The 144,179-nt window shown below is 45.9% G+C and overlaps 4 protein-coding genes and 3 pseudogenes across 4 annotated transcripts; all 7 read right to left on the bottom strand.

Moving 5' to 3' along the window:
• Positions 1-2,422: 2,422 nt before the first annotated feature.
• LOC112582293 lies at positions 2,423-6,331 on the bottom strand (annotated as a pseudogene).
• A 57-nt stretch (positions 6,332-6,388) lies between these two features.
• LOC112582292 lies at positions 6,389-12,046 on the bottom strand (annotated as a pseudogene).
• Positions 12,047-14,727: 2,681 nt separating this feature from the next.
• On the bottom strand, positions 14,728-15,895 carry LOC112582311 (regulation of nuclear pre-mRNA domain-containing protein 1B-like). Its single transcript, XM_044937393.2, has one exon. The coding sequence runs from the start codon at positions 15,893-15,895 to the stop codon at positions 15,341-15,343; it is 555 nt and encodes a 184-aa protein (XP_044793328.2). The 3' UTR covers positions 14,728-15,340.
• A 1,452-nt stretch (positions 15,896-17,347) lies between these two features.
• On the bottom strand, positions 17,348-18,491 carry LOC112582312 (GATA-type zinc finger protein 1-like). The gene is made up of 2 exons (XM_044937246.2): positions 17,674-18,491; positions 17,348-17,537 (listed from the first exon to the last, which is right to left on the bottom strand). Exons 1-2 carry the CDS (start codon positions 18,489-18,491, stop codon positions 17,477-17,479), a joined length of 879 nt encoding a protein of 292 aa, XP_044793181.1. The 3' UTR covers positions 17,348-17,476.
• Positions 18,492-41,583: 23,092 nt separating this feature from the next.
• LOC112577702 lies at positions 41,584-51,090 on the bottom strand (annotated as a pseudogene).
• A 4,751-nt stretch (positions 51,091-55,841) lies between these two features.
• LOC102408893 (5-hydroxyisourate hydrolase-like) lies at positions 55,842-74,424 on the bottom strand. The gene is made up of 5 exons (XM_044937245.1): positions 74,241-74,424; positions 72,719-72,852; positions 72,182-72,309; positions 65,212-65,248; positions 55,842-56,092 (listed from the first exon to the last, which is right to left on the bottom strand). The coding sequence occupies exons 1-5, from the start codon at positions 74,369-74,371 to the stop codon at positions 55,842-55,844; spliced, it is 681 nt and encodes a 226-aa protein (XP_044793180.1). The 5' UTR covers positions 74,372-74,424.
• Positions 74,425-80,754: 6,330 nt separating this feature from the next.
• On the bottom strand, positions 80,755-140,788 carry LOC112582310 (histone-lysine N-methyltransferase PRDM9-like). Its single transcript, XM_044937392.2, is given in 14 exon segments — positions 80,755-80,854; positions 80,856-81,190; positions 119,203-119,220; positions 121,939-121,981; positions 130,796-131,828; positions 133,514-133,707; positions 134,831-134,898; positions 135,390-135,661; positions 135,878-135,979; positions 136,807-136,963; positions 138,736-138,785; positions 139,776-139,876; positions 140,182-140,308; positions 140,713-140,788. Coding segments are annotated over 14 exon segments (2,676 nt in total).
• Positions 140,789-144,179: the final 3,391 nt, after the last annotated feature.

The following is a 144,179-nucleotide window of genomic DNA, read 5'->3' as shown; positions in this document are numbered from 1 at the left end:
AAAACAAGACCAGGAGCTGACTGTGGCTCAGATCATGACCTCATTATTGCCAAATTCAGACGTAAATTGAAGAAAGTTGGGAAAACCACTAGATCATTCAGGTATGACCTAAATCAAATCCCTTATGATTATACAGTGGAAGTGAGAAATAGATTTAAGGGACTAGATCTGACAGAGTGCCTGATGAACTTTGGATGGAGGTTTGTGACACTGTACAGGAGGCAATGACCCAGACCATCCCCAGGAAGAAGAAATGCAGAAAGACAAAATGGTTGTCTGAGGAGGCCTTACAGATAGCTGTGAAAAGAAGAGAAGTGAAAAGTAAAGGGCAAAAGGAAAGATATACCCATTTGAATGCAGAGTTCCAAAGAATAGCAAGAAGAGATAAGAAAGCCTTCCTCAGTGATCAGTGCAAAGAAAGAGGAAAACAATAGAATGAGAAAGTGTAGAGATCTCTTCAAGAAAACCAGAGATATGAAGGGAACGTTTCATGCAACGAAGGGCTCAATAAAGGACAGAAATGGTATGGACCTAACAGAAGCAGAAGATATTAAGAATAGGTGGCAAGGATACACAGAAAAACTGTACAAAAAAGATCTTTACAACCCAGATAGTCATGATGGTGTGATCACTCACCTAGAGCCAGATATCCTGGAATGTGAAGCCAAGTGGGTCTTAGGAAGCATCACTATGAACAAAGCTAGTGGGGGTGATGGAATTCCAGCTGAGTTATTTCAAATCCTAAACAATGATGCTGTGAAAGTACTGCACTCAATATGCGAGCAAATTTGGAAAACTCAGCAGTGGCCACAGGACGGGAAAAGGTCAGTTTTCATTCCAATCTCAAAGAAAAGCACCGTCAAAGAATGCTCAAACTATTACACAATTACACTCATTGCACACGGTAGCAAAGTAATACTCAAAATTATCCGGGTCAAACTTCAACAATACTTGAACCGTGAACTTCAAGATGTTCAAGCTGATTTTACAAAAGAGAGGAACCAGCGATCAAATTGCCATCATCCACTGGATCATCAAAAAAGCAAGAATTTCACAAAAACTTCTATCTCTGCTTTATTGACTAGGGCAAAGGCTTAGACTGTGTGGATCACAATACACTGGAAAATTCTGAAAGAGATGGGAATACCAGACCACCTGACCTGCCTCTTGAGATATCTATATGCAGATCAAGAAGCAACAGATAGAACTCGTCATGAAACAATAGACTGGTTCCAAATAGGAAAAGGAGTACATCAAGGCTGTATATCGTCACCCAGCTTATTTAACTTTTATGCAGAGTACACTGTGAGAAACACTGGATTGGATGAAGCACAAGCTGGAATCAAGTTTGTGGGGAGAAATATCAATAACCTCAGATATACATATGACACCACCCTTATGGCAGAAAGTGAAACAGAACTAAAGAGCCTCTTGATGAAAGTGAAAGAAGAGAGTAAAAAAGTTGGCTGAAAGCTCAATGTTCAGAAAACTAGGATCATGGCATCTAGTCCCATCACTTCATGGCAAATTCATGGGGAAACAGTAGAAGACTTTATTATTTTTTTTCACGTGAGCTGTGTGTCCTTGTGTGACTGTGTGGAGAAGTGCCCCTGGTACCCCCAGTGGTTCCCGTAGCCCACCCCATCCCCTAGGGCAGCTCCTGTCGACCTTGCCTTGTGACCGTAGCCACCTTGCAGGCGCCAGCAGCAACTTTATTGAAGCCTGAGTGACACCTGCCCCTGTGACATGTGGCCACAATGTCCCAGGGAAAGTGTGACCCTGGTGCCCATGAGGAACACACCCGCCCTGATGCTTGGGTTTGGCTCGGTCTGCCATAGCACCATGTCCAGGGTCACAGGCTGGCTGCCAGTCAGCCACTAGCTCCCTCTGTATGTGGTGTAAGACCAAGGGCTCAGCAGCGGTAGCCCATGGAACTTTTGGGTCTTGTCTGTGATGGTGAAAATGACCTGCAGGCAGACGGGGCACTGGGAGTGCTCACAGCCTGGCCCAGTGCTGCCCGGGGCCCAGCATCCCAGGCCTGGAGTCAGGGGACAGGAGCCCCAAGGCCAGCTGGGGCACTTTGGGTGGGTCTGGTGCCTCCCCAGAGGAAGCACTCGGTTTGAGGGGCCCCTGGGCCTGGAGGTTCCTAAGGGTTAAGACACACTGAACAGGTTATGCGAAGGGGACAGGGAGCTGCAGGGGTTTGGGTGAGCCTCTGTCCACAGGGGGTGAGTCAGCCTGACCTTGAGGTTGGGTGGCATGGGCATGGAGTGGTCAAAGCTGGGGGCTCAGAGCTGGTGCCCATTCGGATTGTGGGGGTAGGACTGGCCTGTGGGTCAAAGTGCATCTCAGGGCTCCACCCGTCTGGCCCTCATGCCCATGTATGGTAGAAGCTCTCCTGGCCCCTCTTCTTCCAGTAGCCCTAGGTGTCAAAGGACAGCTTGCCAATGAGCACCTTTATCTGGCCTGGTGGCAGGAGCCCAGGACAGCGGTCGTCCAGGTCTGTGCAACTGGGGAGGGGAGGGGGCGGTGCAGAGGGGCCCCTGCCTGGTCTCCGGGGTCTGTGTGCTCAGTGGCCTGACTTGGACCAGCGTGAGCAGGGCCTGGATGGCTGTGGAGCAGGGCAGCACCCAGGAACCGAGGCTACACTGCCTCACTGTCCCTAGGGAATCCCAGAGAAGGCAGAGAAGCTCCCCGTCCACCCACAGGCAGTTATCACTTCATGTCTGACATGAACAGATTTTCTCTATGAGTAAGTGTACTTATTTACAAACTTAAATAAACTGGGTTGTTCTGACCATACTACCCTGCCCTGGAAAGGGCCAGGAGCCATGTGTCCTGCCAATCCCCGGGAAGAACGGAAGGTGCCCACCCAGGGGGTCCCAGTGGGGTTCTGGGTGGTGGTTAGGGGGTCAGCAGAGGGATTGCAGTGTGCAGACCTGTAGGTCCATGGAGGCTCCTCAGGACAGTAGAGAGCATCAGGACTGGGACGGGTGAAAGAGGAGTGGCCCAGCAGCCTAGTGCTGAGAATTGGGGTGAGGTAGGAGGGTTTGGCCTCTGGTAGAATTTCTGCTCCAGAAGGACTGGGGTTATTGTCTTTCTCCTCACGTCTATCCCGTGCCTGGAACACAACCTGGCCAGAGGCAGGTGCTAAACAAATATCTGTCACTGAATGGACAGTCTGAGTGTGAAGGTGCACAGGAAAGGTGGCGTCAGGCGACAGACTGGGGTTAAGCAGATGAGGAGGCAGAGACGAGAGAGGCATACAGGGTTTCTGACTATGGACTCCGAGCCCCATGGGGCTCAGCTCCACCCAGCCTGTCTGTTCCCCAGATAATCTGTTTTTAACAGAAAACTCCCTCTGGCCTTCACTCACTTGCCTGTCCTGCCCTGCATGACTTAAAAAGAAGCTCCGAGGCTGTTCCCAGCACCTGAGCCTGAAGACTCTGAAGCCTTTTCCACATCTACTTGTGCAGTGGTGACGAGTGGCCAAGTTTTGGATGTAGCTTTGTGGTTTTCTGTTTGCAGAGCTCATCTCCACCTGAAGGGCCGCCAACAACTCCAGCGCCTCCAGTGGGGGCCGGTCACTGGGGACTCCTGTCCTTGGATGTTCCTGGCCCTGCTTCTCCGGCTTCCCCTCCCGCTCCTGTAAGGACAGCTTCCCCTACTTCTCCTCCACCACCACTTCAACCTCCTGAAAGATGTCTTCCTCTAGCAGCTGGAACACTTTCCAGACCGCAACACCTCTCCGTCCTCCAGGGACGCTGCTTCCTCCACTGCCTCCCCACTGAAGAAGGCATCCTCCTCGCCTGGTGGGCCGCCTGCTGCCAGTGACATCCCTGATGTCCCTGGAACGCAGGCAGGTCTCAGGGTCCCAGCACCCTGAATCGTCGGGCTCACACCGAAGAAGCCCTGGGGTCTCCGTGAGCAGAGGACCCAGGCAAGGATGATGCCGACAAAGGTGCTTAATTCAGCCTGCCTCCATGAGAATCACCCGGGTCTCGCGTGCTGTAAGTAGAGCTGCTCTGAATGAGACTAGGACACCTGAAGCCCCCAAGCCTCCAGTCTCAGCCTGTCCCCTGCTACTCGCATGACCTGAATCCAGGCTGTGCATGCAGGCTGCATGAGCCTGAGCTTCCCCACTGGGGAGAGGAGAGGGTTCTGGCCTCTACACAGATCTGCTTTCAGGCCTCACCTCCTGACCCCCCTCACAACCTCTGTGTCTTGTCACTTACCTCTCATGGCAGGACCTTCCTCCTGGGGCTAATACTGCAGGGAGTTGACTCACAGGCCCTCGCCAATGACCTGCTGGCCACACGGGGGAGGTCGTCATACGGATGAGCAGCCCCGAGCCCTCCCATGGGCAGCCAAGAACCCCAACACCAATCGTCCATTCTGGGGAGGCCCAGATGGACCCCACCTCAGCAATCCTGCTACATCCTGGAGAGTTGTGGTCCAACAACCAGTTGAGGAAGTTCACGCTGCGGGTGTCCGGCCTGAGGCTGGGAGCCCCCATCCATCTTCACAGAAGCAGTGGACCAGGGAGGACATCTATGCCCTATATCCTGATGGATGACCAGGGAGACAGGAAAGATTCAGGTAGGCGGCGCGTCTGACTCCCTCTCCCACCCACCCACACCACCCTGGGAGCCAGGTCGGACCAGTGATGCCAAAGGGGTACTCCTTAACGATCTCTCTGTTCCTGAAGGACGGGTTGTCCCGAGAGGAAAATACCAGCTTGCAGCGGGACTGGGGATGGACTCATTCCGGCACCCGTCGGGACTGGGAGGATGGAAAAGGTGAAGGTGCACAAGCTTCTAGGGTCCGCAGCTTGCCTGCCAGGCAGGCATCCGCATCTTTCGTTTTTCCTTTCCAAAGCCTCATGGTGAACACATGCACCTGGGTCATGGGATCCCCTGACCCCACGTGCCTGCCCAGCTCTGCCCCCCACCTGTCCTCAGGCTCCCTCCCTGCCCTTCAGAGCCATCGTTGAGCTAAGCAAGTCTTCATCTCGGTCGCTGATGATGACGGGCATCTGGCGGTGGTTCATAATCTGCTCGAAGTCAAGGAGCCAGTCATGCCACATGCTGGGGAAGGAAGAGTCTCGAGGAACAGGGTCAGTCTCGGGCAGAGCAAGGGCACCGGAACAGGCATCTGTATGTACTCCCTTTCAGGAGTACTTGTTTCCTTTCTGGACCCCCATACTTCAGGCACAGAGAGGTCGGATGGGAGTGCCACTTTGGCATCACTGGTGCTCTGCATCTGGGTACTCCCGCTTGCCCAGCCGCCACACTGACATCCCTGGCCCCTGCGAAACCATGCAACTCGCTCATCTCTCTGGGTCCCCTGTGGTCTTCTGGGACCCTTGTCCGCATTCCCCAAGGGAGGATCTGTTTCTGACCACTCTTGATGTATGCCTGGCATGTGTGTCCTGGCAAGTGGCATGTCAGTTGGCTGAAACTTCAGGATCTGCAGTCTCTGCAGCATGTATTCTCCATGCGCAAGTGCGTGTGTCTGTGCGTTTAGCAAGAGAGGCCTGGGTCTCTTCCCTGCTCCCTGTCTTGACAAGAAGTGGCAGAGATGTACTGCAGTCATTTGCCAGACTGTCTCCAGTCACTGATGACATCCATTCCCTGCTAAAGTGTGCGGCTCCTACTGATATGCGAGCCAAACTCAGCCTCCCATAGTCATTTGCTCAGACACATACAGGTAGAGAGGTTCCAAGGCTCTGCTGGCACTGTGCCTGTGGTGATCACAGCACCCCCGAACCACAATTCCCATGCCCCCCAGTTCCCTTGGCCTCCCCTCAGCTGGTGGGTTCCCTCACCCCCACCCCTCCTCCTGCTCCTGTTCCTTCTCGTCCTCCTGAGCATCTGACCTCTGAGAAGTGGCACTAAGGATTTGGCATTGGCCCACAAGCCAGGGTTGCCCTGGATGATGGCACTTCTCTGACTCAAGGGGCGCTTTCTCCTCTGATGGTCCTTCCTCTGGAGCCGAAGATAGGCTTTGGGGTCTGTCTCTTGTGTGGAGCTCAACTCCACCTGCAGGACCGCCAATGCCTCCAGCGCCTCCAGTGGGGGCTGGTCACTCGAGGCTCCTGTGCTTGGATGTTCCTGGCCCTGCTCCTCCGGCTTCTCCTCCCGTTCCTGCGAGGACAGCTTCCCCTGCTCCTCTTCTGCCACCACTTCAACCTCCTCAATGATGTCTTCCACCAGCAACAGGAACACTTGCCGGACGGCACCACCTCTCCGTCCTGCTGGGCCGCTCCATCCTCCACTGCCTGCCTCCTGAAGAAGGCAGCCTCCTCGCCTGGTGCGCCACCTTCTGTCATGACATCGGGAGTCCTACAACCCATCCCAGTGAGTTTGAGCGCCTCCAGTTGTTTGCTCTAGTGAAGTGCAAAAGCAGGAAGTTGTCGACACGCCAGTTGGAGGTGGAAGGGGCGACGTCCTCCAACAAAGTCAGTGCTGGATGATTCCAGTACATCCATGCCACCCCTTGTGAAGACAGGGAGCAGTTCAGAGACTCAGGGCTCTCTTGCGAAATGCACAGACACATGCACTTGCCCATGGAGAACGCATGCTACAGGGACTGCAGATCCCACAGTGCTGGCAGGTCTCAGGGCCCCTGCACCCTGAATACTCGGGCTCACACCGAAGAAGATCCAGGGTGGTCCTGGGGCACTCCTGCCTTCCTCTCGTCTCACTCTCCATGTGGCCCTTGCCATGGCCCACACCTGTGAAGGACCTGAACACCTGAGCACATTAGTTAACCGGCAAAATCGTTGCAAAGGCATAAGCAGTCCCCCCACATTGGTTGCTGGCCCAAAGCCTATTAACAGGGAAGCTGAGACACACGTGCACTGGGAGCCTTGTGATGTCACACCAGTGTAGTATGCTGGCAGGTGGGGGCCGACTTCCACAGCCTGACCTCCAATCCCCAGCAGGAACCAATCAAATGGAAGCTAAAGACCTTTCCTTACAGGGACACACCACTTGGAATTCTGGGCACTCTGGCAACCGTGATCCAGTTGCCAGTCTTAGCTCAAGACTAAGTGGTGGGCGGTTCCACCAAATCTGTTTGCTTGAGCCACAGGGCGAATGTGCCAGACAAGCAAGTGGAACACTCCGGCCAGTTGGGAGGTAAAGGCAAGGAACCTGACCCTGATGCTGCAATCCTCCTCAAGCTTGAAACTGCCTCTGAGTCAGCGGGTGACTATGTGTGAGAAGGAAATGGCATCCCACTCCAGTGTTCTTGCCTGGAGAAACCCAGGGACAGGGGATCCTGGTGGGCTGCGGTCTGTGGGGTCGCACAGAGTTGGACACGACTGAAGTGACTTAGCAGCAGCAGTAGCTATATAAACTCCGGCTAAAGCCTAGCAAAGGGTCACTCTTTCTGGCCCCTTCTGATGTGTATGTTGATGAAGCATCCTCCCTGGCCACTGATTGAATTCCTGTCTTTTTTAAGCCAGGAATCCCAGAGCCTTTCACAGCTCATAAGCAACTTTTCAAATCACGGGTACCACTGAATTGGAGTGGAATGAGTTGCTCGGTATCCTGCAGGAAAAGGAGTATCAGAGATGGACCTAAATCACCTGCCATGTTCAACTCACGCCTTTCTGCGCCTACCTACCGGGGTCCAGCCCCGGTTGAATCCAGGGATATCCTCAGGGGGACGGCATTGGTGATTGAAAGGATACATAAAAGGAGAAAGAGACAGAGGCTTGATCTGACTGATCTACGTGGGAAACTAATAAAGTTCGTGACACTGAACTTGCTCTGACCACGGAGGCCGCAGGCGCCCTCTCGAATAGCTGAAGGTGCCCCACCTTAGGCACCTTCTCGAGTGGGTCTTAGAAGCCCAGGCAGGTAAGTGGCCTCAGAGGGCCCCCATGCTCCCTTCAGTCATACTGAAGGAAGAACAGAGAAGAAAAGGAGAGAAAAGGAAGTAAGAACAACACAGGGAGACCAAGCCTGATGAGCAGGGCCCGTAGCTTTATTTTCAAAGGTAGCTTATATACCTTAAGTTGTGCATAGAGGATAATAGGGGGCGTAAAGTCATGCAAAGTCAACAGTCTTTGATCCTTTTCGAGACCAGGCTTGCTTTTCTGCAAACTTATTGTATACAAATGCTTTAGGTGATTTACATCATCTTCTGGCCAGAAGGCCTATTAACATTTTATGACTCTTAGTTCCTATAAAGGTTAGTTAACCAGGAAACTTGTTTTTTTCTAAGAGTAATTTTTCTAAAGTTTGGCACCACTGTCCGAAAGCACTAAAGTTCCATTCTTATAGGGCAAAGGTGCAGTGGGCTGTAGTAAGGAAAGAATTTATTACCTTAAGGGTCTAAAGTTGTTAACACCAAGGCCGCCGCTTATTTTTTCTATATACCAACTATATTAATTAATATACTCCCAAGAACACAATACAGGGGATGTGGAAACTTGGCAGCAAGCATTAGCTCAATAATGAAATCTTCTACTAGTTCTATTCTAATAATTTCTAACTCCCCGAGAGGCTCTATACTATTTGAATATCTTAAGCTTCCCGTGCCTCTCACAGTTGGGAGGCTGTAAACAACCGTATGCATAGCTGTAGGAGTCTGGATAAACCTGTCAGGCAAGTTAGAGAGCCATCTGAGGGGTTTGGCTTGAAACACTCCTATAATGCCCAGGAGGCTAATTAACTAGAGCTCTAAGTTGATTTTCTTCAAAGAAAGGTGGTCGGGGATAGCCCCCCGTTAATGTCAGAGGAGTTGGTGAAAGTCATAGAGTAGTAAAACAGACAGATTCTGGTTTTGGGGTAGACGTTCAGGCAGCTCCAGGGGGCCCCTCGAGTCCTGACTTGCCTTTGCATATCAGGCCTCTCCGCATGACCTTTGTCATGGGTGGAAACTCCCATGCTGGGGTTTCCCGGAAACACCCCTGAAATCCAGGGAGCTTCCTCTTACCAGTGATGCTAATGATTTACTCCTTGACAGTCACTTCATTCTGGAATTGCTGGTTGTTCCAAAATAACAATATGATCTTGTAGCACTCAGTGGATACCTGAGTTCCTCCACTTGCCAGGACAAAGTGGAGGGGTGGTAAGGTGTGAAATCGCTTTACAGGAGAGCTGTCCTTTCCTCTTTGCAGGGATAAATCATGTTCTCTCCCCTTCACAGTGACCTCTCTTTCACATTGTGGTGTCCACAGCCTGACCTTCAAGTGTTTCCTGTAGCTAAGCATGTCTTCTTGGTCACTCATCCTGACCATCACCTGGGGGTGGTTCACAAACTGCTTTAAGTCAAGGAGCCTCTAGATGCCAGAGGTGACAGGCCTATGCCGAGGTCCAGCCCCGGCTGATCCAGGGAGTTCGAAGTGGGTACGGCGTCGGCGAGGATCAGGATACAATAGCTTCAATTAGATATTAATTAGAGATATAAAGAGTAACAGAATGAGGATAGCTCAGCAGGAAAATTCAGTAGAGAAAAGAGGCTGAGTAGCTTGGTTTACGCGGGAAACCAATAAAACTTCAAGACAAGAAGCTTGCACCACTTACGTAGGCCTCAGGCGTCCTTCCGCTCTCCCAAAGGAGAGGAGACACTGAGGCCTCCCTGGGCGGATCTTAGAAGCCCAGGCAAAGTTAGTAAGCATGGCGGGCTCCGCGCTCCAGATGGAGACTCAGCCAGAGTTTGAGAGAGAGAGAGACATGGGGAGACCAGTATTTCAAGGAACTGATCCCCATTCTTTATTTTCCATGGTCTACTTTTATACACTGGGATGTTATTCAAAAGTCATGAGGGGTCAGCAGTCCTGACTTGTATCAGAGTCAGGTGCTTCATACAAATGTATACAGAGGTCTTAGGGGTGTTACATCATCTTCTGGCGAGGGGGCCTGCTGATAATTTATGACCCTCTCCTTGTGACAGTGGTCAGTCAAGCAGGACACTTATTTCTCCAGGGGTGATTATTCTTTAAAAAGACTCCACCTTCCGAAGGTACCAGATAAAGTTACATTCCTATAGGGTGAGGGTGTACTGGGTTTTAATTAAGGAAAGAATTTACTTAGCCTAAGGTCTAACATGATTAATATCAAAGGTTCATACTTATTTCTTCTATATATCCATTAATGTGTGTAAGGGCAGGGGATGTGAAGACTTAGCAACAAACATTGGCTCAACAAATGAAAAACCCTTCACCAGTACAATTTCTAATCAGCCCACTATACTTACACTAATGGTTTTCTAACTTTTCTAAAGAACCTGTTTTTAGGAGGTTTAAAGCATCTCGTGCCTCTCACGGTTGGTAGGCTGTGAGCAGTCACATGTGGCCAGACAAGCCTGTCAGGCAGGCTAGAGAACCTTCAGAGGAGTTTGTAGGTTAAAACACTCTTGTCACACCCAGGAGTTTTTATTAACTGGAGCTCTAAGTTAACTCCTTCTCCAAAAGAGGTGGTGGGGGACAGCCCCCTGTAAAGTCAGAGGTGTAGGTGAGAGCACAAAGTAGTAGAGTAGGCAGACTCTGGTTTTTGGGGTAGATGCTTGAGAATTTCCAGGGGGACTCCTGAGGCTCGATCCCGCCTTTGCGTATGTCGAGCCTCCTTCCTCATGACCTTTGCCATGGGCGGAGTGCCTCATGCCAGCTCCTGGCAGGCCTACATGACAAAAGCTCGAGTGGTCAGAAACAAACCCTCCCTTGGTGGATGCAGAGAGGGGACCCAGAGTGCCACAGGGGACCTAGAACTTTTAGCATGTCTGATTGATTATGGGAACTGACTACTGTCATGCAGTTCCTGATCTTATGGGTGATGCCCTTGCTGTTCTGATTAGCACAAATTGATATTTGGTCGTTCCTTGCAGCAGTCCCTAATCAGAATTGTCATTAGCACCAGAGATGGACTCTTCAGAGAAAAGGGTTGTCTACTACACAGATCTTCTCCAAAAAGCTGAATGAATTTGGGTGTGAGGTTGGGATACCTAAGTGCTCATGCTACTTGTAGCTAGGAGTGTTTGTTTCCAGAAATAAGCTAATTTTTAGAAGGTCGAGATGGTGTTTAGAGCCTTCCTGTTAGAAACAGCACCTCCTTGTGATAGTGCCTTGATAGGCACAACCTTGGGGCTTGTTGGGCCTTCATACAGTCTGGGCTGGCGGAACTGACTAGTGCTAGTAGAAAATTGAAGTCAGACAATGCCGGACTACCCTTTAGGCTGAGTTGGCACAACCACAAGGGCTCAGACTGACCGGGATGGGTTGTGGAACTGCCAGTGTTTCTGCTACTTTATCAGATAACCCACAATTTCAAGAATAAGTCTGGAAATGCTCCTCTGGCACACTGTCTCTGGTCACTGATGACATACATTCCCCGCTAAAGTGTATGGCTTCTATTCAGATGCGAGCCATAAAGAGCCTCCCATAGTCAATTGCTCAGACACAGGTATAGAGATTCCCAGGGTCTGCTGGCACTGTGTCTTTGGAGATTGCAACACCCACAGCCCCCAACTTCCTGGCCCCCCTTGCCTGGCCAGTGCCCCCACCCTGACCCCTCCTCCTGTTCCTGTTCCTTCTCCTCCTCCTAAGCAGCTGACCCCTAAGAAATGGCAGTAAGGATATGGCTTTGGCCCCAAAGCCAGGGATGCCCTGGATGATGGCACTTCTCTAATCAAGGGACACTTTCTCCTCTGATGGTCCTTCCTCTGGAGCCAAAGATAGGCTTTGGGGTCTTTCTCATTCACGGAGCTCAGCTCCTCCTGCAGGGCTGCCAACGCCTCCATTGCCTCCAGTGGGGCCTGGCCACTTGAGGCTCCTGTCCTTGGATGTTCCTGACCCTGCTCCTCTGGCTTTTCCTCCCACTCCTGCGAGAACACCTTCTCCTGCTCCTCCTCCACCACCACTTCAACCTTCTCAATGATGTCTTCCACCAGCAACTGGAACTCTTGTCCAGTTCCTGACACCTCTCCCTCCTCCAGGGCCTCACCTTCCTCCACCACCTCCCTGCCTCCTGATAAGGGCAGCCTCCTCGCCTGGTGTGCCACCTGGTCCGTGAACATTCCCAGATGGCTGCATCATGCCAGCGGGTCCAGAGCCCCTGACAGCATTCCTGGGTACCTCAGGGACAGAGGTGCTCACCTTGGATCCAAACTGCAAGCCCTGGGCAGGACGTGGGGGTGGGGAGGTCAGGTGCTGCAGAGTCCATCCCAAAACTTGTGCATTAGGCTAGAGCAGTGTCGGGAATGCAGCCAATCTCTGAGGAAGGAGTACACCATTTGCCTTGGTTCCCTGCCTGGCCCCCACATGGCACCCCCTAACCAAACCTTCCTGGAACACCTGGCCCAACATCTGTCAGCTCCAGGCATAGGGACACAAATGGAAACAGGAAACACAGGTGTTTCAATAGATGAAGTACCAGTGGCTCACATAAATACAGATATTTCCTTATTTCTTAGGAAAATAGGAAAATCTCCATTCTGATCTTCAGATGTGAAATATAGAGAATTCCAACTTCCATGAAGGAGGATTAGTGCCTAGATTTTGATACAGAACATACAGAGAATTTCATAGGGGAAAATTGTTGTCTAGATATATATGAGAAATACAAAGAATTCCATATTTCATGGAGACTTTCTGAGGAACATGACCTAAAGGAAAGGTCTTGGAGGCCGATGGATGTCCTAAGTGTAGGAAAACACAAAACAAACCCCCCACCCCCACCCCACCTGGTCACCTCATACATACAAGGAGAAAGGGTCATTTAAATTAAATAAATGAAGTAAAAAGTACACTTGGGGAGGATGTGGGAGAATTGAGAGTTAAAAAACAAAAGCATTTCATTGGGGAAAAAAAAACAAACAGGACTAACCTCCTTATAGGAAGTCTACTAGTAACAGGTGTTAAGAGGCCAACACATTCATTTACCTAATTGCTACAGTTTCATTTCTTGCTCTTGCTGTAATAATTATGCACCAATCTCTAGTCAAAGACTCAATCAGATAAAACACAGCAGTGGGCAAAATCCATTATGTTATATAACATTTTCATCTAGCTGATGAGACCAAATGCCTTCTCCACCTTTCTGGTTGGTTTGTGGCTGCTGAGATTCTGCTTCCTTTGAAAGCACAGAGTGCGTCCACGGCGATCTGTTTAGAAGCAGCTCGCCTGCAAGACCACAGCAGCACACCACACGGGGAGGGGCTTATATGCAGATACAGCAAAGGCTGGAATTCATTTTGCAATTGTGGTAAAGTCATTTACTGCCCTATGGCCTCTGGGAGAAACACTTTACAGACAGACCCATTAATTTAATAATGACAGGACGACAGGCAGTGTCGATATGTAACCAACACACAATCTGTATTCAATCTGAAAAATAGCTTAAATGCTACGAGGTTCTACAGAGTTAAACTGCATACCTGCTGTGACTTTTCCTTGTTTTCTCTTCATGGCAGGCAGGAGAGCTTCCTGAAGGGAAGCCTGTTACACTTCTAAAAACAGACATCATCATGCTCTAACACGTTGAACATGTAGAATCACACGTAATTGGCTTTTTTGGTAATCCTGAAAAGAGCAACTCAAAATGATGGAAATTCTGAAGCCCCCTCCAAGGAATTCCTTTTATAGCTTTTGGATTTCAGCCTCCGGGCTCTAATTCCTATTACACTATTAGGGCGAATTGTTTTCTGCCCTTTCCAATGTCAAAAATCAGCCCGCCAAATGCGAATGATTTACAGACAGCAGGCCTAGCCTTTACTAAAAGTAAGATAAAAATCCTAACTACATCATACAGTCATAACGTCAGCTGGCATGATAATGGAATTAAGACCCCCCCAGTTAATATCCCTCACTCTCCCCCTTCCAGAGATGGGTTAGTCAGCGGCACCTGACACAAAGCACTCCTCCTCCCCGGGGCACAAGGACACGCATAGTGGCGTGAACTGAAGGACAGGCAAGCATGCAGCGTGTCAGGTCTGCAGGGGAGAGTTTCAGGTTTAGTCACCATGCTGTGGACAAGCACCCACGCAATGAATTAATTGGTAGTGTGTGCCCTATTCCCCCAAAGAAGGGGTCAAAGCAACAGCAGAACCTGGACTCCCAGAAAGCCTTCAGTTTCAGGGGCCCACTGTGCCATTTCTAATAACTGCCTTCAAGCTTTCACAATGTGGGGCAAGGATGTTTCTAGAAACGTGCTCCTGACCAGAGGTTGGGACCCTTGATCAGAGCAGCCTGGGAAGGTTGATAGGAACCTTGAGGAAATACTTTAGTTTTGATTCATGCTTGTGATCCCTGTGAGTCTGTCTCAGAACTGTGGCTTGATGTCCCAGATCAGCTTTGAATCTTTACTGCTAGATTTTCTAGTATGCTCACAGAACACATGCTCCTAACCTCTGGCAACACATTGCCAGAAGCCACAAGGGAGATTCTGAGATTTGGCAAACTCTTTATGGCAAAGACACTCAAAACAGTTGTGCCTCCAACCTCTGGGGTGGATGGCAGCCAGGAAAGCCAACGATTCCAGACCTGAGTCCCTTGGCAGAAGCCTGCCCTGAACTTGAACAAGCCCAGCTCGAAAAGGAGCAACTGCTTTCATGACACAACGTCGTCATGAGGGACAAGATTCCTCTACACATGATTTTCATAACTTCTTAGGTGTACAGAGGGCTAAAAAGGGAAAACCAACAGGGGCATGGAAACATGATGTGACTTTGTATTCTTTCCAGGTATACACTGAAACTGGATTCCATTTGCCACTGCCACTGTTCTCAATTGTGCTCGACAGAGGAGAGGCCGGAGAGGGAGGAGAATCAGAGCCTGTGGTTCTTTCTTGAGGATGGGGGCCGACTGAACGAGGGACAGAACCAGGGGCTTCCAGGTTATTTCCAACCATGACATGCCCTCTTCTTTCTGCTGGTACAGATGGGAATCTGGGGCATGACACCTGCCCTAGTCAGTGGAAAACAGGTCACCAGCAGAGGGCAGGGGGGCCAAGCCCCCTGTGACGTTGGGCAGCAACAAGAGGTCTGGCAAGCTCTGAATGTGGGACTTGAGTTCGTTGCGGACCTGGGTTACCCAAGCAAGCTTCTGTTTATATTCTTCCAGTTTTTTCTCCTTTTCTGACAAAACGTCTTTCTGGTTCTGGGTGTACTCCACCAACATCCGAGCCAGCTGGCGTCGGTCTTCCAGCTCCACCGCCAGGCGCCCGTTATATTCGGCTAGTAACAGACATGCTTCATCTACTGTTTTTGAAAGACGTTCAGCTGCCTCTTTGTCTGTTATTTTTTCCAAAAGAGAAACATCTTGCACTTCCTGGGGTAAAGAAGCAATTTTCTGTCGGACAGTAGCATCCCCTGATGCAGCATTTTCTAGGTCCTACAAAGCTTTGATCAGCTCCTCAGTCAGGAGGGGCCCTGCAGAAGGATCCTGGGGAGAGTAGCTGCCAGGATAGTCGTCATCCTCCTCCTCTTGTATTTGCTGAAAAGTCCGCTTCAGAGATTTCTTCTCCTCTGTTGCTTTGGGGGGAGGGCTCTTGGAGTCCTCCATAGACAGCTTCAGCTGCTGGATGAACTCGCCGCCATACACACTTCTTTCTTGCCAGATGTTCAGCAATCTTTCTAAAGGTTTTTTACAGCCTTCATCTGCCTCTCTGGCAACGTGAGAAAAAGCATCCACAAGGACAGATTCAAATTCCCTCGTGAATTCGGGTCCTTTCCTTTTACTGTTTTGAATGACATCGTTGGCTAAGTATAGAAAAGTAAGCTTTCTATTTGATTTGGCTTTGCGGAGCTCGCGATGCCACACCGAGACGATGGGGCCCGCGTGCTTGCGGTGGTGGATGAGCCACAGGGAGAGGGTCTGCACGCTGTGCTGAGAGTTGCTCAGCTCCGAGAGCTTCTTCTCCAGCGCCAACTCGGAGAAGGAGGACATGGTGGCGGCGGTGAGGCCCGGCAGGGAGTGGCCTAGGCCGCCCAGTGCAGAGGGAAGAGTGACAGCATGAGGCCGGGGCCTCACTCCACCCACCTGCGGGACTCTTTATGGACTGACAGACGGCCGGGGGTGCCCGGCGGGGGAGGGGATGGGTCTCTGCAGTAACAGCCACCCGCACCACCACCACAAGATGGCCACCGACCTCTCACCCCGCCGCGAGCGCAGGGTCAAAGGGCAAGCGCAGAAGTGGTGGGACACCGGGGGGCGGGAGTCAGAGTGTAGAAAACACCCTAGTGTTGAAGGCCTCTTTGAATCTCGCTCTTGAGTACTCCAAGAGCGGCAGACCGGGAAAAAAGCGCAATTCGACGGCCTCCGGAAGGCGCTTTGACCGCTCGCGCCCGCACGCCGACGCAGTGAGTCTCATCAGAACCCTTTCTCCTGCTCCCGCAGAACCTTTCTGGCGCTGGGCGGTGCGTGAATTATGTGTCACTTCAGAAATGTTTAAAAATATGACAAATCAACTATACTTCCAACAGTGAATAAATAAATGGTTCCCCTGTTGGCAATATATATGTCCTTGAGGACATTATGCTAGGTAAAATACTAGGTTAGCAGAAGACAAAAATTTTATAATCACATGACATTGTTAAAATACCTGAGTTATAGAAACAGAGTGGAACGTGGTTTCTGAGCTAGTGGAAATGGACCATGATGATCCAGGTTACCAACTTTTAGTCATAGGTTAAATAATCTCTTCAAGGAAGACTGGAATAGAAGCAGGATGGACATGGAATGGCAGACCTTAGGACAAGAACACAACTGAAGTTTGAAGTCCATCTCCATCAACAGTCAGCCTTTCAGCAGAGTGTAGTGAAAGTCTCTGGCCTTGGGCTGGGTAGCGAGCAGCAGAGTTTCTGAACCGGCGGGGTCTTGCAGAGGCTTAGAGTCCTTGCGTGAGCCACTCACTGACATGACATGTTTCAAAGCACTAGCCAATGTATCCCATCCCCACATTCATGACCTAATGGTTGTGGCAATTTGCATGGGTCACTGTCTGTGGGACCCAGTGCCCTATTTGGCTAAACTGAGGAGACTGAATGCCAGCTGCATACCAGGCACCTGTACCCTCATTGAAGATGGCGGGGTTTAGTATGGGGATCTTGGTAAGTGGAGGGCACAGAACTGAGAGTTGCCTCCTCAGCTGGGACTGGGCGCTGGTGGGAAGACCAAGAATGGGTGCTAGATGAATGCACCCAGACAGGGTAGCCAGCCTGCACAGGGATACCATCCTCCTAAGCAGGACCTTGCAAGGTGAAAGTCAAACTTGGGTCCTTTCCTTTCAGGATAGGGAATAATATTTGTTTCCATGGAGATTTACAGGAGTACCGTTACCTGAACCTGACCTTACCTCAAGAACAGAGGATCTACAGGAAGAAGTTTGAAACAGTTAGCTGTTTTTTTTTTTTTAACAGATCTATTCTTTATTGTCACTTCTATTAACAATATGAGTGTCATTGCTGACAGCGCTTCCTGAGCGGGGTGCTCAGCCAAGCCTGATTGAAGCAGGAGCCAAAGAGGGGGCTAGTGACCCCCCAACCAGGAGCTCTGGGGCCTTGAGGCCTGGGTCTTCCATCTGAGGTCTCTGGATGGGGAGGGGCTGGAGAGGAGGTAGGCTGGACCCCTCAAGACTCAGGCTCTTCCCCCAGGAGGAATTCAGCCCATTTTCCTCCTGGAGAAACTGATGCAGGACAGGCTTGGCTGGGTGAGGAAGGGCTTACCCTTCCTGAGCTGAGGCTGGGTGGGGGCCCAGGGACACCCCACATCTGCCACATAGCTTCTTGGGCTGCACATTTTTCCTGGGCACCAGCCAGCAGCTAGAGCACCGGGTGCCATATTTCTTGTACCTGATGCCACAAGCGTTGCAGAGAGGGGTACCATCCTCAGCATATCTCCATAAAGGGGTCCTCTCGGTCCTACAGGAAGCACAGTGGCGGGGTGCCAGGGCCTTGCTGCCTCCCGGGTTGGCCTCTGGGCCTCTGGCAGGGCCTGGAGTGGGAGGCCCTGGAGAACGGCTGCTGCAGGCCAGGCTGTAACTGGGTATAATCTGTAGGCTGGAATCCGGCTTTATCTGAAACTTCAGGGTCACCCCCTCAAAGAGAGGGTCCACTTTTTCGGCACCCCGCTGGGGGTTTGACTGCTTCCGGGGCCTCCTCTGTGGCTGGGCTGGAGAAGTCAGGGGAGCCCGTGGGGGCCCCAGGTTGGGGCTCTGCTGGCTGACTGGGGTCAGCATGTTCTTGTCATCCTTGGCCTGAGGTAGGGGTCCCAGGGTCTCCAGGGCCTTCGGCTCCCAGTAGGGCCCCAGGGCCTGGGTGTCCCAGGGGGTCTGGGCCAGCTCCTCTGCTGTCTCTTGGAGGAAGCGCAGGGCGGTGACCGAGTCTTGGTGTGCAGGCCAGAAGGACCTGCCACTGGGTCTGAGGCATGCTGGGGTCCTTGGTGCCTGCTGGATCGGGGGTTCCGGGGGCGGCTCGGGGTTCAGGCAGGGCGGCGCTAGCAGCTCTCGCAGCATGGCGAAGTCCGGGGCTGGCTTGGCCTCCATTCTCACCCTCTCTCCAGTCACACCCTTCCCTCACCTTTCCTATAAGTGTGCTTTGCTGAAAGCTTTTGGGAAGTTAGCCTTTTTTAAAGGTGTAAGCCACCCAATTCCTTTCATGCCCTGCAATAAAAAAATTCCTCTGTTTTAAACACCAATGTTCTGATATTGCTTAGCTTAACTATGGGTATTTGGTAACAGTAGCACCTTATCTCAAGTCTTTGGAGGGTAGCAGACTATCTGAGAGAATGCCTCACTCCAAAACCAGATTCTCTCATGAAAGTATGAGAATGTATTTTATCCTTCTTCTGTATAAAGCAAACTAGGAAAGGCTGATGGTTACCTCAATTACCGAGTGACTTTAGGACAAACTGAAAAATGTTGTCATCAGCTCTTATTTAAAGACTACTTATTATTTTGAAAATTCTGTAATGAACTGAGTTGCTAGGATACACATATACAGTATATCTTTTGTCTTTACGATTTTTAGTAGTTTCCATATCATGAGCATCACATTATGGTTTAATATTCATTCAAAAACAAAAATGTTTTCCTTCCCTTATGTCTTTGTGGTGAGGATTTCTGATTGTTAAGAAATTTTGAATTTTTGTTTCACCTGTATTACCCCTGGACAACCCATTTTTCTTAACCAGCTGCTTTCTGGGTTGGGAATACCTGGTTACTGGGGTGAACCTGGGAAACAGATGCATATATAGCAGTACCAAGCGGAAAGAAGAAAATCAATATAATGCAATAAATTGTGTTCTCTCCAAATTTGTGTGTTGAAGCTCTACCTCTCTGTACTTTAGTCAAACTGTGAGTAAATTATAATTTCTTTCTGACCCTATTTGGAAATAGGACCTTTAGATAGGTAGTTGGGTTAATACGATTGGCACTTTGTAAGAAAAGGAGATCGGTCAGAGACAACACAGAAACATGACTACGTGAAGACGAAGCCAGAAAATGGCCACTAAAAATCCAAAAGAGGTCTCAGATGAAAACAAATCAGCTGACCCTTTAGTTACTGGCTTGATCCTCAGAAGTTTGGAAAACATTTATTGAAGCTCCCTGGTATGGGACACTTTGTTATGGCAGCTTTAGCACAACAATTTATGCATTTCTCTTGAAAAGAATCTGTCAATTCCAAAAGAATCCACCTTTTCTTACATAGATTTTCAGGGAATGGGAACTGGAAAAGAATTCTCCTACCCATCAACTGATAATCCTCACAAAGTCCTAGTGCTCCCTAAGAGTTTTCATTCTTTGTTTAGAGATTCAGCTGGGTTAGAACTTATTCCTACTTCATGGGTAAAGATGACATAGTAAATATTAAGATGAGCATAATTTACAGGAAATGGTAGAAGAAAATAAGCACAAAGGAAAGCAGCCTGACCTTGTGGAAAAGATACAGGCCTCTCCGTTTATCCTTCCCATACATCTTTTTTAAATCCTGGGGAGAAAAAGGGTAGTGACCAAGGCATTGCTGCCTACTGCTTTGGGGAAGTCACAAAAGTGTGAAGTTGTGGTAACCATGCCAACCTACACCTTCCCTAACCCAGACACTAAGGTGCAGTAGCCATGGGGCAGCCTAGAGAATAACAAACCCTCCAAAACCGTTGCAGCCACCTGGGCCTCTCCACAAGACAGTTGACCAGGCGTGTTTGTGTCACCATTTCCATGGCGGAATTTGTAGTCTATGGCTGCCACTCTTATCACCAGCCGTCTCGATTCCTGAGAACCCCAGGAGACCACCATTCTAGCTTGTAATCTACATATCCTAAAAATATAGGGATACAATCCAATCCAAACTGAAGGTCTCCAACCCATGGAGATGCACGTGGTCCTCAACCACACCAAGGGCTGTTGTGAGCAGCAAAACCACAACTCCAGGCAAGCTCACCGTTAACACCTGCAGCCATGCCAGACACATATCCCCAGGATTGATAGAGAGGGTAGGTGTTAAGTCCTCTACCAACTAGAGAAACAAAACCTCTTGACCTTCTGTCTTAGCCAAGAATAAAAGACAGAGTCTGTTCTCCATCACATCATACCCAAGACATGCATAACTGAGAATATTTGGAGGCAACAGTACCAGGTACAGGACACCTTGGAGAAGAGGTACAACCAAAGTGAAGTAATATAAAAGCCTTTAGTGCCAGTTTCAGAGAGAAAATGTTCATCTCCCGGCTGACACAGTCGATATGATTCAAATCACTAATAACATTCAACTTAGCCAGAAGGTAGTGCAAGTTCCCTCTATGGAACTTAATCAAGAAGTTTTCGTTCAGGCCACTCTGCAGGCTCACATTTCCATTCCTCAAATGTTTTCATTCAATCAGCAGACAGTTCAAAATATGGACAATGTACATGCACTCTTGGAAGATGACGAAGACTGCAAGAACAAAGAACCTTTCCAGGGCAAGTGACAGAGAGTGCTACAGGTTGGTGATTAGATGGAGGAAGATGGAGAGGAGAATCAAACAAGAGATTTCAGGGCTAGGACCTGGCTTTCTGAGCTGGTGGGAGCAGCTCCAGACCTTCCTGCAGACCACAGGGACACACTTCAATATTTAATAAGCTAATGTGATCTCGCCTCAATGAGCTTTTGCAATCTTAACCCTGGGAATACTATACTAGACCAAGTGCAGTGCCACCACTTAGAAATTCAGGAGATATTATTTGGGGGAGGGGGGGTCTTGTGGGAGACTTCTCTATCTGATTTGTTCCAACAAATCTTACTTAATAGCATACTTAATCAAGCTGGAGCCAGAATTCACATATATATCCCATTCTCCTAGAAATATTTCAATTCAGTTCTCTTCAGTCGGTCAGTCATGTCAAATCTTTGTGACCCCGTGGCCTGCAACATACCAGGCTTCCCTATTCATCACCAACCCCTGGAGTTGTTCAGACTCATGTCTATTGAGCCAGTACTGCCATCTAACCAACTCATTCTCTGCCATCCCCTTCTCCTCCTGCCTTGAATCTATACCAGGCATCAGGGTCTTTTCCAATGAATCTGATCTTTGCATCAGGTGGCTAAAATTTGGAGCTTCAGCTTCAGTCCATCCAATGAATATTCAGGGCTGACCTCCTTTAGGATTGACTGGTTTGATCTTCTTGCAATCCAGTTCACTTTAGTCACTCAGTCGAGTCTGACGCTTTGTGACCCCATGGAGGGAGCACACAGGCCTCCCTGTCCACCACCAAATCCCAGAGTCCACCTAAACTAATGTCTATTGAGTCGGTGATGTCCCCCAACTATCTCATCCACTTTCCTCCTACAAAGTGAAAGAAAGAAAGAGAAGTCACTAAGTCATGTTTGACTCTTTGCGAACACATGGAATGTAGCCCACCAGGCTCCTCTATACACGGAATTTTCCAGGCAAGAGTACTGGAGTGGATTGCCATTTCCTTCTTCAGGGAATCTTCCTGAACCAGGGATTGAACCCAGGTCTCCTGCATTGCAGGGAGACGGTTTACCTTCTGAGCCACCAGGGAACTCCACAAGGTGGACTTAAAGCTCCTTGAAGACCATTTAATCCTGGGGCACGTACCAGAAAACTTCCATCCCACCTCATTTTCTCAGTGTTCACTTAGCTCGCCTCAGTTTTCTAGTTTCCAGTCTGAAACCCCTGTCTTCAGGCTGTGAGAATGCACTGAATACGTTTGCCCTTGCTCCACTTGGGGTTGTCTTTTGTCATTTTGGAGACTCGCAGTGGTATGCTCCAGGGCCCCTGAGCACTCCTATATATATTCCTCTTGAGGGGGCCACACCCTTATGATTTATGAGCTCAGCAAATAACTTCCCCAGCCAATGGTGGCCCTGGGTGAGCCTTGGCATCACAAAGCCCGATCCTGACAATTCTAGGGGAGGACAGGGAGAAATTCAGAGGGTTTGGTGGGATAAAAGAGGCATTTTAAATGCCCCTGAGGAGACCTCGAAACTCATCTGCCATCTTCATCTCTAACTCCCCACTGATGTGTCACATGGCAGGGGTAGTGTGTCTCCTCCAAACCTGGCTTCACAGCCACCGTATTCAGGCTTTCGTTCTGTTATCTCTCACCTTTCACCATTATCTAGTTTTGAATATCTTGCCTAAAATCCCTCCTTGATAATTAGTCTGTATTTAAATGTCTGTGGAAATGAGGATCATTCCACTTTCCTCCTACAACATGAAAGAAAGAAAGTCAAGTCACTCAGTCATGTCAGACTCTTTGCGACCCCATGGACTGTAGCCACCAGGCTCCTTCGTCCATGGAATTTTCCAGGCAAGAGTAGTGTAATGGATTGCCGTTTCCTACTCCAGAGGATTTTCCTGACCCAGGGATCTAGCCCGGGTCTCCTGCATTGCAGGGAGATGCTTTACCGTCTGAGCCACAAGGTAATCCCACAAGGTGGTCTTAGAGCACCTGAAAAACCATTTAATGCTGGGTCACCGACCAGAAAACTTCCATCCCACCTCCTTTTCTCAGTGTTCAGGTAGCATGCCTCAGTTTTCTAATTTCCAGTCTGAAACCCCCATCTTCAGGCTGTGAGAATGCTCGGAATACCCTTGCCCTTGCTCCACTTGCAGTTGTCTTTTGCCATTTTGAAGACCTGTAGTGGTCTGCTCCATATCCCCTGAGCATACCTATATAGACCCCCTCCGCAGGCGGCCACACCCTTATGCTTTATGAAGTCAGCAAGTCACTTCCCCAGTTCATTGTGGCCCTGGCTGAGCCTTGTCATCACACAGCCCCATCCCGACACCTCAATGCGGGGGCAATGCAGAGAAAGTCAGATGGTTTGGGGGGGATAAAAGAGGCATTTTACATGCCCCTTATAAGCACTCAAAACTCACCTGCCATCCTCATCTCTCTAACACCACCCTGATGTGTCACATGGCAAAGGTAGTGTGTCTCCTCAAACCTGGCTTCAGTTCAGTTCAGTGCAGTCCAGTCACTCAGTCATGTCAGACTCTTTGCGACCCCATGAATCGCAGCACGCCAGGCCTCCCTCTCCATCACCAACTCCCGGAGTTCACCCAGACTCACATCCATCAACTCAATGATGCCATCCAGCCATCTCATCCTCTGTCGTCCCCTTCTCCTCCTGCCCCCAATCCCTCCCAGCATCAGAGTCTTTTCCAATGAGTCAACTCTTCGCAGGAGGTGGCCAAAGTACTGGAGTTTCAGCTTTAGCATCATTCCTTCCAAAGTAGTCCCAGGGCTGATCTCCTTCAGAATGGACTGGTTGGATCTCCTTGCAGTCCAAGGGACTCTCAAGAGTCTTCTCCAACACCACAGTTCAAAAGCATCAATTCTTTGGCACTCAGCCTTCTTCACAGTCCAACTCTCACATCCATGCATGACCACAGGAAAAACCATAGCCTTGACTAGACGAACCTTTGTCAGCAAAGTAATGTCTCTGCTTTTGAATATGCTATCTAGGTTGGTCATAACTTTCCTTCCAAGGAGTAAGCGTCTTTTAATTTCATGGCTGCAGTCACCATCTGCAGTGATTTTGGAGCCCCCAGAAATAAAGTCTGACACTATTTCCACTGTTTCCCCATCTATTTGCCATGAAGTGATGGGACTGGATGCCATGATCTTTGTTTTCTGAATGTTGAGCTTTAAGCCAACTTTTTCACTCTCCACACTCACTTTCATCAGGAGGCTTTTGAGTTCCTCTTCACTTTCAGCCATAAGGATGGTGTCATCTGCATATCTGAGATTATTGATATTTATTCCGGCAATCTTTATTCCAGCTTGTGTTTCTTCCAGCCCAGCGTTTCTCATGATGTACTCTGCATATAAGTTAAATAAGCAGGGTGACAATAGACAGCCTTGACGTACTCCTTTTCCTATTTGGAACCAGTCTGTTGTTCCATGTCCAGTTCTAACTGTTGCTTCCTGACCTGCATAAAAATTTCTCAAGAGACAGGTCAGATGGTCTGGTATTCCCATCTCTTGAAGAATTTTCCACAGTTTATTGTGATCCACACAGTCAAAGGCTTTGGCATAGTCAATAAAGCAGAAATAGATGTTTTTCTGGAACTCTCTTGCTTTTTCCATGATCCAGCGGATGTTGGCAATTTGATCTCTGGTTCCTCTGCCTTTTCTAAAACCAGCTTGAACATCAGGAAGTCCATGGTTCACATATTACTGAAGCCTGACTTGGAGAATTTTGAGTATTACTTTACTAGCGTGTGCTCACACCCACAGTATTCATGCTTTCATTCTGTTCTCACTCACCTTTCACCATTATCTAGGTTTTAATATCTTGCCTAAAATCCCACATTGATAATCAGGCTGTATTTAAGTGTCTGTGGAAGTGAGGATCATTCCACCTTCCTCCTACAAGGTGGTTTTAAAGCATTTTGAAGACCATTTAATTCTGGGTCACCTACCAGAAAACTTCCATCCCGCCTCCTTTTCTGTGTTCTGGTAGATTGCCTCCGTTTTCTAGTTTCCAGTCTGAAACCCCTGTCCTCAGGCTGTGAGAATGTACTGAATACACTTGTCCTTGCTCCACGTGTAGGTGTCTTTTGCCATTTTGAAGACTCACAGTGGTTTGCTCCAGAGCCTGTCAGCACCCCTATATATAAAGCTTACCCAGTGGGCCACACCCTTCTGCTTTATGAGGTCAGCAAGTCAATTCCCCAGCTCAATGTCACCCTGGGTGAGCCTTGATATCACAAAGTCCCATCCTGACACCTCTAGGGGAGGATCGGGAGAAATTCAGATGGTTTGGCGGGATAAAAGAAGCATGTGACATGCCCCTTATGAGCCCAAGAAACTCACCTGCCATAATCATCTCTCTAAATCCACACTGATGTGTCGCATGTCAGAAGTAGTGTGTCACCTACAAACCTGGCTTCACAGCCACAGTGTTCGGGCTTTAATTCTGTTCCCTCTCACCTTTCATCATTATCTAGTTTTTAATATCTTGCCTAAAATCCCTCCTTGATAATTAAGCTCTATTTAAGTGTCTGTGCAGATGAGGATCATTCCACTTTCCTCTTAAAAGGTGGTCTTAGAGCACCGTTAAGACCATTTAATTCTGGGCCACCAAGCAGAAAACTTCCATCCCATTTCCTTTTCTGTGTTCACCTAGCTCCCCTCAGTTTTCCTGTTTCCAGACTGAAACCCCTGTCCTTAGGCTATGAGAATGCACTGAATTAGCTTTCCCTTGCTGCAATTGGAGCTGTCTTTGGCCATTTTGAAGACTCGCTGTAGTCTGCTCAAGAGCCCCTGAGCACCCCTATATATACCCCTACCCAAGGGGCCACACACTTATTCTTTATGAGGTCAGCAAGTCATTTTATCCAGGCAATGGTGGCCCTGGGTGAGCGTTGACATCACAAAGCCCCATCCTTACACGTCTAGGGGAGGATGGGGAGAAATTCATATGGTTTGGTGGGATTAAAGAGTCATTTTACATGCCCCATATGAGCCCGCGCAACTCATCTGCCATCTTCATCTCTCTAACTCCACACTGATGTGTCACATGACAGGGGTAGTATGTCTCCTCCACACCTGGCTTCACCACCACAGTATTCAGGCTTTAATTCTGTTCTTTCCCACCTTTCGCCATTATCTAGTTTTAAATATCTTACCTAAAATCCCTCCTTGATAAGTAGTCTGTATTTAAGTGTCTGTGGAAACGAGGATCATTCCACTTTCCTCCTACAACCTGAAAGAAAGAAAGTCACTCAGTAGTGTCAGATTCTTTGCGAATCTGGGGTAATGTGTCAGGGGTGTGATGTGTCACATGTCAGGGGTAGTGCATCACCTACAAACCTGGCTTTACAGCCACAGTGTTCAGGCTTTCATTCTGTTCTCTCTCACCTTTCATCATTATCTAGTTTTTAATATCTTGCCTAAAATCCCTCCTTGATAATTCAGCTCTATTTAAGAGTCTGTGCAAATGAGGATAATTCCACTTTCCTCTTAAAAGGTGGTCTTAAAGCACCTCGAAGGACATTTAATTCTGGGCCACCTACCAGAAAACTTCCATCCCATCTCCTTTTCTGTGTTCACCTAGCTGTCCTCAGTTTTCCCGTTTCCAGGCTGAAACCTCTGTCTTCAAGCTGTGAGATTGCACTGAATAAGCTTTCCCTTGCTGCAATTGGAGCTGTCTTTTGCCATTTTGAAGGTTCGCAGTGGTCTGCTCAAGAGCCCCTAAGCACCCTTATATATACCCCTCCCCACGGGGGCCACACCCTTATTCTTTATGACGTCAGCAAGTCATTTCGTCCAGCCAGTGGTTGCCCTGGGATAGGCGTGACATCACAAAGCCTCATTCTGACACCTCTACGGGAGGATGGTGGTAAGTTCAGGTGGTTTGGTGGGTGCCCCTTATGAGACCACAAATCTCACCTGCCATTTTCATCTCTCTAACTCCACACTGTTTGACACTTGGCATCGGTAGTGTTTCTCCTCCATACCTGGCTTCGCAGCCACAGTATTCAGGCTTTCATTGCTTTCCTTCTCAGCTTTCACCATTATCTAGTTTTTAATATCTTGCCTAAAATCCCTCCGTGAAAATTAGGATATATTTAAGTGTCCATGGAAATGAGGATCATTCCACTCTCCTCCAACAAGGTGGACTTAAAGCACCTTGAAGACCATTTCATTCTTGGCCACCTATCAGTAAACTTCCATCCCACATCCTTTTCTCAGTGTTCACATAGTTCTCATCAGATTTCGAGTTTCCAGTGTGAAACCCCTGTCTTCAGACTGTGAGAATGCACTGTATAAACTTGTCCTTGCTCCACTTGGAGCTGTCTTGCGATTTTTTAGACACACAGTGATTTGCTGCAGACGCCCTGAGCACCCCTATATATACCCATCCCCACGAGGACATACCCCTATGATTTATGATGTCGGCAAATCACTTTGCTGGGAAATGGTGGCCTGCGTGAGCCTTGACATCACAAAACCCCATCGTGACACCTATAGGGGAGGATGGGAAGAAATTTAGATGGTTTGGTGTGATAAAAGAGCCATTTTAAATGGCCCTTATGAGCCAGCAAAACTCACTTGCCTTTTGCATCTCTCTAACTCCACACTGTTTGACACACACATACACAATGTATATATACACATATATGTGTATAACTGAATCACTTTGCTATAAAGCAGAAAGGAAATGGCAAACCACTTCAGTATTCTTCCATTGAGAACACCATAAACAGTCAGTCAGTCAGTCAGTTCAGTCACTCAGGCGTGTCCAACTCTTTGTGACCTCATGAATTGCAGCACGCCAGGCCTTCCTGTCCATCATCAACTCCCGGAGTTCACCAAAACTCATGTGCATCGAGTTGGTGATATCATTCAGCCATCTCCTCCTCTGTCGTTCCCTTCTCCTCCTGCCCCCAATCCCTCCCAGCATCAGGGTATTTTCCAGTGAGTCAACACTTCGCATGAGGTGGCCAAAGTACTGGAGTTTCAGCCTCAGCATCAGTCCTTCCAATGAACACCCAGGACTGATCTCCTTTGGAATGGACTGGTTGGATCTCCTTGCAGTCCAAGGGACTCTCAAGAGTCTTCTCCAGCACCACAGTTCAAAAGCATCAATTCTTCAGTGCTCAGCTTTCATCACAGTCCAACTCTCACATCCATACATGACCACTGGAAAAACCATAGTCTTGACTAGACGGACCTTTGTTGGCAAAGTAATATATCTGCTTTTTAATATGCTATCTAGGTTGGTCATAACTTTTCTTTGAAGGAGTAAGCGTCTTTTAATTTCATTGCTGCAGTCACCATCTGCAGTGATTTTGGAGCCCCACAAAATAAAGTCTGACACTTTTTCCCTATCTATTTCCCATGAACAGTATGAAAAGGCAAAAATATAGGACACTGAAAGATGAACTCCCCAGGTCGGTAGGTGGCCAATATACTACTGGAGATCATTGGAGAAGTAAATCCAGAAAGAATGAAGGGATGTAGCCAAAGCAAAAACAACACACAGGTGTGGATGTGGCTGCTGATAGAAGCAAGTTTCAATGCTGTAAAGAGAAATATTGCATAGGAACCTGGAATGTTAGGTCCACGAATCAAGGAAAACTGGAAGTGGTCACACAGGAGATGGCAAGAGTGAATGTCGACACTCTAGGAATCAGCGAACAAAGATGGACTGGAATGGGTGAATTTAACTCAGATGACCATTATATCTACTACTGTGGGCAAGAATCCCTTAGAAGAAATGGAGTAGCCATCATAGTCAACAAAAGAGTCTGAAATGCAGTACTTGGATGCAATCTCAAAAATGAGAGGGTGATCTCTGTTCGTTTCCAAAGCAAACCATTCAATATCACGGTAATCCAAGTCTATGCCCCGACCAGTAACGCTGAAGAAGCTGACGTTGAATGGTACTGCAAAACCTTTTAGAACTAACACCCCAAATAGATGTCCTTTTCATTATAGGGGACTGGAATGCAACAGTAGGAAGTCAAGAAACACCTGGAGTAACAGGCAAATTTGGCCTTGGAGTACAGAATGAAGCAGGGCAAAGGCTAATAGACTTTTGCAAAGAGAATGCACTGGTAATGCAAACACCCTCTTCCAACAACACAAGAGAAGACTTTACACATGGACATCACCACATGATCAACACTGAAATCAGTTTGATTGTGTTCTTTGCAGCCAAAGATGGAGAAGCTCTATACAATCAGCAAAAACATGACCAGGGCTGATTGTAAGTCAGATCATGAACTCCTTATTGCCAAATTCAGACTTAAACTGAAGAAAGTGGGGAAAACCACTAGACCATTCAGGTATGAACTAAATCAAATCCCTTATGATTCTAGAGTGGAAATGACAAATAGATTTAAGTGACTAGATCTGATAGACAGGGTGCCTGATGAACTATGGATGGAGGTTGGTAACATTTTAAAGAAGACAGGGAGTAAGACAATCCCCAAGAAAAAGAAATGCAAATAAGCAAAATGTCTTTCTGAGAAGGCCAACAAATAGCTGTGAAAAGAAGAGAAACTAAAAGCAAAGGAGAAAAGGGAAGATACACCCATTTGAATGCAGAGTTCCAAAAAATAGCAAGGAGAGATAAGAAAGCCTTCCTCAGCGATAAATGCAAAGAAATCAAGGAAAACAATACAATGGGAAATACTATAGATCTCTTCAAGAAAATGAGAGATACCAAGGGAATATTTCATGGAAAGATGGGGTCAATAAAGGACAGAAATGGTATGGGCCTAAAAGAACCAGAAGATATTAAGAAGAGACGGCAAGAATACACAGAAGAACTGCACAAAAAAGATCTTCACAACCCAGATAATCATGATGGTGTGATCACTCACTGAGAGCCAGGCATCCTGGAATCGGAAGTCAAGTGGGCCTTAGGAAGCATCACTATGAACAAAGCTAGTGGAGGTGATGGAATTCCAGTTGAGCTATTTCAAATCCTAAAAGATAATGCTGTGAAAGTGATGCACTCAATATGCCAGCAAATTTGGAAAACTCAGCAGTGGCCAGAGGACTGAAAAAGGTCAGTTTTCATTCCAATCCCAAAGAAAGACAATGCCAAAGAATGCTTAAACTACCACACAATTGCACTCATCTCACACGCTAGTAAAGTAATTCTCCAAGCCAGGCTTCAGCAATATGTGAACCGTGAACTTCCATTCAAGCTGGTTTTAGAAAAGGCAGAGGAACCAGAGATCAAATTGCCAACATCTGCTGGATCATGGAAAAAGCAAGAGAGTTCCAGAAAAACATCTACTTCTGCTTTATTGACTATGCCAAAGCCTATAACTATATGGATCACAATAAACTGTGGAAAATTCTGAAAGAGATGGGAATACCAGACCACCTGACCTGCCTCTTGAGAAACTTGTATGCAGGTTCAAAAAGCAACACTTAGAACTGGACATGGAACAACAGATTGGTTCCAAAGAGGGAAAGGAGTACGTCAAGGCTGTATATTGTCACCCTGCTTATTTAGCTTAGATGCAGAGTACATCATGAGAAACGATGGGCTGGAAGAAGCACAATCTGGAATCAAGACTTCTGGGAGAAATATCAGTAACCTAAGGTATGCAGATGACACCAGCCTTATGGCAGGAGGTAGAGAAGAGCTAAAGAGCCTCTTGATGAAAGTGAAAGAGGAGAGTGGAAAGTTGGCTTAAAGCTCAACATTCAGAAAACTAAGATCGTGGCATCTGGTCCCATCACTTCATGGCAAATAGATGGGGAAACAGTGGCCGACGTTATTTGGGGGGGCTCCAAAATCACTGCAGGTGGTGACTGCAGCCGTGAAATTAAAAGATGCTTACTCCTTGGAAGAAAAGTTATGACCAACATAGACAGCATATTAAAAAGCAGAGATATTACTTTGTCAATAAAGGTCCATCTAGTCAAGCTATGGTTTTTCCAGTAGTCATGTATGGATGTGAGAGTTGGACTATAAAGAAAGCTGAGCACAGATGAATTGATGCTTTTGAACTGTGGTGTTGGAGAAGATTCTTGAGAGTCCCTTGGACTGCAAAGAGATCCAACCAGTCCATCCTAAGGGATATCAGTCTTGGGTGTTCATTGGAAGGGCTGATGTTGAAGCTGAAACTCCAATACTTTGGCCACCTGATGCGAAGAGCTGACTCATTTGTAAAGACACTGATGCTGAAAAAGATTGAGGGCAGGAGGAGAAGGGGATGACAGAGGATGAGATGGTTGGATGGCATCACCAACTCAATGGACATGAGTTTGGGTAAACTCTGGCAGTTGGTGATGGACAGGGAGGCCTGGCATCCTGCGGTTCATAGGGTCACAAAGAGTCAGTCATGACTGAGCGACTGAACTGAACTAAACTGAACACAACATTGTAAATCAACTATACCTCAATTAAAAAGTAACATGACTGGGAAAAAAAAAGATTGGTTTATTTCATTGTATGTAAAGTTTACATCCAAAGAAAATTGCTGTAAACAAGCACAGCTCACTACTTAATGGCAGGCTTGTTGAAATACGTATGGAGAGATATACTGATGTCTGCAATGTACCAGAAAATTCACCAAGGAAAAAGGTCGATTGATGATTGGACAGGGGCATGAAGAAATGCATAGATACATGACAAAGGAAGTATTTTAAAATTGTTATGAAAGCAGACCCCTACACATGCTGTCTACAAGAGACCCACCTCATACCAAGGGACACATACAAAGTGAACATAATAGTTTAGAAAAAGGTATGTCATACAAATGGAGATCAAAAGAAAGCAGGAGTATCAATAACCATATCAGATAAAATAGACTTTGAATGAAAGGTTGTGAAAAGAGACAAAGAAGGACACTACATAATGATCAAAGGATCAAATCAAGAAGAAGATATAACAATTATATATATACACCCAACACAGGAGCACCTCAATATGTAAGGCAAATGCTAACAAGCATGAAAGGGGAAATTAACAGTAACACAATAATATTGGGAGACTTTAATATGCCACTCACACCTATGGGTAGATCAACCAAACAGAAAATTAGCAAGGAAACACAAACTTTAAGTGATACAATGGATCAGATCAGATCAGATCAGTCACTCAGTCGTATCCGACTCCTTGCGACCCCATGAATCGCAGCACGCCAGGCCTCCCTGTCCATCACCAACTCCCGGAGTTCACTCAGACTCCCGTCCATCGAGTCAGTGATGCCATCCAGCCATCTCATCCTCTGTCGTCCCCTTCTCCTCTTGCCCCCAATCCCTCCCAGCATCAGAGTCTTTTCCAATGAGTCAACTCTTCGCATGAGGTGGCCAAAGTACTGGAGTTTCAGCTTTAGCATCATTCCTTCCAAAGAAATCTCAGGGCTGATCTCCTTCAGAATGGACTGGTTGGATACAATGGATCAGTTAGACCTAATTGATATCAAAAGAACATTTCATGCCAAAACAACGAATTTCAACGTTTTCTCAAGTGCACACGGAACATTCTCAAGGATAGATCACATCCTGGGCCATGAATCTAGCCTTGGTAAGTTCATTAAAATCGAAATCATTTCAACCATCTTTTCTGATCACAATGAGTTAAGATCAGATGTCAACTTCAGGGAAAAAAAAAACTATTAAAAATAAAAACATATGGAGGCTAAACAATGTGCTTCTGAATAACCAACAAATTACAGAATAAATAAAAAAGGAATCAAAATATGCATAGAAACACATGAAAATTAAAACACAAGAACCCAAATCCTATGCCATTCAGTAAAGCAGTGCTAAGGGTAAGGTAGATAGCAATAAGAGCTTACCTCAAGAAACATCAAATAAATGACCTAGCTTTACACCTAAAGCAACTAGAAAAAGAAGAAATGAAGAACCACAGGGTTAGTAGAAGGAAAGAAATCATAAACATTAGGGCAGAAAGAAGTGAAAAAGAAACAAAGCAGACTATAGCAAAAATCAACAAAACTAAAAGCCGGTTCTTTGAGAAGATAAATAAAATAGACAAACCATTAGCCAGACACATCAGGAAAAAGGGGGAGAAGAATCAAATCAACAAAGTTAGAAATGAAAATGCAGAAATCACAACAGACAACACAGAAATACAAAGGATCACAAGAGACTACTATCAGTGGCTATATGAAAATAAAATGGACAACTTAGAATAAATGGACGAATTCTTAGAAAAGTATAACCTTCCAAAACTGAACCAGGAAGAAATAGAAAATATAACCAGACCCATCAAAAGCAAGGAAATTGAAACTATAATAAAAAATCTTCAAACAAACCAAATCCCAGGACCAGATGGCTTCACAGGTGAATTCTACCAAACAATTCAAGAGCTAACACCTATCCTACTCAAACTCTTCCAAAAAATTGCACAAGATAAACTCCCAAACTCATTTTGTGAGGCCACCATCAACCTAATCCCCGAACCAGACAAAGATGCCACACACACAAAAAAAAACTACAGGCCAATATCACTGATGAACACAGATGAAAAATCTTCAACAAATTCTAGCAAACAGAATCCAACAACATATTCAAAAGGTTAGACATCATGACCAAGTGGGTTTATCCCAGGGATGCAAGGATTCTTCAATATTTGCAAATCAATCAATGTGATAAATTGCATTAACAAACTGAAAGATAAAAACCATATGATTATCTCCATAGATGCAGAGAAAGCCTTTGACAAAATTCAACATGCATTTATGATAAAAAACGCTCCAGAAAGCAGGCATAGAAGGAACACAACTCAACATAATAAAAGTCAGATATGATAAAACCATAGCAAACGTTATCCTCAAAGGCAAAAAATTTAAAGCATTTCCCCTAAAGTCAGGAATAAGACAAGAGTGCCCACTCTCACCACTACTATTCAACATAGTTTTGGAAGCTTTAGCCATAGCAATCAGAGAATAAAAAAATTAAAGGGAATCCAAATTGGAAAAGAAGAAGTAAAACTCTCACTGTTTGCAGATTCCATGATCCTCAACACAGAAAGCCCTAAAGACACCACCAGAAAATTACTAAGGTAATCAATGAATATAGAAAAGTTGCAGGATATAAAATTAATACACAGAAATCCCTTGCATTTCTTTACACTAACAATGAGAAAATAGAAAGTGAAATTAAGAAACAATCCCTTTCAGCTTTGTGATGAAAAGAATGAAATACTTTGGAATTAAACTACCTAAAGAAACAAAAGACCTATATATAGAAAACGTTAAAACACTGATGAAAGAAATCAAAGATGAAACAAATAGATGGAGAAATATCCCATGTTCATGGATCTGAAGAATCAATATAGTGAAAATGAGTATAGTACCCAAAGCAATCTATAGATTAAATGCAATCCTTATCAAGCTATCAATGGTATTTTTCACAGAACAAGAACAAATAATTTCACAATGTGTATTGAAATACAGAAAACCTCGAATAGCCAAAACAATCTTGAGAAAGAAGAATGGAAGAGAAGGAATGAATCTGCCTGACTTCAGACTATACTACAAAGCTACAGTCATCAAGAGAGTATGGTACTGGCACAAAGACAGAAATATAGATCACTGGAACAAAATAGAAAGCCCAGAGATAAATCCACACACCTATGGACACCATATCTTTGACAAAGGATGCAAAAATATGCAATGGAGAAAAGACAATCTCTTTAACAAGTGGCATTGGGAAAACTGGCCTAACCAAATGTAAAAGAAGGAAAGAAGATTTTCTAACACCGTATGCAAAAATAAACTCAAAATGGATTAAAGATTCAAATGCAGGACTAGAAACTATAAAATTCCTAGAGAAGAACATATTCAAAACACTCCCTTACATAAATCACAGTAGGATCCTCTATGACCCACCTCCCAGAGTAATGGAAATGCAAGCAAAATTAAACAAACCAGGTCTATTTAAACTTGAAAGCTTTTGCACAACGAAGGAAACTATGAGCAAGGTGAAAAGACAGCCTTTAGAATGGGAGAAAATAACAGCAAATGAAGCAACTGACAACAAATTAATCTCAAAAATATACAAGCAGCTGCACACCAGAAAAATAAATGACCCAATCAAAAAACAGGACAAAGAATTGAAGAGACATTTCTCCAAAGAAGATATACACGTGGCTAACAAACACATGAAAAGATGATCAACATCACCCATTATCAGTTCAGTTCAGTTCAGTTGCTCAGTCGTGTCAGACTCTTTGTGATCCCATGAATCGCAGCACGCCAGGCCTCCCTGTCTATCACCAACTCCCGGAGTTCACTCAGACTCCCGTCCATCGAGTCAGTGATGCCATCCAGCCATCTCATCCTCTGTCGTCCCCTTTTCCTCCTGCCCCAATCCCTCCCAGCATCAGAGTCTTTTCCAATGAGTCAACTCTTCGCATGAGGTGGCCAAAGTACTGGAGTTTCAGCTTTAGCATCATTCCTTCCAAAGAAATCCCAGGGCTGATCTCCTTCTGAACGGACTTGTTGAAGCTCCTTGCAGTCCAAGGGACTCTCAAGAGTCTTCTCCAACACCACAGTTCAAAAGCATCAATTCTTCGGTGCTCAGCTTTCTTCACAGTCCAACTCTCACATCTATACATGACCACAGGAAAAACCATAGCCTTGACTAGACGGACCTTTGTTGGCAAAGTAATGTCTCTGCTTTTCAGTATGCTATCTAGGCTGGTCATAAGTTTTCTTCGAAGGAGTAAGCGTCTTTTAATTTCATGGCTGCAGTCACCATCTACAGTGATGTTGGAGCCCCCAAAAATAAAGTCTGACACTGTTTCCACTGTTTCCCCATCTATTTCCCATGAAGTGATGGGACCAGATGCCATGATCTTAGTTTTCTGAATGTTGAGTTTTAAGCCAACTTTTTCACTCTCCTCTTTCACCTTCATCAAGAGAGAAATGCAAATCATAACCACAATGCAGGATAATCTTCCACTGGTCAGAATGGCTGCTATCAAAAAGTCTGCAAACAATAAATGCTGGAGAGGCTGCAGAGTAAGGGAACCCTCTTACACTGTTGGTGGGAATGCAAACTAGAATGGCCACTATGGATAATAATGTGGGGATTCCTTAAAAAACTGGAAACAGACTTGCCATACAACCCAGAAATTCCACTGCTGGGCATACACACTGAGGAAACCAGAACTGAAAAAGACATGTGTGCCCCAATGCTCATCGCAGCACTGTATACAATAGCTAGGATGTGGAAGCAACCTACATGTCGTTCAGCATATAAACAGAAAGGAAAACATATGGTACATATGTGGTACATATGACTCAGCTATTAAAAAGAACATATTTGAGTCACTTCTAATGGGGTGGATGAAACTGGAGCCTATTCTACAGAGTGAAGTATGTCAGAAGGAAAAACACCAATAGAGTATATTAACACATATATATGGAAATTAGAAAGATGGTAATGATGACCACATATGTGAGGCGGCAAAAGAGACATAGATATAAAGAAGAGACTTTTGGACTCTGTGGGAGAAGGCCAGGGTGAGATGACTTGAGAGACTAGCATTGAAACATGTATATTATGATATGTGAAACAGATCACCCATCCAACTTTGATGCATGACATAGGGCACTCAAAGCCGGTGCACTGGGAAAACCCTGAGGGATGGGATGGGGAGAGAGGTGGTCGGGGTTTCAGGATGGGGAAGACATGTACACCCATGGCTGATTCAACTCAATATATGGCAAAACCCACCACAATACTGCAAAGTAAGTAGTGTCCAATTAAAATAAATACATTAATGTAAAAGAAAAAGACCCATGTACATGCCATCTACAAGAAACCCACTTCAGACCTAAAGACACATGTATACTGAAAGTGATAGGATGGAAAAATATATGCCATGCAAATGGGAATCAAAAGAAAGATGGAATAGCAATCCTCATATCATACGTTAAACTAAAGAGGATTACAATAGATAAGTAAGGACACTACATAGTGATGAAGGGATCAATACAAGCTGAAAACATAGCAATTGTAAACATCTATGCCCCCAACATAGGAGCACCTCAATACATAAGACAAACACTAACAGACATTAAAAGAGAAACTGACAGTAAAATAATCATAGTCGACTTTAACACCCCACTCACACCAATGGACAGATCATCAAAACAGAAAATTAATACAGAAACACATCTTTTAAATGATAAATGAGATGAGATGAATCTCATTGATATCTTGAGAACATGCCATCCAAATGGAGAAGAATACACCTTCTCAAGTGCACATGGAACATTCTCCAGGATAGACCACATCTTGGGTCCCAAATCAAACCTCAGTAAAATTAACAAAATTGAACTTGTATCAAGCCTCTTCTCTGACCACAACTCTATGAGACTAGGTATCAATTAGAAGAAAAAAAAAAACTGTAAGAAACACAAACACGTGGAGATTAAACAACACGTTTCTAAATAACTGACAGGTTACTGAAGAAATAAAAATGGAAATCGAAAACTTTCTAGGAATAAATGACAATGAAAACACAACAACTCAAAACCTATGGGATGCAGGAAAAGCAGTTCTAAGAGGGAAGTTTGTAGCAATACGACCCTAACTCAAGAAACAAGAAAAGCATCAAATAGACAACCTCAATTGACTCCTAAAACAACCAATAAAGAAGAACAACAAAAAAATAGCCAAAATTAGTACATGGAAAGAAATCATAAAGATCTGAACAGAAATAAATGAAAAATAAATGAAAGAAACAATAGCAAAGATTAATAAACTAAAAGCTGGTTCTTTGAGAAGATAAACAAAATTGATAAACCTTTAGCCAGACTCATTAAGAACAATAGAGAGATGAATCAAATCAACAAACTTAGAAATAAAAAAGGAGAGGTTACAACAGAAAATGCAGAAATACAAAGGATTATAAGAGACTATTATGAACAACTCAATGGCAATAAAATGGATAACCTGAAAGAAATGGACAGATGCTTAGAAAAGCTCGATGTTCCAAGACTGAACCAGGAAGAAATAGAAATTATGAACCACCCAATTACAAGCTCCAAATCGAAGCTGTGATCAAAAAATTCCCAAAAGCCCAGGACCAGATGGCTTCACAGGTGAATTCTATCAAACATTCAGAGATGAGCAAATGCCTATCTTTCTAAAACTCTTTCAAAAAACTGCAGAGGAAGGAACACTTCCAAACTCATTCTGCAAGACTACCATCACCCTGATATGAAAACCAGACAAAGACAAGACCAAATAAGAAAACTACAGGCCAGTATCCCTGATGAACATGGATGCAAAAAATCCTCAGCAAAAGTTTAGCAAACAGAATTCAACAACACACCAAAAACCATTATCAAGTTGGGTTTATTCCAGGGATGCAAGGATTCTTCAATATTTGCAAATCAATCAATGTGACAGACCATATTAACCAAAGGAAAGCTAAAAATCATATAATAACCTAAATAGATGCAGAAAAAACTATTAAATTTAAAATTTTTAATTATTAAATTAAAAATAAAGTTTAAGAAGAAATAAACTAAAAAAAGTTTAAAAAGTTGAAATAACTCACATGTCCATCAACTGGTGATCGAATAAAACATGCAATGCAAAATTATTTGGCCATCAAATGAATGGAGTTCTTATACAAGCTATTACATGCTAGCTCTCTGAAATGATTATGTTAATTAAAAGAAGCCAGGAACAAAAGGCTGTGTATTGCAGTATACTGTTTATGTGAATGCATATGTCCCAGATTAGGTAATGCTCTAAAGACCAAAAATAGAGGAGTGAATGAAAGGGCTCAGATGAAGGGGCAAATGGAAAATGTCTACCAACTGGAGAGTGTTTCCCATTGGAGGGATGAAAATATTCTAGAATAAGGCTGTGGTTATGGTTATTCAACCTATGAATAAGTTACAAATCAATGAATTATACAGCTTAACTAGTAAATCCATGGTACAGGTACAACATGTCAATAAATAAAATGCTTTTAAAAAAACAACTACTGAAATTAACTTCTACTTCCAGGAATATTATCCTTCAAAAACAAAGGAGAAGGAGATATTCTCATATCAACAAAAAATTGGGGAATTCATTCTCAGACGATATCTTGTCTATAAGAAATGTTAAAAGAAGTTATTGACACAGGATAAGATGATATTGAAGATAAACTATGAGTTAAGAAATACTGTTATGTTGAAGTTTGACAGAAAACACCAAAATTCTGGAAAGCAATCATCCTTCAATGAAAAGTTAATTGAAAAAATAAAGGAGGGCAAATTGAAATGAAGGGTATTTTTCTTATTATTAATTGGTAAAAGATGAATGCTTGTTTGGGCTTCTCCATCTTTGCTTTTCGCCAATTATGAGTCTTCATAATTAAAGTGGGTTTCATGTATACATGATCTATTTTCACTCAGTGGTAAAGAATCCGCCTGCAATGCAGGAGCCGTAGCAGGTGCGAATTCCATCTCTGGGTCAGGAAGATCCCCTGAAGGAGAGCATGGCAACCCACTCCAGTATTCTTGCCTGGAGAATCCCCGTGAACAGAAGAGACTGGTGGGCTTACAGTCCATGGGGTGGCAAAGAGTTGGGACACGACTGTGCAAGTAAACAACAGCAGACATATGCCTAACAGAGAGTCTGAAGATACTAAAAATAGATGAGAAAATTCTCAGCCTAAACAAAGCAAAACAAACAAACTAAAAACCCTAGATCATAGAGCTGAATTATGAAAGGTTTTAGGCAATAAAATGTCTCCCAACAGTAGTGTAAACAGTGTGTTCCACACAGGAGAGAGGAGTAATTTTTAATTTTTAATAGAAAAATATTCTAGTTACATTCATAAATTAGAGGAAATGAAAATGTTCAGAAAACAAACATAGGATAAAATCTACTGATCGTTTTATGTCTAATTAAGACTGTAAAAGTGTAAGGGAATTTTTAAGAAAAAAAATCTGTGAAAGTTTAAGCAGCCTCCAATAAAAAGAGCTGGACACGCCCGAGCGACTGAACTGAACTGAAGCAGCCCCAATGAACATAATTTTATTTTCTTTTTTCCATAGTCTCAAAATAATTGACAATTAAGAAAGAATTTCACTTTAAAACATATTTTTCAATTTCAGCAGGATATTTCATATTCAAATATAAGATTTTTCATGCTAAAAACGTTTGTACATTGCAGTGAATATTTTATTTCACTGATTTAGACATAAATAAAATCACATTGTGTGTCTTTGCCTTGACCATCTTTGTGGCATCACTGTGCATTTAGAATCAACTGTTTGGATGTGTGGACTGTGAAGTTCTCGGGTCACATATTGTCGAAGCCTAGCTTGAAGGATTTTGAGCATTATCTTGCTAGCATGTGAAATGAGTGCAGTTGTGCAATAGTTTGAACATTGTCTGGCATTGTCCTTCTTTGGGATTGAAATGAAAACTGACCTTTTCTAGTCCTGTGGCCACTGCCAAGTTTTCCAAACTGGCTGGCGTATTGAGTGCAGCACTTTAACAGTACCACCATTTAGGGTTTGAAAGAGCTCAGCTAGGATTTAATCACCTCCACTAGCTTTGCTCGTACCGCTGCTTCCCAAGGCCCATGTGTCTGCACTCCAGGATGTCTGGCTCTAGGTGAGTGATCACACCATTGTGGTTATCCAGGTTATTAAGATTTTTTTTTAACAGTTCTTCTGTGTATTCTTGCTACTTCTTCCTAATCTCTTCTGCTTTAGTTAGGCCCATAACGTTTCTGCCCTTTATTGTGCCTGTCTTTGCATGAAATGTTCCCTTGGCATTTCTCATTTTCTTGATGAGATCTCTAGTCTTTCCCATTGTGTTGTTTTCCTCTGTTCCTTTACTTTATTCAAATCCCTTGTGAGTATACTTTGGAAGTGACAAATAGATTCAAGGATTAGATCTGGCACACAGAGTACCAGAAGACCTATGGATGGAGGTTCCTAACATTGTACAGGAGGTGGTGATCAAAACCATCCACGAGAAAAAGAAATGCAAAAAGGCCAAATGGGTGTCTGAGGAGGCCTTACAAATAGATGAGAAGAGAAGAGAAAGGCAAAAGAGACACAGAAAGATATAGCCACCTGAATGCAGAGTCCCAAAGACTAGCAAGGAGAGCTAAGAAGGCCTTCTTAAATGAGCCATCAGGGAAGCCCCTTATCTAATAAAAGGGATTTGTCAGTGGGATCGCTATGCGCTCAGTCCCCTCCTATGGACACTATGTCATAGCGCCTCCTCCCCTCCCCAGCTGGGGGTCACCGTCTGCTAGTCTCAGTGCCCAGGGGGAGGCGGCCACCCCAGCCTCTCCCATGGGGAAGCCACAGACCCGAGAACCAGGTGTGTCTCCCTGAGGATGTGATTGTACAAATCATGCACTCACCTTTAATCATCACCTCACACCCTGCATTCACCGAGAGACACACGGAGGACCGAGGAGACCATGGACCCTGCCACCTGGCCCCACCTCGGCAGTCACCCACATTCAGTGGACGCGTGGACGGATGACAAGCCCCACAAGACAGGGCTGAGAATAGCCTCCGCAATGCCCAGCTCCTCAACGTGGACCGTCGGCCCTGAGGCGGCTTCTGGTTCAGGCTGGTAACATCACAGGATGTGACTAGGAGTGGCCTCCGCAACGCCCAGCTCCTCAGTGTGCCGTCCCTCAGCCCCGAGGCGGCTTCCAGTTAAGGCTGGTAACGTCACAGGACGTGACCGAGATGCAGCCTCCGCGATGCCCAGCTCCACACATGTGCCGTCTGTCAGCCCCAAAGCAGCTTCCAGTTCAACCCACTGACATCGCCAACAAACCCCTCGGCCCAGATGAAGTCGCCTGCGACGGTGTTGATACGGCCGGTGGCCGACCCCAGGCACTCACCCCACACCCATGCGCAAAGGTAGGGGAGCCCCCACTAGGTCAGCTTCTCCAGTGACCAGGCCGGGTGGACGCGGACAAACTCCAGCTTCTCTGTGAGGTTGATGCTGGCCACCAACAACCTGCCTCGGACAAGAGAGGGGCTGCAGTTCATGGTGCCGGCTGTGGGGTCAGCCGCCCACGCGTGCGGCCACTAACCCACGGAGTCATGTGGCCAACCAAACCGTGTGGTCACCAACTCACATGGTCACCCACCCACGGGGTCACTACCCCATGCAGTGATCCCTCCACTGGCCACCAACCCCCGTGGGCACCCACCCATGGGGTCTCTAACCTGAGGGCATGTGCTCACCTGTCCACATGATTACCCACTCACACCATCACCTGCCCATGCGGTCACCCACTCACCGGGTCAGCAACTCACATGGTAACCCACCCTGCACTCAGCAACTCAAACCGGTCACCCATCCACACGGTCACCCACCCACACAGTCACCTACCCACACGGTCTCCAACCAACACGGTCTCCCACCCATGTGACCAGTAACCCTTGGGATCACCCACCCATGCGACCCTTAACCCATGGGGTCACCTGCACACGCAGTCACCAAGCTGTGCCATCACCCACCCAGACTCTGGCCTCCGCAGAGGTCAGAGATTCAGATGTCCGACAGAGACCGAAGTTCAGACAGCAGGGGCTCACAGGAGTGTTGATTCATGAATTTCTCCTGTTACAGAGGGCAGGCGGGCTGGACAGTGACCCCAAAGATGTCCATGTCCTGGCCCCGTGTGGTGGACACAATAATGTCCACACGGATGTCCACATCCTGTCTACATCCTGACCCCCTGTGGTGGACACAGTAACGTCCCCAAGGATGTCCGCCCTGGTCCCCATGTGCTGAACAGAATAACGTCCCCTAATACGTCCTGTTCCATTTCTCCACTTGAACCCAAAACCAGCCCCATGCACTAGGACATGTGTGTGACCAGGTGTCCTGGTTTGAAGGCGGCACTCCCCTGGGTGGCTGCAGCTCTTCATGAGCTCCAGGTAGTGGATGAGGGCTCGGGGCTTCACCTGGTTCCCCCACCAGTAGGGGATACCGGGCCACAGTTCTGCATGCTGACTCATGGATGCCTCGTCCTTGTACGACAGGATGACCTGCTGGCCCTGGGACCACAGCTGGTGCAGAGCCAGCACCTCCTAGGGGGAGAATCATCCGGGTGCCTGTAAAACATGTGCACAGGGGTTATTGGGGTGCCTTGTGACAGGATGTGTCAGTTATTGGGGGTGTCCGAGAAGCTACAGTGATGTGTGGATTATTAGGGTGTCTATGAGCAGTGATGGGCTGGTTATTGGGTTCTCTGTGAGAAGAGACAGTCATGGGTGGGTTATTGGCATGTCTGAGTAGAGACACTAGTGGGTAGACTACTGGGGTGTCTGGAGATGGTGATGGGTGGGTTATTGGGGTGTCTTGAGCAGTGATTGGTAGATTTTGGGGGTGTTTGAGTGGAAACAGAGGTGGATAGATTATTGGGGTTTTTGATAGGAAATGGTGGGTGGATTACTGGGGCATTGTGAGACGTGATGGATGGATTTTGGGGGTGTCTGAATAGAGACCAGGCAGGGTGGATTATTGGGGGTGCTTGTGACCAGTGATGGGCTGGTCATTGGGGTGTTTGAGTGGAGACAGTGGTTGGTGGATTACTGGGGTTCCATGAGCAGCATCACCTGGTGCCTGAATCAGCCTCACACAGTGAGCGGATAGTCTGATTACAGTGAGGCCTAGTGCTCCCACCACCCCTGCTGCCAAGATCATGGGGAGCCTGTGGCCCCTGCTCACCCCATGGGGACACAGCATGTCCCCAAAGATGTTCTTGATGCAGCCCATCAGGTACTCATGCAGGTCTTCCATCACACCCTTGAAGTTCCTGCATGCCAGGATAACCACCTCCTTGGGGTGGTTCTCCAGCCACTCTGAAATCTCCATGAGCATGTCCTGGGTGGGGGTGGGGTGAAGGGCCTTGTAGTGAGAGACAGAGGGTCATGGGTGGGGAATTCCCCCAACACAGCCACTCTACAGACAGGTTGGGGTGTCCTGACACACAAAGACATAAAGCATGGCGCCTGTTCCCAAGGGACCCAGCCTCTCCTGAGTGGCAGTGGGGAGCCGTGGCATTGCTCTGGTGAGTGTGTGTGTGTGTGTGTGTGTGCGTATGTACACGCTCCAGTAGGTACAGGTGCACACACAGGTGTGCATGTGTTCAGGGTCTGTGTGTGCACGGATATGCATGTGTGTGTGCATGCACAGCAGCAGAGAGCAGTGCTTATAAGTCTGTACTCCAGGGAGCGTGTGAGGCCAGCAGGGTGCATGCACACTGAGGCCCAGGACAGAACCTCCAGACCCCAAGGGTCATTAGGTTCTGTGGTGGGGACACTGGGTGCCGAGGCCAGAGTAAGACATTAAGTGACTTGGCCAGCAGCCGAGAGAATGGACTGGACACCCCAAAACTGGACACAGGAAAAGACGTGTCAGGGACCTGGTATAGCCAAATTCTGGGAGACACCCCAGAGGCCAGGGGTGCAGGTGTGAGTTCAGAAAGGCACGTTGGTTGGGAATTCTGAGTGACTGATGCCAGAGGTCAGCCCTCTCATGCTTGGAATGGACGTGTGTCTGTCCCCTTAGAGGTCAGTGTCTTCTAATGGGAGTGGACCTGTGTTGTCCCCTTAGAGGTCAGCCTCTCCTGCATGGAGTGACTGTGTGTCCATCTGAGTGGACGTGTGTCCGTCTGAGTGGATGTGTGTCCATCCCCTTAGAGGTCAGCATCTTCTAACTGAAGTGGACCTGTGTTGTCCCCTTAGAGGTCAGCCTCTCCTGCATGGAGTGACCATGTGTCCATCTGAGTGGACGTGTGTCCATCTCAGTGGATGTGTGTCCATCCCCCTAGAGGTCAGCATCTTCTAACTGGAGTGGACCTGTGTTGTCCCCTAAGAGGTCAGCCTCTCCTGCCTGGAGTGACCATGTGTCTGTCCCCTTAGAGGTCAGCATCTTCTAACTGGAGTGGGCCTGTGTTGTCCCCTTAGAGGTCAGCCTCTTCTGCCTGGAGTGACCGTGTGTCTGTCCCCTTAGAGGTCAGTGTCTGCTAACTGGAGTGGACCTGTGTTGTCCCTTTAGAGGTCAGCCTCTTCTGCCTGGAGTGACCGTGTGTCTGTCTGAGTGGATGTGTGTCCGTCTGAGTGGATGTGTGTCCATTCCCTTAGAGGTCAGTGTCTTCTTACTGGAGTGGACCTGTGTTGTCCCCTTAGACGTCAGCCTCTCCTGCATGGAGTGACCGTGTGTCCATCTGAGTGGACGTGTGTCCATCTCAGTGGATGTGTGTCCATCCCCCTAGAGGTCAGCATCTTCTAACTGGAGTGGACCTGTGTTGTCCCCTTAGAGGTCAGCCTCTCCTGCCTGGAGTAACCGTGTGTCTGTCCCCTTAGAGGTCAGTGTCTTCTTACTGGAGTGGACCTGTGTTGTCCCCTTAGAGGTCAGCCTCTCCTGCATGGAGTGACTGTGTGTCCATCTGAATGGACGTGTGTCCGTCTGAGTGGCTGTGTATCCAGCCCCTTAGAGGTCAGTGTCTTGTAACTGGAGTGGATCTGTGTTGTCCCCTTAGAGGTCAGCCTCTCCTACCTGGAGTGACCGTGTGTCCGTCTGAGTAGACGTGTGTCCGTCTGAGTGGACGTGTGTCCGTCTGAGTGGATGTGTGTCCATTCCCTTAGAGGTCAGTGTCTTCTTACTGGAGTGGACCTGTGTTGCCCCTTTAGAGGTCAGCCTCTCCTGCCTGGAGTGACCATATGTCCATCTCAGTGGACGTGTGCCCATCCACTCAGAGGCCCTCCTCCTCCTGCCTGGACCAGACGTGCGTGTCCCTGGCTGGCGGACCACACCGTCCATACCCCTGCCCCCACCCCCACCTCCATGAGGGCCGTCCTGTACACCATGTGGCCAGAGTGCAGAGTGCAGGTTCCTCTCGGTGCCCTCCTCCATGTGTGCCATCTGCAGGTCCTCACGCCAGCATCCAGGTGCTTCATGATGCTCAGCACTTGCACACAGAGGTCGGTCATCTGTGCTGGGCACAGAGTGCGGCCCCCCACTGAGGGGCTGGGCATGCACTGAGGATGCCCAACTGAGGGCCACATTGGCCACTGTGAAATCAACCGTGTTGGTGCTGCTGGGGTTGAGGCACTGCTTCTGGGAAATGGGGTCTCCAGGGTCACTGGTCATGTGGAGCACAGAGCCCAGGTCAAGATTGTGGTCTTGGGGGTGGGGGGTGTTCCTGCAGAGTCCAGCCTCACGCTCCTTCAGGCAGTCCCTGGGTGGAAGCTCCCTGGGATTCAACACCAAGGCTCCATGACACCCAAGCTGGACCCTTGGACATGAGGACACACTAGACCCACAGAGTTCTGTGCCCACCCCCACAAACAGCACTAGGAAAGGCAAGAAGGAATCAAGGGAAGAGAACGAAAGGACAAAACATCTGTCCACTACACAAATAAGACAGGAAAAAGCAAAAAAAAAAACTTTAACGTACATTGAAAAGTGAAAGTTGCTTAGTTGTTTCCAACTCATTTCGATCCAGTGGACTGTAGCCCACCAGACTCCACTGTCCATGGAATTATCCAGGCAAGATTACTGAAATGGGTTGCCTTTCCCTTCTCCAGATCTTCCCAACCCAGGATCGAACCCACATCACCCTCATTGCAAGCACATTCTTTACCAACTAGCCACCATGGAAGCCCTAATATAAATTTGCAGCAGAAAATGTACTGTGTTCTCTACAAGGAGTCATAATGGAAAAAGAAAAAAAAACATAAGGATAAAAAAGTGGGGAAGAAAATAATAGATTCTCTCTATCCAAAATAAAAGAAAAAGCAAAAACTAATATTAACATAAACTAGTAGCAGAAAATGGTACTGTGTTCTCTACACAGAGTCGTAATGGAAAAAGAAAAAGATATAAGGATAAAAAATGAAAAAAGATGTCACAGCCCCCCCCCATCCAAATTAAAAGAAAAAACAAAGACTCATATGAATATTGTCAGCTATTGTCAGGCACTTGCCATCCACCTCTACAAGGATTAAATGAAGTGCTGCTGCAGCCACTGATGTTAAACACCCCCTGAAAGACCACCACCTGTGCCCCCACCCCGCACACACCCAGATCTCTTTGGCAGCCATACCACTTGAGACCATGGCACCAAGGTCCCCCAGTATGGAGGGGACCCTGCCCTGGAGGGACGCAGAAGAGAGGGACCCAGCACCAAGGGACCCTCCGAGCAGAGGGACCCCAGTCCTGCAGGACTCCCAGGTTCTGGTGGACCCCCTGCTGCTCGCTCCCTCCTCTGGGTGTGAGCTCTTAAGGCCAGGCTGTAGGCACCTGATGAAAACAAGAATGTAGTTTTTCCATTCCAGCCCTGGCTCCCTGCCAATCAGAACCCCTGAGGAGGATTCCAGCAACCAGGGACCTCCCAGGAGGAGGCAATTACACAGGTAAGAGCTGTGCTTGACAGCCTCTTGTCCTCTTGGGAGGACCAGCCTGGGAGCAGAAAAACCAGGAATATGAGTGCCCCTCAAGTGCGGGTACAGGAAGGCGGGGGCCATCTGTCCCGTCCAGGTGGGCCCGTACTCCTGCAGGCACCTGGGCCCAGATGGGTTTTCTACCCCATCCTGCATCCACCCCCTGGGTAATGTGTGTGCCAGTGACAGGACCACTGTCAATTGGGTGCCCCCTCCTCACAGACAGGGCCCCCGCCATTGACTCCTCTCCATCCTCCACAATGACTGCCTCCCACCCCGGCTTCTCTGCACCCCATAAAACCCCCGATCCACCCTGGAGAAGCACTACAGGGGAAGGGTGTGAGTGCGTGAGTGTGTTCTCAGTTGCTTCAGTCATCTTGACTCTCAGTGACCCCATGGACTCTAGCCTGCCGGGCTCCTCTGTCCATGGGACTTCCCATGTGAGAATACTACAGTGAGGTGCCATTTTCTCCTCCATAGGATCTTCCCGATCCAGGGATGAAACCCAGGTCCTATGCATTGCAGGCTGATTCTTTACCATCTGCGCCACCAAGAAAGTCTCCCTGGAGAGGGTGCTGGGGTGTAAATGTAAATCCACCTCAGAGGACATGGGAACTCAGCTATTGCTTATCTGGGACCAGGAAGGAGCTCTGGTGTCAGCTCAGCTGCACAAAGGGCTGGACCCAGCCTCCTCCTTCCCCTCCCAGCTCCCCCAGCCTCTGTGACTTCAGACGGTGATGCTGTTAGTCCATGGGTCCCCGTTCTGGCTTCAGGCTGGTTCCACAGTAAAGCTGTGTCCTTTCCTACCTTTCTGGGAGGCTCTCTGGATGGGGAAGATCTCCTGGAGGAGGGCATGGCAACCCACTCCAGTATTCTTGCCTGTAGAATCCCATGGACAGAGAAGCCTGGCAGACTACAGTCCATGGGGTTGCAATGAATCAGACATGACTGAGCGACTAAACAGCAATTCTGCTTTATAGCAGGTTTCTTCTCAATCCCGTTTCCCCAAGAGGGATAAGGACACCACCCGCTGTGGGTGACACTAGCGGCTGAAGCTGGGTCCAGGGCCCAGGCGTGCCCGCAGACCCTCACCTGGTGGTGGACCTCTTGAGCATTACGGGCAAGGTGACACATGGCAGCACTTTGCCCAGAAGCTGCAGCAGCCTCGACTCCTTGTGAGAGATGGGTGACTTCTTGTTCAGGCAGTAGGTTATCATGCTGTGGCTCCCTGCAGGCAAACCAGGCGGGGGACACATCACCCCCTGAGCCTGTCCTCTGTGCCCCCAAGCCACCCTAAGGATGCACAGCTATAGCCCCGCGGGGTATGGGGGAGTCCCAAAAGACATATCCACTGATTCCTGGGAACTGAATCTTGTCTCGAAATGGGGGTCTCTGCAGATGTGAAAAAGTGAAAGTCAATTTATTTAAGAAATCCCATTTTTGGTCAGGAAAGGCTTAAGATGGCTTTTGATTTTATGGTTTGTTGTTTCCCAGGTGGTGCTCGTGGGAAAGAGCCCGCTTGCCAAAGCAGGAGGCATAAAAGATGCAGGGGTGATCCCTGGGTTGGGAAGATCCCCTGGGAAGGGAATGAGAACCTACTCCATTATTCTTGCCTGGAGAATCCCATGGACAGAGGAGCCTGGTGGGTACAGTCCATGGGGCTGCAAAGAGTCAGACACAACTGAGCACAGACAGACCCTCTCTAGTTACAAGTACTTTGAAGTTATTCATAGTATTTTCAGGCTCTTTATGACGTCAATGTTGTGGTCATTTATGTGTGGTTTTACTTATTCTTTTCCATTTTAAATCTGTGTGATCTGTTTCAGAGACAGTGTGGAGAGGTTCACATTTTAGCAGTCACCTGGGGACAATCCAGAAATCTTCCCTTCTGTCTCTGAACATAGGTTTGGACTAGCTTTATTTCTTTCTCTTTTTTTCTTTTCTTATTTATTCTCAGGGTTAAGGGATGGGAAGGAGGATTTACAAGTTCATAATATAATTTGATTTGATGATGTTATGGAAGAGTGAATGGATGGGTGGATAGATAAGTGGATGGATGGATGAATGGATGGTGAGTGGGTGGATGGATCGATTGGTGTATGGGTGGATGATGGATTGGTTGGTGGATAGATGGATGGATGAATGGATGATGGATGGGTGGATTTATGGATGGTTGGGTGGGTGGTTGGATGGATGAGTGGATGGATAGGTGAGTGGGTGGATGGACAGATAGATGAGTGGATGGGTGGGTGTGTGGGTGGATGGATGGATGGGTGGGTCAGCAGCATGTGGTCCATGCACACAGTGGTGTATGAGTCACCATGAAAAGGAGTGAAGTTCTGACACAGGCTACATCATGGATGGACCTTGAACACACGATGGTCAGTGAGAGAAGCAGACACAGAAGGACACATTTTACCTGTCCATTTATAAGAGATGTCCAGAACAGGCAAATTTACAAAGACAGAAGCAGATGAGTGGTGCCCGGGCTTGGGGGAGAGGCAGCACGAGTTATTTTGTAAGGGGTACAGGAAGGAGAGTGGCCAAGGGCCCCTCTGTGGTCCTGAAGACTTGGAAGCCTCCTCCTTGTAGGGCCCCCACAGCTTTCCTGACGGGGAAGCACCCGGAAGGGCTGAGAGACTGGGTCTACGGTTCCCTGTCTGCTCCACACCCTCAAGGGAAGAGTCGTGTGGGGGCCCCTCCTCCCGTGGTGGGGTGGGGTGGCCGGCATAGAACCCCACAGCTATCGAGAGGGTGAGAAGGAATCTAAAGCTGCCTTCCATAGAAAACAGCACTTCCTGTTTGTCCAACTGTCCATGTGCGCTCCCAGCGGGCAGTGCCCAGGGTCACAGAGCCAGGGCAGGGCCCAGTGTCTGCACGGCCAGAGGAGTGCCGGTGGAGAATGGGGCACGTTTGCACCTTGAGGAGGTGAGCAGGGTGCTGTCTGGCAGGGACCCTCCCCTCCCAGGCCACGGTGTCTGGTGGCCACCCCTCAGATGGCCTAAGCACAGCAGTGTCACCCTGGAAGTGCCCGCCTGCCTGGTCACCACTGGCCATCCCCAAGTCCAGATGCCCGCCCATAGCTGAGCTTTGCAGCACTTTTTGCAACCAAACTGGCTGGAGTCAGAGGTTCCTCATTTTAATTAGATAGTTCTGGTACCACTTATCGAGTTGTTTTGGGGGCGGGTGGCCCCCTTAAACTTTGGGCCCTCCAGGCTCAAGTGCAGAAGGTGCTGCACAAGCTCTGATGGAAAACGTGGGTTAGGGCCCAGGAGTAGGACCGACTGGCTGAGAAAACACAACCCCGCCCCCCAGGGAGGCCAGCATGTGTCCTGAAGGCAGGCTCTCGGGGGTTCTCGTACCTTCCGGGTTGAATGGGATAAAGTGGACAGACAAAGGAAGGTGCTGGTGTGTGTATGTATGTGTGTGCAGTATGTGTGCATGTGTGTTTGGTGTGTGTGTGTGCATGTGTGTGTGTGTGTTCAGTGTGCATGTGTGTGTGTGTGTGTGTTCAGTGTGCCTGTGTGTGCCTGCATGTGTGCATGTTTGGCTCTAAGGCTTCCCACACTTGGACCCGTCTTGCAGCCGCATCCCTGCTGAGCCGAGCCTGCGGGGCCTCACCTGGGATGGAGAGGTGGTGCAGGGGCATGTCCCAGACCCAAGAGCTCAGCACTGACATCCAGTCTGCGTTCACCTTGGTGGCATAGGAAGGAGCTGGGAGAGCTCACCTGCCATCCCATAAGAGGCCGAGCCTGGGCGATCTGGGGGAGGAAATGGGGTGTTGCATAATTAAAACAGGACATACAGAAGACCCGGTGCTGGCAGCGTGGAGGCGTGGCTCTGAGAAACCGGTACCTGTGGACTTCTCTCCAAAAGAAAGGAGGATGGGGTGGTGGAGAGGGGAGAAGTGCTTTAGAGACAGAGAAACTGAGACACAGAGAGAAATGGACAGAGACATAAAGAGAGACCGAAAGAAGTAGGGCAAGGGAGAAGAGAGACACAGGTGGTTAAGTGGGGGTTTGAGGGGGAGCAAGAGAGCGGGGTGACAGGGACCAACAGACAGACCCCAGCAGCTCAAGTCAGTTCTCCCTGAGGCTAGAGCTGGCGACCCCCTCCAGAGGGTCCCCCTTCCTCGCACTGTGCACCAGCCCCCTCCTCTTGGGGCTGAGAGGGGCCCAGTCGAGCCTGTGGGCTCCAGGTATGGGGGCTTCCATCCTAGGGGCGATGGAGCCCAGGCACAAGGTCACACGCCCTTCACTCCCCAGAGGCGGTCTCTCCATCTGGTGGGTGTTGCTGCAGTAAAAGTGACTGGACAGGCTCCCAGGATGAAGCACCCACCTGAGCAGCTAAGAAGCTGGGAATGCCTCCAGTCAGGGTCTGAGTGTCCCCTGTCTCCTGTTATGGGTGGGTGTCCTGGTGGTCTGCATGCCATCAGGACTCCTTTCATGGCAAACACATGCCTGGACCTTTATTTTTGTGTTTATTGCTCTCCATGGACAGGGGTTGTCTCTGTTCTTAAGGTCCCCTCTCTATAGTAATAGTTCCCTTCTGTTTTCATAGTCCTCCCTCTACAGTAATAGTCTCCTTATGTTGTCATGGTTCCCCCCTCTACAGAAATAGTTCCCCTTCTATGGTAATATCCCCCTCTAATGTCATAGTTGAGAAGGGCATGGCAACCCACTCAGGTATTCTTGCCTGGAGAATCCCATGGACAGAGAAGCCTGGCAGGCTACCAGTCCATGTGGTCACAAAGAGTTGGACACGACTGAGCAACTAACACTAATGTCATAGTGTTTAGAGTAATAGCCCTCTATTGTCAAAATTCCACTTCTACAGTAACTGTGCTCCTCTACTGTCATAGTCCGCCCTCTATAGTAATAGTTCCTGTTCTACAGTATTAGCTCCTCTCTATTGTCATATTAACAGTTTCCCCTATGGGGTAACAGTTCTCTATTAGAGAACTAATAGAGTAATAGTTCTCCTTTATTGTCATAGCCCTCCACCCCATACACTAACAGTCCTGTCTCTATTGTCATACTTCACTTTCTATTGTAATAGTCCCCCCTCTGCAGTAAAAGTCTCTCCTCTACTGAAATAGCCCCCCCTCTAATGTCATAGTCCTACTATATAGTGATATATATATCACTATATATATATATAGTGAGTTATATATAATACACCCCTCTATTTTCAAAGTTCCCCTTCTACAGTAGTACTGTCATAGTCCCCTCTCTGCAATAATAGTCCTCCTTGATTGTAGTAGTCCCCTTAAATTATAAGTCTGCCTCTAATATCCCCCTTCTAGAGTAAAAGTCCTCCATTGCTATAATCTCTGTCTACAGTAAACATCCCCCTCTACTGTCATAATCCACCCCCTATTGTAATAAGTCTCTCTCTGTGTTAACAGTCTCTCATCTAGTAATCTCCCTCTGTTGTCAGTATTCCCCTTCCACAGTCAAAATCCCCCTTCTACTGTAAGAGTCCTGCCTGTACTGTTAGTTTCCCCTCTACACTAATAGTCCCCTTCTGTTGTCCCTACTCTATATTAATAGTCTCTTCTCTATCATAATGATCCACCCTCTATAGTAATAGTCTTCCTCAATTTCAGTAATCCCTTTCTATTGTAATAGTCCTGTCTGCAGTAATAGACCCCCATTCATTATAATAGTCCCCCCTAAGGTAATAGTCCTCCTCTATTATAATAGTCCCTCTCTCTTTGTCATAGTCCCCTCTGTACAGTAATAGCCCCCCTCTACAAAGATAGACCACCTTCTACTATAATAGTCTCACATATATTATAATAGTCACCTCTCAACAGTGAGTCTTCCTCTATTGTAATAGCCCCCCTCTATGGCAAGAGTCCTCCCTCCACACATAGTTCTGCCTCTTCTATAATAGTACCCCTCTGCCGGGAGCCAGCATGGGAGTTCCCACCCATGACAAAGGTCATGCGGAGAGGCCCTGAAGGCAAAGGTGAATCAGGACTCGAGAGGCCCCCTGGACCTGCCTGAGCATCTACCCCCAAACCAAAATCTGTCTGTTTTACTATTTCATGCCTTTCACCAACTCTTCTGACATTAACGGGGGGCTATCCCTGACCACCTTTCTCTGAAGAAAATCAACTTAGAGCTCTAGTTAATAAGTCTCCTGGGCATAATAGGAGTGTTTCAATTCAAACCCCTCTGATGACTTTCTAGCTTGCCTGACAGGTTTGTTCAGACTCCTGCAGCTACGCATGTGATTGTTCACAGCCTCCCAACCACGAGAGGCACAGGAAGCTTAAGATATTCTAACAATGCAGAGCTTCTCAGAGAGTTAAAATTGTTAGAATAGAACTAGTAGAGGATCTCTTTGTTGAGCTAATGCTTGCTGCCAAGTTTCCATATCCCTTACCTACTGTGTCCCTGGGAGTGTATTGATTAATATAGTTGGTATATAGAAATGTAAGTAATAGCTTTAATGTTTGTAACCTTAGACCCTTGAGTTAATTCTTTTCTTGTTATAACCCACCACACTTTTGCCTATAGGAATGCAACTTTATCTAATGCTTTTGGAGGGTGGCGCCTGACTTTAGAATAATCACCTTTAGAGAAAAATAAGTTTTCTGAAGAAAGGGTCATAAAATGTTAACAGGCCTCCTGGCCAGAAGATGATGTAAATCACCTAAAGCCTTTGCATATGATAAGTTTGCAGAAAGAAAGCATGGCTTCGATAAGGATCAAGGACTGCTGACCTTGCATGACTCTACACCCCCTATAATCCTCTATGCACAACTTAAGGTATAATAGCTACTTTGGAAGATAAAGTTGTGGGCCATGCTCATCAAGCTTGGTCTCCCCGTGTCATTCTTGCTTCCTTTTCTCTCCTTTTCTTTTTTGTTCTTCCTTCAGGATGAATAATTGGAGCGTGGGGGCTCTCTGAGACCACTTACTTGCCTGGGCTTCTAAGACCCACTCGAGAAGGTGCCTAAGGTGGGGCACCTTCAGCGATTTGAGAGAGTGCCTGTGGCCTCCGTGGTGGGAGCAAGTTCGGTGTCACGAACTTTATTAGTTTCCCACGCAAACCAGTTATATCAAGCCTCTGATCTCTTTGCTTTGCTATCCTTTTTGCCAACGTCGTCCTCCCGAGGGAATCCCTGGATCCAACCGGGGCTGGACCCCGGTACCCCTCCACAGAATGATCCCCCTCTATTGTAATAATTCCCTTTATTATAATAGTTTTCCATATTGTCATAGTCCCTCCTCTACTTTAACAGCCCCCACAGTATCAGAGTCCCCCTATCATTTACTTTTCCCCCTCCACAGTAATAGTCTCCCACTAGAATAAAGAGAAGAGAAGTCGCTCAGTCGTGTCCGACTGTTTGCGACCCCATGGACTGTAGCCCACCAGGCTCCTCGGTCCATGGGATTTTCCAGGCATGAATACTGGAGTGGGTTGCCATTTCCTTCTCCGGGGATCTTCCCAACCCAGGGGTCGAACCTGGATCTCCCCCATTGTAGGCAGACGCTTTACTGTCCAAGCTACCAGGGAACTACAATAAAGGTCCTCCTTTATTGAGTCCTCTCCCCACAGTAGGACTTCCCTGGTGGCTCAGCTGGTAAAGAATCTGCCGGCAATGCAGGAGACCTGGGTTCAATCCCTGGGTTGGGAAGATCCCCTGGAGAAGGGAAAGGCTGCCCACTCCAATATTCTGGCCTGGAGAATTCCATGGCCTGTATACAGTCAGACACAACTGAGCAACTTTCACTTTCTCCACAGTAACATCCCGCCTACATAGTCATAGCCCCATTTATTGTTATATCTCCCCTCTATCATATTAGCCACCTCTCTCAGTAATATTGCCCCTACCTCTATGTAATCATGCCCTCTCTAGAGTAAGAGTCCTCCCTGAAGGACTCTTATCCTCCTGTAATAGTCCCCTTTCCTCTTCACAATAACCCTTCAGAATAAAAGTCTCTTTTCTAATCCAAATATTCAATGAGATGCAAGTAGAACACGCAGCAAAACAGTATGTCAGAACCCCGAGCATGGCACCGTGGGGAGAACCTGTGGGTGTGTGTGCCCCGTCACATAGGGCTCCTTTAGTGCGTCTGTGTCACCATCCTGGGGACACCTGTGGGTGTGTGTCTGTCTTCCCCTCACAGAGGAGACCTCCCCATAATACAGGTCACCTGCCCACTGGGTGTCCTGTCCACAACTCTCCCCACAACGCAGGTCACCTGCCCACTCCTGAGCCCTCTTGTCTCCACATCCCTGGACCTGTGTTCCATCAGAATCCAGGTCAGAGTGTCACAAGCCCTTCATCCTCCCATTTGCGCTGGCCTGAGATGGTGGTGGGTTCACTGTGATGGGAGGAATAGCATCCCATCACCTGTGGACACCAGTCCTGTACTTGCAAGACACTCTCCCTTCCCCCAGGTACATAGGTGTGGGTCACCCACCCTCTTTTCCTTGTCTGTGAACCCCAGCTGCCTGGTTTCCAAGTGCAGATTCAGGAGTGCTCGGCAGGAGTGCCACCCAGCCTTGGGGCCTCGGACAGCACCCCAGGGAGCAAGCCGGGTGCACCTGCACACCCCAGTGGCTTCCGCTCCACGGGGCACTTCCTCCTGTGGGTCTGCTGCGCCCTCTGTGTTCTCAGTCCACTCAGGTGAACAGGTAGGGCTTGTGCCAGTGAGGTCAGGTTCTGCCCCCGTGGGCCCACAGTGAGACACTGGAGGAGGTTCCATGTGACCTCGTGCACGTCTGTGGGTGGGGATGGGCACAGAAGTGCTCAGAGAATAGTTCTCAGGTGAACGAATGGATGGAGCCATGCAGGGCCACTTCACGAACACCAGGCTCCTAGACCTTTGCTCAGGCCCCCAAACTCACCAGCCCCCTGAAATGCTCAGTGGGTCCCCCAAACTCGCCGACCCCCTGAAATGCTCACTGGCTCCCCCCAGATACTCGCCAGACCCCTGAAAGGCTCACTGGGTTCCCCAAGCACTTCCTGGGCTCCCAAGTCGCCATCCACTCCGACCAGCCCATGGCCCTACCCCCTCAACGTAAGGACAGGACACAAGACCTAGGTCATCAGGTGTCCTCCCCCAGTGGCACTGGCCAGCACAGGGTCAGCACTCGTGATGGGCTTGTCACTGCACCCCACGAGCCACAGACCAGGGCCTCCCTCGGAGCTCCGTGCTCTGACTCAGAGGGACTCAGTTTCCACGTGGAGATGCCAGGTGGATGCCTCCCTTCCCCCACGTGGTCCCGGCCATTCAGCCCCTTCTGTACACAAACATACACGCATATACCTATATGATGTTGGGAAAGATTGACGGCAGAAGGACAAGGGTGACAGAGGATGAGATAGTTGGATGGCATCACCGACTCAATGGACATGAGTTTGAGTAAACTCCAGGAGTCAGTGATGGGCAGGGAGGCCTGGAGAGCTGCAGACCATGGGGTCGCAAAGAGTCAGACACGACTGAGCGACTTAATTGAACTGAGCACAGCTTTTAGACTTGCTGTTACATAACATGGCCACACGGTGTCAGCATTGCTTTTGCTTCACACTCCTAGATTTCTTTTTCTGTGCCTTCATTGTTTTATTGTGAAGTAGGGTTGATTTCCGATACTGTGTTTGTTTCAGGTGTACAGGAGCTTGATTCAGCAATACACAGACATTTATTGATTCTTTTTTGGGTTCATTTTCCGCAAATAGAGGATTATACAGTGTCTGCAGTAGGCTGCCCTTTGCTATTCAACAGTATTTTTTCCTGATTATCTCTTTGATGTATATTAATGTCCGTTTGTTCCTTGCAAACTCTTCATTTATCCCACATCCCTAACTTTTTTTTAATAATCATAAGTTGATTTTCTAAGTTTGTGAGTCTCTTTCCACTGCATAATAGCCTACATTTGCATGAATTTCAAGAAGATACCTGTCAGTGCTACCTTGTGATATTTGTCTTTCTCTCTCTGCCTTCCTTTACTTAGTATGGTATTCACTCTATCCATCCACCCTGTTGTCACTGGCATCATTCCATTCTGATTCAGCGCTGGGTAGCATTCCAGTGCAGAGGTTCACCACTCTGTCTTCATTTTCCTGTCGATGGATAACTTGGTTGAATTTGTTGCAGGGAGAAGGAAAAAATGGGCTTCCCTGGTGGCCCAGCCAGTAGACAATCTGCCTTACAATGCAGGAGATGTGGGTTCAGTCCCTGAGTGGGGAAGATCCCCTGGAGAAGGACATGGCAACCCACTCCAGTATTCTTGCCTGGAGAATCCCATGGACAGAGGAGCCTGGCGGGCTACAGTCCATGGGGTCACAAAGTGTTGGACATGACTGAAGTGGCTGAGAATACATGTAAAAGAAAAAAAGAGGAATGCGTTTTCTATTATTTACATTTTTTTTGAGAATAAAGGAGATAAAACAGTGAGCAGCCTGAACATTACTAGTTTTTTTTTTACTTTAACTGCTCATAACTCTGAATGTCTGTGACTAAGTTTGCTTTTCTGCCCCCTAACTCTGCAGGAGCTACAATTAACATTTTTTCCTTGGACTCCATGCTAAATATATCACCTCTTTGGTGTTAACCCTTACAACACCCTTCCCCTTGTACTTACATATCAGAAAGAAGGCCGCAGAGCCACCTCAACTGCCAGAGTCAGTTACTGGGTTATTGACTTCAGTCTGTGACTGTCTTTGAAAAAAGTGCACAAGGAAGAGATCGAGATCCTATCCCCTTTGTTCCTCATCACTGACTCCTGACTGTGAGCACTTGCCTTATATAAGCCCCTAGATTCCTCATGGGCGTGGGGGATGGGAGGGTACTCAGTCCTTGAGGCATGACCCTACTGTGTTCCCCTCTCTGCTGGCTTGAGAATAAAAGCCACCTTCGTATCTCCTTCAAACTCTGTCTCAGTATTTTTTTATTTGGCTTCACTGGGCAGAGAAAGCCAAGATTTTGGCCAGCAACAGTTCTAGTTCTTGGCCATTGCCAATCGAGCTGCCCTGAAAACAAGGTGCATGGGTCACTGTGAATTCTGATTTTCTCTGGGTCTGAACCCAGACATAGGATTATTGGGACATGTGGCTTCTGGATGTTTAGTTGATAAGGAACCTCCTTGCTGGTTTTGATAGTTCCTGCACCCATTTACACCCCCACTGAGAGTGTAGGATAATTCCCTTTTGCCTCCATCCTCTGCAGCCTGTATTCTCTGTAGATTTTTAGACAGTGGCCACTCTGACCTGTGGGAGGGGATTTTTCATGGGAGTTGTGATTTGCGTGGATTTAATACATAGTGGCATGCTGCAGTCCATGGGATTGCAAAGAGTAGGACACAACTGAGCAACTGAACTGAGTACATAGTGAGCTGGACGAACTTTCCGGGTGCTTTTTGATATTGTACAGAGTGACTACAGTTTACCTCTTAACATTGTTTTCTTGAAAGATGGCCCTGTTTGAATTCCTGTCTGATGATCTACCCCGGGGCATGACTGGATGGGAGAGGTCATTTTCAGTCCCACAGGCCTTGTGAATATGAAGAGCCCAATAGCACTAGGTTTAAAATTGTTTTTATGTAAGACGGTTCTAAGGAAACACCATTGATTTCTGCCCCACTCTGGTCTTCAGGCATTGAGTCTCATGGAAAACTCTGTTTATGGATTGTCAGCTAGAATGGAACGTGCCAGAAGAAACACCCAAGGCTTGAGTCTCATTTCTCCTTCCCCCTTCCCCAGGGTCCCCAGGACACATCCCAGTTTGTGGACACCACACTGCAGAGGTTGCTGTCATCTATAGGTGGGGTGACCCTAAGGACAGAAGCTGGAGGTATGAACCCCAACCTAGGAGACATAGAGTGGCCAGGGGACCTTGCAAACCTGTTCCAGCCCCGAGGCTCCACCAATTATTGGGTGATGTAGGCTTGGTTTATCTGCAGGAGGTCCTGCCTGCATCTGGAGATTGCGTGCTCATGCAGAGGGAAGGAGGCACCCCAGGTCCATTGTGGGGTCACATTTCCTGCCACATGCTCCCAGCTTCGTCTGCAATGAGACCCTCCAGTCTTGGGAATGAAACCAGCTCAGGCTCCAGGGATGTGACAATATCCAGGTCACCATGTCCTGAGGGCAGAAGAGTCAGCCTTTCTGATTCCTCTTTTATACTTTTATTCCCTAATTTGAATTGGTGGATATAGTTGAAAGACAAGGTTATGGGTGATTTTTGTTTTTATTTGGATCAACAGCAATTTGATTAACTTGTACGTAGATGTGTATATTTTCTCTTCCAGGTTCTTTTCCGATATAGGATGTTACAGAGTGTTGACTCGATTCCTGTGTTACACAGAGGTTCCTGGTGGATTCTTTTATATATATATATATATATATATATAATATAATATTGGCCTCCCTATGTTAGACTGAATCAGTTCATTACTCTCTGCCCCACAGTTATTTTTTTTTTCTTTCTTTCTGGGGACCACTGATTCTTTTCTGAGTCTGTGAGACTGTTTCTCTTGGTAAAGAAGTTCATCTGTATGCATTTTTAGAATCCAGCTACAAGTGATATCTTATGCTAATATCCCTCCCTGTCTCCCTCACCTCACTTGCCATGATCATCTCTAATTTATTCCCTGTGGCCACCCATGGCATTCTTTCCTGCTTGCTATGGCTGAGTGACGGTTCATTGTGTCTGTGTACCCCATCTTCTTTATTCCTTGTGGACGTCTTTGCTTACAAATATTTTTTTCCCATTCTGGGAACTGTCTTTCTTTCATTTAGGGTTCTTTTGCTGTGCAAACGCTTTTAAGGTTAATTCAGTTTGTTTTCTCAGTTTTGATTTATTTTTCATTATTCTGGGCACATTTGGTGGAATTGATGTTACAGCATGTTCCCCTATATTGTCCTCAAAATTGCATAGTATCTGTCCTACATTTAGATCTTTATCTTCTTTGAATCTTATTTTTGTGTATGGTTTGAGGGATTTTCTAATTTCATTCTCATTTTAATTATTGATGCACATCCATGCTCTCCTCCATAGTGGCTTTCTCCAATTTTCATTTCCAGCAACGGGGGTGGAGGGTTCCCTTTTCTTCATGGAATCTGGCGGATTTGACCTTTGTAGAGTGCTTGACAGTCAACATTCTGGTTGGCGTGAGGTGATACCAAACACCCTTTCTTAATATTTAGCAATTTTGACATCTTTTCATGTGATTTTTTTAAAGTGTGATTTAAAGGTACCTGATAAAATTGGCTTTGTGACGGTCTACCTAGTTATGAATTTTTTTTTTTGATGACCACCCCTAGGATACTCCAGGAGATCAGTTGTTGTTTACTTAGAAATGCTTGGACCTTATGAATGTTAAATGCCCATCAACAGGGCTTTCTGTTGATGGGCGGGACTGTGGCCCTCACTGTTGTTTTACCTGAGACCAAACTATGAAAAGGTGGCAAGAATACACAGAAGAACTGTACAAAAAAGATCTTCACGACCCAGATAATCACGATGGTGTGATCACTGACCTAGAGCCAGACATCCTGGAATGTGAAGTCAAGTGGGCCTTAGAAAGCATCACTACAAACAAAGCTAGTGGAGGTGATGGAATTCCAGTTGAGCTATTCCAACTCCTGAAAGATGATGCTGTGAAAGTGCTGCTCTCAATATGCCAGCAAATTTGGAAAACTCAGCAGTGGCCACAGGACTGGAAAAGGTCAGTTTTCATTCCAATCACAAAGAAAGGCAATGCCAAAGAATGCTCAAACTACTGCACAATTGCACTCATCTCACATGCTAGTAAAGAAATGCTCAAAATTCTCCAAGCCAGGCTTCAGCAATACGTGAACCATGAAATTCCTGATGTTCAAACTGGTTTTAGAAAAGGCAGAGGAACCAGGGATCAAATTGCCAACGTCTGCTGGATCATCGAAAAAGCAAGAGAGTTCCAGAAAAACATCTATTTCTGCTTTATTGACTATGCCAAAGCCTTTGACTGTGTGGATCACAATAAACTGGGAAATTCTTCAAGAGACGGGAATACTAGACCACCTGACCTGCCTCTTGAGAAATCTGTATGCAGGTCAGGAAGCAACAGTTAGAACTGGACATGGAAGAACAGACTGATTCCAAATAGGAAAAGGAGTACATCAAGGCTGTATATGATCACCCTGCTTATTTAACTTATATGCAGAGTACATCATGAGAAACACTGGACTGGAAGAAACACAAGCTGGAATCAAGATTGCCGGGAGAAATATCAATAACCTCAGATATGCAGATGACACCACCCTTATGGCAGAAAGTCAAGAGGAACTAAAAAGCCTCTTGATGAAAGTGAAAGTGGAGAGTGAAAAAGCTGGCTTAAAGCTCAACATTCAGAAAACGAAGATCATGGCATCCAGTCCATCACTTCATGGGAAATAGATGGGGAAACAGTGGAAACAGTGTCAGACTTTATTTTGGGGGGCTCCAAAATCATTGTAGATGGTGACTGCAGCCATGAAATTAAAAGACACTTACTCCTTGGAAGGAAAGTTATGACCAACCTAGATAGCATATTCAAAAGCAGAGACACTATTTTGCCAACAAAGGTTCATCTAGTCAAGGCTATGGTTTTTCCTGTGGTCATGTGTGGATGTGAGAGTTGGACTGTGAAGAAGGCTGAGTGCTGAAGAATTGATGTTTTGTGGTGTTGGAGAAGACTCTTGAGAGTCCCTTGGACTGCAAGGAGATCCAACCAGTCCATTCTGAAGGAGATCAGCCCTGGGATTCCTTTGGAGGGAATGATGCTGAAGCTGAAACTCCAGTACTTTGGCCACCTCATGTGAAGAGTTGACTCATTGGAGAAGACTCTGATGCTGGAAGGGATTGGGGGCAGGAGAAGAAGGGGACGACAGAGGATGAGATGGCTGGATGGCATCACTGACTCGATGGATGTGAGTCTGAGTGAACTCCAGGAGTTGGTGATGGACAGGGAGGCCTGGCATGCTGCGATTCATGGGGTCGCAAAGAGTCGGACACAACTGAGTGACTGAACTGAACTGAAATGTAACTATGGTGGAGGTAATGGAGACAACGGCAACCTCCTTCAAAAGGTCCCATACATGCACTGCTGCACCAGTGCCCCCGACCCTGCAGAGGGCCACCACCAACCCACACCTCCACCAGAGACCCCCTGGACGCTCACGGGCAAGTCTGGGTCAGTCTCTTGTGGGGTCACTGCTCCTTTCTCCTGGGTCCTGGTTTGCACAAGGTTTTGTTTGTGCCCTCCATGAGTCTGTTTCCCCAGTCCTGTGGAAGTTCTGTAATCAAATCCCACTGGCCTCCAAAGTCTAGTTCCCTAGGGGTTCTCAGTCCCTTTTCCAGATCCCCAAGTTGGGAAATCTTTTGTGGGTCCTAGAACTTTCTTAATAGTGTGATAGTTTCTTTGGTATAATTGCCCTGCAGTTTGCAGATCATCTGCTCAGTGTCTCTATGGTGGGGTTAATGGCAGACTCCTCCAAGAAGGCTTATGCCACACCCAGGACTGCTGCACCCAGAGCCCCTGCCCCTGCGGCAGGCCACTGCTGACCCGTGCCTCCGCAGGAGATGCTCAGACACTCAAAGGCAGGTCTGGTGGGGCCTGTGGTGCACACAAGGTTTTGTTTCAGCCGTCCAAGCTCAGCGTATCTGGTGGGTATGGAGTTTGCTTCTAAACATGACTTTTCCCCTCCTACCATCTTGCTGGGTCTTCTCCTTTGACCTCAGATGTGGGTTATCTTTTTTTTGGTGGGATCCAACATTCTCCTGTTGATGGTTGTTCAGCAGCGAGTTGTATTTTGGAGTTCTCACAGGAGAAGATGAGCACACGACCTTCTAGTCTGCCATTTTGTCACTTAGGATTAAAGATTTACTGAGCATGGCCTTGCCCATCAGAACAAGACCCAGTTTCCCACAGTCAGTCTCTCCATTCAGTAAGCTTCCATAAGCCATGTATCCTTATTAGTCAGAGGGCAGACAGAATGAAAACCACAATTACAGAAAACTAATCAAACTGATCAATCTTTAATGCTGAAGAAGCTGAAGTTGAAGGGTTCTATGAAGACCTGCAAGACCTTCTAGAACGAGCACCCCAAAAAGATGTCCTTTTCATTATAGGGGACTGGAATGCAAAAACAGGAAGTCAAGAAATACCTGGATTAGCAGGCAAATTTGGCTTTGGAGTACAGAATGAAGCAGGGCAAAGGCTAACAGTTTTGCCAAGAGAATGCACTGGTCATAGCAAACACCCTTTTCCAACAGCACAAGAGAAGCTTCTACACATAGACATCACTAGATGGTCAATACTGATGTCAGATTGATTATATTCTTTGCAGCCAAAGATGGAGAAGCTCTATACAGTCAGCAACACAAGATTGGGAGCTGACTGTGGCTCAGATAATGAACTCTGTATTGCCAAATTCAGACTTAAATTGAAGAAAATAGGGAAAACCACTAGACCATTCAGATATGACCTACATCTAATCCCTTATGCTTATCCAGTGGAAGTGACAAATAGATTCAAGGGATTAGATCTGATAAACAGAGTGCCTGAAGAACTATGGACAGAGGTTCATGACATTGTATAGGGGACAGGGATCAAGACAATCCCCAAGGGAAAAATAATGCAAAAATGTAAAATGGATGTCTGCGGAGGCCTTAAAAATAGCTGAGAAAAGAAGAGAAGCTAAAGGCAAAGGAGAACAGGAAAGATATAACCATTTGAATGCAGAGTTCCAAAGAATAGCGCAGAAGATAAGAAAGCCTTCCTTAGTGATCAATGCAAAATAATAGAGGAAAACAGTAGAATGTGAAAGAACAGAGATCTCTTCAAGAAAATTAGTTATACCAAGGGAACATTTCATGCAAAGATGGGCACAATAAAGGACAGAAATGGTATGGACCTAACAGAAGCAGAAAATATTAAGAAGAGGTGGCCTGAATAAACAAAAGAACTATACAGAAAAGATCTTCATGACCCAGATAACCATGATGGTGTGATCGTGGAGGATGAGAAAAGAAGCGAAGATGTGGAGGGTTGTATTCCGTGTTGGAAAAGCTGGAGAACTGCCTGAGAGCAAGTGCTAAGACACAGAGGAGAGAGGAAGATGGATGGGCAATACAGATAGGTTGTGAGGGAATGTGGACAAAAGGAATGTCACCAATGGAAAACAAATTCAGAACACAGTCTCTGTAGGGGGCGAGCAAGTCAGGCATCATGAACAGTGTGTGTGCTGACCTGGCATTAATGGAGTTGGGGTGGTCTGTACACTGAAGTGGCATGGATGGAGCTGGCGTGGTCTGCGCACTGACCTGGCATGGATGGAGGTGGGGATGTCTATGCACTGACCTGGCATGGATGGAGCTGGGGTGGTCTGTGTGCTGACCTGGCATGGATGAACCTGGGGTGGTCTGAATGCTGACCTGGCATGCATGGAGCTGTGGTGATCTCTGCACTGACCTGGCATGGATGGAGCTGGGGTGGTCTGTGTGGTGACCTGGAATGGATGGAGCTGGAGTGGTCGGTGTGCTGACCTGTCATGGATGGAGCTGGGGTGATCTCTGCACTGACATGGCATGGATGGAGTTGGGATGGTCTGTGTGGCGACCTGGCATGGATGGAGCTGGGGTGGTCTGAGTGCTGACCTGGCATGGATGGAGCTGGGGTGGTCTGAGTGCTGACCTGGCATGGATGGAGCTGGGGTGGTCTCTGCACTGACCTGGCATGGATGGAGTTGGGGTGGTCTCTGCACTGACCTGGCATGGTTGGAGCTGGGGTGGTCTGTGTGCTGACCTGGCATGGATGAACCTGGGGTGGTCTGAGTGCTGACCTGGCATGGATGGAGCTGGGGTGGTCTCTGCACTTACCTGGCATGGGTGGAGGTGGGGTGATCTGTGTGGCGACCTGGCATGGATGGAGCTGGGGTGGTCTGAGTGCTGACCTGGCATGGATGGAGCTGGGGTGGTCTGAGTGCTGACCTGGCATGGATGGAGCTGGGGTGGTCTGAGTGCTGACCTGGCATGGATGGAGCTGGGGTGGTCTGAGTGCTGACCTGGCATGGATGGAGCTGGGGTGGTCTGAGTGCTGACCTGGCTTGGATGGAGCTGGGGTAGTCTGTGTGCTGACCTGGCATGGATGGAGCTGGGGTGGTCTGTGCGCTGACCTGGCATGGATAGAAGTGGGAATGTCTACGCACTGACCTGCATGGATGGAGCTGGGGTGGTCTCTGCACTGACCTGGCATGTATGGAGTTTGGGCGGGACCAATCTATGTGTTCCTAAGTGACAGAGTTGAGCTGTGTTTGGCTGGTGGGTGGGAGAACTGGTTGACGATCAGGCAGGGAGGAGGCATATACCTGGAGGTGGGTTTGATTTTTCTGCTTGGCCCCTTGCCCTCTGTAAATGAGAGACAAGCTTTCTGTGCTTCTGAAGTGACTATTAATTAGCAGCAGGTCTCTCTGACTCTCATTTTCTTAAACTGAGAGCATCAAAACTATTTTTTCAGTCATTTGCATTAGCCCCAGGAAACTCCATAACTCCTGTCCCCATGCCTTGCTCCTTGTTCAGGAAGGGTTGGTGGGTTGACTGGCAAGCCCCTCGGGAAAGCATGTGGACTTCAGTGCTGACACTGCATTTAGTGCCACTCTTTAAGCCATTTCACTGTGTGTATTGGTCTGTTCATTTACTCTAATGTGTACTTTGCAAAGCCATTATGACATGTTCTCTTGAGTTTTCTTATTCATCTAGTGGTTGATGCAGTGTAGCTTGGAACAGATCCAGAAATCAGTAAGTGAAAGGTACTCTATACCTGTATTATTTTTAACAGAATTTTATTTCATTTTTACTTGGAAGATAATTACTTTATGATATTTTGATGGTTTCTGCTGTACATCAACATGAATCAGCCATAGGTATATACATGTCCCCTCCCTCTCAACAACCTCCCTCCCACCTACCTCCCCATCCCAGGCCCTCTAGGTGTCACAGATTGGGGTCCCTGTGTCATACAGTAAATTCCCACTGGCTATGTGCTTTACATATGTTAATGTATTTGTTTCCATGCTAATCTCTCAATTCATCCCACCCTCTCCTTCCCACACTGTGGCCACAAGTTTGTTCTCTATGTCTGCATCTCCATTGCTGCCCTGCAATTAGGTTCATCACTGCCATCTTCCTAGATTCCCTATATATATGTTAATAATCAGTATTTGTCTTTCTCTTTATGATTTACTTCACTTTGTGTAATAGGCTCTAGGTTCATCTACCTCATTACCAGTGACTCAAATGTGTTCCTTTTTATGGCCGAGTAGTATTACTGTATATGTGCACCACAGCTTCTTAATCCATTCATCTGTTGATGGACATCTAGGTTGCTTCCTTGTCTTAATTATTGTAAATAGTATAGCAGTGAGCCATGAGGTACATATGTCTTTTTCAGTTGTGGTTTCCTCTGGGAATATGCACAGTAGTAGGATTGCTGTGTCATAAGGTAGTTTTATTCCTAGCTTTCTATGGAATCTCCATACTGTTCTCCATACTGACTTTATTGGCCTGTGTCCCCACTATGAGTGCAAGAGGATTCCCCTTTCTTCACACCCTGTCTAGCATTTACTGTTTGTGGGCTTTTTGATGATGGCCATTCTGACCCTTGTTGGATGGTACCTCACTGTAGTTTTGATTTGCGTTTCTCTGGTAATGAGCAATGTTGAACATCTTTTCAGGTGTTTTTTAGCCATCTGTACAGGGAGGCCTGGCGTGCTGTGATTCATGGGGTCGCAAAGAGTCGGACATGACTGAGCGACTGAACTGAGCTGAACTGAACTGATGTCTTCTTTGCAGAAGTGTCTATTTAGGTCTTCTTTCCACTTGTTGATTGGGTTGATTATTTTTCTGGTATTGAGCTACATGAGCTGCTTGTATATTTTGGAGATCAGTTATTTGTCAGTTGTTTCATTTGCTATTATTTTCTCCCATACTGAGGGCTGTCTTCACCTTACTTATAGTTTCCTTTGTTGTGCAAAAGCTTTTAAGTTACTTAGGTCTTATTTGTTTATTTTTGTTATTCAGTCCTTTGGGTTTTAACCATGTTCCTTCATCTGCTGGATGTTTCTCTGTCATTTTGTTTTGTTTAATTTACTATGTTTGGGATCCCTTTTTTTTTTTTTTTTTTTTTAAATTGAAAGGCTGTAGTTCCTCTTTGGAGAAGGCAATGGCAACCCACTCCAGTACTCTTGCCTGGAAAATCCCATGGTCAGAGGAGCCTGGTGGGCTGCTGTCTATGGGGTCGCACAGAGTCAGACACAACTGAAGTGACTTAGGAGCAGCAGCAGTAGCAGTTCCTCTTAACTATGGAGTCTACCTCCCCTGAGTGGGGTTGGACCAATGCCTTGTGAAGACTTTCTGGTTGGGGGGATTTGCATTTGTGTTCTGGTAGGTGGAGCTAGATCTTGTCTTTCTGAAGGGCAGTGGCTGGGTCCAGTAGTGTGGTTTGGGGTGTCTATGGGTTCAGTATGGCTTTGGGCAGCCTGTCTGTCGACGTGCAAGGTTGTGCCTCTATTTGGCTGAAGGATAGGCGAGGGGTGTTAGGCCCTACAGCTTGCTAGCTTTTGGGTGTGGCTTAGTCTTAGTGTTGAGATGGAGTCCTTTGGGAGGGTACTCGGTTATTAATGTTCTATGGGGCTTGGAGTTCTCTAGTGATCGAAAGTCCTGGAGTCGTTGGCCATCAGCCATTTCCTTCTCCAGGGGATCTTCCCCACCAAAGCATCGAAGCCAGGTCCCTTGCATTGCAGGCAGATTCTTTACTGACAGGTCCCAGGGAAGCCCCTAGAGAATGCCTCACACCAATTCAACAAATGCATGTTGAAAATGAAGAGTATAGTGATGAATAGCAGAGACTGATTATCATGAAAATTATTGTTATTTCACAAATCTTTGCTGTCAGATTATAGCAGGAATGTGTATGGTAGGATGTAAGAACACAGTATAGCTTCCAACTGTGTGTTCATCTGAAAGTTTCTTATGGTGATGACAGGGCCTCAATTACCTTCTAAAGATAGTGACAGGATTTTTCATTACTTTGTGTTCTCTTTTTTTTTTTTTTTTAACCTTCCTTTGCTTTCTCATCTACTTGTTGTTGTTGTTTAGTGGCTAAGTCATGTCAGACTCTTTGTGAACCATTGGACTGTGGCCCACCAGGCTCCTCTGTCCATGGGATTTACCAGGCCAAAAAAAAAAAAGAAAAGCCCGGTTTGGGGAAAGAGCACATGGGCAGAGACCTCTGAGGACACAGGGATGGGAAGGCCTGCCAGGAGGGGATGAGTGTCAGAAAGCTTTGGGTTTATGTGAGGTCTGGGCAGGAACCACTGTTCCCAGGCCTGGCCGTGGACACTGCCCAGCACCCGTCTGCCTGCCTTCTGTCTGTTCTGCCCTACATTTGCCAGGAGTGCTGGGGTCTAGACTGTGGTACTTGCTGAGCTCTAGACACAGCTGTCAGCTTGCAGGTGTGTGGTAGGGATTGACTGCTCTTAATGACTACTTATGACCGTGAAAAGTAGGACCGAGAGGCTGGGGTTAATCTGGCTCCAAGGAGCTGAGGGACCCACATCAGTCCCAGGGCCAGAGACCAGACCAGAGCTGCTGAAGAAGGAGCCCAGAGGATTTCTTGAAAAAACTGTGAACTGGTTATTAGGAAGCAGCACTGAAAAGACTACAAATGAAAACCTGATATAGACTAAAGTATGAAACAAATGTGAAGTATTGTTGTCACTGGTGTTTTGTAGAAAGCTATAATCAGCACGTTTATCCCAGGACTTTCAATTTTATTTCCACCACACAGCATCAGTGGTGAGCAGTGGCTGTGTGGCACTGGAGTGGTGAGCAGCTGAGAGGAGATACCCCACGTCCAAGGTCAGGAGTGGCGGTTGAGAGGAGATACCCCACGTTCAAGGTCAGGAGTGGTCTAATCACATGGGCCACAGCCTTGTCTAACTCAATGAAACTATGAACCATGCCATGTAGGGCCACTCAAGATGGACGGGTCATGGTGGAGAGTTCTGACAAAACATGCCCCACTGGAGAAGGGAATGGCAAACCACTTCAGTATTCTTGCCTTGAGAATCCCATGAACAGTATGAAAAGGCAACAAGATAGGACACTGAAAGATGAACTACCCAAGTCTGCAGGTGCCCAGTATGCTACTGGAGACCAATGGAGAAATAACTCCAGAAAGAATGAAGAGATGGCGCCAAAGCAAAAACAGCACCCAGCTCTAGATGTGACTGATGATGGAAGCAAGGTTCGATACTGTAAAGAGCAACATTTCCTAGGAACTGGAATGTTAGGTACATGAATCAAGGCAAATTGGAAGTGATCAAACAGGAGATGCCAAGAGTGAATGTCGACATTTTAGGAATCAGCAAACTAAAATGGACTGGAATGGGTGAGTTTAACTCAGATGACCATTATATCTACTATGGTGGGCAAGAATCCCTTAGAATAAATAGAGTAACCATCATAGTCTAAAAAAGAGTCCGAAATGCAGTACTTGGGTGCAATCTCAAAAATGACAAATGATCTCTGTTCATTTCCAAGGCAAAGCATTCAATATCATGGTAATCCAAGTCTATGCCCTAACCAGTAATGATGAAGATGCTGAAGTTGAACGGTTCTATGAAGACTTACAAGACCTTTTAGAACTAACCCCCCCCAAAATATGTCCTTTTCATGATATGGGACTGGAATGCAAAAGTAGGAAGTCAAGAAACACTTGGAGTAACAGGAAAATTTGGCCTTGGAGTACAGAATGAAGCAGGGCAAAGGCTAATAGAGTTTTGCCAAGAGAATGCACTGGTCATAGCAAACACCCTCTTCCAACAACACAAGAGAAGCTTCTACACATGGACATCACCAGATGATCAACACTGAAATCAGATCGATTATATTATTTGCAGCCAAAGATGCAGAAGCTCTATACAGTCAGCAAAACAAGACTAGGAGCTGACTGTGGCTCAGATCATGAATGTCTTATTGGCAAATCCAGACTTAAACTGAAGAAAGTAGGGGAAACCACTAGACCATTCAGATATGACCTAAATCAAATCCCTTATGATTTTACAGTGGAAGTGATAAATAGATTTAAGAGACTATTCCTGATAGAGTGCCTGATGAACTATGGATGGAGGTTCATGACATTGTACAGGAGGTAGTGACCAAGACCATCCCCAAGAAGAAGAAATGCAGAAAGGCAGAATGGTTGTCTTAGGAGGCCTTACAGATAGCTGTGAAAAGAAGTGAAAAGCAAAGGAGAAAAGGAAAGATATACCCATTTGAATGCAGAGTTCCAAAGAATAGCAAGGAGAGATAAGAAAGCCTTCCTCAGTGATCAGTGCAAAGAAATAGAGAAAAACAATAGAATGGGAAAGACTAGAGAGCTCTACAAGAAAACTAGAGATACCAAGGGAACATTTCATGCAAAGATGGGCTCAAAAAAGGACAGAAATGGTATGGACCTAACGGAAGTAGAAGATATTAAGTAAAGATGGAAAAAATACACAGAAAAACTGTACAAAAAAAGATCTTCATGACCCAGATATTCACAATGTTGTGGTCACTCACCTAGACCCAGACATCCTGGAATGTGAAGTCAAGTGGGCCTTAGGAAGAATCATTATGAACAAATCTAGTGGAGGTGATGGAATTCCAGTTGAGGTATTTGAAATCCTGGAAGATGATGCTGTGAAAGTGCTGCATTCAATATGCCAGCAAATTTGGAAAACTCAGCAGCAGCCACAGGACTGGAAAAGATCAGTTTTCATTCCAATCCCAAAGAAAGGTGATGGCAATGAATGCTCAAACTACCACACGATTGCACTCATCCCACAGGCTAGCAAAGTAATGCTCAAAATTCTCCAAGCCAGCCTTCAACAATATGGGAACCGTGAAATTCCAGATGTTCAAACTGATTTTAGAAAAGGCAGAGGAACCCAGAGATCAAATTGCCAACATCCACTGGATCATCAAAAAAGCAAGAGTTTCAAAAAAACATCTATTTCTGCTTTATTGACTATGCCAATGCCTTTGACTGTGTGGATCACAATAAACTGTGGAAAATTCTTCAAGAAATGGGAATACTAGACCACCTGACCTGCCTCCTGAGATATCTGTATGCAGGTCAGGTAGCAACAGTTAGAACTGGACATGGAACAACAGACTGGTTCCAAATAGGAAAAGGAGTATATCAAAGCTGTATATTGTCACCGTGCTTATTTAACTTATATGCAGTTTACATCATGAGAAACGCTGGACTGGAAGAAGCACAAGCTGGAATCAAGATTGCCGGGAGAAATATCAATAACCTCAGATATGCAGATGACACCACCCTTATGGCAGAGAGTGAAGAAAAACTAAAGAGCCTCTTGATGAAAGTGAAGGAGGACAGTGAAAAAGTTGACTTAAAGTTCAACATTCAGAAAACTAAGATCATGGCATCCAGTCCCATCACTTCATGCCAAATAGATAGGGAAACAGTGGAAGACTTTATTTTTTTCACGTGAGCTGCGTGTCCTTGAGTGGCTGTGTGGAGAAGTGCCCCCAGTACCCCCAGTGGTTCCCCTAGCCCACCCCTGTGCTCACGCTTTCCCCGCATCCCCCTGGGGCAGCTCCTGTCGACCTTGCCTTGTGACCATAGCCCCTTGCAGGGGCCAGGAGTAAACTTATTGAAGCCTGAGTGACACCTGCATCTGTGACATGGGGCCAGAATGTCCCAGGGAAAGTGTGACCCTGGTGCCCATGAGGAACACTCCTGCCCTGCTGCTTGGGGGTGGCTCGGTTGCTGTGGCACCATGTCCAGGGTCACAGGCTGGCTGCCGGTCAGCTGCAGGCTCCCTCGGTATGTGGTGTAAGACCAGGGGCTCAGCAGTGGTAGCCCGTGGAACTTGTGATTCTCATTTGTGATGGTGAAAGTGACCTGCAGGCAGACGGGATGCTGGGAGTGCTCACAGCCTGGCCCAGTGCTGCCCTGGGCCCAGCATCCCAGGGCTGGAGTCAGGGGACAGGAGCCCCAGGGCCAGCTGAGGGTCCGTGGGTGGGGCTGGGACCTCTCCAGAGGAAGTGCTCTGTCTGAGGGGCCCCTGGGCCTGAAGGTTACCAAGGGTTAGGACACCCTGAACAGGTTGGGCGAAGGGGACAAGGAGCTGGAGGGGCTCGGGTGAACCTCTGTCCGCAGGGACTGAGTCAGCCTTACCTTGGGGTGGGGTGGCACAGGCGTGGTGTGGTCAAGGCTGGAGGCTCAGAGCAGGTGCCCATTGGGATTGGGGAGGGCAGGACCAGCCTGCAGGTCACAGTGCATCTCAGGGCTCCATCTTTCTGGCCCTCATGCCCATGTATGGGTAGAAGCTCTCCTGGCCCCTCTTCTGCCAGTAGCCCTCAGTGTCGAAGGACAGCTTGCAGGCGAGCTTCTTGATCTGGCCCGGTGGCAGGAGCCCAGGGCAGCGGTCGTCCAGGTCTGTGCAACTGGGGAGAGGAGCAGGCACTGTAGAGAGGTCCCCGCCTTGTCTCCTGGGTCTGTGTGCTCAGTGGCCTGACTCGGACCTGGGTGTGCAGGGCCTGGATGGCTGTGCAGCAGGGCACTGTCCAGGAACTGAGGCTACACTGCCTCACTGTCCTTAGGGAATCCCAGAGAAGAGGGAGAACCTCTACGTCCACAAGCAGTAATCACTTCATGTCTGACACAAACAGATTTTCTCCATGAGTAAGTGTATTTATTTAGAAACTTTAAAAAATGGGTTGTCCTAGCCATACTATTTTATAACATGTGCCTGTGGGCTACATCACTTCAGCTGTGTCCAACTCTCTGCGACACCATGGACTGCAGCCCACCAGACTCTTGTATCCATGGAAGTCTCCAGGCAAGAATACTAGAGTGGGTTGCCATGCTCTCCTCCAGGGGATCTTCCCAATCTAGGGATCAAACCCAGGTCTCTTAAGTGTCCTGCATTGGCAGGCACATTCTTTACTACTAGAGCCACCTGGGAAGCCCTTGTAACACGTACATGTTTACTCCATTGTGCATGGCTTTCTGGGTCAGTAACTGTGCCCAGGCTGCCATCCGCTTGGCAGCCTGTTTGCAGCTGCAGCGCCGGAGGCTCTGAGGGCCAGTGTTCAATGCAGCCGTGCTCTCGAGTGTCCCTGCTGTGATCAGCATTGGCAACATCTCAAGTGTCCCTGCTGTGACCAGCATTGGCAACATCTCAAGTGTCCTTGCTGTGATCAGCATCAGCAACATCTCAAGTGTCCCTGCTGTGACCAGCATCGGCAGCATTTACCAGTGCTGTTTAAGGGGGTTGGGAGTGGCTCTGTGTGGCTCCATGTGCTCCTCCAAGCTCAGATGTCACCTGGAACCCCCTTTCATGAAGGGCTCCTTAGGCTAAGGCCCTGAGACTTTGAGGTCCACCAGGGGCAGGGCCCTCCTGCCTTACCCTCCATCTCCTCCTGCATGAAACGGGTTCCTATGGGGTCTGCACACAGGGTGCAGTGAGAAGCTAACAGGCGTCCAGTGCTCGAGAGCTGCCCAGCACAGGTCACCCGCCAGTCATGGTGGTGACCAGGCCTTTCCAATTCCTCCTTCGGCCTCAACTGGCCAGTGGGCAGGGAGAGACAGAGCCTTGTCCCACTGCAGCGGGCACTCGGGGTGTGAACTCTGCCAGCACGGCTGTGGCATGGCCAGGACTACTCAGCCTCTTGAAACAGAGGCTCTGAGAGTCTGCAGGGAGACCATCCAGGTGGATCAGCCCTGCCACCCACCAGCCGTGCCTGCACGCCTTGCCCTGGTGCAAGGCCCCTCGTGGGGGTGGGGTGGAGGGTGTTCTGGATTCGAGCCCTGACCCAGAGAACCCTCCAACCTTTGCTTCAGCTCAGTCCACTGCTGGCCACAGTCCTCTCTCCTGGACAGATGGAGGCAGAGGCCCTGGGCCCGGAGCCCTGAGGCCTTGTCCAGCATGTGTGTGGTCAGCAGGCTGCTGCCCAGCTCCATGCCTCTGCCCTGGGCCAGGAGAGGAGCGGGGCTGTGCCTGTGGGGCGGAGCTTGTGTCCACACCCACTGGTAGGAGGCAGTGCCTTGGAGTAAGAAGTCCCGGATCAAAGTCCCAAACTGCCTGGGCCGGGTTTGGGTGGGGGGATGGAGGTGGAAGTAGAATTGAGTAACACACTGCCATACAGGATGCTGACCCCTCCAAGCACTGAAGGGGTCTCCACACCCAGAGCACAGCTGTCCCCCACCTCCTCAGAGCCTGAGTGGCCACAGGCAAACTCTTCTCCTGGAACCCAGCTCTGTCTCCTGATCCATGGGCCACCTTCAAATTTAACCTCAGGCAGAGGAAAGGTCAGGTCTGTCCCCCTACCTCCCTGGAGTTCAGGTGTCACTGGAGTGTCTGCGGCCCCTGGGAGGCCCCGGAGCTTAAGCCTGGTCGGTCTGGGGACTTGCGAGGACGCAAGAGGTCATGCCATATGGCCACCCCCAGAACCTCCCCGGCAAGTCCTGACCTTTCAACTCCCAGGAGCCACGTGTCCCACCAGTCCCCTGGAAGACCGGAAGGTGCCCACACAGGGGGGTCCCAGGGGGCTTCTGGGTGGTGGTTAGCGGGGCAGCAGAGCTATAGCTGTGCACAGATGTGCAAGGCCACAGAGGCTCCTCCAGGCGAAAGTGGAGTGGCCCTGCAGCCTAGGGGTGGGAGTCGGGGTGAGGTAGGAGGGTCAGGGCTCGGGGATGTGGAGGTGGAGTGCTGGGAAGATGGACAGGGAGGGGCACAGGACAAGGGAAGGGGCGCGGACAGGAAGATCAGGATGACGGAGGGCTCCAGAAAGGGAGGTGGCACAGGACCCGGGAAAGGTCTCGGCCAGGATCTGGGAGGTGGGAAAAGGCCGGGGAGGGGCCTTTAACAGTGCAAGAGGAGCCCCACCACCGCCCAGGTCCCTCAACCAGTGCAGTTTGTTTTCCTTCCTAGTCAGGATTTGCTGGAAGCCCCAACAGGCCTCGTGGAGCTGTCTCAGGCAGGATGAACCCCGGGTTGGGAGTGACAGTCTGGCGTGACCCCTTGTGGCACCATTACCCCCACCCCCCTGCTCTGACCCTTGACCCCCAAGGTGCAACACCCCACACACTGACAACATAGGGTCAGGGCTCTGCAGAAATGAGGGAACAGACAAGGCTGAGCACATTGGGTGAATCCCATCATTGTATTAAATACCACGTGATGTGCAGACAGAACAGATTTTATGTAACAGATAAAATTAAGGGCCTTCTGTGTTGGCAGGCTGCATGACGTGGCCTGACGGGTTGTGTTGCTCTGGGTGTGGGGTCCTTTTTCTTCTCCCGAACCTCATGTTCTAATGATTGGATAGTGACCCTGGTCAGTTTGAACCTTAAGGATCATGCCCCTCAGAGGTGGGGAAGACCTCAGGCAAAGTTTGTGCAATGATTACAGCTGCTTTGGAGGTAACCAGGAAGTGTGTGTTGGAGATGTAAATGCCATAAGGCTTGGTGGGGCTTATGTTTTTAGGAGGTGACCACACAGAGACACACACACACACACCTGTTTTGGCAAACGGCCAAAGGATTGGAAAACGTCAGTTTTCATAACAATCCCAAAGAGGGCAATGCCAAAGAATGCTCAAACTACGGCACAATTGCACTCATCGCACATGCTAGCAAAGTAATGCTCAAAATTCTCCAAGCCAGGCTTCAACAGTATGTGAACTGAGAACTTCCAGATGTTCAAGGTGGATTTAGAAAAGGCACAGGAACTAGAGATCAAATTGCTAACATCTGGTGGATCATAGAAAAAGCAAGAGAATTCCACAAAAACATCTGCTTTGTTAACTACACAAAAGCCTTTGACTGGGTGGCTCACAACCAACTGTGAAAAGTTCTTAGAGATTCGTATACCAGACCACCTTACCTGCCTCCTGAGATACCTGTATGCAGGTCAAGAAGCAACAGTTAAAACCAGACATGGAACAACAGACTGGTTCCAAATTGGGAAAGGAGTATGTCAAGGCTGTATATTGTCACCCTGCTTATTTAATGTATATACAGAGTACATCATGAGAAATGCTGAGCTGGATGAAGCATAAGCTAGAATCAAGATTGCTGGGAGAAATAGCAATAACCTCAGATACGCAAATGACACCACCCTTATGGCAGAAAGTGAGGAAGAACTAAAGAGCCTCTTGATGAAAGTGAAAGAGGACAGTGAAAAAGTTGACTTAAAGTTCAACATTCGGAAAACTAAGATCATGGCATCAGGTCCATCACTTCATGGCAAATAGATGGAGAAACAGTGAGTGGCTATTTTTTTGGGCTCCAGAATCACTGCAGATGGTGACTGCAGCCATGAAATTCAAAGACGTTTCCTCCTTGGAAAAAAAGTTATGACCAACCAAGACAGCACATTAAAAAGCAGAGACATTACTTTGCTGACAAAGGTTTGTCTAGTCAAAGCTATGGTTTTTCCAGTTGTCATGTACAGATGTGAGAGTTGGACTATAAAGAAAGCTCAGTGCCGAAGAACTGATGCTTTTGAACTGTGGTGTTGGAGAAGACTCGTGAGAGTCCCTTAGACTACAAGGAGATCCAACCAGTCCATCCTGGAGGAAATCAACCCTGAATATTCATTGGAAGGACTGATACTGAAGCTGAAGCTCCAATACTTTGGCCACCTGATGCGAAGAACAGACTCCCTAGGAAAGACCCTGATGCTGGAAAGATTGAAGGCAGGAGGAGAAGGGGATGACAGAGGATGAGATGGTTCAATGGCATCACCAACTCGATGGACATGAGTTTGAGCAAGCTCTGGGAGTTGGTGATGGACAGGGAGGCCTGGAGTGCTGCAGTCAGTGGGGTCACAAAGAGTCAGACACAACTGAGCAACTGAACAACAACGTGGGGACAGGGCCAGAAACGAGCATACTGCCACCACAAAGACAATTAAATAAATCACACTCCCGGGCCCTGGCAGCTGTACAGCTGAGTGCAGAGAGTGAGCTCGTTGATGTGTGAGGTGAGCTGTGAGTACCAGTTAGTAACCAGGGGAAGAGGCAGTATAGCTTTGTGGTTTGAATCTGCAGCAGCTTTCACTCCATTACAAGGGTTCGCTCACCTCATGACCAGCAAGGCTCAAGGTACAGCTGTCAGAGTCCCCGTGTCCCAGAGGATGAAGCTGAGGTGCAGAGGCGCTGTGTGCTGGAACACCTTCTGGTGTGGGACACAGAAGAGTGATGCCAGGACCACATCTGGGGCGAGCCGTGTCGACGGGCTGATCATTTTCACTCTGCAACCTTCCCTTCTGGGCTTTACTGATCACTCAGATGGTAAAGACTCCACCTGCAATGCAGGAGACCCTAGTTCGATTCCTGGGTCAGGAAGATCCCATGGAGAGGGGACAGGCTGCCCATTTCAGTATTCTTGGGCTTCCCTGGTAGCTCAGATAGTAAAGAATCTGCCTGCAATGCAGAAGACCTGGGTTCAATCCATGGGTTGGGAAGATCCCCTGGAGGAGGGCATGGTAACCCATTCCAGTATTACAGTCTCAAATGTCAGAAGCAAGCTTACAAAAACAACAATCAAACTTTTTTGGTGGCTGCCTGTCAGACCCCTCTGTCTAGAGCCCTGACGCTTTCTCTGCCCCAAGAGGGAACCTAGTACTGGGAGACCACAGGCCAGGGCATTGCCACAGGTGCTTCTGTGGCCTCAGCAGGGCCCCAGCCCATCCTGTGGACTTCACCTGGAACCTGAGAAGGCAGCGGGCTAAGAGCAGGCCAGGCAGGGGTCCAGTCTAATAGTGCCACAGACAGCCTTGCCATGTTCACCACATGACCCCCACATGGTAGCTGCCACACAGCACCTTCAGACTCCTGGGAGCAAAGTGCAGCTCTTCTGGTGAGCCTGCCCTCCTTCTCCCAACCCCTTCTGACTGTGTGATGCGATGCTGGAGAGGCAGCAGCCCTCCAGGCACAAGGAGGACACAACTCACGTGAAGGAAGATGTGAGATGCCGAGGAAGAGACAAACAGCTCCCTTCCAGGTGTTGTCCCTGGGCCTCCTAGCAGGTGGTGGGGCCTTTTGTCTCTGGATTGTGTTACCTCAAGTGACCTTAAACCACTCCTGTTGATTCTTCCAAGCATGTAGCCCAATGTGTTCTGCCTGAGGGAGTTGAGATCACACAGATAAAACATGTAACAGCACACAGGGTGCTCAGGACCGTGGAACTGAGAGCCCTTCCTGGGCAGCCACGACCCTGAGCAGTGACAAGAGTCTTGCCTTGTTATGGTCCCAGGGAGAAGGAAGCTGGCCTGCCTGCCGGTCAGGTCCAAACCGGTGCTGGGAGGTCCCTGCCTACCCTGACTGCTGGAGTGACCCCATGTGGGTCCACCCGCTCTGGCCCCACTGAGCCCCTGTTCCACACCTGTCTGGAGAGCCCTTCCAGGCTGCCATGACAGGAATCTGTGGTGGGAACTCAACAGAAAGGGCGTGAAGGCAGCTGGGACCTTCCTTCACTGAGGACGTACCATAGCCAGGTACACTGAGGTGATGCAGGTGTCGAGGAGGCCATTTCAGATGGTGGTACGTGCTGAGAAGGACACAGGGCACGGGGTGGCAGAGGCTGGCGAGTGGTGAGTCCAGAGAGGTGCCTTCTTGGGGTAGGGGTGATGCTCAGACGGAACTGCATCCATGGGCCGGAGCTCCAGCAGGGCCGGCCGGTGAGCTCAGAAGGGTGAGGCTGGAGGCGACGGCCACAGGAGGGGTGCATTTGGCCTCTGGTAGAATTTCTGCTCCACAAGGACTGGGGTTATTCTTTGTCTCCTCGCAGCTGTCCCGTGCCTGGAACACGACCTGGCCAGAGGCAGGTGCTAAACAAATATCTGTGAATGAGTTGACGGTCTGAGTGTGGAGATGCACAACACAGATGGTGTCAGGCTGCAGACTGGGGGTTAAGTAGATTAGGAGGCAGAGTCGGGAGAGAGGCATACAGAGTTTCTGAGCCCAGACTCCCAGCCCTCTTGGGCTCAGCTCCACCCAAGCCTGTCTGCTCCTCAGACACTGTTTTTTACGGTAAACTCCCTCTGGCCTTCACTCACCTGTGTGTCCTGCCCTGCATGACTTAAAAAGAAGCTCCAAGTCTGTTTCCACCACCTGTGCCTGAAGCCTCTTTATGCTTAAGCTGGGAGATCCCGAGGGCTCCTCCTGAGGTGGGGCCCCTTCCCTGCCTGCGGATGGCCGCACCTTGTGTGTGCTGTGGACTCTGCTGTCTGCAGTTGTCTGCCTGTTTGGGTCACTGCCTGGCCCAGGACCGGCTGATTCTAGAAATCCTCCAGGCTGATTACCGGTGGCCTGTATCGTGCCCCTGGCACTTACCGGTGACATGGGGGCCACCCTAGAGCACAGCTGACAATGTGTCCACTGGTCTCATCTGTACCTCACAGTTGAGCCAAGAGCCAGACGGTTGGTGCTGTTGGTGCCTGTGGGCATGGCTGCGATCACAAACCTTCACCATGGGGCTCTGCAGCTGAGCTGGCTGGATGTGTGCAGAATGCATTTCAGGCTAGCACGGAGGGGTCAGTGCTAGGCCTCAGCCAGAAAGTTGTCCACCTTTACCCCATGTGCAGCCTGGTCACCCCTGGGACCCATGCTGTGTGCACCTGCTCTGCTTACAGTGTACCCCTTGGTCCATCAGACTACACTCATGAAAGGGAAGTGTAAGGATGAACTTCAAGGTCTTGACAGCGCTGACCAAAGCACGTGGGCACAGGTACAAGGCCCGTGCATTAGAGAAGCCACTGTGTGGGCTTCAAGGACCCTCCGTGTGGGGAGTGGGATGGGGGCCCGACAGGGATTTCCTGCACACGCGGTTCCAGGCTTTGTTCTCGCAGGGTGGACGAGTGTTGGCACTGCCTGTCTGTATGGAGGGGCTCTGGGGCCACCCAGCTCAGCAGGAATGGCAGTGGTGAGAAGGGAGGTCGCCCTCCTTTAGCATCCCTGACCTCACACCCCCTGACCTCACACCCCCTCATCAGGGCACCCAAGTGCCTAAATGACACCTTCCTCATCTAGCTCTGAAGACCTGGAAGATGTGGGGGCTGAAGGACATGCAGAAAACAAAATTCTGTAAAGCAATTTTCCTTCAATTAAAAAAAAAAAGATTTTTTTTTTAAAACCCACAAAGAACAGCAAAGGCGGGGCTTGCATTCTCAGCCAGCCTCTGGTAGATTCTGCCTGTGCTTATGCAAAAGACCAAAACGCTGGTGCTCCCACCCTATATCACAGATGAGAATAGACCTCCTCTGAGGCCCCCTTAGAGCTGAGGCATGGGTTGGCTGCAGTAATCCTCCTGTGGCTAAGATGCGGTTTATTGATCATGACTCACTCACATTCCCTTCAAACATAGGGCTTCTCCCCTGTGTGTGTCCTCTGGTGTGTGATGAGACCTGACTTCCAACTGAAGCTTTTCCTACACTCCCCAAACATAGAGCTTCTCCCCTGTGGGTGTCCTCTGGTGTGTGATGAGATCTGACTTCCAACTGAAGCCTCGCCCACACTCCCCACAAACATAGGGCTTCTCCCCTGTGTGTGTCCTCTGGTGTGTGATGAGAAGTGACTTCCAACTGAAGCTTCACTCACACTCCCTGCAAACATAGGGCTTCTCCCCTGTGTGTGTCCTCTGGTGTGTGATGAGAAGTGACTTCCAACTGAAGCTTCGCCCACACTCTCCACAAACATAGGACTTCTCCCCTGTGTGTGCCCTCTGGTGTGTGATGAGACTTGACCTATTCTTGGAGACTTGCCCACACTCTCTGCGCTTGACTCATAATTCCTGAGACCCGTGCCCCCATGAATAATTTGCTTGTGTCCTCTGGATTCAGTTTCTGGCTTGTGCTGAGCTCTTCTGTCATTCTCTCATGCACCCCAGAACTTTCCATTTGTCTTTTCAGTGAGTAGGAAGAGGCCCTTGAGATCCTCTTCAGCCTTATGTTTTTCAGCAGAGATTGGGGCCTTTCCTTGGCCTCTCGACCATCAGGTCTGTCACTCCAGCTTTATGGATCTGAATATCACTGCTGCTAATTTTGATTGCCTGGGCAGGGATCCTCTGGTTGGAGGTAGTCTCTTATAGATGGTCTCAGGAGGATCTGAGAGGGATGATGGCGTTTGACATCTTGGCTGAGCAGTTTCTGACTGGAGAAGGCCAGAGAGCAGGAGGGACATGGGTGGATCTTGGGCTTTGGTTCTGATGAAAGAGGAAGCATTTAGTCAGGTAGCTGGTTTGCCATGGTAAGGCCTGCCCCACTAATCATCTTAGTGTTGATGGTGCACTATGTGTCTCCTATCGAGTATGTCTTTACAGTCCACTTTTCCATTCCATTCTTATTCTCTACATCTACAGAAATCCAGGAAACTTGCGCGTCAAGGGCCTTTTCTACATATCACCCAGACTAGGGACCTTGCAGTAGTATCAGAGGCAGCATCTCTCCTGATAGAGGTGGATCTGCAGGGACCTTTCCCTGCGTGTAAGTATCTGAAAAGTCGTGTCACAGTGGCCACAGGTATTTTACCCTACTGAGAGATAAGACTCTTGATGACTTAGGTGGAATATTCCTGGGCAGCTCCCTGTGAGGGGAAAGGGTCTATTAAGTTAGGGGCACCTGGCCTAGAGCTCTCTGCATATGGGAGGCAGCACAGGGGGTGGTTAGAGCAGGTGTGAGTAAAGCTGAATTTGAGGCTCCTTGTTCAAAGAGCAGCCTTTGTGTCGATCTCTGCAGGAAGTGGGTTTTAGATTGGATGAGACCAAGAGGCCCAGGTCCCCCTTACTACAGGTCTCTGGCCAAAATTGGTTCACAACTGCTCCTCTCTCAGTTTTCCACAATTCATAAAATAAAGACATGTCCTTTCTCAAGCCTAACCAGTATTCATATCTCATTTATTTCATTCCATCTTAGTCCATTTAACATGCATTAGGAAGTCCTGTTTAAAAATACATCTCCAGCCAGACTCTTCACACCCTCACTCCCGTGCATCTTCAGCCAGCCCACTCTCCCCTCATGTCTGGCAATGAACTGACCTCTGAGGGGTCTCCCCACTGCTGTCTCTTTCCAAAAATGAACCAAAGCATCGTCTTAGCACAAAGAAAATGCCACTTGCAGCTGAAAGTGGCACGGTGGTTCTGTGTCACCCAGGAAGACCCCTGAGGCCTGCACATGGACACGGGCCTTGAGGCTTCCATGTTCCTTTCAGCCTCCTTCCTCTCCCTCTGTGCTTCCTCCTGCGACCACTGGCATGGCCTCTCTTCCCAGCCCTGAGGCTGCAGCACTGGCTGCTCCCCTGCCTGGAATCCTTTCCTACAAGTGTTATCTCTGCAGAGACCCTGCCCCACCGTCCTCCGCCACACCCCGCTCTGTTCATGCTGATCCCAGGCACTTTACTGCACTGGTTTTCCTCAGAGCACCAGCCCCTGTCTGGTATGAAGCCCATGCTGCCCCAAGGCAGTGGTTCTGTCTGTTTCAGTGCATGGAGCCCTGTCTGGCACAGAGTATGAACTCACATGACAACAATCTAAAATGAAGGATAAATTTTAAACATAAAACTATTGAGACTTAGACTGGAAAACCTCTACATTCACCTTCATTCAGGCTTATGTCAATATTCAGCCACAACCACTTCAGAATGCTGAAAATTGTTTTCTTTGCTAATGGCTGAGATGTAGTTGAGACATAAGCCCAGGCTCATTTCAGGAAGACACGTCTAAATCCTCCTGGCCCCTCACCTTGCTACCTTCGTGTTATTTCTTCATCAATGTAATCTGCCTGCCTGCGGTGATGCACGAAAGCTGGTCAAGGGGCTCTGAGACCTGGAAAGAAGCAACATATTTGTTCTAAGAAGGAGGAACAAAGCACAGAAGCAATGGAAAGTGTCATAAAGTCGAGGAAATTAGTAGGATGGTCTGGGAGAATCTACAATAAGGCAAGAGGTGAGCTCTGCATGGCAGGATCAACCTCCCTTCAGTACAAAACAAAAATTTACTCCAGGTTAGTCTCCACACAAAAGGGAACTGTGAGCAGAAGAAGCCACCTAAGAGAGGGCCAAGTAAACACTAAGGATGAAGACCTGTTTCATGTTTCCCAGGCTCAAAAGCACCCAGCACTTCCTGTTACCTGTAGTAATCAGTCCTTCATAGTTCCTTTTCACATTCCTATATCAGATTTTTTTCCCATTCTCATATCTCTGCCCATTCTTCCTTGGTGAAGTATATGGAAATGTCTTTGAAAGCATCTTTGGCCTAAGGAAAATAATAGATTTCTTCAACGATTTACTAATATAAATCAGACCTAGAGCTGGGCCTTCTCATCTACCTTTTGTGCAGGCAGTAGCCTGAAGCTACTGGATGGTCTCTGTGAGACAGGGATAAAGACTTTTCTTCCCGCCTGTGTCCTGCTTAACTAAACAAACACTGAGCATTTTCCTAACTCCCTGGACACAGAACACTTGACAATGCTAGTGTCCTGTTTTGTCCCACTCCACCCCCACCATCTCAGACAGGACCAGGCATTCCCACCCTGTGTATGTTCACAGAGAAGTTCACTCAGCTGCCCAGGCAAGCAGTCTGTGGTCCTTCAGGGACCAGTGCCATGTCCTTCCTATAGAGCTGGCTTAGAGGCAGACTTTGCTGTCTCCACCTCTCACCATGGGCTTCCACTGTTCTCCCAGCATCTCCCCTCAGTGCTCTCCTCTGGAGACCTGTTTGGGCTCATGGACATGGGACCACCTCAAGGCCAAGGTGTCCTGTGGAAGAAGAAGATGCTGAGAAAGCCCAAACTACTGTCCAGAACCTGGTCTGTCTTCCTTGGGTGGAGTGTCCAGGGCAGGAAGGTGAGGGGAAAGTCAGGGTGAGGGTATTGGTGGGAAGGACAGATCCTGACCAGCTATGACAGACCAACCTAATGTGAATTAGATTTGGTTTCTTTGGTTCCCCTACACTTCGGCTGCTCTGAGGAAAGGCACTGGGAGGGATGTGTCTATGGGTGATGGAGGGAGTCCTGAGAAGACCTGGAAGCCCCTAACTGCTAGACTGGGGTCAGGCTGAAATCAGGGTTCTGTTCCAGTGCAGGAGAGGGAATATTTCTCGAAGAAGTGTTTTGAGGATCTCTGTCGGGGGACTCAGAAAAATCTGGATAATGTGGGTTCTACATCTAAGGGACAAGTCGCTCAGTTTGAGGATATCTGGGTCACATGGGCTGAAGGAACTGGGGTCCTCAGACGGTGGGGATAGGGGATCTTTCAGCTGAGCTATTTCAAATCCTAAAAGATGATGCTGTGAAAGTGCTGCTCTCAATATGCCAGCACATTTGGAAAACTCAGCAGTGGCCACAGGACTGGAAAAGATCAGTTTTCATTCCAAACCCAAAGAAAGGCAATGCCAAAGAATACTCAAACTACCGCACAATTGCACTCATCTCACATGCTAGTAAAGTAGTGCTCAAAATTCTCCAAGCCAGGCTTCAACAGTATGTGAACCGTGAACTTCCAGATGTTCAAGCTGGATTTAGAAAAGCCAGAGGAACCAGAGAACAAATTGCCAACATCTGCTGGATCATCAAAAAGCAAGAGAGTTCCAGAAAAAAATCTTATTCCGCTTTATTGACTATGCCAAAGACCTCGTGTGAATCACAACAATCTGTGGGAAATTCTTCAAGAGATGGGAATACCAGACCACCTGAACTGCCTCTTGAGAAAACTATATGCAGGTCAGGAATCAACAGTTAGAACTGGACACGGAACAGACTGGTTCCAAATAGGGAAAGGAGTATGTTGTGGCTGTGTATTGTCACCCTGCTTATTTAACGTATATGCAGAGTACATCATGATAAATGCTGGGCTGGATGAAGCACAAGCTGGAATCAAGATTGTGGGGAGAAATATCAATAAGCTCAGATATGCAGATAACACCACCCTTATGGCAGAAAGCGAAGAAGAACTAAAGAGCCTCTTGATGAAAGTGAAAGAGGAGAGTGAAAAAGTTGGCTTCAGACTCAACATTCAGAGAACTAAGATCATGGCATCTGGTCCCATCACTTCATGGGAAATAGATGGGGAAACAGGGGAAACAGTGGAGACAGTGACAGACTTTATTTTGGGGGGCTCCAAAATCACTGCAGATGGTGACTGTGGCCATGAAATTAAAAGATGCTTACTCCTTGGAAGAAATGACCAACCTAGACAGCACATTAAAAAGCAGAGACATTATTTTGCAAACAAAGATCCATCTAATCAAAGCTATAGTTTTTACAGTAGTCATGTATGGATGTGAGAGTTGGACTACAAAGAAAGCTGAATGCTGAAGAATTGCTGCTTTTGAACTGTGGTGTGGGAGAATGCCGGGGACCAGCCCCAGCTGATCCAGGGTATTCGAAGGAGAGACGGCTAGGCGAGGGTCAGGGAATAACTGCTTAATTACACTTTAATTAAGGATACAAAGAGTAATAGAATAAGGATAGCTCAGTGAGGAAATTCAGTGGAGAAAAGCGGCTGAAATAAGGATAGCTCAGTAGGAAAATTCAGTGGAGAAAAGAAGCTGAGTGGCTTGGTTTACGCGGAAAATCAATATAACCCGTGACACCAGGTTAGCTCTGACCACGGAGGCCGCAGGCGCCCTCTCGAATAGCGGAAGGTGCCCCACCTTAGACACCTTCTCGAGTGGGTCTTAGAAGCCCAGGCAAATAAATGGTCACAGAGGACATCCACGCTCCAGATGGACACTCAGCCAGAAGTTAAAGGGAAGAATGACATGGGGAGACCAAGTTTCAGTGAACAAGGCCCGCACTTTATTTTCCAAAGTAGTTTTTATACCTTAAGTTATGCATAGAGGATAATGGGGGAAGGGGTAGAGTCATGCAGCAAGCCAGGCTTTTTTCCTGTAAACTTATCATATGCAAAAGTTCAGGTGATAGACATCATCTTCTGGCCCGGAGGCCTGTTAACATTTTAAGAAACTTATTTTTCTCTAAAGGTGATTATTCCAAAGTCAGGCACCAGCCTTCCAAAAAGCATTGGACAAAGCTGCATTTTACATTTCTATACACCCATTATATCAATCAATACACTGCCAAAGACACAGTAGGTAAGGAGTATGGAGACTTAGCAGCAAACATTGGCCCAACAAGTGAAAAACCCTTCACCAATACAATTTCTAATCAATCTTTTAACTACTCAAAGGAATCTGTGTTTAGGCAGTTTAGAACATCTCCTGCCTCTCACAGTTGGGAGGCTCTGAACAATCACATGTGGCCGGAAAAAACCCATTCAGGCAGGCTAGAGGATTTCCAAAGGAGTTTGTAGGTTGAAACACTGTCACATCCAAGAATTATTAACTGGAGCTGTAAGCTAACTCTTTTTTTCAGAGAGAGGTAGTGGGAGACAGCCCCCCCGTAAAGTCAGAGGTGTAGGTGAAAGCACAAAGCAGAAAGTAGGCAGACTCTGGTTTTGGGGGTAGATGCTCGAGAATTTCCAGGGGGACTCCTGAGGCTCGATCCCGCCTTTGTGTATGCCGAGCCTCCTTCCTCATGACCTTTGTCATGGGCGGAGTGCCTCACGCTGGCTCCCGGCAGTGATAGAATTCCAGTTAAGCTATTACAGATCCTCACTCAATATGCAATATGCTGGCTCCCAGCAGGAGAAGACTCTTGAGAGTCCCTTGGACTGTAAGGAGATCCAACTAGTCCATCCTAAAGGAAATCAGTTCTGAATATTCATTGGAAGGACTGATGCTGAAGCTGAAACTCCAGTACTTTAGCTACTCATTTGAAAAGCCCCTGATGCTTGGAAAGATTGAAAGCGGGAGAAGGGGACAACAGAGGATGAGATGGTTGGATGGCATCACTGACTCAATGAACATGAGTTTGAGTAAACTCCAGGAGTTGATGATGGACAGGGAGGTCGAGTACGCTGCAGTCCATGGTATCACAAAGAGCTGGACGAGACTGAGCGACTGAACTGACTGACTGAAGGAGAGCTGAGCTAATGATAGCTATTGTAAGGAGGGCTGAGCTAAGAAGAGTCAAACTATGGAGAGCTATGATAAGGAGAGCTAAGCTAACGATAGGAGAGCTGTGTTAAGGAAAGCTAAGCTAAGGAGAGTTGAGCTAATGATAGCTATACTAAGGAGGGCTCCACTAAAAGCTAGGAGGGCTGAGCTTAGGGGATCTGAGCTAAGGAGGGCTGAGCTAAGGAGAGTGAGGAGACACCAGGTTTGGGGGTTTCTACTCTAATGTACAACCGGGCATGACAAAAGTTCTAAGACAACAGTAGCCATCCTAAAAAAGAAGGGAATTAAAAAAAAAAAAACACCTTGCAGCATGGAGGCTTTTCTCTGTAACAACAGCCTTCAAACTATGGCTGATGATCATCTGATACTCACAAGGCTGCTGGACTCGACATGACCCCTACCCTTCAACATGTCAGGGGTCACACACTGAAAAAAAAAATAATAATAGAAACAAACAAAAACAAAACACACTCAGGAAGTAAACATCACCAGGTAAATACAACTCAAAGTGCTTTCAAAAACCAAAAACCCTACGAATAGTGTAAAAAGCCCATGCATAGTGCTCAACAGGGTTTCTTATCAGAGATACAAAATCTAAACTGCCACGAGACATCAAATCTGAGCACTGGAAAAAACCATCATGGAAAATGGTCCAGACCAGAAATGGTAGATTAATATTAGTGAGGGGGATCCTTTTATACTAGTGAGGGCATATCAATGGGAAGTTCAGTTCAGTTCAGTTTCTCAGTTGTGTCCGACTCTTTGCAACCCTATGAACCGCAGCACACCAGACATCCCTGTCCATCACCAACTCCCGGCGTCCCCCCAAACCCATGTCCAATGCCCAAAGATGAAAGTAAAGAAAGTACACAGGACAAAGAGGTGAATGGATGAAGGAATGGAATACGGGTTCACGATGGAATATGACTCAGGCATTGGAACAAGGAAATAATGTCATTGTCAGAGGTACAGATAAGTGTGGTGATAATCAGAGTCAGTGAAGAAGGGCAGGTTAGAGAGAGGTCATATGATTTAACTTTCAAATGGGACAGATAGTATTGCTACCAGTGAATACACCAACTGAGGTAAAATGGGTTCCCATCAGTGCTGGGAACACCCTGATGCTTAGCAAAGGGGTGGGGTGAGAGGAAGGCTTATATTAGAAGGCTGAAATTCATGGATTCCCACAAATACCTGTCACATACATAATCCACAGGGACCGACTTAGCAAGAGTGATGTGCTACACAATTTCTGAGAGCAGGTTGGAGGAAATAACCACTGCTGAATGCCCCTGTGTATTGGTGTAAGGGAGCAAGAATTAACACAGCCACAACAAAGGCAACTCTGTAGATCAGCTTGATCAAACAAGAAACATGAACTACAATGAAACCGAGAAAGAAGGAGACACAAGCTTTCAGGGGGCTTCCTCTAGCTCATACTACTGTCATTTACAAGCACAAATTGCTCATACCTCTATGCAGTTACCATAGTAACAAGAAGAGAACGCCAAGAAATGCTGCCGCCTAGGGGCCACTTTCGGGAGCAGCAACCATAAACGTTAAGCTGATGGACACTGATGATTCACAAGGCATGAGTGGGTAGTGAAGTCCCTCAGTCGTGTCCGACTCTTTGCGACCCCATGGACTGTAGCCCACCAGGCTCCTCCATCCATGGGATTCTCCAGGCAAGAGTACTGGAGTGGGTTGCCATTTCCTTTTCCAGGGGGGATCTTCCCAACCCGGGGACCGAACCTGGGTCTCCCGCATTGTAGGCAGACGCTTTACCGTCTGAGCCACCAGGGAGCCAGGCTCTAAATGACACCTACCCTTACAAAATGGCCAGGGGTCGCACACCGAAATAAAAACAAGAACACACCACACCATCAGGAAGGAAACTTCAAAAGGTAAATACCAGTCAATACTTAGAAAGAAGCCTCTGGAAATGTGCCTCATTTTCTTTATTGTCAGTGATACGAAAAATTAAACTGCAACACAATATCAGTGAGAAACCAAACAGGCCACTATCCAAAACTCTATAGACAAGAAAGAGTAGAGTAATATTAGTAAAGGGGTCCCTTATATGCCACTGGTGGTAGATAAGCGATCAGAACATCTATGGGCAAGACTGTCAAAGTGCCTTGGAATCACAAAATGGGACAGATGATGTCATGTGGTGGTTCCAATCCCAGAGCATTTGAGAAATCAACAGATCGTGGAAAACACATGCCCACAACCCAACCCCACAAACATGCACTGCAGCACCATTCACAGTGCCCAAGAAATGAAAGAGAATCGTTGGCTGCAAACAAAAAGAGAAAGCAATCAGACATAGAGACACATGAAATATGACTCTGACATTATGAAAATGCAAAAAATGCCATTTTCAGGGATATGCAGAAATCTAGAGCAAATCACAATAAGTAAAGAAGGGTGAATTAAAGACAAATCACAACATACACCTTCCAGAGGGGATTAAAAAACATTGATGGCGATGAGTACTCAAGCAAAAGTAAAATGGACTTACACTCCTGGTAAGAAAATTACAGTTAGCAAAGGATATCGGTGGGTAAGAGGCTGAAAGGTGAAGACTAGAATAAAGTTATACCCAAAAATATCTAAGCAATTCATAATCCACATGTGCCTCCTGTATCAAGAGACATGTACTCAACAGATTCTAAAAGATAGCTCTGACAATAAGGACAGTTGAATACCTCCAAGTTTCTGTGGAAAGGAAGGAGAAACTGTTGTTTCCCTGCAACAACTACCATGGTGTAAGTAGTCTTAAATAAGAAATAAAAAAAGACAAGCCTCAAAGGCTAAAGAGAAAAAATCTTTTGGTGATATCCTTTGTTTCATTCTACTCTCATTTACAACCAGGCCTGGAATAACCTCCTAGGCTGCTGTTACCATAGCAACCAAACAAAAGTGAAATGGACTTACACTCCTGGTAAGAAAATTACAGGTAGCAAAGGGTATCGGTGGGTGAGAGGCTGAAAGGCAAAGACTGGATAAAGTTATACCCCCAAATACCTATGCAATTCATAATCCACGTGGACCTCCTGTATCAAGAGACATGTACTCAACAGATTCTAAAAGATACCTCTGACAATAACTGCAACTGAATACCTCCAGGTATCTGTGGAAAGGAAGGAGAAACTGTTTCCATGCAATAACTATTAGTCTTAAATAAAAAAGAATAAAGTTTCACTTTAAAAAAATCAAAGAGTAAACAGACAAAAGTTTTTGGTGACTTCCTGTATCTCATTTTACTCTCATTTACAACCAGACTTGGGAATAACACAGAGGCTGCTGTTACCATGGGAACAAGAGGAGGGAACGAAGAAATGCTGCCTTATGGTGGACATTTTCTCTAACAGCAACCTTAAAATGCATGCTGATGGCCACACTATTCACAAGGGTGCTGAGCTCCAATCGATACCCACCCTTAACAAATTTCCAGGGCTCACTGTGGGGAAAATAAGTAAAGTAAAACATGGGAGAAGCTAACAGGAAGAGGATATGAACAGGCAAACACAATTTCGTGTTTCTTTAAAAAAAAAAAGCACATGACAGTGGGCACATAGGGTGAATTCTAAGAGATACAGACATCTAAGCTGTGAAGACATTATCACCTCTGTCTGGGGATGGAAAAAGGCCACTCTCTAATGCTGGACATGGCATCAGTGATAGAATACCATTACTACAGTGGACGCTTTAGGGTACTGTTGGGATGGACCTGCTAAGGGCCACTATGAGCATGACTAGAAAAGTGCACTCCCAAGAGAGAAAAATAAATAAATAAAGAGCTAGAGACAGTATGATAAATCAGATCCTCTCCTGGAATATTTCAGAAATGAACAGATTTTGAACACCACCCACCCCAAACCGGGTCCTGCTGCACCATTCAGAACTTCAAAGAGATGAAAGTTAAGACAGTGTACCTGGACAGAAGAATGGATAAAGAAGTGTGATATAGGTCTGGAATGAATTTTGAATCAGGGATTGAAATTCGAAAGTAGGCCATCTTCAGAGATAGAGATAAATCCAGAGATCATCACATTGAATGAAAGAGCTTCAATTCACGAAACATCATGGGATACAATGGAGAGGTGGGATGCAAAAATCCACCACAATGAGCACCCACACAAATGTGATGTGGACATCCAAACTGGCAAGAAACTTATGGGTAGCCGAGGACCTTGGTGGATGGAAGGGATGCATCTGGAACTTGGTATTAATTTCTTCCCACAGATACATATAAAATACAGGATCCATGTAAACCTACTGCAGCAAGAGTGCTAGATGAAACAATATGTAGGGAAAAGCAGGCACACCTGAATACATAGAGTAGTCTCAGTGTCTTGGAACAAGAATCTGTACATGTAAAACCAACTCATCCTTGTCTTCAACTTAAAGAGAATAGGAACATTTACTTAAAAAATCCAAGAATGAGGAGACACCAGGTTTGGTGGCATCCTCTGGCTTGTTCTACTCTAATGTACTTCTAGCCTGACAAAAACTCTCAGGGGGCACAGGCCATCCTAAAAAAGGAGCAAATAATAAATCCTTGCATCATGAAGGTTTTTCTCTGTAACAGCAACCTTAAAACTATCGCTGATGGATATCTGATATTCACAAGGTCCTATCGCTGGACTCGACATGACACCTACCCTTGAACATGACAGGGGTCACTCATCAAAATAAAAAAGTGAAAAGGAAAATCCAGGACACTCTCAGGAAGAAAACATCAACAGTTAAATACAGCTCAAAGTGCTTAAAAAAATCACTTAATATTCCCAAGGCTGCTGGGCTTTAAAAGATATCTTTCAAAAATTCCTAGGGGTCTTCTGTGAATGAAAAATGTCAAAGGGCACACCGTATCTGGAAGAAAATATCAACAGGTAAATACAATTCTCAGTATTTCTTTAAAAGCACATGAAATACACTCATTATAGTGAATTACTCCAACTCTTTTGGGTTCACCTCTTTGTGATCCCAGAGACCATAGCCCACCAAGTACCTCTGTCCACAGAATTTTCCAGGCAAGAATTATGGAATGAGTTGCAATTTCCTCCTCTAGGGGATCATCTCAAATCCCATCTCCTTTGGCTCCTGCCTTTGCAGGCAGATTCTTTACAAGTGTGCCACCTGGGAAGCCCAGTGTATTACTAGAGATACACAAACTATATTAATGAGGTATCACCTCTGAGTAGTGAAAAAGTATTAAATATTATACAGGGAAGACATGGTAGAATAGGATTTTTAAAGGGGACTCTATGGTACTAGTGGGATATATTTGGTAGGAGCCATTATAAATGTCAGTACAAAGTTCCTTGTAAGGATAACAAGAGACTGACCATATGATCTGGCAGCTCCACTCCTAAGAGTATTTAAGAAAAAAAAGACAGATTTTGAAAAACACATGTAAGCCAACCATGTACTGCAGCAAGATTCAGTTCAGTTCAGTTCAGTCGCTCAGTTGTGTCTGACTCTTTGCAACCCCATGAACAGCAGCACGCCAGGTCTCCCTGTCCATAACCAACTCCCAGAGTCCACCCAAACCCATGTCCATTGAGTCAGTGATGCCATCCAACCATCTCATCCTCTGTCGTCCCCTTCTCCTCCTGCCCTCAATCTTTCCCAGCATCAGGATCTTTTCAAATGATTCAGCTCTTCGCATCAGGTGGCCAAAGTATTTGGAGTTTCAGCTTCAACATCAGTCCTTCCAATGAACACCCAGGACTGATCTCCTTTAGGATGCACTGGTTGGATCTCCTTGCAGTTCAAGGGACTTTCCAGAGTCTTCTCCAACATCACAGTTCAAAAGCATCAGTTCTTCAGTGCTCAGCTTTCTTTATAGTCCAACTCTCACATCCATACATGACCACTGGTAAAACCATAGCCTTGACTAGATGGACCTTTGTTGGCAAAGTAATGCCTCTGTTTTTTAATATGCTGTGTAGGTTGGTCATAACTTTCCTTCCAAGGAGTAAGCATCTTTTAATTTCATGGCTGCAATCACCATCTGCAGTGATTTTGGAGCGCAGAAAAATAAAGTCAGCCACTGTTTCCACTGTTTCCCCATCTATTTCCCATGAAGTGATGGGACCAGATGCCATGATCTGAGTTTTCTGAATGTTGAGCTTTAAGCCAACTTTTTCACTCTCCTCTTTCACTTTCATCAAGAGGCTCTTTAGTTCTTCTTCACTTTCTGCTCTAAGGGTGGTGTTATCTGCATATCTGAGCTTATTGATATTTCTCCCAGCAATCTTGATTCCAGCTTGTGCTTCTTCCAGCCCAGCGTTTCTCGTGATGTACTCTGCATATAAGTTAAATAAGAAGGGTGACAATATACAGCCTTGATGTACTCCTTTTCCTATTGGGAACAAGTCTGTTGTTCCATGTCCACTTAGCAGCAAGATTAACAACATCCTATGCATGAAAGTCAAGAAATTGATGCAGCCACTATTGAAAACAGTAAGCAGTTCTTTTTAAATTATTATTTTTATTTTTTAATTGAAGGATAATTGCTTTACAGAGTTTTGTTGTTTTCTGTCAAACCTCAACATGAATCAGCCATATGTATACATATATCCCCTTCCTTTTGAACCTTCTGCACATCTCCCTCCCCGGTATGCAGTTTAAAAAAAAACAAAACTAAAAATGCAGTTACCATATGATACAACAATCCCACTACTTGGCATATATCAAGTAAAGATGAAAACTCCCATCAGAAAAGAGACATGCACAACAGAGTTTATAGTAGCACAATGTACAGGAGCAAAGATATGGAAACAACATTAAATGCCCATAGATAGGTAAATGGATAAAGACAGATATATTATGAAATTCGCCATAAGAAAGAATGAAATAATGCTATTTTTTCACATGGAGGGGCCTAGAGATGGTCATACTAAGTAAGTCAAACAGAAAGACATGAGGAGCTTAGGTGGGTTCAGCTCACCTTGACACTTCCTTTGGACCTCAGTTGATAGGAGCTCTTCTCTTTTCCTCCTGGGCATATGCAGTTGGCTGTTCCATAATTGCTCTAGAGCCTTGTGGCTTCCCAGTCACCTTAGTCATTTTGAAGACTTGCAGTGGTCTGCTCCAGAGCCCCTGAGCATCCCTACATATACCCCTCCCCGGGGGGCCACACCTTTATGCTTTATAAGGTCAACAAGTCACTTCCCCAACCAGTGGTGGGCCTGGGTGAGCCTTGACATCACAAAGCCCCATCCTGACACCTCTAACGGGAGGATGGGTAGTAACTCAGATGGTTCCCTGGGTTGGGACGATCCCCTGGAGGAAGACATGGCAACCCACTTCGGTATTCTTCCCTGGAGAATCCCCAAGGCCAGAGGAGCCTTCTTCCCCCCACTCCTCCCTTGCAGTTAATCTTTAATGTATATAAATCTTCTTTACCTACCTTTATTCAACTTTGCATATCTATTTTTTTCATTCTTTCTTTTCCTCTCAACATATTTGTTAGTTTTATTTTCATTGCTTTTTCCCCCAATTGACACCTTAGTCTAGTTTTGTTTTCCAGTTTTTCCTTCAGTTAGTTTTCTTCTGGTAGATTTAATTTTTGGTTTCCTTAGTTCACCAGGTCAACCCATTGTACTTTATATTTGTTGGACTGTTTTGATTTTGCTTATGGGTGTATATGTATATGTGTAGAGCAGCCTGGGAGGCTGCAGTCCACAGAGTCGCAAAGAGTCGGACACGACTGAGCAACTTCACTTCACAAGAATGCTAAGATGATGACATAATATAGTAGCTTATTATACAGAGTGAAGTAAGCCAGAAAGAAAAACACCAATACAGTATACTAATGCATGTATATGGAATTTAGAAAGATGGTAATGATGACCCTATATGTGAGACAGCAAAAGAGACAGAGAGATAAGCAACAGACCTTTTGGACTCTCTGACAGAAGCTGAGGCTGGGATGATTTGAGAGAACAGCATTGAACCATGTATATTACATGTGAAATGTGATGTGTATGCCCAGCAGTGGAATTGCTGGGTCTCTACACTGTTCTGCATAGTGGCTATACCAGTCCAGGTTTGATGCATGAGACAGGGTGCTCAGGACCAGTGTGCCATGACAACCCTGAGACAGCAAAAGAGACACAGATGTATAGGACAGTCTTTTGGACTCTGTGGGAGAGGGAGAGGGTGGGATGATTTGGGAGAATGGCATTGAAACATGTATAATATCATATATGAAATGAATCGCCAGTCCAGGTTCAATGCAGGATACAGGATGCTTGGGGCTGGTGCACTGGGATGACCCAGAAGGATGGTATGGGGAGGGAGGTGGGAGGGGGGTTCAGGATGGGGAACACGTGTACACCCGTGGCGGATTCATGTTGATGTATGGCAAAACCAATACAATACTGTAAAGTAATTAGCCTCCAATTAAAATAAATAAATTTATATATAAAGAAAAAAAGTATATTCAGTCACAATTTTTATTGTTGTTATAAAGCTCTGCCTCTACGTTGGGCTTTTGCAGTTCTGTGGAGCTTTTCTTCCCCCCAACCTTTTTTTCTTTCTTTTTCTGTTTTTTATTCTTTTCTTTTTTAGAGTTTTAATTTTTTAAACCTATTATATTTTTCTACATTTATTCCATTGTTTGCCTTTCCACTGTTCTTTTCCCCTTGCTGTTGATCTTTAATGTGTATAAATCTTATTCATTTACCTCTGTTTAAATCTGCATAACTATTCTTTCTTTTCTTTCTTTCCTTTCCTCTCAACATTTTGTTAGTTTTATTTTCATTGCCTTAATCCCCACTTGGCACTTTGCTTTAGTTTTGTTTTCCAATGTGTGCTTTAGTTAGTAGTGTCCTTAACTGGTAAATATCATTTTTGGTTTCTTTTGTTCACTAGGCCAATCTATTGTACTTTATTTTTGTTGGACTGTTTTGATTTTGCTTATGGGTGTATATATGTATATTCCCATATATGGGAATATATGTGTATATTCCATTGTTTTAATTATTAATTGCCTCACAGTGAAACTGCCATTTGTCTGGGGTTTGTCTTTGGTTTCTCTTTTTTGGATATTTGTTCTAATATAACTGAATGCCATAAAAACACTTTATTTTTGACAAAGGAGGCAAGAATATGCAATAGGGCAAAGACAGCTTCTTCAATAAGTGGTGCTGGAAAAACTGGACAGTATCATGTAAAAGAATGAAATTAGAACACTTCCTAACACCATACACAAAGATCAACTCAAAATGGATTAAACACCTAAATGTAAGATCAGAAGCTATAAAACTCTTAGAGGAAAACCTAGGAAGAACACTCGATGACATAAATCAAAGCAAGGTCCTCTGTGACCCACCTCCTAGAGTAATGGAAATAAAAACAGAAGTAAACAAGTGGGACCTGATTAAATTTAAAATGCATCTCACAGCAAGGAAAACTATAAGCAAGGTCAAAAGACAACCCTCAGAATGGGAGAAAATAATAGCAAATGAAATAACTGACAAAGGATTAATTTCCAAAATATACAAGCAGTTCATACAACTCAATACCAGAAAAAGAAACAACCCAATCAAAAAGTGGGAAAATCAAAAATTGGGAAATAGACATAAACAGACATTTCTCCAAAGAAGACATGCAGATGGCTAACAAACACATGAAAAGATGCTCAATATCACTCATTATTAGAGAAGTGGATATCAAAACTACAATGAGGTATCATCCCACATGAGTCAGCACACTCATCATCAAAAAGTCTACAAACAATAAATGATGGAGAGGTTGTTTAGTAAGGGGAACACTTCTGTGCTGTTGGTGGCAATGTAAATTGATACAACCACTATGGAACACGGTGTGGAGATTCCTTCAAAAACTAGGAATAAAACCACCATATGACCCAGCAATCCCACTCCTCGGCATATACCCTGAGGAAACCAAAATTGTAAAAGAGACATGTATCTCATTGTTCATTGCAGCATTATTTATAACTGCTTCAACAGTTAGAACAGGTAGAACATGGTAGCAACATAGATGTCCATTGACAGATGAATGGATAAAGAAGTTGTGGTACATGTACACAATGGAATATTCAGTTCAGTCGCTCAGTCGTGTCCGACTCTTTGTAACCCCATGGACTGTAGCATGCCAGGCTTCCCTGTCCATCACCAACTCCCAGAGATTGCTAAACTCATGTGCATTGAGTCGGTGAGGCCATCCAACCATCTCATCTTCTGTTGACCCCTTCTCTTCTTGCCTTCAATCTTTCCCAGCATCAGGGTCTTTTCAAATGAGATAGTTCTTTGCATCAGGTGGACAAAGTATTGGAGCTTCTGCTTCAGCATCAGTCCTTTTAATGAATATTCATGACTGATTTTCTTGGGATTGACTGGTTTGATATCCTTGCTGTCCAAGGGAGTCTCAAGAGTCTTCTCCAACACCACAGTTCAAAAGCATCAATTCTTAGGCACTCAGCTTTCTTTATAGTCCTACTCTCACATCCATACATGAGTACTGGATAAAGCATTGTTTTGATTAGGCAGTCCTTTGTTGACAAAGCAATGTCTCTGCTCTTTAACATGCAGTCTAGGTTTGTCATAACTTTTCTTCCAAGGAGCAAGTATCTTTTAATTTCATGGCTGCAGTCACCATCTCCAGTAATTTTGGGCAGAACTTTAACAGCACATTCTCTTAGGGTTTGAAAGAGCTCAACTGGAATTCCATTACCTCCGCTAGCTTTGTTTGTAGTGATGCTTCCTAAGGTCCACTTCACTTTGCATTCCAGGATGACTGGCTCTAGGTGAGTGATCACACCATCGTGATTATCTGGGTCATGAAGTCTTCTTTTGTGTAGTACTTCTGTGTATTGTTGCCACCACTTCTTAATATCTTCTGCTTCTCTTAGGTCCATATCTTTCTGTCATTTATTGTGCCCATTTTTATATGAAATATTCTCTTGGTATCTCTGATTTTCTTGAAGAGATCTCTAGTCTTTCACAATCTAATATTTTCCTCTGTCACTTTGCATTGATTGCTGAGGAAGGCTTTCCTATCTCTCCTTGCAATTCTTTGGGATTCTTCATTCAAATGGATATATATTTCCATTTCTCCTTTGTCTTTTGCTTCTCTTTTTTTTCTCATCTATTTGTAAGGCCTTCTCAGACAACCATTTTGCATTTCTTTTTCTTGGGAATGGTCTTGATCACTGCCTCCTGTACAATGTGAGGCACCTCAATAGTTCCTCAGGCACTCTGTCTGTCAGATCTATTCCCTTGAATCTATTTGTCACTTTTCACTGTATAATCATAAGGGATTTAATTTAGTTCATTCTTGAATGGTCTAGTGGTTTTCCCTACTTTCTTCAATTTATGTGTGAATTTGGCAATAAAGTGTTCACTGCACAGATATTTACAATTGCTATGTCTTCCTCTTGGATTGATCGCTTGATTATTATGTAGTGTCTTTCTTATCTCTTGTAGTATTCTTATTTAAGGTCTGTTTTTCTGATATGAGGATTGCTGCTTCAGCTTTCTTTTGATTTCCATTTGCATAGAATATATTTTTCCATCCTCTCGCTTTCAGTCTATATGTGTCTTTATCTGCGAAGTGGGTTTCTTGTAGACAGCATATATATGGGTCTTGTTTTTTTTTTTCCTCTGAATTTTATTGTATTTTATTTTTTAATATAAATTTATTTATTTTAATTGGAGGCTAATTACAATATTGTATTGGTTTTTGTCTCCATTCAGCCAAACTGTGTCTTTTGGTTGAAGCATTTAATCCATTTGCATTTAAAGGAATTATCAAGCTACCAACAGTATTTTTCACAGAACTAGAACAAATAATTTCACAATTTGTATGGAAATACAAAAACCCTCGAACAGCCAAAGCAATCTTGAGAAAGTAGAATGGAACTGGATGAATCAACCTGCCTGACTTCAGACTATACCACAAAACTACAGTCATCAAGACAGTATGGTACTGGCGCAAAGACAGAAATATTGTTCATTGGAACAAAGTAGAAAGCCCAGCAATAAATCCACTCTCTTATGGACACCTTAATTTGACAAAGGAGACAAGAATATACAATGGAGAAAATACAATCTCTAACAAGTGGTGCGGGGAAAACTGGTCAACCCCTTGTAAAAGAAAGAAACTAGAATGGTTTGTAACACCATACACAAAAATAAACTCAAAGTGGATTAAAGACCTAAATGTAAGACCAGAAACGATAAAACTCCTAGAAGAAAATATAGACAAAATACCCCCTGACATAAATTACAGCAGGATCCTCTATGACCCACCTCCCAGAATATTGGAAATAAAAGCAAAAATAAACAAATGGGAACTCATTAAACTTAAAAGCTTCTGCACAAGGAAACTATAAGCAAGAGGAAAAGACACCCTTCAGAATGGCAGAAAATAATAGCAAATGAAGCAACTGACAAAGAATTAATCTCAAAGATATACAAGCAGCTCAATTCCAGAAAAATAAACGACCCAATCAAAAAATGGGCCAAAGAACTAAACAGACATTTCTCCAAAAAAGACATACAGATGGGTAACAAACACATGAAAAGATGCTCAACATCACTCATTATCAGAGAAATGCGAATCAAAACCACAATGAGGTACCATCTCATGCTGGTCAGAATGGCTGCTATCAAAATGTTTACAAAAAATAAATGCTGGAGAGGGTGCTGAGAAAAAGGGATCCTCTTACACTGCAGGTGGGAATGCAAACTGGTATAGCCATTATGGAGAACAGTGTGGAGATTCCTAAAAAAACCTGGAAATAGAATTGCCATACGACCCAGAAATTCCACTGCTGGGCATATGCACTGAGGAAACCAGAATTGAATGAGACACGTGTACCCCAATGTTCATTGCAGCACTGTCTACAACAGCTAGGACATGGAAGCAACCTATATGTCCAACAGCAGATGAATGGACAAGAAAGCTGTGGTACAAATACACAATGGAATATTACTCAGTTACTAAAAATAGTGCACTTGAATCAGTTATAATGAGGTGGATGAAACTGGAGCCTATTATACAGAGTGAAGTAAGTCAGAAAGAAAACACCAATAGAGTATATTAATGCATACATATGGAATTTAGAAAGATGGTAACGATGACCCTATATGCGAGACAGCAAAAGAGTCAGAGAGATAAGCAACAAAGTTTTGGACTCTCTGACAGAAGCCAAGGCTGGGATGATTTGAGAGAACAGCATTGAACCATGTATATTACCACATGTGAAATGTGATGTGTATGCCCAGCAGTGGAATTGCTGGGTCTCCACACTGTTCTCCATAGTGGCTATACCAGTCCAGGTTTGAGAGACAGGGCACTAAGGGCCGGTATGCCATGACAACCCTGAGGGATAGGATAGGGAGGGAAGTGGGAGAGGCCTTCAGGATGAGGGACACATGTACAACCATGGCTGCTTCAAGTCAATGTATGGCAAAAAACACTACAATATCGTAATTTGCCTCCAATTAAAATGAATAAACTAATTTAAATAAAATCTAGAGTATAGGTTATACTCTCCAAAACACAATATTAAAAATACAAAGCAAAATCAATCACAAAAATTATTTTAAAATATATGAAATTTTCCATAAAATTAGGGCCTTTTTTTGCAAGGTAATTGTAGGTTATAACAATGAAAATTAAAGGAGTAATCAATTCAGTTCAGTTCAGTCGCTCAGTCGTGTCTGACTCTTTGTGACCCCATGAATCACAGCACGCCAGGCCTTCTTGTCCATCACCAACTCCCGGAGTTCACTCAGACTCATGTCCATCAAGTCAGTGATGCCATCCAACCATCTCATCCTCTGTCGTCCCCTTCTCTTCTTGCCCCCAATCTCTCTCAGCATCAGGGTCTTTTACAATAAGTCAACTCTTCGCATGAGGTGGCCAAAGTATTGGTGTTCCAGCCTCAGCATCAGTCCTTCCAATGAACATCCAGGACTGGTCTCCTTTAGGATGGACTGGTTGGATCTCCTTGCAGTCCAAGGGACTTGCAAGAGTCTTCTCCAGCACCACAGTTCAAAAGCATCAATTCTTTGGCACTCAACTTTCTTCACAGTCCAACTCTCACATCCATACATGACCACTGGAAAAACCATAGCCTTAACTAGATGGACATTTGTTGACAAAGTAATGTCTCTGCTTTTGAATATGCTATCTAGGTTGGTCACAACTTTCCTTCCAAGGAGTAAGCGTCTTTTAATTTCATGGCTGCAATCACCATCTGCAGTGATTTTGGGGCCCAAAAAAATAAAGTCTGACACTGTTTCCCCATCTATTTCCCATGAAGTGATGGGACCAGATGCCATGATCTTCGTTTTCTGAATGTTGAGCTTTAAGCCAACTTTTTCACTCTCCTCTTTCACTTTCATCAAGAGGCTTTTAGTTCCTCTTCACTTTCTGCCATAAGGGTGGTGTCATCTGCATATCTGAGGTTATTGATATTTCTCCTGGCAATCTTGATTCCAGCTTGTGCTTCTTCCAGCCCAGCGTTTCTCATGATGTACTCTGCATATAAGTTAAATAAGCAGGGTGATAATATACAACCTTGATGTACTCCTTTTCCTAAAGAACTTAAAAATAACGAAAATTAAAAATTTGACAATAGAAAAAATATATCTATGAATTTCTCTGGAGCTGTTGTGTACAGCATGGGGTGACTTCAATTTCAGATAGTTCCTTGTTCCAGCTTCTACTTTTTCTCAAGGTCTGTAGGCCCCTTCCAATGCTTAGTCAATGTCAACTGCTGCTGCTGCTGCTAAGTCACTTCAGTCGTCCCACTCTGTGTGACTCCATAGACGGCAGCCCACCAGGCTCCCCCATCCCTGGGATTCTCCAGGCAAGAACATTGGAGTGGGTTGCCATTTCCTTCTGCAATGCATGAAAGTGAAACATGAAAGTGAAGTCACTCAGTCATGTCCGACCCTCAGCGACTCCATGGACTGCAGCCTTCCAGGCTCCTCCGTCCATGGGATTTTCCAGGCAGGAGTACTGCAGTGGGGTGCCATTGCCTTCTCTGGTCAATGTTAACTACAGGGTTTTAATTGGTTGCACCTGTCACTCTCAGAGCCGTTCCCTCTTCTTTGTTTATTTTGGCTTCCTCTATTTGCAAGTCTCTTCAGTGTCTAATTTCCTCCCTGACACAAGGGGGCAAAGGTGGTCACTTATTTAGGCTCACTTGTTCAGTTGTGCTGTGGGGAGGGAGGAACACTGCAAACAACTATCGCTGTCATGTGTTGGGGGAGTGCTCACAGTGTATGGACCACACTTGGTTTGCCCCAGCTCATGGTGGCATGTGCTTTCCAGGTCTGTGCTGCTCAGGTTCCAGGTTTCCCTGCAGGGTCACTATTCAAATCTGGCCCTGCGTTTTAGGCACTTCCCAGGTCTAAGCTACTCAGGTTCAGGTCCCCAGGTACTCAGCAAAGGCACAGACTCAGTTGGGCATGCGTTTTGTGCCCTTCCCAGGTCTGAGCAGCTCAGGCGAACAGGTGCTTGGTGAGCACACTGTCCCAGGTGGTCTGTGCACCTTAATCACCTCCCCAGTCCAGGCTGCTCAGTTTCCCGGGTGTGCCATGAGAGAACCGTCTCAGGTGTACTGTGTGTCCCCCCTGGGGAGATGATCTCAGGCTGCGACCCTCCTGGCAGACGTCAACAGTCCAGGATCCTGGGAAGACATGGTTAGCAGCTGGGAGCCTGCACACAGTTTGGTGGAGGATGCAGGTCTCTGGGGCAGACGTTGCCCCTTGCCTTCCATCTCTAGCTGTCGCACACTTGCCTCTCTGCCTTGGGGTGGGGTGGGGAGGGGCCTGTACACAGCCTTCGAGGTCTCCTTTGGTATTCACTCAATCCTTTGTTCTCCTTTCCAAGAGAATGAGCTGCCTTTCTGGGTGCCTTGTGTCCTCTGCCAGTATTCAGAAATTGTTTTGTGGAAGTTGCTCAGCATTCACATGATCTTTTGATGAATTTGTGGGGGAGAAAGTGGTCTCCCCATCCTATACCTCTGCCATCTTGGGACCACCCGCCTGGGTCTTGTTTTTGTATCTATTCAGCCAGCCTGTGTCTTTTGGTTGAGCATTTAATTAATTTACATTTAAAGTAATGATTGTTATATATGTTCCTATTGCCATTTTCTTAATTGTTTGGGGTTGAATTTGTAGATGTTTTTCCTTCTGTTGTATTTCTTGACTATATAAGTCCCTTTTACATGTTGTAAACCTGGATTTGTGGTAGTGAATTCTCTTACCTTTTGCTTGTCTGAACAGCTTTTGATGTCTCCATCAATTTTCAAGGAGATCCTTGCTGGGTACAGTAATCTTGGTTGTAGATTTTCCCCTTTCAGTGCTTTAAATATATCCTGCCATTCCCTTCTGGCCTGCAGAGTTTCTGTTGAAAGATGAGCTGTTAAACACATGGGTTTTCCATTGTATATTACTTGTTTCCTTTCCCTTGCTACTTTTAATATTCTTTCTTCATGTTTAATCTTTGTTAGTTTGATTAGTATGTGTCTTGGCATGTTTCTCCTTGGGTTTATCCTGTATGGGGCTGTTTGTACCTCTTGGACTTGATTGACTAATTCCTTTTCCATGTTGGGGGAATTTTCAACTATGTCTTCAAAAATTTTCTCACACCCTTTCTTTTTCTCTCTTCTTCTGGAACCCCTATAATTCAAATATTGGTGCATTTAATATTGTGCCAGTGGTCTCTGAGACGATCCTCAGTTCTTTTCATTCTTTTTACCTTAGTTTGCTCTTCAGCAGTTGTTTCCAATATTTTGCCTTCCAACTCACTGATCTGTCCTTCTGCTTCAGAGATTCTGCTATTGTTTCCTTCTAGAGTATTTTTATTTCAGTAATTGTGCTGTTTGTCTGTATATTTATTCTTTAATTCTCCTAGGTCTTTGTTAATTGATTCTTCCATTTTCTCCATTCTGTTTTCAAGGTTTTTCATCGTCTTTACTATCATTCTACTGAATCCTTTTTCAGACAGTTTGCCTATTTTCTCTTCATTTATTTGGACTTCTGTGTTTCTATTTTGTTCCTTTATTTGTGTAGCAATTCTTGCCCTTTTCCTCATTAAAAAAAAAAAATATTGTGTTTGAGGACTCCTTTTCCCAAGCTTCAAAGTCGAATTCTTTCTTCCTTTTGGTTTCTGCCCTCCTAAGGTTGGTCCAGTGGTTTGTGTTAGCTTTGCATCGGGTGAGATTTATGCTTTTTTTTTTTTTTCCTTCTGATGTGCAGAGCTGAGTGAGGTGGTAATCCTGTCTGCTAATGATTGGGTTTGTATTTTTGCCTTGTTTGTTGTTTGGATGAGGTGTCCTACACTGGTGTGACTGGTGGTTTAGTGATGCCAAGCCTTATATTCAAGTGGTTTACTTTGTGTGAGTTCTCACTATTTGATACTCACTAGGGTTAAGACTTCTCTGTTTCTCTCGGGTCTTGGAGTCAGTTCTCCTACTGATTCAACTCAGGGCTGGATCAGAGATAACACAGGTGCTTTATTATGGCATTAAGTTAAATTAAAACAAATATTCAGAAAAGAGATACCAAAGATTAACCCTAGACAAGTGGCAGTTACAATGTCAGGCAAATAATTAAAATAATGGAATATACGCATATATTCCCATATGGAAATATACACATATACACCCATAAGCAAAATCAAAATAGTCCAACAAAAATAAAGTAGAGTAGATTGACCTGGCAAACAGAGGAAACCAAAAATGATATCTACCAGTTAAGAACAAAACTAACTAAAGCACAAAAAAGAAAACAAAACTAAAGCAAAGTTCCAAGTGGGGATTAAAGCAATGAAAATAAAACTAACAAAATGTTCAGAGGAAAGAAAAGAAAGAATAAGTATGCAAAGTTAAATAGAGGTAGACAAAGAAGTTTTATATACATTAAAGATTAACTGAAGGGGAAAACAACATTGGAAAGACAATCAACAGAATAAATGTAGAGAATATATAGTAGTTTTAAAAATTAAAACTATAAAAAAGACAAAAAATTTAAAAATGGACAAAGAAGAAAAGGGAAACTCCACAGAACTTCAAAAGCCCAACAGAGAGATGGAGGTTTATAACAGTAATAAAAAATATGTCTGAGGAAAAAAAAAAGTCCTCCAAAGCTTCATTAAATTTTATAGTGCCAATAAAATAGACAACTACAACTAAGGGGGGGAAAGGGGGAAAAAATAAAAAATAAAAAAGAACCTACAGAGCAAGTCAAAACATAAGAATAATACATGTTTTTCTTGAGTCGCTGCTATCAGAATTCTTTCCCTCACTGGAAGTCACAGTCCACCTCCGTAGCTGATATCTGGACCTGATTTGGGGGCAGCTCAGATTCTAATCTGGTCCTACTCCTATGTGTTCTTGCCTCCAATGTCCACAGCTACCAGAACTAGGGTGTTTTCTTTTGTGGGAGTTATCAATGTCCTTTTATATATTCCATAGGCACAGAGTCTGCCTAGTTGAGCTTGTGGTTTTAATCTGCAGCTTGTACAGCTGGTAGGAAGGTTTTGGATCTTATTCTTTAGCCACTCTGCCCCTGGGATTCAATTGTGATTTTATTTCTATCTCTGCATGTGGTTTTGCCACTGGGTTTTGCTCCTAAGGCTTCCCTGGAGGACTTGGGTTTGCCCCTGTGAGGGCCCAGTGTGGAGGTGGTGCAGTTGCTTCTGTCACCGGGATTCTGGCAGCTCCAGGTACTCAGGGGCTTGGCGACTACAGCAGCAGGAAATGTAGTGCTCTAGAAGGGTATGGCAACCAGGAGGGAAAAAAAAATAAACCTCCTATCAATTGAGGTCCAAAAGAAGTGTCAAGGTGAAATGAACCCACACAAGCTCCTCTTGCCCGTTGACACTGCCCCTACAATACCCCCTCCCCTGTCCTTGCCTGGCACATACCCCATCTCTGCCCACACCCCTTGTCCTGAAGCCGTTGTTCTCATCCAACTTCACCCTTTTCCACAAATCAATGAAGCTCTGTCCTGCCTCTTTTGTTTTCTCCAGGTTGCCAGGGTAACTGTGAGGTTGAATAAGCACATTCTAGCAAACCTGACCAAGGAAGCTTCTCATACATCTCCCACATCAAAGAAACTGAAGAAAACCAGAGGTTGAAAACTCTTTAGCCATTGTTCCAAGGTTAATGAAGAACTGAATCAGAATGAACTGCAGGAGATCCCAGGGATCATGGGGACCCCTGCCGTTCCAGCTAGACTAGTGGGCAGCCAGTGACTTCAGAGCACAGCTAGAGACCTCAGAAATCTTCGGGGGTCGCCTCACTGAGAAATGGCCAACAGTATAGACGTTGAATGGAGAAAGCAATGGCACCCCACTCCAGTACTCTTGCTTGGAAAATCCCATGGACGGAGGAGCCTGTTAGGCTGCAATCCATGGGGTCGCTAAGAGTCGGACACGACTGAGCGACTTCACTTTCACTTTTCACTTTCATGCATTAGAGAAGGAAATGGCAACCCACTCCAATGTTCTTGCCTGGAGAATCCCAGGGATGGGGGAGCCTGGTGGGCTGCTGTCTATGGGGTCGCACAGAGTTGGACACGACTGAAGTGACTTAGCATAAATGTTGAATGTTATACCAACAGCATACATTAATAATGAAAATAAAATAAAATCCATCTGATGTTAAATCATGTGTGTCTCTGAGCTCTCTGATAGATAGTGGGGACCAGAGAGGGCAGGGAAGGAGTACGTTTGTGAAGAGGGAGGGAGATGGGTCCTGTGGAGTTGGACATGGGACCAGAAGGTCCAGTTGGCCAGAAAGTGGGGGAAGAACTGTGTCCAGACTGAGCCCCAAAGATACACTTCCCATGGGAGAAGAGGAAGAGGACTTGGTGTTTCTGTGTGTGAGTGCAGAGGTGGGAACTTAGCTGGGGAGCCGTCTCATATGTGGGGTGGTAGTGCCATTTGCTGAAAAGACATACAAAATAGTTGTCCCTAGTGCACCTACCTCATCAGTTCAGTTCAGCCACTCATTCGTGTCCAACTCTTTATGACCCCATGGACTGCAGCATGCCAGGCTTCCCTGTCCATCACCAACTCCTGGAGTTTACTCAAATTCATGCCCCCTGAATCGGTGATGCCATCCAACCATCTCATCCTCTGTCATCATCTTCTCCTCCTGCCTTTAATCTTTCCCATCATCAGGGTCTTTTCAAACGAGTCAACACTTCACATTAGGTGGCCAAAGGATTGGAGCTTCAGCTTCATCTGTCCTTCCAATGAATATTCAGGACTGGTTTCCTTTAGGATGGTCTGGTTGTATCTCCTTGCAGGCCAAGGGGCTCTCAAGTCTTCTCCAACATCAGAGTTCAAAAGCATCGATTTTTCAGTGCGTAGCTTTCTTTACAATCCAACTCTCACATCCATACAGGACTACTAGAAAAACTATAGCCTTGACTAGATGGAACTTTGTTGACAAGGTAATGTCTCTACTTTTTAATATGCTGTGTCAGTTCAGTTCAGTCACTCAGTCGTGTCTGACTCTTTGCAACTCCATGAATTGCAACACGCCAGGCCTCCCTGTCCATCACCAACTCCCGGAGTTCACTCAGACTCATGTCCATCCAGTCAGTGATGCCATCCAGCCATCTCATCCTCTGTCGTCCCCTTTTCCTCCTGCCCCCAATCCCTCCTAGCATCAGAGTCTTTTCCAATGAGTCAACTCTTCACATGAGGTGGCCAAAGTACTGGAGTTTCAGCTTTAGCATCATTCCTTCCAAAGAAATCCCAGGGCTGATCTCCTTCAGAATGGACTGGTTGGATCTCCTCGCAGTCCAAGGGACTCTCAAGAGTCTTCTCCAACACCACAGTTCAAAAGCATCAATTCTTTGGCGCTCAGCTTTCTTCACAGTCCAACTCTCACATCCATACATGACCACTGGAAAAACCATAGCCTTAACTAGACGGACCTTTGTTGGCAAAGTAATGTCTCTGCTTTTCAATATGCTATCTAGGTTGGTCATAACTTTCCTTCCAAGGAGTAAGCGTCTTTTAATTTCACGGCTGCAGTCACCATATGCAGTGATTTTGGAGACGAAAAAAGTAAAGTCTGACACTATTTCCACTGTTTCCCCATCTATTTCCCATGAAGTGATGGGACCAGATGCCATGATCTTAGTTTTCTGAATGTTGAGCTTTAAGCCAACTTTTTCACTCTCCACTTTCACCAAGAGGCTTTTTAGTTCCTCTTCACTTTCTGCCATTTTGGTGGTGTCATCTGCATATCTGAGGTTATTGATATTTCTCCCGGCAATCTTGATTCCAGCTTGTGCTTCTTCCAGCCCAGCGTTTCTCATGATGTACTCTGCAGATAAGTTAAATAAGCAGGGTGACAATATACAGCCTCGACATACTCCTTTTCCTATTTGGAACCAGTCTGTTGTTCCATGTCCAGTCCTAACTGTTGCTTCCTGACCTGCATACAGATTTCTCAAGAGGCAGGTCAGGTGGTCTGGTATTCCCATCTCTTTCAGAATTTTCCACAGTTTCTTGTGATCCACACAGTCAAAGGCTTTGGCATAGTCAATAAAGCAGAAATAGATGTTTTTCTTGAACTCTCTTGCTTTTTCCATGATCCAGCGGATGTTGGCAATTTGATCTCTGGTTCCTCTGCCTTTTCTAAAATCAGCTTGAACATCTGGAAGTTCACAGTTCACATATTGTTGAAGCCTGGCTTGGAGACTTTTGAGCATTACTTTACTAGCGTGTGAGATGAGTGCATTTGTGCGGTGGTTTGAGGATTCTTTGGCATTGCCTTTCTTTGGGATTGGAATGAAAACTGACCTTTTCCAGTCCTATGGCCACTGCTGAGTTTTCCAAATTTGCTGGCATATTGAGTGCAGCACTTTCACAGCATCATCTTTCAGGATTTGAAATAGCTCATCTGGAATTCCACTAGCTTTGTTCGTAACAATGCTTTCTAAGGCCCACTTGACTTCACATTCCAGGATGTCTGGCTCTAGGTGAGTGATCACACCATCATGATTATCTTGGTCTTGAAGATCTTTTTTGTACAGTATGCTGTGTAGGTTGGTCATAACTTTTCTTCCAAGAAGTAAGTGTCTTTTAATTTCATGGCTGCAGTCACAATTTGCAGTGATTTTGTAGCCTCAAAAAATACATTCTGCTATTGTTTCCACTGTTTCTCCATCTATTTGCCATAAAATGCTGGGACCGGATGCCATGATCTTTGCTTTCTGAATGTTGAGCTTTAAGCCAACTTTTTCACTCTTCTGTTTCACTTTCATCAAGAAGCTCTTTAGTCTTTCTTCACTTTCTGCCATAAGGGTGATATCATCTGCATATCTGAGGTTATTGATATTTCTCCTGGCAATCCTGATTCCAGCTTGTGCTTCATCCAGCCCAGTGTTTCTCATGATGTACTCTGCACTTAAGTTAAATAAGCACAGTGACAATATACAACCTTGACCTCATAGTAGTGTTTATTACACTTCAAGATATGATGTCAGCAACTAACAGCTTAAAAAACTCAAACTTGCTTACTAAATGGTAGTCTTTAGGAGTGAAATAATGGTGCTTTTCAGTATGGAGTTTTCTCATAAAACTAAAAATGTAACAGCACATGACTTAGAAATGTCATTCTTGGAAATATATTAGGAAAAAAACCCACAGTTTTAACTAGAAAACACATGTTCCCCAATGTTCCTTAAAGCACACCATTCACCAAGACATGTAAGCAACCTAAATGTCCATCAGAAAACAGATGAATGGATAAAGATGTGGTATATATGTACTATGGGACACTGGTTGTTGTTCAGTCACTACGTCATGTCCCATTCTTTGCAACCCTATATACTCTACCCCTCCAGGCTCTTCTGTCCATGGAATTTTCAAGGCAAGATTACTGCAGCGGGTTTCCATTTCCTTTTCCAAGGGATCTTCTTTGCCATGGGATTGAACCCACATGTCCTCCTTGACAGGCAGATTCTTTGCCACTGAGTCACCAAGGAAGACCTATGGAATGCTACTCAGCCATAAAAAGAAAGAAATAATGCCACTTGCAGCAACGTGAAAGGTATACTACTAAGTAAAATAAGAAAGAAAAATGCTCTCTGATATCACTTATAGAATCATAAAAGTAGAGAATATAACAAAAATAAAGTCTCACAGATATAGAGAACAATCTACTGGTTGCCAGGAGGGAGGGAGTTGGGGAGGGGCAATACAGAGTTCGGGGAATGGGAGGCAAAAGTGTTAGGTGTAAGATGAGCTCAAGGACGTATTTTACAACATGGGGAATAAAATCAGTATTTTCTAACAACTATAAATGGAAAGCAAACTTTAACAGCTTTATAATAAAAGGAAAAGGAAAGAAAGAGGGGGGGAGTTAGGAGGGAAGAAAGGAAGGAAAATAATGGCATTTTTTGCAGGTCACAAAGAAAAATTGATTAGGCACTTATTAGCTAAGTAATTTAGAATGGAGCAGTGGCCTCCCACATTGGGGGTGGGGGCAAGGGGAGTGGCCCACATCCAGTGCAAACAATACTGTGGGCATTTCCCATGAAGAGTTTTTTTTTTTTTTTTACGAGAATAAGTTCAGTTCAGTTCAGTCGCTCAGTCATGTCTGGGGTCTTTTCGACCCCATGAATCGCAGCACGCAAGGCCTCCCTGTCTATCACCAACTCCCGGAGTTCACTCAGACTCATGTCCATTGAGTCAGTGATGCCATCCAGCCATCTCATCCTCTGTCATCCCCTTCTCCTCCTGCCCCCAATCCCTCCTAGCATCAGAGTCTTTTCCAATGAGTCAACTCTTCACATGAGGTGGCCAAAGTACTGGAGTTTCAGCTTTAGCATCATTCCTTCCAAAGAAATCCCAGGGCTGATCTCCTTCAGAATGGACTGGTTGGATCTCCTTGCAGTCCAAGGGACTCTCAAGAGTCTTCTCCAACACCACAGTTCAAAAGCATCAATTCTTTGGCGCTCAGCTTTCTTCACAGTCCAACTCTCACATCCATACATGACCACTGGAAAAACCATAGCCTTAACTAGACGGACCTTTGTTGGCAAAGTAATGTCTCTGCTTTTCAATATGCTATCTACGTTGGTCATAACTTTTCTTCCAAAGAGTAAGCATCTTTTAATTTCATGGCTGCAGTCACCATCTGCAGTGATTTTGGAGCCCCCAAACATAAAGTCTGACACTGTTTCCACTGTTTCCCCATCTATTTCCCATGAAGTGATGGGACCAGGTGCCAAGATCTTAGTTTTCTGAATGTTGAACTTTAAGCCAACTTTTTCACTCTCCTCTTTCACCTTCATCAAGAGGCTTTTTAGTTCCTCTTCACTTTTGGCCATAAGGGTGATGTCATCTGCATATCTGAGGTTATTGATATTTCTCCCAGCAATCTTGATTCCAGCTTGTGCTTCTTCTAGCCCAGCGTTTCTCATGATGTACGCTGCATATAAGTTAAATAAGCAGGAAAACCAAGTAAAAGCTTGTGCTGTTTTTATTACCATCTCCATACTCCAGTATTCTAAAATAATGTCAGTTATTAAGTATTTTCCCCCTGTAACACCAAATTTATTTATCTTAAGTTTTTAAAGTTTGTTGTCAGTTATGTAAGATTTTAACATTTTATATATTATTCACTAGGTACATTTAGTATATCAGTTCAGTTCGGTTCAGTCGCTCAGTCATGTCTGATTCTTTGTGACCCCATGAACCGCAGCATGCCAGGCCTCCCTGTCCATCACCAACTGCCGGAATCCACCCAAATCCATGTCCATCGAGTCGGTGATGCCATCCAACCATCTCATCCTCTGTCGTCCCCTTCTCCTCCTGCCCCCAATCTTCCCCTAACATCAGGGTCTTTTAAAATGAGTCAGCTCTTCGCATCATCTGGCCAAAGTATTGGAGTTTCATCTTCAACATCAGTCCTTCCAATTAACACTAAGGACTGATCTCCTTTAGAATGGACTGGTTGGATCTCCTTGCAGTCCAAGGGTTTCTCAAGAGTCTTCTCCAACATCACAGTTCAAAAGCATCAATTCTTCGGTGCTTAGCTTTCTTCACAGTCCAACTCTCACATCCATACATGACCACTGGAAAAACCATAGCCTTGACTACATGGACCTTTGTTGGCAAAGTAATGTCTCTGCTTTTTAATATGTTATCTAGGTTGGTCATAACTTTCCTTCCAAGGAGTAACCATCTTAATTTCATGGCTGCAATCACCATCTGCAGTGGTTTTGGAGCCCAGAAAAAGAAAGTCAGCCACTGTTTACACTGTTTCCCCATCTATTTTCCATGAAGTGATGGGACCAGATACCATGATCTTAGTTTTCTGAATGTTGAGCTTCAAGCCAACTTTTTCATTCTCCTCTTTAACTTTCATCAAGAGGGTCTTTAGTTCTCCTTCACTTTCTGTCATAAGTGTGGTATCATCTGCATATCTGAGATTATTGATATTTCTCCCGGCAATCCTGATTCCAGCCTGTGCTTCCTCCAGCCCAGCGTTTCTCATGATGTACTCTGCATATAAGTTAAACAAGGAGGGTGACAATATACAGCCTTGATGTACTCCTTTTCCTATTTGGAACCAGTCTCTTGTTCTATGTCCAGTTCTAACTGTTGCTTCCTGACCTGCATATAGGTTTCTCAAGAGGCAGGTCAGGTGGTCTGGTATTCCCATCTCTTTCAGAATTTTCCACAGTTTCTTGTGATCCACACAGTCAAAGGCTTTGGCATAGTCAATAAAGCAGAAATAGATGTTTTTCTCGAACTCTCTTGCTTTTTCGATGATCCAGTCGATGTTGGCAATTTGATCTCTGGTTCCTCTGCCTTTTCTAAAACCAGCTTGAACATCTGGAAGTTCATGGTTCACATATTGCTGAAGCCTGGCTTGGAGAATTTTAAGCATTACTTTTCTAGCGTGTGAGATGAGTGCAATTGTGCAGTAGTTTGAGCATTCTTTGGCATTGACTTTCTTTGGGACTGGAATGATAACTGACCTTTTCCAGTCTTGTGGCCACTGCTGAGTTTTCCAAATTTGTTGGCATATTGAGTGCATATATATACCTATATATACATATGGCACCCCACTCCAGTACTCTTGCCTGGAGAATCCCATGGACAGAGGAGCCTGGTAGGCTGCAGTCCATGGGGTCGCTGGAGTCAGACACGACTGAGCGACTTCACTTTCACTTTTCACTTTCATGCATTGGAGAAGGAAATGGCAACCCACTCCAGTGTTCTTGCCTGGATATTCCCAGGGATGGGGAAGCCTGGTGGGCTGCCATCTATGGGGTCGCACAGAGTCGGACACGACTGAAGCGACTTGGCAGCAGCAGCAGCAGCTGTATGTATACTTATACCTAATCTGGGACATATGCACGTACATGAATGGAGTAATGCAATAGGCAGACTTTTTTTCCTGGCTTCTTTTAATTAATGTAATTATTTCAGAGCTATAACATATTATATAGCATGTATAAGAACTCCCTTCTTTTGATGGCCAAAAAATATTGCATTGCATGTTTTATTTATTCGATCAACAGTTGATGGGCATTTAAGTCATTTCAACATTTTTTCCCCTTTTTTAGTTGATTTCTTTTTAAACTATTTTTAATAATTTCAAATTTTTAAATTTAATGGCTTTTTGTGCATCTATTTAGGTAATCTTATGAGATTTATCTTTCTATGGTTAATATGGTCTGTCACATTGATTGATTTGTGAATATTGTAGAATCCTTGCATCCCTGGAATACACCCAACTTGATCATGGAGCTTTCGATATGTTGTAGAATTCTGTTTGCTAAAATTTCGTTGAGGATTTTTTGCACCTATGTTCATCAGTGATATTGGTCTGTAGTTTTCTTTTTTGGTCTTGCATTTGTCTGTTTTTTGTATCAGGGTGATGGTGGCCTCGTAGAATGAGTTTTGAAGTCTTCCTTCCTCTGCAATTTTTTGAAAGAGTTTTAGAAGGATAGGCATTTGCTCATATGTAAATGTTTGATAGAATTCACCTGTGAGGCCATCTGGTCCTGGGCTTTTGTCTTTTGGGAAATTTTTTTTTTTATCACAGCTTCGATTTAGAGCTTGCAATTGGGTTGTTCCTAATTTCTACTTCTTCCTGGTTCAGTCTTGGAAGATTTAGCTTTTCTAAAAACAGTCCATTTCTTCCATGTTGTCCATTTTATTGACATAGGATTTTTCATAGTAGTCTCTTATAATCCTTTGTATTTCTGCATTCACCATTGTAACTTCTTGTTTTTCATTTCTAAGTTTGTTGATTTGAGTCTTCTGTCTTTTTTTCTTGATGAGTCTAGCTAAAGATTTGTCAGTTTTGTTTATCCTCTCAAAGAACTGGTTTTAAGTTTTATTAATCTTTACTATTGTTTCTTTCATTTCTTTTACATTTATTTCTGCTCGGTTCTTTACGATTTCTTTCCTTCTACTAATTTTTGGTTTTATTTTTGTTGTTCTTCTTCTTTTTCTTTTCCAGTTGTTTTAAGTGTAAGTTAAGGTTGTCTATTTGATGCTTTTCTTGTTTCTTGAGTTAGGATTGTATTGCTATAAACTTCCCTCTTAAGACTGCTTTTGCTGCATCCCATAGGTTTTGAGCTGTGTTTTCATTGTCATTTGTTTCTAGAAAATTTTTTATTTCACTTTTGATTTCTTCAGTAACCTGTTGGTTATTTAGAAACATGTTGTTTAATCTCCATGTGTTTGTGCTTCTTACAGTTATTTTCTTGTAATTGATATATAGTCTCATAGTGTTGTGGTTGAAGAAGATGCTTGATATTATTTCAATTTTGTTCATTTTACTGAGGTTTGATTTGTGACCCAAGATGTGGTCTATCCTGGAGAATGTTCCATGTGCACTTGAGAAGAAGGTAAATTCTTCTGTATTTGGATGGCATGTCCTGAAGATATCAATGAGATCCATCTCATCTCATATATCATTTAAGACATGTGTTTCCTTATTAATTTTACGCTTTGATGATCTGTCCATTGGTGTGTGGGGGGTGTTAAAGTCTCCTACTATGATTGTGTTACTGTGAATTTCTCTTTTTATGTCTCTTAGTGTTTGTCTTATGTATTGAGTTCCTCGTATGTTGGGTGAATACATATTTACAGTTGTTATGTCTTCATCTTGGATTGACACCTTGATCATTATGGAGTGTCCTTCCTTATCTCTTGTAATCTTCTTTAATTTAAGGTCTATTTTGTCTGACATGAGGATTGCTACTCCAGCGTTCCTTTGCTTCCCATTTGCCTGGAATATATTTTTCCATCCGTTTGGTTTCAGCCTATATGTGTTTTTAGGTCTGAAGTGGGTTTCTTGTAGACAGCATATATATGGGTCTTTTTCTTTTAATTTATTTATTTTAATTGGAGGCTAATCACTTTACAATACTGTGGTGTCTTTTTACCATACATTGACTTGAATCAGCCATGGGTGTACATGTGTTTCCTATCCTGAACTCCCCTCCCACCACCCTCCCCATCCCATCCCTCAGGGTTTTCCCAGTGCATCGGCTTTGAGTTAACTGTTTCCTGCATCGACGTTGGACTGGTTATTTATTTCACATATGAAAATATACATGTTTCAATGCTAGTCTCTCAAATCATCCCACCTTTGCCTTTTCCCACAGAGTCCAAAAGTCTGTTCTTTATATCTGTCTCTCTTTTGTGGCTCGCATATATGGTCATCGTTACCATCTTTCTAAATTCCATATATATGTGTTAATATACTCCATTGGTGTTTTTCTTTCTGACTTACTTCACTGTATATAATAGGATCCAGTTTGATCCACCTCATTAGAACTGATACAAATTCATTCTTTTTAATAGCTGAGTAATAGTCCATTGTGTATATGTACCACAGCTTTCTTATGCATTTGTCTGCTGATGGACATCTAGGTTGCTTTCATGTCCTAGCTACTGTAAACAGTGCTGCAGTGAACATTGGCGTAGGTACACATGTCTCTTTCAATTCTGGATTCTTCAGTGTGTATTCCCAGCAGTGGGATTGCTGGGTTGTATGGCAATTCTATTTCCAGTTTATTACGGAATCTCCATACTGTTCTCCATAGTGGCTGTACTAGTTTGCATTCCCACCAACAGTGTCAGAGGGTTCCCTTTTCTCTGCAGCCTCTCCAGCATTTATTGTTTGTAGACTTTTTGATAGCATCCATTCTGATGGGTGTGTGATGATACCTCATTATGGTTTTGATTTGCATTTCTCTGATAATGAGTGATGTTGCGAATTTTTTCATGTGTTTGTTTGCCATCTGTATGTCTTCTTTGGAGACATATCTGTTTAGTTCTTTGGCCCATTTTTATTTTGTCATTTATTTTTCTGGTGTTGAGCTGCTTGTATATTTTTGAGATTAATTATTTGTCAGTTGCTTCATTTGCTATTATTTTTCTCCCATTCTGAAGGCTGTCTTTTCACCTTGTTTATAGTTTCCTTCATTGAGCAAAAGCTTTTAAATTTATTTAGGTCCTGTTTGTTCATTTTTGCTTGTATTTCCCTTACTCTTGGAGGTAAGTCATAGAGGATCCTGCTGTGATTTATGTCAGAACCTAGAGCCTATTACACAAAGTGAAGTAAATCATAAAGAGAAAGACAAATACTGTATATTAACGTACAGATAGGGAATCTAGGAAGATGGCATTGATGAACCTACTTGCACGGCAGCAATGGAGATGCAGACATAGAGAACAGAATTGTGGACACAGTGCCAGAAGGAGAGGGTGGGATGAATTGACAGATTAGCATGGAAACATATACATTAACATATGTAAAGCACATAGCCAGTGGGAATTTACTGTATGACACAGGGACCCCAATCTGTGACACCTAAAGGGGTGGGATGGGGAGGTTTTTAAGAGGGAGGTGACATGTATATACCTATGGCTGATTCGTGGTGATGTACAGCATAAACCATCAAAATATCATAAAGTAATTATCCGGCAAGTAAAAATGAAATAAAACTCTGTAAAGAAAGAAAAAAGGACAGGTATAGATTACTTTCCACTTACTCATTTCTGGATCTGTTCCAAGCTACACCGCATCAACCACTATGAGGATAAGAAATCTCAAGAGAACATCTCATAATGGCTTTGCAAATACACATTAGAGTAAATGACTGAACCAATACACACAGTGAAATGGCTTAAACAGTGGCACTAAATGCAGTGCCAGCACTGAAGTCCACACGCTTTCCCAAGGGGCATGCCAGTCAACCCACTAAGCCTCCCTGAACAAGGAGCAAAGGATGGGGACATGAGTTACGGAGCTTCTTGGGGCTAATGCAAATCACTGCAAAAATAGTTTTGATGCTCTCACTTTAAGAAAATGAGAGTCAGAGAGACCCGCTGCTAATTAACAGTCACTTCACACGCACAGAAAGCTTGTCTCTCATTAACAGAGGGCAAGGGGTCAGGCAGAGAATTCAAACCCACCTCCAGGTATATGCCTCCTCCCTGCCTGATTGTCAACCAGCTCTCCCACCCACCAGCCAACACAGTTTAACTCTGTCACATAGGAACACATAGATTGGTCCCTCCCCAGCTCCATCCATGCCAGATCAGCACACAGACCACCCCAGATCCATCCATGCCAGGTCAGCAGTAAACCACACCAGCTCCACCCATGCCAGGTAAGCACACAGATCACCACACATCCATCCATGCCAGGTCAGTGCAGAGACCACATCTCCATCAATGCCAGGTCAGCACACAGACATCCCACCTCCATCCATGCAAGGTCAGCACACAGACCAACCCAGTTCCATCCATACCAGGTCAGCACACAGACCAACCCGGTTCCATCCATGCCAGGTCAGCACACAGACCACCCCAGTTCCATCCATGACAAGTCAGCATACACACTGTTCATGATGCCTGCCCTGCTCGCCCCCTATAGAGCCCGTGTTGTGAATTTGTTTTCCATTAGTGACATTCCTTTTGTCCACATTCCTTCACAACCTATCTGCATTGCCCCATCCATTTCCCCTCTCTCCTCTGCATCTTAGCCCTTGCTCTCAGGCAGTTCTCCAGCTTTTGCAACACTGAGTACAACCACCTTTCACATCTTCGCATCTTTTCTCATCCTCCACGATCACACCATCGTGGTTATCTGAGTCATGAAGATCTCTTTTGTATAGTTCTTCTGTGTATTCTTGCCACCTCTTTTTAATATTTTCTGCTTCTGTTAGGTCCATAGAATTTCTGTCCTTTATTCTGCCGATCTTTGCATGAAATGTTCCCTTGGTATCTCCAATTTTCTTGAAGAGATCTCTGGTCTTTCCCATTCTATTGTTTTCCTCTATTGTTTTGCATTGATCACTGCAAAATGCTTTCTTATCTCTCCGTGTTATTCTTTGGAACTCTGCATTCAAATGGTTATATCTTTCCTTTTCTCCTTTGCCTTTAGGTTCTCTTCTTTTCTCAGCTATTTGTAAGGCCTCCTCAGACCGCCATTTTGCTTTTTTGCATTTCTTTTTCATGGGGATGTTCTTGATCCCTGCATCCTGTACAATGTCACAAACCTCTGTCCATAGTTCTTCAGGCACTCTGTCTATCAGATCTAATCCCTTGAATCTATTTGTCACTTCCACTGGATAATCATAAGGGATTTGATGTAGGTCCTACCTGAATGGTTTAGTGGTTTCCCATACTTTATTCAATTGAAGTCTGAATTTTGCAATACAGACTTCATGATCTCAACCACAGTCAGCTCCTGGTCTTGTTTTGCTGACTGTATAGGGCTTCTCCATCTTTGGCCACAAAGAATATAATCAATCTGATTTTGCTATTGACCACCTGGTGATGTCCATGTATAGAGTCTTCTCTTGTGTTGTTGGAAGAGGGTGTTTGCTATGACCAGTGTGTTCTCTTGGCAAAACTCTGTTAGCCTTTGCCCTGCTTCATTGTGTACTCCAAGGACAAGTTTGCCTGTTAATTCAGGTATTTCCTGACTTCCTTCTTTTGCATTCCATTCCCTGATAAAGAAAAGGACATCTTTTTAGGTGTTATGTCTAGAAGGTCTTGTAGGTCTTCATAGAACCCTTCAACTTCAGCTTCTTCAGCATTAAAATTGATGAGTTCAATTAGTTTTCTGTAACTGTGGTTTTCATTCTGTCTGCCCTCTTACTGACAAGGACAAAAGGCTTATGGAAGCTTCCTGAATGGAGAAACTGACTGTGAGGGAAACTGGGTCTTGTTCTGATGGGCAGGGCCATGCTCAGTAAATCTTTAATCCAAAGCGACAAAATAGCAGAGTAGAAGGACGTGTGCTCATCTTCTCCTGTGAGAACTCCAAAATACAACTTGCTGCTGAACAACCATCAACAGGAGAATGTTGGATCCCACCAAAAAAAGATACCCCTGTTCAAAGGGCAAAGGAGAAGCTCCAGCAAGATGGTAGGAGGGGCGAAATTGTGTTTAGAAGCAAACCCCATACCCACCAGAGACACTGAGCTTGGAGGGCTCAAACAAAACCTTGTGCGCACCAGGAGGCCCCACAGATACTGACCAGACCTGCCTTTGAGTGTCTGAGCATCTCCTGCGGAGGCACAGGTCAGCAGTGCCTGCCACAGGGGCAGGGGCTCTGGGCGCAGCAGTCCTGGGTGTGGCATAAGCCCTCTTGGAGGAGTTTGCCATTAACCCCACCACAGAGACACTGAGCAGATGACCCGCAAACTGCAGGGCAATTATACCAAAGAAATTATCACACTATTAAGAAAGTTCTAGGACCCCCAAAAGATTTATCAACTTGGGGATCCGGCAAAGGGACTGAGAACCCCCAGGGAATTAGACTTTGGAGGCCAGTGGGATTTGATTACAGAACTTTCACAGGACTAGGGAAACAGACTCTTGGAGGGCACAAACAAAACCTTGTGCACACCAGTACCCAGGAGAAAGGAGCAGTGACCCCACAAGGGACTGACCCAGACTTGCCCCTGAGTGCCCAGGGGTTTCTGGCAGAGGCGTGGGTCGGTGGTGGCCTGCTGCAAGGTCGGGGGCACTGAGTGTGGCAGTGCATGCATGGGACGATTTGAAGGAGGTCACCATTGTCTTCACTACCTCCACTATAGTTTGATCACAGGTAAAACAACAGGGAGGGCCACAGCCCCACCCATCAACAGAAAGCTTTGTTAACAGGAATTTGATATTCATAAGGTCGAAGGGTTTCTAAGTAAACAACAACTGATCTCCTGGAGTCTCCTAGAGGTGGATGGTCATCAAAAAAGAATTCATAACTGTGTACACCGTCACAAAGCCCATTTTAACAGGTATCTTTAACTCATACTTAAAAATATCACATGAAAAGATGTCAAAATTGCTAAATATTAAGGAAGGGTGTTCAGTATCAACTCACACCAATCAGAATCGTGATTGTAAATCACTCTCAGTTCAGTTCAGTCACTCAGTCATCTCCGACTATTTGTGACCCCATGAACCGCAGCACGCCAGGCCTCCCTGTCCATCATCAACTTCCGGAGTTTACACAAACTCATGTCCATTGAGTCGGTGATGCCTTCCAACCATCTCATCCTCTGTCGTCCCCTTCTCCTCCTGCCCTCAATCTTTCCCAGCATCAGGGTCTTTACAAATGAGTCAGCTCTTGGCATCAGGTGGCCAAAGTATTGGAGTTTCGGCTTCAACATCAGTCCTTCCAATGAATACTCAGGACTGATCTCCTTGCAGTCCAAGGGTCTCTCAAGAGTCTTCTCCAACATCACAGTTCAAAAGCATCAATTCTTCAGTGCTCAGCTTTCTTTACAGTCCAACTCTCACATCCATACATGACTACTGGAAAAACCATAGCCTTGACTAGATGGACCTTTGTTGACAAAGTAATGTCTCTGCTTTTTAATATGCTATCTATGTTGGTCATAACTTTCCTTCCAAGGAGTAAGCATCTTTTAATTTCATGGCTGCAGTCACCATCTGCAGTGATTTTGGAGCCCAGAAAAATAAAGTCAACCACTGTTTCCACTGTTTCTCCATCTATTTCCCATGAAGTTATGGGACCAGATGCCATGATCTGAGTTTTCTGAATGTTGAGCTTTAAGCCAACTTTTTGACTCTCCACTTTCACTTTGATCAAGAGGCTCTTTAGTTCTTCTTCACTTTCTGCCATAAGTGTGGTGTCATCTCCATATCTGAGGTTATTGATATTTCTCCCAGTAATCTTGATTCTATCTTGTGCTTCATCCAGCCCAGCATTTCTCATGATGTAATCTGCATATAAGTTAAATAAGCAGGGTAACAATATACAGCCTTGTCATACTCCTTTTCCTATTTGGAACCAGTCTGTTATTCCATGTCCAGTTCTAACTGTTGCTTCCTGACCTGCATACAGATATCTCAAGAGGTAGGTCAGGTGGTCTGGTATACCATCTCTTTCAGAATTTTCCAGTTTATTGTGATTCACACAGTCAAAGGCTTTGTCATAGTCAATAAAGCAGAAATAGATGTTTTTCCGGAACTCTCTTGCTTTTTTGATGATCCAGCGGATGTTGGCAATTTGATCTCTGGTTCCTCTGCCTTTTCTAAAACCAGCTTGAACATCTGGAAGTTCATGGTTCACGTATTACTGGGGCCTGACTTGGAGAATTTTGAGCATTACTTTACTAGCATGTAAGATGAGTGCAGTTGTGTGGTAGTTTGAGCATTCTTTGGCATTGCCTTTCTTTGGGATTGAAATGAAAACTGACCTTTCCCAGTCCTGTGGTCACTGCTGAGTTTTCCAAATTTGCTGGCATATTGAGTGCAGCAGTTTCACAGCATCATCTTTCAGGATTTTAAATAGCTCAACTGCAATTCCATCACCTCCACTAGCTTTGTTCATAGTGATACTTCCTAGTGCCCACTTGACTTCACATTCCAGGATGTCTGGCTCTAGGTGAGTGATCACACCATCAGGATTATCTGGGTTGTGAAGATCTTTTTTGTACAGTTCTTGTTTTATTCTTGCCACCTCTTCTTAGTATCTTCTTCTTCTGTTAGGTCCATACCGTTTCTGTCCTTTATTGTTCCCATCTTTGCATGAAATGTTCCCTTGGTATCTCTAATTTTCTTGAAGAGATCTCTAGTCTTACTCATTCTATTGTTTTCCTCTATTTCTTTGCACTGATCACTGAAGAAGAGTTTCTTGTCTCTTCTTGCTTTTCTTTGTAACTCTGCATTCAAATGGGATTATCTTTCCTTTTCTCCTTTGCTTTTTGCTTCTTTTCTTTTCACAGCTATTTGTAAGACCTCCTCAAACAGTTATTTTACTTTTTTGCATTTCTTTTTCTTGGGGATCGTCTTGCTCCCTGTCTCCTGTACAATGTCATAAACGTCTGTCAATAGTTCATCAGGCATTCTATCAGATCTAGTCCCTTAAATCTATTTCTCACTTGTACTGTGTAATCATACCTAAATCATTTGATTTAGGTCATACCTGAACAGTCTATTGGTTTTCCCCACTTTCTTCAATTTAAGTCTGAATTTGGCAATAAGGAGTTCATGATCTGAGCCACAGTCAGCTCCCAGTCTTGTTTTTGCTGACTGTATAGACCTTCTCCATCTTTGGCTGCAAAGAATATAATCAATCTGATTTTGGTTTGGGCCATGTGGTGATGTCCATGTGTAGAGTCTTATCTTGTGCTTTTGGAAGAGGGTGTTTGTGTTTTTAAATTTTTCCCTTGTAGTTGACATCTAATCTTACCACATTATGATCAGAAAAGATGCTTGCAATGATTTCAATTTGTTTGAACTTACCAAGGCTACATTTATGACCCAGGATGTGATCTATCCTGGAGAAGGTTCCGTGTGCACTTAAGAAAAAGGTGAAACTCATTTTTGGGGGGTGAAATGTCCTATAGATAGCAATTAGGTCTAACTGGTCCATTGAATCATTTAAAGTTTGTGTTTCCTTGCTAGTTTTCTGTTTAGTTGATCTATCCATAGGTGTGAGTTTGGTATTAAAATCTCCCACTATTATTGTGTTACTGTTAATTTCCCCTTTCATATTTATTAGCATTTGCCTTACATACTGCAATGCTTCTATGTTGGGTGCATATATATTTATAATTTTTGTATCTTCTTCTTGGATTGATCCTTTGATCTCTTTACATGGCCTTTATTTCAAAGACTATTTTATCTGATATGAGTATTGCTACTCCTGCTTTCTTTTGATCTCCATTTGCATGAAATATCTTTTTCCAGCCATTCACTTTCAGTCTGTATGTGTCCCTTGTTTTAAGGTGGGTCTCTTGTAGACAGCATATATAGGGGTCTTGTTTTTGTATCCATTCAGCCAGTCTTTGTCTTCTGGTTGGGACATTCAACCCATTTAAATTTAAGGTAATTATAGTATGATCCCATTACCATTTACTTTGTTGTTTTGAGTTCAAGTTTATAAACCTTTTCTCTGTTTCCTGTGTAGAGAAGATCCTTTAGCATTTGCTCAAGAGCTGGTTTGGTAGTGCTGAATTCTCTCAGCTTTTGCTTGTCTGTAAAGCTTTTGATTTCTCCTTCATATTTGAATGAGATCCTTGCTGGGTATAGTAATCTGGGTTGTATGTTTTTCTCTTTCATGACTTTAAGTATGTCCTGCCATTCCCTTCTGGCATGAAAAGTTTCCATTGAAAGATCAGCTGTTATCCTTTTGGGAATCCCCTTGTGTGTTACTTGTTGCTTTCCCTTGCTGCTTTTAGTATTTGTTCTTTGTGTTTGATCCTCATTAATTTGATTAATATGTGCCTTGGGGTGTTTTGCTTTGGGTTTATCCTGTTTGGGACCCTCTGGGTTTCTTGGAATTGGGTGGTTATTTCCTTCCCCATTTTAAGGAAGTTTTCAACTATTATCGCCTCAAGTATTTTCTCATGGCCTTTTTTTTTTTTTTTTGGTCTTCTTCTTCTGGGACTCCTATGATTCGAATGTTGGGGCATTTAACATTGTCCCAAAAGTCTCTGAGGTTGTCCTCATTTCTTTTCATTCGTTTTTCTTTTTTCCTGTCTGCTTCATATATTTCCACCATTCTATCTTGCACCTCACTTATCCTATTTTCTGCCTCAGTTACTCTACTGATGGTTCCCTCCAGAGTGCTTTTGATCTCAGTTATTGCATTATTCATTATTGATTGACACTTTTATTTCTTCTAGGTCCTTGTTAAACATTTCTTGCATCTTCTCAATCCTTGCCTTCAGTCTCTTTATCTTTATCTCCATTTTGTTTTCAAGATTTTGGATCATCTTTCCTATCATTATTCTGAATTCTTTCTCAGGTAGACTCCTTATCTCCTCCTCTTTTGTTTGGTTTGGTGGGCGTTTACCATGTTCCTTTACCTGCTGAATATTTCTCTGCCTTTTCATTTTGTTTAGATTGCTGTGTTTGGGGTGGCCTTTCTGTATGCTGGAAGTTTTGGTCCCTCTTTATTGTGGACGTTCCTCCCTGTGGGTGGGGTTGGACTAGTGGCTTGTCAAGATTTCCTGGTTAGGGAAGCTTTCGTCAGTGTTCTGGTGGGTGGAGCTGGATCTCTTCTCTCTGGAGTGCAATGAAGTGTCCAGTAGTGAGTTTTGAGGTGTCTATTGGTTTGGTGTGACTTTGGGCAGCCTGTATTTTAATGCTCAGGGCTATATTCCTGCATTGCTGGAGAATTAGCATGGTGTGTCTTGCTCTGGAACTTGTTGGCTCTTGGGTGGAGCTTTGTTTCAGTGCAGGTATGGAGTCAGGAGTTCTCTGGTTTTCTCAAGTTTTGTATTTAAGCCTCCTGCCCTTGGCTTTCAGTCTTATTCTTACAGTAGCCTCAAGACTTCTCCATCCATACAGCACTGATGATAAAACATCTAGCTTAATGGTGAAAAGATTCTCCACAGTGAGGGACACCCAGAGAGGTTCACAGACTTATATGGAGAAGAGAAGAGGGAGGAGGGAGACAGAGGTGACCAGGAGGAGAAGGGGGTCAGTCAAAAGAGGAGAGAGCAATCTGGCCAGTAATAAGTTCCCTAAGTGTTCTCCACAGCCCAGAACACACTTCACAGAGTTAAGTAGAGAAGTGAAGGGGGAGGGAGGAGATAGAGGTGACATGGGGGAGAAAAGGGAGAGTCAAAAGGGGAGAAATCAATCAAGCCAGTATTCACACCCCTAAGTAAAAATGGGTACTGAAGATTAGATTCTTAAAGGTACAAAATTGGTAACAAATACCAAAAAGCAAAGATTAAAAATCTAGAGTAGAGGTTGGATTCTCAGAAACACAATATTAAAGAAAAAAATCACAAAAATTATAATATATATATATATGGTTTGCTTTAAAAATAGGTTTTTTGCAAAGTAATAGTAGGTTTTAAAAATGAAAATTAAAGGAGTAATAAAGAACTTAAAAATAAAATAATTAAAAAAGGATAATTGTAAAAAATATATCTAGGAATTTCTCTGGAGCTGCTGCCGGCAGGGTGGGGTCAGTTCAGTTTCGGATAGTTCCCTGTTCCAGCTTATACTTCTTCTCAAGGTCTATAGGCCCCTTCCAATGCATAGTCAATGCTAACTACAGGGTTTTAATCTGCTGCACCTGTCACTTCCAGAGCGGCTTCCTCTTCTTTATTTCTTTTACCTTCCTCTGTTTGCAAGTCCTTTCAGTGTCTAATTTCCACCCTGACACAAGGGAGTGAAGGTGGTCACTTATTTCGGCTCACTTGTTCAGTTGTGTTGTGGAGAGGGAGGAGCACTGCAAACAAATTCATTGGCATGTGTGGGGAGTACGCATGGTGTATGGACCACATGGGGCTTGCCCCAACTCATGATGGCCTGTGCTTTCCCAGTCTACACTGCTCAGGCTCCAGGTTGCTCTGCAGGGGAACTGTCCAAAGTTGGCCCTGCATTTCATGCACTTCCCTGGTCTGAGCTGCTCAGGTTCAGGTTCTCGGGTACTCCACAAAGGCACAGACTCAGTTGGACCTGCGTTTTGTGCCCTTCCCAGGTCCAAGCAGCTCAGGCGACCAGGTGCTTGGCAAGCACACTGTCCTAGGTGGGCCATGTGTCTTAATCACCTCCCTGGTCCCGGCTGCTTGGTGTCCCATGTGTGCCAAAAGAGCAGTGTCTCAGGTGTGCTGTATGTCTCCTCTGGGGGGCTGATCTCAGGCTGCGACCCTCCTGGCAGATGCCAATCATCCAGGATCCCAGGAAGATGTGGTTAGCAAGTAGGAGCCTGCTCACAGTTTGGTGGAGGATGCCATCTCTGGGGCCGAGATTGCCCCTCATCTTCCACCTCTGGCTGTCGCCCACCTGCCTCTCTGCCTCAGGCAGGGTGAGGGGCCAGTCCACAGCTAGCTAGCTCTCCTTTGGTGTTCACTCAGTCCTTTGTTCTGTGAAGTGGCCAGACTGTGCCTTAGGTTAGAGCTTTCACAGGAAAATTCTCTCTCTCTCTGGCTATCCCACAGTTTGGGTTGCTATCTCACCTTAGCTCCCTCAGATTGTCCTCAGGGCATTCAGGCCCAGTCCTTACCCTAAGCATGCAACCCACGTCTCTCCTGCTTGCTGTGGCAGATGTGAGTGTCTAGGCTATTTCTCCGCTGGGAGTTGTGGTTAAGGCACATATTCTGTGGAATTTTTTTCCCCTCCCACTTATGTTTCCCTCTGCAATTCCAAAACTCCCCACAGGCCTGGTAAGAGGGTTTCCTGGTGATTGGAAACTTCTCCTCCTTCACGACTCCCTCCCCAGGATGGGTCTCCTTCCCTAACTCTTCAGTCTCTCTTTTTATCTGTTACATTTTGTCCTACCTCCTTTTGAAGAGAATGGGCTGCCTTTCTGGGTGCCTGGTGTCCTCCGCCAGCGTTCAGAAGTTGTTTTGTGGAAGTTGCTCAGCATTCAAATGATATTTTGATGAATTTGTGGGGAAGAAAGTGGTCTCCTCTTTCTATTCCTCCACCATCTTAGGACCGCCCCACCTCTTACTTTTAAATATTTATTTAATCAGCTGAGCTGGGTCTTAGTTGTGGTACACAGGGTATTTAGTTGAGGCATGTGGGATCTAGTGCCCTGACCAGGGATTGAACCCGGCCCCCCTGTGTTGGGAGCTCAGAGTCTTAGCCTCTGGACCAGCAGGGAATGCTGCAGCATCCTACTTTAAAAAAAAAATGTTATTTATTTTTAGCTGTGCTGGGTCTTTGTTGCTATGCGGGCTTTTCCCTGGTTGTAGGGAGTTGGGGGCTACTCTCTAGTTTCTGTGCTTGAACTTCTCACTGTGGTGGCTTCTCTTGTTGGGAAGCATGGGCACTAGGCACTTGGGCTGCAGTAGTTGTGCACAGGCTTAGTTGCTCCACAGCATGTGGGATCTTCCCAGATCGGGGATGAACCCATGTCTCCTGCATTGGCAGGCAGATTTTAACCACTGCACCACCAAGGAAGTCATTCCCCTCCCTCTTCCTGCCAACCTCCTACTTAAAAAAAAAAAAAAAAAGACTAAAAACAACCTGTTTAGTAAATTTTCAGGAGTCTGAGCTCTGAGGTCAGCGTCTGTGGTGTCATTCTCCCAAAGGCATCTTGGCTTCAGATACTGGTTGGGCTCATGGGTCTGGCGACCAGGGCAGGTCTGGCAGCTGAAAACAGGCTTGGCCTCTGGTGCTCTGCCCTCACTTACTCACCCAGGGTCCCCGAGCCCTGGCAGCCAAGCAGAGCAGTGCCAGGTGGGTCAGGTACAGCTATGGGGCCTCTGAGGTCCGAGTGGAGCGTGCGGTGGAGGCAGCTGGCTGTCCTGTCACTGTGACTGCTGCTGTCTTGTTTGCCCGTGCAGGGCAGTCATGGTGTCAGGTGAGGCCTGGCCACGGTCATGGGGACAGGATGGGACCTCAGACAGCTCACAGCAACAGCCCCCTTCCTCACCTCTGCTTCACTTCGTGGCTTGTGGCTGCTGGCATCTCTCTGGGCTGGGAGGGTGTATAAAGCACCAGCCCCCTTGCTCAAGGTCAGCTGAGACCCCAAGCTCTGGGGTCACACACCATTGCTGCCGCCATGCAGGTTTTCCCACTTCTGTGAGGGAGGGCCTGTGAAGGCCTGTGGGTGATGGGGGGTTTGGGGGTATTGTGGGCTGGCCCAGGATCCAGCTTTTTGAGGGGAGGGGAGGGAGAAGCTTTGACCTGCTCAGGCTTCCAGGGGATTCAAGGCCCTGCACTGGTGGGAGGTGCAGGTGAGAAGCCCCTGCAAGTTTCTGGGTCTCCACTGTATTTCAGTTGAAACCCCTCTGCCTGCATCACCCCTAACTCTCTCTCACTCCTGTGGCCCCAGCCACAAGTCATGGAAGATGGAGAGTTTATGTGGCTTCCCTTCCTGTAGGGAAACCAGGCAGACAAACGTGTTCCTTTAGGAAAGCATGAAAAAACAAGAAAATAACAGTGGGTGGTTATTACTGACATGGTTCATGTAGAGACACTTCACAAGCCTGGAACAGGGAGGGAACTGAGGGCCATTGCCCCCAGTCCTGGAGTTACCACCTCCCACCCCACCCCACCCCACCCCCACCCCATAGCCCACTCACTCCTTGGTGTCTTCTGGTGACCGAGTGGACTTCTGAACCCATTCTGGAAGGATCAGGACAGAGCAGAGTTCATTCATAGAGGGAAGGGTGTGGTCAACTCCTAAGAACACCATTGCCTCCACTCTGTGTTGGAACTCAGTTCTGGGTCTAAGCAAGCGTGGCTTCCTGGTGCAGTCACCACCTTCACTCACCTGGGGGGATGGACTTTGTGTCCACCTTGTCCCCACGTGAAGCCTGATCACCCCTGGGGGCTGTGCTGTGTGCATCTGCTCTGCTCACAGCGCACCCTATGGTCCATCAGACTTCACTCATAAAAGGGAAGTGTAAGGATGAACTATTCCATAGTTAAGAATTTCAAGGTCGTGACAGCACTGACCAAAGCACGTGGGCACAGGTACAAGACCCGTGCATTAGAGAAGCCACTGTGTGGGCTTCAAGGACCCTCCGGGTGGGGGGTGGGATGGGGTCTGGACAGGTGTTTCCTGCACACGTGGCTCCAGGCTCTGTTGTCCACAGGGTGGATGACTGTCGGCACTGCCTGTCTGTGTGGAGGGGCTCTGGGGCTGCCCAGCTCAGTAAGAACGGCAATGGTGGGAAGGGAGGTCATGCTCCCTTAGCATCCCTGACCTCACATGTCCTCAACAGGGCAGCTAAGTGCCTAAACAGCCCCTTCCTCGTCTAGCTCTGAAGACCTGGAAGATATGGGGGCTGAAGGACATGTGGAAAACACAATTCTGTAAAGCAACTATCCTTCAATTAAAAATTTTTTAAAAATTAAAGGAAAAAACACAAATAACAGCAACAGCGGGGCTTGCGTTCTCAGCCAGCCTCTGCCAGATTCTGCCTGTGCTTATGCAACAGACCAAAACGCTGGTGCTCCCACCCTGTATCACAGATGAGAATAGAGACACAGAGAGGTTGAGCATCTTGCCCCATGTCACACAGATGCTGAGGGCAGAGCTGAGAACTGGACCCCTGTGGTCGAGTCTGGAGTCCAGATGCTGTGATGACCCTGATGAAGTGGCAAAGACAGAGTGAGGGAGACCAGATGGCCCAGGCTGAGTGAGGCACATGCACATGCACACATACACATGCACGTGGCCTTCACTTTTGAGGCTACAGAAGTCAGAGGAAGACAGAGAGCAACCAGGAGAGGCCAAAGTAGAGTCTAGGTCTATAAGGAGGAGAGGCCACACCTCCCAGGAAGCCAGAGTTTTCTCTTCCCTGATGAGTCTGTCTCAAATCCTAGATTCCTCTCCCTGGACCCTGGAAGTGACTGTCCAGTAACCTAACTGAGTTGGCTCCAGAATAATGCCTTCCCAGTGGTTCACTATCACTGGACCCCACTGCTGTCGGTAATAAGGGGGGAGTGAGTACGTAGTCTGGGCGTCAGATTTGTTTGGAGACAAAATTTATTAGAAGAAGTACAAAAAAACGTGAAGGCAATTGGCATGAATATCTACAGAACACTTAAGAAACCATCTGCTGTTTATCTACCTCCTCTCCTGTCATGAAAGTGGAATGTCTGTTTAATCAATTCTGTGTTCATCACACTGCTTCTGTAAAATATTTGCTTATGTGTTTATTTACATGGCTGCACTGTGTCTTAGTTGCTGCATGTGGGAGGTAGTTCCCAAATCAGGTTCTGAACATGGCTCTATGCATTGGAGTAGTAGCCACTGGACCACCTGGGAAGTCTCTCCTCATACTCTTGGCGACAGTAACGGATCATAAACCTGCTCTGAGGCCCCCTTAGAGTTGAGGCATGGGGTGGCTGCAGTAATCCTCCTGTGGCTAGGATGTGGTTTATTGGTCATGACTCACTCACACTCCATGCAAACAGGGCTTCTCCCCTGTGTGTGTCCTTTGGTGTCTGACGAGATTGAACATCACACTGAAGCTTCGCCCACACTCCCTGCAAACATAGGGCTTCTCCCCTGTGTGTGTCCTTTGGTGTTTGACGAGATTGCACATAACACTGAAGCTTCGCCCACACTCCCTGCAAACATAGGGCTTCTCCCCTGTGTGTGTCCTCTGGTGTGTGATGAGAACTGACTTCATACTGAAGCTTTGCCCACAATCACTGCAAACATAGGGCTTCTCCCCTGTGTGTATCCTCTTATGTTTGTTGAGATTTGACTTCTCACGGAAGTTTTGCCCACACTCCCCACAAACATAAGGCTTCTCCCCTGTGTGTATCCTCTGGTGTGCGGTGAGATAATTCTTCACACTGAAGCTTCGCCCACACTCCCCACAAACATAGGGCTTCTCCCCTGTGTGTGTCCTCTCATGTTTGGTGAGATCTGACCTCCAATTGAAGCTTTTCCCACACTCCTTGCAAACATAGGGCTTCTCCCCTGTGTGTATCTTCTCATGTGTGATTACACTTGACCTATCCTTGGAGCCTTGCTCATGCTCTCCATACTTGACTCTTATAATCCCTGAGACCCCTGCCTCCATGAATAATTTGCCTGTGTCCTCTGGATTCAGTTTCTGGCTTGTGCTGGGCTCTTCTGTAATTCTCTCATGCACCCCAGAAGCCCCCATTTGTCCTTTGGGTATGTAGGAAGAGGCCATTGAAATCCTCTTCAGCCTTATGCAAAGTTTGGGGCCTTTCAGCAAAGGATGGGGCCTTTCCTTGGCCTCTCGACCCTCTGGTTTGTCAGTTGGGCTGTGTGGATGAGAATATCGCTGCTGCTGATTTTGATTGCCTGGGCAGGGATCCTCTGGTTGGAGGTGGTCTCCTATAGATGGCCTCAGGAGGATCTGAGAGGGGTGATTGCGTTGGACATGTTGGCTGACGAATTTCTGACTGGAGGACAGAGAGCAGGAGGCACGTTGGTGGATCTTGGGCTTTGGTTCTGCTGAAAGAGGAAGCTTTTAGTCAGGTAGCTGGTTTGCCATGGTAAAGCCTGCCCCAGTAATCATCTTAGTGTTGACGGTGCACGATTTGTCTCCCATCAAGTGTGTCTTTACAGTCCACTTTTCCATTCCATTCTTATTCTCTACATCTACAGAAATCCAGGAAGCTTGCATCAAGGACCTTTTCTACATACCACCCAGCCTAGGGACATTTCAGTAGCATCAGAGGCAGCGTCTCTCCTGATAGAGGTGGATCTGCAGGGACCTTTCCCTGCGTGTAAGTATCTGAAAAGTCGTGTCACAGTGGCCACAGGTATTTTACCCTACTGAGAGATAAGACTCTTGATGACTTAGGTGGAATCTTCCTGAATGGCTCCCTGTGAGGGGAAAGGGTCTATTAAGTTAGGGGCACCTGGCCTGGAGCTCTCTGCATATGGGAGGCAGCACAGGGGGTGGTTAGAACAGGCGTGAGTAAAGCTGAATTTGATGCTTCTTGTTCAAAGAGCAGCCTTTCAAAGAAACCACTCTGCAGGAGGTGGGTTTGAGACTGGATGAGACCAAGAGGCCCAGGTCCTACTGACTAGAGGTCTCTGGCTCCTGCTGCCCCACTTGGTTCATAAATTGCTCCTCTCTGTTTTCTATACATCATAAAATAAAGACATGTCCTTTCTCAAGCCTCACCAATATTCATACCTCTTATTTCACACAGTCTTAGTCCATTAAACATGCACTACGAAGTCCTGCTTAAAAATACATCTCCAGCCAGACTCTTCACACTGTCACTCCCAAGCATCTTTACCCAGGCCACTCTCCCCTCATGTCTGGCAATGAACTGACCTCTGAGGGGACTCCCCACTGCTGTCTCTTCCCAAAAATTAACCGAAGCATCATCTTAGCACAGAGAACATGCCGCTTGGAGCTGATAGCCACATGGTTGTTCTGTGTCACCCAGGAAGACCCCTAGGGCCTGCACATGGACATGGGTGCTGAGGCTTCTGTGTTCCATCCAGCCTCCTTCCTCTCCCTCTGTGCTTCCTCCTGCGACCACTGACATGGCCTCTCTTCCCGGCCCTGAGGCTGAGCACTGGCTGCTCCCCTGCCTGGAATCCTGGAATCCACAGGTGTTATCTCTGCAGAGACCCTGCCCCACCATCCTCCGCCACACCCCACTCTCTGTTCATGCTGATCCGAGGCACTTTTCATGCACTGGTTTTCCTCAGAGCACCAGCCCCTGTCTGGTATGAAGCCCATGCTGCCCCAAGGCAGTGGTTCTATCTGTTTCAGTGCGTGTAGCCCTGTCTGGCACAAAGTATAAATTCACATGACAACAAACTGAAACAGTAACTGAATGCAAATCACTGTATGCATGTCACTTAGAAATGTGGAGGAAATAAGGAAGAAACTGGTAAAGGTGAGAGAGCTGGTAGGTGCTAAAAAACTTGCTTTTTGCTTCTAAGCCTTTCAGCAGAAGGTGATGTTACATATTTTTTGCATGAAATATTGAAAATTAGAACTAATATCTTTAATATAAATATTTTTCCTAACAGTCTTATGAAATGAATCAAATTCTGAGGCATTTTAATTGCAACTTGACTGACTTTAGACTGGATTGGACTCTGCTTCAGAATCAGACCAGGGAAGCTCCCAGGATGGGGTGGAGTGCTGGAATAGGGGTGGCACTCACCTCTCCGGGCCGAGAGCTTGCTCTTCCCCCTGTTGCCCTGCTTGATGCCGAGTTCCTTGCCATACTCGTCCCCATACCAGACCAGAAGCTCACAGCCCGGCCTGACCACCTGGCAGGTTCGGTAGAAGATCTGCCCATGATACTGCAAGGCCACCAGGTTCTGCTCCTCATCATCCCGGGCACAGTTCACATACCTGGGGTCAAGGCCAGGAAAGGGAAAGAAACCACAGGTGAGGAGACCCTTCCACTATTGGACCACGCCCAGCTCCTTGCCTTCAGGCTCTGAGGCCGCCATGGTTCCCACCGCCCCTCATGCGGACCTTCTGTTCACACCTTAGACCTGGCTGTGTGAATTCCTATTTCCAGATCCTGTTTCCGGTCCTCTTCCTGGCTGGAATGCTTTTCTCTCCTTACCTAATTAGCCATTGTCCAGAGCCCAGTTCCAGACTTGTCTCCACCTGGACTGTCCGTAAGACTGGTGACCTCCAGCTCCTCTAAACTCTAAATTAAGTTCTCTTTCATTCCACAGGACTTGGTACTCCTAGGCTAGCATGCACCCCTCAGCACTCACCCTAACCTGCCTTCTCTCCAGAGGCTTTTCTCCAATCTCCCGACATGTATCCAGGGTCCTATTCACTTGCCCACTCTCTCCCATGGAAACATGGGGAGTGCTCTGACATAGCTTGAGACAGAGAACAGTAATAGTTTATTCACTTTCTGCCTGCCCTGATGAAAGTAGAGGCCCTCAGAGAATGGCCATGCTCACAGCCATCCTGCTCCCCATTCCTTCTCAGGCCTCAGGGCCCACTTCCCACTGGAACCGAGCCTGGGGAGGTTGTTGCCCACACAGACTCAAGGTCTCCCATGTTAGGTTATCCTGGTGCTATGCAATTATTCAAAAATAGAAAAAGTAAGGTTACTATTCCTAAAATCAATTGGTTAATGTCTGTCTTCAGTATGTTCTCCAAAAGGACATGGGTTGTGTGATCTGCTTCAGTAATGAAGTTCACTGTCTAAACTGGGACATAGAGTGTTTGGTAAGTGTCAATTAAGTGAGTTAAAATGTCCCTGGTGAATCTAGACTCCTCAAGTTGTTTTCAAGTACCTCAGTTTTGTTGAGCATATAGACATATTTTGAGGGCACATGCTATATTTTTCTTTCTTTCTTTCTAATGTCTTTTGAAATGAAAGAGCATGATATGGAGGGAAAAGAGGCAAGAAGATGTGAAAGCTACCGAGGGAGATGCGCTGAGAAGGAAAGGGGTGTGGGCTTGAGGGAGGAGCGACATCTACAAACTGCAGGCTCACTGCACCCACCTCATCCAGTTGGCCAAAGACGTGTCTTTTCCATCCACATACTCGTAGCTGTTTCTCCCTTTGGTGACCTGAGTGTCAGAAAAGAGATACAAGCTTTCTTCTCTCTTTTACTTTATTTTATTTTATTTTTTTGGTAGTAAGTAATAGAAGAACTTTCCCCCTGCTGGCATTGGTGCTCTTCAGCCTGCATGGATTCAACTGCCAGTCGGACCACACAGTAAGCTCCTTAGTAATCATTTCAAGTCTGAGTCTATTGGCACATTGAAGGCAAGGGCTCCACAAGTGAAGGGTCATTTCTGTATGCCTGTACCACTGTCTCCCACCTCTCCTCTGATCTTTAGATAGAAGTCTTGTGTGCCTGTACCACTGCCTCCCACCTTCCTCTGACCTTTGGATAGAAGTCCTGTGTTCATGCCCAGTGCACACAGGACACAGGGCTGACTGTGTCATTGCCGACCATGTCATCACCATCCGTGTCCTTGCATGTAGACATGAAGTACACCCCCACAACACACAAACGATTAGAGCCAGAGGACAGGGAAAGAGGGCTATTTCTCACCATCCAGCAGTATCCACTGTGGGAGTCCTCTTCATTGTATATGATCTGACCCTCGTAGGGGCCAAAATGCAGGCCCAGTGGCAGATCGGATGCCTCGTTCCACACTCCAAGCCCAGCCTTAGGGATGCCCGATGGCCTGATACTTAACCCAGGGGGCAGAGTGAGGGCTGAGCGGTTGGCATGCCCCTTTTCCACTGCAGAGTCCTTTACAAAGGTTGGGGGCCCATGGGCAGCACAGCTGTCGATGAAGAAGTTCTGACATTCCTCACAATCTGGAGGTGAGAGCAACAGGGATGAGGGGAGGTATAGTGATGTTGCTGGTCGTAAAGACCTTCAGAAAGAGCTGGGGCACTCACGGCCTTTGGCCTTGATCCTGTACCCCAAGTCCTAGAGGAAGGGGATGATTGGGGGACCAAATGGTGAGGTGAGGTTATTGTACCAAGGTCTCATAACCCCTTCTCCATGAGTGGGCCAGCAGGGTCACTCACACAGGTAGTTGTCATCCTGGGGCTCGCTGACCTCTTGGTACACATGGCCCTTTCTTTCTCGTACACTGTACCTCTTCACTTTGGTCTCCTTTCTTCTGAGTTCTAACATAGAGAACAGAAGCTAAGCAAGGCTGGTGGGGTCTGGAGAATTAGTCCCTGTTTTATCAGAAAGGGTGAGATCTCCTAGTTGTCCATCTATACAGTTTGTTAAAACTTTTTCACATTTACTTTTCAAACTTTTACTTTTGTATTTTTATGTTTTAATGATACATTATCTATTGGCCATGCTGCATGGTTTGTGGGATCTTAGTTCCCTGACCAGGAATGGAACCCACACCTCCTGCAGTGGAAGTGTGGAGTCATAACCACTTAACCACCAGGAAGTCCCTTCTCTGTACTTTGTTTCTTCTCCCTTTAACTACTGGTTCAGGACACTGAGGCTCCACACTGACCACAGATGCCCAGTTCAGTGTTAGCTTCCTGCACTTCCCGTTAGTAGGTTTAACTTCCCAACCTTCTTACTCAGGAAATAGTTCACTGACACATCTACTCAGAAAATACATGTTAAGGGCATGACATGTAAAGCATTGAGCAGAGGTCTGTGTATAAATACTAACAAAGTGTGGTCCCTATCATCACAGCTAGATTTATTGAACTACTTGCAGGTGTCAGCACTTTTGCATTTCATGTAATGCTTCCAAACACCGTATGAGTTATGTATCTGTATCTTCACTTTACAGATGAGCAATCAGGACCTCAGAAAATGTATAAGATTTTCCCAAGGTCCCAGTGCTAACTTTACGTCTCAGATCAGTCCAGCTTAAACCCATGCCTACCCAAATCCATACCCCACACCTAGGCCATACTTATTAGCTTTTCTACAGGGATTAGAGGAACTAATTAGAGGAACTCCCCAAACTTTATCTTACCGACTTTGTGTCTGGGGTGCTTTCCAGGGGTCCTCGCTTCTCTGGGAGGGGGCACTGGCTTCTGAGCCTGTTTGGAGGCACTTTTCTTCAGCAATTTTGCTGCTCCCGGCAATTTCTTCAAACTAGATACCTTATTTAATGGTCCTCTGGACAATCTCTTCCATGTGAGCAAAAGACAACATGTATTTCTTTAGTTCTTTAGGACTGTATGAAGTGTTTTTACATGCATGACTTTAGTTAATACTTTGACAATTCTTGGAAATACCTGGGGGAGGGGGGCTCTGAACACTGGAGTGTAAAAAAAGGACCTAAGTGGGTAGTGAATCAAAACTAGAATTCATATCTTAAGATTCTTTCCCTTCAACTTTCTGCATAAAAGTGAGAGCAACGCAGGGAGAATAGCTTGAGGTCAGGGAAAGAAGAGGGTAAGGGCTCATAGAGAAATCCGTGAGGTTTTCTACTAATTAGTGGACCTTTGATGGACGAGGAAGTATGGAAAATTACAGAGGGGACAAAACACATCTGGAAAATAAGGTGACAAAGCAGTGAGATTGAGAGGAGAAAAGATGATCCGCAGAAACACATTCAGACAATAAAGAAAATGAGCTGAAAGTTGCGGGTTGCCATGTCCTAGAGACAATGTTTGGAATTTAAGTAGCTGGCCTCATCAATTCTCCTTGAAGAAGGCTGTATGACTAGTGGGTTCTCCTCAGTTTCCTGATCTATAAATTGGTATACATGCTGATTCTTAATGTTATAGTGGACATGAAGTTTAATAACATTCAACAAATCGTTGTGTGAGCTCTTTAATACAGTATGAATGTGAGCGTACATCCCTGCCATCAATATATCCCCTTGACTGCTTCTATATTTGAAGTCTAGCTCACAAATACCATCCTCAGTATTCCTTGACCTTCTTATTCCTAGATGAATGTTTAATGTGGAGTCACTCATTCCCAAAACATTCAGAGGGCCCTTAGGGGCTTTGAGCTGGGCCTGGACATCTGAGAATTAACGGGTATGGGCTACGCTCTCAAAGCTCACAAAACAGGGGCAGGCTAAACAAATGATTCCAAACAGGAGAGTTGTCTAATCAGAGCTCAGAGGAAGGACTTGTTGCTTCCTCCTACAAGAATAAGCATTTGAAATCATGTCCAGATGATGAGTTTCTACTCAAAAGCTAGTATCCTATGTGAAGTCCTTCAGTTATTTTCTTATTTGTTGTTTTTGAGTCATAAACCTGAAGCTTGTCAGAGCTGCAAGTTACTTCCTCTTATTGGAGTAGGAGTCTCTGAGGTAGGGATCATGTCACCTTCTTCATCCTGGACCGTCCACTCTACAAACTGTCCAACATGTCCTTCAGCTTCTTCATCTTGGACCGTCCACTCTACAAACTGCCCAACATGTCCTTAAGCTTCCCTTAGTCAGATATCCCTCACTAGCACAGCACAAAAGAACTGAGGTTGAAAACATCTCTCAGATGAATGAAGAAACTTTATAGAACTATGGAAGTTCTAACCACTTTGTAAGGGGTTTAGAGAAGGGGCTTTGCATTAGATTGTACCACCAGTGATACTGTGATCCCACGAATATAATCAAACATTTTTTTAACCTCAGTTTCTTGATCTATAATGGTGATAGCTATATACCTACTTACAGGTACTGTAGGATTGTTTTAAGGTTTAAGTAAGTTTATTCACATAAAATGCTTAAAGTCTGAAATATTGTGAAAATAATGTAACAATAGAACAGCCTACTATATTTTCTGTTCTTACTAACTATAAAGATGGTAATGATATCAGACATTGTGCTAAAGATTCAGGACAGGAAGGCAGCAGTCTCCAGGATCTCTGTGTTTCCTCCTATTCTCACCTGTGACTGGATCTGTGAGGAGGATTCTTTTGTCAACAGGATTTGGGAGACACTCACCTTCTGGTGTTTACTGGGCTCCCCTCTGAAGGCCATCCCAGAAGGTTTACCTAAAAAATGATGAGAATCAGAGTTTTGGTTGATAAATGTTTCCAAACTCTGGGCATTCTAATTAAGGACACAAAATTCTGAGCCAGAGAGTGACAAGGACAAGGATTACCAAAGGAGGAATGGAAAGTGATTTCTGTATCATCAACTCCTATGCTTCCACTGGGAGCATAACATAATTTTATTAAAATTTAAAAAATATGAAACTTCATCTGTGCTTCATCTGATGCCTGTAAAGTATCTAATAAATTTACTAGACTTTCATGACAAAAGTACTTAACAAAGTAAAAATAGAAGGAAGTGACTGCAATATAATAAAGGTCATATATGAAAAGTCTGTCTCTAACATCATAGTCATCAATGAAAAGCTGAAAACTTCTAAGATCAAGAGGAAAAAGGCAAGGATGCCCATTCTCAATACTTCTATTAAATATAATATTAGAAGTCCTAGCCAGGGCATTAGATTAGAAAAGGAAACAAAAGGCTTCCAGTTGGAAAGAAAGAAGTAAAATTATGTCTGTTCACAGAGGACATGATTTTATGTGCAGAAAATTTTTTAAATTACACACACACACACACACACACAAAACCTGCACAGAAAGTTGCATGGTACAAAATCAACATTCAAATATCTTTCCATGCATGAACAACAACCATTCCAAAAAAGAAAATAAGAAAACAATCCTATTTGTGTTTTATTTTTTAAACCTATAGTCAAGAGCTAAGTGAATTTATAGTCTAGGGTATGTTTAATTGCCTTTCATTAAGGATGTTTAGCAAAAATAATTCTTTTTACAAAGAATGATAAATTTTAAACATAAAACACTGGAAAACCTATACCTTCACCTTCATTCAGGCTCATGTCAATACTCAGCCACAACCACTTTAGAATGCTGAAAATTATGTTTTCTTTGCTAATGGCTGAGATTCAGTTGAGACCTAAGCCCAGGCTGGTTTCTTGAAGACACCTCTAAATCCTTCTGGCCCCTCACCTTGTTGCCTTGGTGTCCATTCTTCATCAGAATCCTCAGTGTCATCTACCTGGGGTTTGAGGACCTGCCTGCGGTGATGCATGAAACCTGGTTGAGTGGCTCTGAAAACCTGGAAAGAAGCAAAATATATGTTCTAAGAAGGAGGCACAAAGCACAGAAGCGATGGAAAGTGTCACAAAGTCAGGGAAATCAGTAGGATGGGCTGGAAGAATGTAGAACAAGGCAAGATGTGAGCTCTGCACTGACAGGGTCAACCCCACTTTGGTACAAAACAATAAAAATTCCCTCCAGGTTAGTCTCCACACAAAAGGGACTGTGAGCAGAAGAAGCCACCTAAGAGAGGGCCAAGTAAACACTAAGGGTGAAAACCTGTTTCATGTTTCCCAGGCTCACAGGCACCCAGCACTTCGTGTTACCTATAGCAATCAGCGCTTCATAGTTCCTTTTCACATTCCTATATCGGATTTTTTCCCATTCTCCCATCTCTGCTCATTCTTCCTTGGTGAAGTATATGGAAATGTCTTTGAAAGCATCTTTGGCTTAAGGAAAATAGTAGATTCCATCAGTGACTTACTAATATATGTCAGACCTTAGAGCTGACTTCTCCTCCACCTTTTGTGCAGGGAGTAGCCTGAAGCTACTGGATGGTCTCTGTGAGACAGGGATGAAGACTTTCCCTCCTGCTTGTGTCCTGCTTAACTGAACAAACACTGAGCATTTTCCTAACTCTCCCTGGACACAGAGCAGTTGATGATGCTAGTGTCCTGTTTTGTCCCACTCCTCTCCACCATCTCAGACAGGACCAGGCATTCCCATCCTGTGTACATTCACAGAGAAGTTCACTCAGCTGCCCAGGCAAGCAGTTTGTGATCCTTCAGGGACCAGCACCATGTCCTTCCTATAGAGCTGGCTTAGAGCCCAGCTTTGCCACCTCTGCCTCTCACCATGGGCTTCCACTCTGTTCTCCCAGCATCTCCCTCAGTGCTGTTCTCTGGAGACCTGTTTGGGCTCATGGCCATGGGACTGCCTCAATGCCAAGGTGCCTGTGGGAGAAGAAGATGCTGAGATAGCCCAGACCACTGTCCAGAGCCTTGTCTGTCTTCCTTAGGTGGAGTGTCCAGGGCACGAAGGTGTGGGGAAAGTCGGAGTGAGGGTGTTGGTGAGAGGGACGGATCCTGACCAGCTATGACAGGCCAGCCTAATGTGAACTAGATTTGGTTTCTATGGTTCCCCTACAATTCAGCCCCTCTGAGGAAAGGCACTGGGAGGGACGTGTCTGTGGGTAACAGAGGGAGTCCTGAGGAGACCTAGAAGCCCATAACTGCCGGGCTGAGGTCAGGCTGAAATCAGGGCTCTGTTCCAGTACACGAGAGGGAATATTTCTCCAAGAAGTGTTTTGAGGATCTCCGCCTGGGAATTCAGAAAAATCTGGGCATGACATGGGTTCTCCGTTTAAGAGACAAGCTGCTCTGCTTGAGGAGATCTGCGACACGGGGGCTGAAGGAACTGGGATCCTCAGACAGAGGAGACTTGGGATGTTTTGGCTGATGTAGAATGTGCGGGGTGAGAGAACTTGGGATCTTTGAGGCTGAGGAAATTGGAAGTTTCTTATTAAGGGGCTTTAGGTCTCTGACAGGCAGGACAGTGGGAGTCTTGAGGACGAAGAGTTTTAAGAGCTCCCAGGCTGAGGTATTCAGGGTCGCCGAGGTTAAGGAAATTTGGTCTCTCTGCGGGTGCTATTTTGAGGGTGCCTCAGCCTGAGGGGCGGAGAAGGCAATGGCACCCCACTCCAGTACTCTTGCCTGGAAAATCCCATGGACAGAGGAGCCTGGTGGGCTGCAGTCCATGGGGTCGCTAAGAGTCGGACATGACTGAGAGACTTCACTTTGACTTTTCACTTTCATGCATTGGAGAAGGAAATGGAAACCCACTACAGTGTTCTTGCCTAGAGAATCCTAGGGACGGGGGAGCCTGGTGGACTGCAGTCTCTGGGGTCACACAGAGTCGGACACGACTGAGGTGATGCAGCAGCAGGCTGAAGGGAACTGGGGTTACTCTAGGTATTTGAGGGTCACAGCACTAGGGGATTTGGTGTTTCTGGGGGTGAAGGGACTTGTAGTCCCTGAAGCTGATGAGATGCAAGCTCCCTTCAAGTTAGGACCCAGGTTCTTCAAAGCTGACGGGATTTGGGGCCTCTCACCCCGGAATATGAAGCCGTCAGGGTAAGGGTTTGTGAGGGTTGTGCAGGGTGTGTTCCAGTAAGTCTCCCAGCTGTCCTGCGGCGCTGCCAACCCTGGTCCTAGGCTCGTTCAGAGCTCGATGGCATGGAGTCCTCCCGCGTTGAAGCGAAGTGAAGGGCGAGCAGCTGGCCTGTACCCTGTCAGGCACAAGCGACCAATCGGCGTTGTGACGGAGGCAGTCCTGCCAATAGGCGCTGGAAGGGTGTGGAGAGAGAAGGAGGCCCCACCCAACCGCTCAGGGATTGGCTGCTCAGGGGGCATTTCTGTCAAGAAGCCTCCAGCGCACAGGCGCATTTTTGGCCATTTTCTTTGTTTTCAGGCATTGCCTCTTAGGCCTGTATCCTCAAGTGGGCGGGATGTCCTCAGGCTGGATGTTTCCTTCCAGTGCCCTCAACTAGAATCTCAGCTCCACCAGATGGCAGTCGTGCTCCCGGACTTTCTCCTAGGCCCACCTGTGCCCTACCTTGTCAAATCCAGTTTTGACAAGATCTCCTATGGGGTGAGTACCGAATTATTCAGGGGAAAACGGTGTAATTAACTAAATTCTGATGAGACACAAGATAAACAACGTATGGTCAAAGATTTAAATGAAACGCATGGAATAGGTATGTTAGAAAAAACTTGGAGGATTTTTAACCTCAAAGTAGAAGTGGCACTGATGAGTAATCTGTGTATTTAATGTAGGTATCAAAAGCCTTCAGAAATGAGATATAAATAAAACCTCAAAATCTTGCAAGTGTTTTCTGTAAAACGAGGCATCGAACTGGAGGACAATGGATCCACAGAGCTGAGTCTGCTTGACACCTACTAGCTTCACAAGATAAAATAGGGACACTGTTTCTGGCCGTTAGGTAGATTTGCTCACAGAAAAATAAGGTGATTTCCATGTATTGGAAGCAAGACGACTGACTGTAGAATTAGTATCTAGTGGTGGTTGGGACTCTGGATGGAGAAACGTTACCAGAAAAGTGAGTTTACATCTTGGTGGGTGTTGAGCCAGAAGATACAACCCAGCCAAAGCTCATGGGAAGGAAAAGTGTATTACTTGCAGAACTATGGAGAACACCATGCAGCTTTCCAGAGCAGTGTCTCTCTAAACCACAAAGGTGGGGAAGCTTTAATCTATGGGAACAGGCATGTTCAAGCTTCCATGGTAGCTCAGACGGTAAGCAATCTGCCCACAGCAGAAGACCTGGGTTCAATCCCTAGGTGGGGAAGATCCCCAGAGGAGGGCATGGCAAAGCACTTCAGTATTCTTGCCTGGAGAATCCCATAGACAGAGGAGCCTGGTGGTCCATGAGGTTGCAAAGAGTCAGACATGAGTGAGTGACTAACACTGTAAATTTACAGACATGTTCATTAAGGGTCTTGGGCTGTGGCAGACTCCAAGCTTCAGTTGATTGAAGTCTTGAGGGTCAGAACCAGCCACCATCAGCATTCTTTACATTTCAGCTGGTCTGGTACAGATATAGATATCTATTCTTCTTCATATTCTTTCCCCTTATCAGTTCAGTTCAGTCGCTCAGTTGTGTGTGACTCTGTGATGCCATGTACCACAGTATGGCAGGCTTCCCTGTCCATTAATAACTGCTAGAGTTTGCTCAACTCATGTCCACCGAGTCGGTGATGCCATCCAACCATCTCATCCTCTGTCATCCCTTCTCCTCCCACCTTCAATCTTTCCCAGCATCAGGATCTTTTCCAGTGAGTCAGTTCTTCGCATCAGGTGGCCAAAGTATCGGAGCTTCAGCTTCAGCATCAGTCCTTCCAATGAATCTTCAGGACTGATTTCCTTTAGAATGGACTGGATGGATCTCCTTGCTGTCCAAGGGATTCTCAAGAGTCTTCTCCAACACCACAGTTCAAAGGTATCAGTTCTTCAGCACTCAGCTTTCTTTATAGTCCAACTCTCACATCCATACATGACTACTGGGAAAACCCATAGCTTTGACTAGACGGACCTTTGTTGACAAAGTAATGATTCTGCTTTTTAATATGCTGTCTAGGTTGGTCAGAGCTTTTCTTCCAAGGAGCAAGCATCTTTGAATTTCATGGCTGCAGTCACCATCTGCAGTGATTTTGGAGCCCAAGAAAATAAAATCTGTTAGTTTCCATTGTTTCCCCATCTATTTCCCATGAAGTGATGGGACCAGATGCCATGATC

The sequence above is a fragment of the Bubalus bubalis genome, chromosome X (genome assembly GCF_019923935.1).
Source record: "Bubalus bubalis isolate 160015118507 breed Murrah chromosome X, NDDB_SH_1, whole genome shotgun sequence".
Classification (NCBI taxonomy): Eukaryota; Metazoa; Chordata; class Mammalia; order Artiodactyla; family Bovidae; genus Bubalus; species Bubalus bubalis.
This window is presented reverse-complemented; position numbering and strand designations above follow the sequence as displayed.

What these genes read in the sequence shown, in the direction of transcription:
- LOC112582311 (XM_044937393.2), bottom strand. Translation starts at nt 15,895, where the DNA reads ATGTCCTCCTTCTCCGAGTTGGCGCTGGAGAAGAAGCTCTCGGAGCTG.
- LOC112582312 (XM_044937246.2), bottom strand. Translation starts at nt 18,491, where the DNA reads ATGGAGGCCAAGCCAGCCCCGGACTTCGCCATGCTGCGAGAGCTGCTA. An exon ending in CCAGCCTCAGCTCAGGAAGG is followed by an intron (nt 17,538 to 17,673) that starts GTAAGCCCTTCC and finishes CTCCCCATCCAG; the next exon opens with AGACCTCAGATGGAAGACCC.
- LOC102408893 (XM_044937245.1), bottom strand. Translation starts at nt 74,371, where the DNA reads ATGGAGCTGGGCAGCAGCCTGCTGACCACACACATGCTGGACAAGGCC. An exon ending in TGGACTGAGCTGAAGCAAAG is followed by an intron (nt 72,853 to 74,240) that starts GTTGGAGGGTTC and finishes TCCTCTCCCCAG; the next exon opens with TTGCACAGACCTGGACGACC. An exon ending in CCCACCTCCACCCATGCCAG is followed by an intron (nt 56,093 to 65,211) that starts GTAAGTGCAGAG and finishes CCCCACCCACAG; the next exon opens with ACGTGCACGAGGTCACATGG.